This window comes from Mesoplodon mirus (assembly GCF_964341445.2).
Source record: "Mesoplodon mirus genome assembly, chromosome: 13".
In the NCBI taxonomy this organism is placed as follows: Eukaryota; Metazoa; Chordata; class Mammalia; order Artiodactyla; family Ziphiidae; genus Mesoplodon; species Mesoplodon mirus.
Window position 1 is genome coordinate 214,030 of NC_138989.1, and position 144,179 is coordinate 358,208.

Here is a 144,179-nt window from a genome sequence, read left to right on the forward strand (position 1 = left end):
CGTAGTTCTGTGAACTCATGAACGGCCCAAAAGACTGGTCTCCAATGGCTACAAGCACCCCAATATACAGACAGACTAGACAAATCTGACAAATCTGCCAGGGGGTACTTACCCTGGGGCTTCGAGAAGGCTTCCTGGGGCAGTGTGGGTGGGCGAGCAACTCCCTCAGGCAGACCTCTGGGAACGAAGGTAATCCCCTGGAGGGAAGAGGGGTTCAGGGTGAAGTAGAGGTTCTTAGGAGGCTGTATCTAGATGGGCTTGCAGCCTTCCGTGAAACAGGGATGTTAAGAAATCTGTTCAGCTACTCATGATGCGGGAAAGTACATGAATGGCCAGGACATTTCTGAAAAGGAGAAGTCCTAAGGGGGATATTCCCTTACCAGATTCTGAATGTGTTAAAAGCGAACAGTGCCGGTAAGAAACAAAATGGTAAAGAAGATAGTGCGTGTAGAGTACTGACTCATTTAAAGATCTCAAACCAAAGAGGAAAGAGGGCCTGTTATTATCGCAAATCATAAATTTTACCAAGAGGAGAGAAGGTACAGGATCAGTACCTTGTCCAAAGTCACACAGCTGGGCCTCCCTGGTGGCGCAGTGGTTGAGAGTCTGCCTGCCGATGCAGGGGATACGGGTTCGTGCCCCGGTCCGGGAGGATCCCATATGCCGCGGAGCGGCTGGGCCCGTGAGCCGTGGCCGCTGAGCCTGCGCATCCGGAGCCTGTGCTCCGCAACGGGAGAGGCCACAACAGTGAGAGGCCCGCATACCGCAAAAAAAAAAAAACAACAAAGTCACACAGCTATTAAACAATTAAACTGGGAGTCCACCCCAGGTAGCCTGGGTCCAGAAGAGAATAGAAAATCTGGAAATAGCAGGTAAGTATGCCTTAGGTTGCTTTATGTGGTAATGATTGCATTTCAGACTAGTGAGCATGGAAGAGAGAGGCGGCCTCTATTTACAGTGGGTGTTGGATAATTACCTTTTGGCCTACCTTTTGTTGGAAGATCACATCTCTATTAAAAATGAAGCTTATGAAGACTTTTTCCTGATTTAGAATACTTGAAATTATTATGTGCTTAAGTTAAGAATGTGTGCTTTTGAGTCTGACAGTTAAAGGAGGCCACTTATTGGTTGGAAGTGTTTTAAATGCACTGGGACCTATTTCCTTTTTAGTAACAAGGGAACATAACTCGCTCAGAGGGGGCTTGGGAGGCTCAAATAAGACAGTGTTTGTAAACAATAACTTCTCACCTGGCAGCCAAAAAAAGTAACTGATTTTATAACAATGAACTAGAATCAAAAAATTTGTTGAATTACATTTAAATTTAATAACGTAGGTACCTGGACATTTTGGTTTCCATTGAGGTTTTAACTTCATTGATGTTTCACGGGTGGAGTGCAACCAGGAATATGCTCACTGAGCACCAGCCGGTCCTGGAGAAAGGGCCTGTGATCGCATTCCCACAACAGGAGGGTTTCCTGCAGCAAATCTCCAATTTCCTCTCTGTTCACCCATGTCCGCCTTAGTGTACTTGGACGGTGGGGATTGCTTCCCCCAACCCTGTGGTCTGCGTTTTTTCTCTCACTTCTTGAAAAGAACCTTAAAACGAGAAAAAGAGATTATCTTTTTATAAAAACTAGAAAACGTGGATAAGCAAAAGAAGAAACTTTAAAAGCCAAATTAAAGAAATAAAACAATAATTTTGTCACCCGGTGGCAACCAGGGTTTAAGAACGTGGCACACATCATTTTGTGTCCACACTTTTCAAATGGGCTCGTCTCACTCACATTGCTTTGTAACAGCCGTTTTTATTGTACAATGTATCACTAGTCGGGTCAGGAAGCAATCTCTCTCCGCCCAACTACTAATTACCCTCCAGGAGCCCATCCTGTTTCTGAAATGTGATGTTTTTAGCAATATTCCACCAGACTCTTGGGTCATTTCCAGATTTTCAAGTGAACAAACGCTGAAATGTTCCTTTCTGCCGAAGTCTTTTGCATAAATTCAGGCATGAGCTTTGACGTCAGAGAATTTTTGCCCTGACCACCCTTTCAAAAGCAACTCGAAACCCTCCTGATGTCCTCTCTAGAGCGCCTACCGGCTCGCTATGTTCAATATCTCCCCAAACTAAACTGCACAGGGGAGAGGCCAGACCGTGTCCGAGCCAGGATGGCGGCACTTCAGAGGCTTCCCCTGCGTGGCTGACCAGGGTCACCGAGAACTCGAGCCCCCAGGCCCCCACCGTCGCGAAGTCCTCTCCGCTGCGCGCAGCTGTCCCCCAGGGTCAAGCGGGGGCGGGATCCCCGGGGGCCTCTGGCTGGGGGTGCGGAGGCACGGGAGGGGCGGGGGTGTCTACCCCCCGGGCTGCGACCCCAGCCGGGCTTTGTCTCCGCAGAGCTACAGGGCGGTGGCGTGGGGTTAATCCAGGGTCACAGCTTCCTCTGGATGCAGGGGCGGGGGTCGTGGCGCCCTCTCCTCCACCCCAGCCAAGGACGCCAAGGACCCCCAGGACCCCGGCTCCGGTCTTTCTGGGGCCTGAGGACGCGCAGAACCAGACTGAATGGCGCCTCCGACGCCCCCCTCGTCCCCCAACATGTCGGCTCCCGTGCAGCCCCCCAAATGCCACGGACCCCCGAGAACCTCTCGGCTCCCCAAGAACCACCCGAACGCCCCGAACCCAGGCGGGCGGACCCGCAGACCCCCGTGACTTAGGGGGCGCAGGGCACGGGCGGGGCCCTTGCAGGGATTGGCGGAGGCCTCGATACTCTGTAGCGACCGCGCCTTCCCGCCGCCTCCCCGGACGTGCGGGCGGAGCACGTGCGCGCCGAGCTTGGAAGCGGCCCCGGGCGACGGTGACTGAGTCCGGCGTCCGGGGCGGGCCGCCCGGGAGGCTTCTCGGGCCCCGCGGGGAGAAGGGCGCCGGGAGAGGTCTGGCGGCACAGGGCCACGGCCAGACGGAGGTGTCCGGGCAGGACGCAGAGCATAGCCGCCTGCCCCCCGCCCCCTCCGGGCCGGGTCCCCTCAGTGTTCGGGGTGCCCCCCGAACCCACTTCCTTCCCGAACTCCAGGACCCTCTCCATGAGCTCGGCCCTTAGCCTCCTTCCCGCCCTTCCTGGAGCCGGGTGGGGCGGGGCTGTCGGCGCTGGGGGACATCCGGGTCCCTCGAAGGGTGCGGGGTCGCGGGCCTCCTGCAACTCACGACGGGAAGAAACGTGGGGCCTCGAGGCAGGAGCCCCTGACAAGGCGCTGAGGCCCGGAAGCGGCGGCGAGAGCGCGTCCCCTGGCGGGCGCCCTGGAAGCCCTGCCGGGAGGAAAGAGCTGGAAGCAGGCCAGACCCTCCGCCAGGAGCGCGGCAGTTCTCCGCAGGTTCTCTCAACCCTTGCGGACAGCAGTTTGGCAGCAGCGACTGAAAACGCGCCCTTTACCCTCGCCTCCAGGAGCCTGTTCCACAGAAGTGAGGTAGTTGTGGACACAGGTCTGCACGTGCTGTTTGAAAACGCCGTCGCCAGCTGCCTCAGCGGCCGCGGCTGGCAAGCTGCCGGCGTGCGTTATGGCCGCGCCTCGCACGGGTGCTTTGCAGGACCCGGCGCAGACCGGGAGTCATGCCTGCGGTGCTGGCCCGATTGAGTATCGCCATAAGCAAACTCTCTCTGCTGGTTTCTGTTTGCATAGTGAGACGGTGATGTTTTAGAACAATGCAAAGCCTTCGGTCCAGCTTGCCGTGGCTCACCTGTTTGCGTCGGGGTGGGAGGGCAGCAGAGCGGGCTTTTGGGGTGCAACGGGCCACACGGAAGCCAGCCTGGCCGGGCCCCCGCCCTCGGTCCTTTGCAGGTTACCTCAGCTCTCAGCCTGTACCCTCACCGGGCAGAGCGGGAAGCTTGGTGCCTATCCTGCCCGCCGCCTGCTGCACACGGAGGGGTGTCGCTCCTGGACTTTGCTTTGCATGTGTGAGATCCCCCAGCCAGTAACCCACTGAGGTCTCTGCGGCGGTCGCTGACTCCAGGCTCGCTCTTTGGTCTTGAGGCTGGGCAGGCCCGGGGCTTGCAGGCCTGCAGAGTGCAGCCCAGCAGTTTGTTTACAAAGCGTTTGCTTTTCTATCTCCGTGTGAATTGCCTTCCTCCCCTTTGAGGTCGCGAATCACCGTCCCCCACGGGCTCTCTGGTCTTTAGCCGAGGATGGTATTTAGGGTGAGGGCCTGGGCCTGGGCCACCGCTGCAGTAAATCAGGAGGGATGTGTTTGCGCATCACGTGTTGCGTCAGGTGTGGTTCCAGCGTGTAGGCCCGGCTGCAGACGGCGCAGGTGTACACCTTGCTTCACGGTGTGCGTGGACAGGGGCGTCTCCAGCGAGGCTGTGTCTGAGCGCGCCCAGTGACAGCTGTGGCCCTGGCAGGGTTTACCTTTGTTGCACCGCGGCCCGTGGGACTGCAGGTTCGAGCTGTGTGGAGGTGTTCCTCACATCCTGGCTGCGCACACCTGGGTGTCCCGGTGTGGATGCGGGCGTGCGGCTGGAGTGAGAGGGCTGCGGGAAGGACTTCTCACAGAAGTTACACCCCTGGGCTTGGCCCCTGAGTGGATACACGTGTGCTGGGCCAGGTAGCAGCTGCTAGCAATGGGCTGCAACAGCGTGGGCACTTGTGGGGCTTGGTCTCGGTGTGTTACTTGGAGCGCATCCGCATCTCTGCCTTCGAGTAGAACGTCAGGGAGCACATCCGGCTCTCTCTGATGGTCGTCATCATTGTCGGGGAGAGGACAGAGGGAGCCCTGATTCCAGCATCCGCTTCTTTTCTCAGCCCCAGGGGTTCTTAGCGGCCACGGTGCCACCTCCATCCCCACCACCACCTCCTTCCTCTGTGAGGGTCAATGCTCCCTTCTCAGAGAGGTCAGGGACCACCTGCAGGGCTTGTGAGCGGGGGAAGAGCTGAGACGCTCATGGGAGCTGAAGCTGGGGAGGGTCTGAGCTGACGAGGCTCTTGTCGCAGGGATCCTGAAAGGGACGTGATGACCAAACCGGGAGCCCTTGATTGACCCCCTTCTCTCCTCCACCTCTGAGAACAGAGACTCCAGCAGTCCGCAGTCCTGTCCACGGCACGGGTACCACCGTGATATTCTAGGTAACGGACGCCTGGCTCTGTGGGGTCAGCTGCTCTGACTTGGACTCTGTCCACGCTGATGCCCGAGGGCAGGCAGCACAGCCAGCAAGGTGGGGCAGGGGGCGGAGCCAGCCCTCGGCCCTTCTCCCGCAACAGCTGACCCCCACCCTTGTTGATGCACATCTGTTCTCGCCCTGCCCTGAGACCCAGGCCCCCCAGGCTTCGCAGCCGCAGCCACCACACTTCCGGTCCCCGGGGGCAGGCCCCCAACCCTCCCCCCAGTGTTCCTTTGACCTGACCCCCTAAAGACGGTGGAGCATCACGAGGACCTCTGTCTCACTGTCACCAGCAGCGCCATCCAGCTGGAGCACCTGGCCAGCTCGTGGAGACCTGTGCTGCCGTCCGCCAGGTAGAGGGGAGAGAAGTTCTGGTCCCTTCTTTCTGCAGCTCCTCTCGGCGGGAAAAGTCCTCTTCTTCCTTGACAGGCCACGGCTCCATCTCCTTGGGCCTCAGGCACAGCCTTCCTCCACAGGATACCATCCTTATTCTCAGCCTCTCTCAGAAGGAACGTCAGCCCTCCTGAATGGCTGTGGAGTACTGAGCTGGTGGGGAAATCCAACAGCCTCCCCGCCCAAGCATAGCTTTTAACATTGGGGGTTGGTGCTCAGGGGAGGGGTTTGCTGTGACCTCATAGAGACTTTTCCAGCATGGGCGCTTTCTCTCTCACCCTTGTAATCCTCCAAGCTCGGGCTGATGGAGGACTAGAGGCTGGCACTCCCAGACGTCAGAGAGGAGGGAGCCCTAAATGCAACCAGCCTCCTGTTCTGTTCTTGCTGTGCCCGTCCCTGGGAGCCGCTTTGTTCCCCTCATGATCTCGAGTCACTTCCTACCTAATGCTGGAAGGAGATGGGGGCGGTCAGACCTCCTTTATTCTTAAAGGGGCAAGGGCTGAGATGTGGTCCCCAAGGGCTGGAGATCCCCAAATTGGTCAAGGGTGGCTTAGAAGTGTGGGTTATGGTTCTCCTTGGAGCCTCTCCCCTCCTCTGCCAGCTGAGGCCCTGTGCTCAGTCTCCCCACCCCTGGCCTAAGGAACTGTGGGTTCTTTGTGAAACCCCACAACTGGGGGGGCTGCAGAGAAGGGAGGGTTCGGGGCAAATGCAAGGACTGGACTTACCTTGTTAGGTGCCACAGTCAGTTGCTGGACAAGGATTTATATATAAATATATATATATATAAATATATACATACCCACTCGTCACGGCCATCCTTGTTGTAAACATTTCTGTGTTTATAAATACATTATTTCTGGAAAAAAAAAAGGTGATGGTTTCCAGCATTTGGGAGAGTTACTCGGTTTTCTTGGGTCTCTCCCAAGCATACATTTTATTAAACTTTTGTGTGACTTTCTCCTGTTAATCTGTCTCATGTCAGTTTAAATCTTAGACCAGCCAGAAGAACCTAGAAGCGTAGAGGGAAATTCCTCCCTCCAAAACATCGGCAAAGCTTTCAGATTCTCCTCCTTAGCTCTCCGAGGTCTTATCTGCAGAAGTTCTTCTCCCACTACCAGAACCCCGGGTCTCCCTCTGTCCTCCCTGGCAGTCCCTCTTCATCTCTGTTCTCACAAGCAGCTCTCCGTGAAACCAAGTCCCCCTAAAACCGAGCTCCCCTGCCATGTTGATGATGAGCCTCTCTGTCCAAAACTTTACTCCCTTTCTTGTCCCCTCTGATTTTATTTATTTATTTTTTTGTGGTACGCGGGCCTCTCACTGCTGTGGCCTCTCCCTTTGCGGAGCACAGGCTCCGGACGCGCAGGCTTAGTGGCCATGGCTCACGGGCCCAGCCGCTCTGCGGCATGTGGGATCTTCCCGGACCAGGGTATGAACTTGTGTCCCCTGCATCGGCAGGCGGACTCTCAACCACTGCGCCACCAGGGAAGCCCTCTTGTCCCCTCTGACCTAATCCTTTGCTCACTGAGCACTCACCCCCCAGAGTCAGATGAGGTCTCATCATCAACACACAAAGTCGTGTTTTTTTCCTCCAGAGCAAGTTGAGCTCACGGATGGCCAAGCCATGGATCTCCAGAGAGTGGCAAACCAGAGACATCCTGAGCCCCAAAACTACAACTAAGCAATGTCACAAGGGGACTTCCTTGGTGGTCCAGCGGTTAAGACTCCACACTCCCAGTGCAGGGGGCCCAGGTTCGATCCTTGGTTAGGGAACTAGGGCCTGCAGGCCGCAACTAAGGATCCCGCAGCCCGCAACGAAGATCCCGTGTGCTGCAACTAAGATCCAGAACAGCTAAATAAAAAATATTTTTAAAAAATGTGTCACAAGATGATAATTAACCCCAACTTCTTTGTTCTTCCCCTTTAAAAACGGTCAAGTTGGAGTGGATCCGAGGCTTGTCACCCACTCTCTTGCTTGGTGCCATAAGCCCTTACTTTGCTGCAAACTCCCGCTGCAGGAGTTGGGCTTTCTGTGCCACAGACGTATGAGCCCATTGCTGGGTCACATCAACTCCACTCAACAAAACAAAGCCCTCTGTGGCTGGCCTTCCTCATGCCCTTGCTTCAAAGACAGCTGTTCTGGGATTATCAGCGTTGGGGGGGGGGGCGTGTCCACCAAGAGAAGGTTCTCGCCCTTCTGTCCCCAAACAATTGATCAAACATTTCATTGGGGAAGCAGTAGGGACGGAGCCCGGCACCACCTCCTGGTTCTCCCTCCAGGGAAACCAGGAAAACAAGAACTAGCAAGAGCTTGACAAACGCCTGGCTTTGAATTGGAGACCATTCACCTGCCTATTGCTTCATTCCTGGAAATTTCATTGCAACTAAGTAAGGGAAAAAAATACCTGAAAGAAAGAAAACAAAGAACAAAATACCCCAGAATTCCTAAAGAACAGGCATAGAAGGTTCCCCACTGTGCATGAAGTTGGAGCAGCCCTGAGTCACGGGGTGATGAAAGGCTCTTGGTGCTGCAGCCAGGAGTCAGTGCTGTGCCTCTGAAGTGGGAGAGCCAACTCCAGGACACGGGCCCACAAGAGACCTCCCAGCTCCACGTAATATCAAGTGGCGAAAATCTCCCAGAGATCTCCATCTCAACACCAGCACCCAGCTTCAGTCAATGACCAGCAAGCTACAGTGCTGGACTCCCTATGCCAAGCAACTAGCAAGACAGGAACACAACCCCACCCATTAGCAGAGAGGCTGCCTAAAATCATAGTAAGTCCACAGGCACCCCAAAACACACCACCAGACGTGGACCTGCCCACCAGAAAGACAAGATCCAGCCTCAACCACCAGAACACAGGCACTAGTCCCCCCCCACCAGGAAGCCTACACAACCTACTGAAACAACCTTAGCCACTGGGGACAGACACCAAAAACAACGGGAACTATGAATCTGCAGCCTGCAAAAAAGAGACCGCAAACACAGTAAGATAAGCAAAATGAGAAGACAGAAAAACACACAGCAGGTGAAGGAGCAAGATAAAAACCTACCAGACCTAACAAATGAAGAGGTAATAGGCAGTCTACCTGAAAAAGAATTCAGAGTAATGATAGTAAAGATGATCCAAGATCCTATTTCCAAGATCCAAAATCTTGGAAATAGAATAGACAAAATGCAAGAAACAGTTAACAAGGACCTAGAAGAACTAAAGATGAATCAAGCATCAACTAAAAACACAATAAATGAAATGAAAAATACTCTAGATGGGATCAATAGCAGAATAACTGAGGCAGAAGAACGGATAAGTGAGGTGGAAGATAAAATAGTGGAAATAACTGATGCAGAGCAAAATAAAGAATGAAAAGAACAGAGGACAGTCTCAGAGACCTCTGGGACAACATTAAACACACCAACATTCGAATTATAGGGGTTCCAGAAGAAGAAGAGAAAAAGAAAGGGACTGAGAAAATATTTGAAGAGATTATAGTTGAAAACTTTCCTAATATGGGAAAGGAAATAGTTAATCAAGTCCAGGAGGCACAGAGAGTCCCATACAGAATAAATCCAAGGAGAAATACGCCAAGACACATATTAATCAAACTGTCAAAAATTAAACACAAAGAAATCATATTAAAAGCAGCAAGGGAAAAAAAACAAATGACACACAAGGGAATCCCCATCAGGTTAACAGCTGATCTCTCAGCAGAAACTCTACAAGCCAGAAGGGAGTGGCAGGACATAATTAAAGTGATGAAGGAGAAAAACCTGCAACCAAGATTACTCTACCCAGCAAGGACCTCATTCAGATTTGATGGAGAAATCAAAACCTTTACAGACAAGCAAAAGCTGAGAGAGTTCAGCACCACCAAACCAGCTTTACAACAAATGCTAAAGGAACTTCTCTAGGCAAGAAACACAACAGAAGGAATATACCTACAATAATGAACCCAAAACAATTAAGGAAATGGGAATAGGAACATACATATCAATAATTACCTTAAATGTAAATGGACTAAATGCTCCCACCAAAAGACACAGATTGGCTGAATGGATACAAAAACAAGACCCATATATATGCTGTCTACCAGAGACCCACTTCAGACCTAGAGACACATACAGATTGAAAGTAAGGGGATGGAAAAAGATATTCCATGCAAATGGAAATCAAAAGAAAGCTGGAGTAGCAATTCTTATATCAGACAAAATAGACTTTAAAATAAAGACTACTAGAAGAGACAAAGAAGGACACTACATAATGATCAAGGGATCGATCCAAGAAGAAGATATAACAATTGTAAATATTTATGCACCCAACATAGGAGCACCTCAATACATAAGGCAAATACTAACAGCCATAAAAGGGGAAATCGACAGTAACACACTCATAGTAGGGGACTTCAACACCCCACTTTCACCAATGGACAGATCATCCAAAATGAAAATAAATAAGGAAACACAAGCTTTAAATAATACATTAAACAAGATGGACTTAATTGATACTTATAGGACATTCCATCCAAAAACAACAGAATACACATTTTTCTCAAGTGCTCATGGAACATTCTCCAGGATAGATCATATCTTGGGTCACAAATCAAGCCTTGGTAAATTTAAGAAAATTGAAATTGTATCAAGTATCTTTTCCGACCACAATGCTATGAGACTAGACATCAATTACAGGAAAAGATCTGTAAAAAATACAAACACATGGAGGCTAAACAATACACTACTCAATAACGAAGTGATCACTGAAGAAATCAAAGAGGAAATTAAAAAATACCTAGAAACAAATGACAATGGAGACACGACGACCCAAAACCTATGGGACACAGCAAAAGCAGTTCTAAGGGGGAAGTTTATAGCAATACAATCCCACCTTAAGAAACATGGGCTTCCCTGGTGGCACAGTGGTTGAGAGTCCGCCTGCCGATGCAGGGGACACAGGTTCGTGCCCCGGTCCGGGAAGATCCCACATGCCGCAGAGCGGCTGGGCCCGTGAGCCATGGCCGCTGAGCCTGTGCGTCCGGAGCCTGTGCTCCGCAACAGGAGAGGCCACAACAGTGAGAGGCCCGCGTACCGCAAAAAAAAAAAAAAAAAAAAAAAGAAACAGGAAACATCTCAAGTAAACAACCTGACCCTGCACCTAAAGCAATTAGAGAAAGAGGAACAAAAAACCCCCAAAGTTAGCAGAAGGAAAGAAATCATAAAGATCAGATCAGAAATAAATGAAAAAGAAATGAAGGAAAGGATAGCAAAGATCAATAAAACTAAAAGCTGTTTCTTTGAGAAGATAAACAAAATTGATAAACCATTAGCCAGACTCATCAAGGAAAAAAGGGAGAAGACTCAAATCAATAGAATTAGAAATGAAAAAGGAGAAGTCACAACTGACACTGCAGAAATACAAAAGATCATGAGAGATTACTACAAGCAACTCTATGCCAATAAAATGGACAACCTGGAAGAAATGGACAAATTCTTAGAAATGCACAACCTGCCAAGACTGAATCAGGAAGAAATAGAAAATATGAATAGACCAATCACAAGCACTGAAATTGAAACTGTGATTAACAGTCTTCCAACAAACAAAAGCCCAGGACCAGATGGCTTCACAGGCGAATTCTATCAAACATTTAGAGAAGAGCTAACACCTATCCTTCTCAAACTCTTCCAAACACTTTCAGAGGAAGGAACACTCCCAAACTCATTCTATGAGGCCACCATCACCTTGATATCAAAACCAGACAAGGATGTCACAAAGAAAGAAAACTACAGGCCAATATAACTGATGAACATAGATGCAAAAATCCTCAACAAAATACTAGCAAACAGAATCCAACAGCACATTAAAAGGATCATACACCATGATCAAGTGGGGTTTATTCCAGGAATGCAAGGATTCTTCAATATATGCAAATCAATCAATGTGATAAACCATATTAACAAGTTGAAGGAGAAAAACCATATGATCATCTCAATAGATGCAGAGAAAGCTTTCGACAAAATTCAGCACCCATTTATGATAAAAACCCTGCAGAAAGCAGGCATAGAGGGAACTTTCCTCAACATAATAAAGGCCATATATGACAAACCCACAGCCAACATTGTCCTCAATGGTGAAAAACTGAAACCATTTCCACTAAGATCAGGAACAAGACAAGGCTGCCCACTCTCACCACTCTTATTCAACTTAGTTTCGGAAGTTTTAGCCACAGCAATCAGAGAAGAAAAGGAAATAAAAGGAATCCAAATTGGAAAAGAAGAAGTAAAGCTGTCACTGTTTGCAGATGACATGATACTATACATAGAGAATCCTAAAGATGCTACCAGAAAACGACTAGAGCTAATCAGTGAATTTGGTAAAGTAGCAGGATACAAAATTAATGCACAGAAATCTCTGGCATTCCTGTACACTAATGATGAAAAATCTGAAAATGAAATCAAGAAAACACTCCCGTTTACCATTGCAACAAAAAGAATAAAATATCTAGGAATAAACCTACCTAAGGAGACAAAAGACCTGTATGCAGAAAATTATAAGACACTGATGAAAGAAATTAAAGATGATACAAATAGATGGAGAGATATACCATGCTCCTGGATTGGAAGAATCAATACTGTGAAAATGACTCTACTACCCAAAGCAATCTAAAGATTCAATGCAATCCCTATCAAACTACCACTGGCATTTTTCACAGAACTAGAACAAAAAATTTCAAAATTTGTTTGGAAAAACAAAAGACCCCGAATAGCCAAAGCAATCTTGAGAACGAAAAATGGAGCTGGAGGAATCAGGCTCCCTGACTTCAGACTATACTACAAAGCTATAGTAATCAAGACAGTATGGTACTGGCACAAAAACAGAAATATAGATCAATGGAACAGGATAGAAAGCCCAGAGATAAACCACGCACATATGGTCACCTTATCTTTGATAAAGGAGGCAGGAATGTACAGTGGAGAAAGGACAGCCTCTTCAATAAGTGGTGCTGGGAAAACTGGACAGGGACATGTAAAAGTAGGAGATTAGATCATTCCCTAACACCATACACAAAAATAAGCTCAAAATGGATTAAAGACCTAAATGTAAGGCCAGAAACTATCAAACTCTTAGGGGAAAACATAGGCAGAACACTCTATGACATAAATCACAGCAAGATCCTTTTGGACCCACCTCCTAGAGAAATGGAAATAAAAACAAAGATAAACAAATGGGACCTAATGAAACTTCAAAGCTTTTGCACAGCAAAGGAAACCATAAACAAAATGAAAAGACAACCCTCAGAATGGGAGAAAATATTTGCAAATGAAGCAACTGACAAAGGATTAATCTCCAAAATTTACAAGCAGCTCATGCAGCTCAATAGCAAAAAAACAACCCAATCCAAAAATGGGCAGAAGACCTAAATAGACATTTCTCCAAAGAAGATATATAGACTGCCAACAAACACATGAAAGAATGCTCAACATCATTAATCATTAGAGAAATGCAAATCAAAACTACAATGAGATATCATCTCACACCAGTCAGAATGGCCATCATCAAGAAATCTAGAAACAATAAATGCTGGAGAGGGTGTGGAGAAAAGGGAACACTCTTGCACTGCTGGTGGGAATGTGAATTGGTACAACCACTATGGAGAACGGTATGGAGGTTCCTTAAAAAACTACAAATAGAACTACCATATGACCCAGCAATCCCACTACTGGGCATATACCCTGAGAAAACCATAATTCAAAAAGAGACATGTACCAAAATGTTCATTGCAGCTCTATTCACAATAGCCCGGAGATGGAAACAACCTACGTGTCCATCATTGGATGAATGGATAAAGAAGATGTGGCACATATATACAATGGAATATTACTCAGCCATAAAAAGAAATGAAACTGAGCTATTTGTAATGAGGTGGATAGAGCTAGAGTCTGTCATACAGAGTGAAGTAAGTCAGAAAGAGAAAGACAAATACCATATGCTAACACATATATATGGAATTTTAAAAAATGTCATGAAGAACCTAGGGGTAAAACGGGAATAAAGACACAGACCTACTTGAGAATGGACTTGAGGATATGGGGAGGGGGAAGGGTAAGCTGTGACAAAGCGAAAGAGAGGCATGGACATATATACACTACCAAACGTAAGGTAGATAGATAGTGGGAAGCAGCCGCAGAGCACAGGGAGATCAGCTCGGTGCTTTGTGACCGCCTGGAGGGGTGGGATGGGGAGGGTGGGAGGGAGGGAGATGCATGAGGGAAGGGATGTGGGAACAGATGTATATGTATGACTGATTCACTTTGTTATAAAGCAGAAACTAATAAAAAAAAAAGATTTCATTGGGCAGATCCTTTGCGAGCAGAGTGAGCAAAGTGGGGTAAAGGTGCTAAGGGTCAGGGAGAGACTCTGCTTAAAAGAAGGCAAAGCACGACATCTGCCAAAGGGAACTGCCCAATCTGTCCTCTTGCTCTCTCTGGCCTATCAGTCGCGCTCCATGCCCTCGGATTATGACATGAGAAAAGCGTGCCATCTCCTAGTCAAAAGCCACCGACCCAGAAGTGTTGTTGAACCCAAGTTCGTGTGCCTGACACACAATAAGGCCAAACAAACGGAAACATCAGCGCCTGGAGCAGAGAGAGTTTTATTAATCCGTAAGCAGCTTTTGGCAGGAAAGCTCTGCAGGAGGCCCCATTTGTCCTACCACTTCAGCAAAGCTGTATTTTAATTAACCCAAGCACATCTTCCAAATGTTTTGATCACATAATACTTTGCCTAACCTGTTGGTTCTTTCCTTAAAGAAACATAAATAAAGAATAAGTAATTAACAGATGATTGGTCCTTTTCCCCAGCTTGGCCTTCAGTAACTTCACGAGCAAACTGAGCAGGATAGCGTCTAAAGAAAGGTCACAAGGAGTCCACAAGCCTGCACACAGTGGGGCGTGGGATGACTCGGACCCCCTACCTCAGTGATTAACAGATCACTTCACCTTTTTTGTGGCTGAGCAGACTCTTTGGAGTTGGTTTTGGATATGAGTTTGCCTTCTCCCTAGACTGCCGGCTTTCTTATTAAAGTAACTTTTCTGTTCCGACCAGCACTTGCCTCTGGAATATTGACAAGCGGCCTTACCCGAGCTGGGCACCAGTCCAGAAGATGGGGGATGCAGGTTTGTCTCAGGTCCATCTTGCTGGCTGGCCAGGTGCAAGGTCTTTAAAGGCAAAAAGGGTAAATGAGAGGGGGTCTTGGTGATTTCCGTTTCCTGATGAGACCTCAGTTGCAGACTTCCCAGCACCATCCTGTGACTCAATGTGTCATTGGTGTTTGTGATTGATCTTCATGTCCCTGAAAAGCAAACTAGAAAATCATGGCCTTGTCATCCTTTAACCTGTTTCTAGGAGAGAGCAAAGGCCACGGTTGAGGCATTTTATTATTTACTTAGAGCCTAGGTGATGGGTTAAGAATTTTAATTCCTGGTTGGCCCCTGGTGTTTCCCCTGACACCATCTGGGCCTGCTTTCCCTTCTTTCTGCATTCCCTATCTTCCCTAATTAGTAACTGCATGTGTCCGCTCTTTGGAACTCAGGAAAGGCCTAGGAGACTAAAGCCTTTCTCTGCAAACAAGAAATGGGGGACATGGAGGGTCTCTTGAACCCAGGAGGGCCCTGCAGTGTCCTGACCAGTCCCCCCCGCCCCGTCCCTTTTCTCTGATACTCCTCAATCCTGAAGGGAACAGGGGCAGGACAAGAAAAGATACACTTTAGTAAAGAAAGTTTAATCATAAACTCGCCAGGGGAACTTGGTATCAGAAGCCTGATTTAAATACATCACCTTCCTACCATGAGTCCGGTACCGAGCTAGGGACAGGAGGGTACAGCAGAATATTCTCTCCTCCTGAAAACTGTCAACTTTCTGGAGACTCCCAGACATGGGATTCCTAGAGAACAGATACTACAGGAAGGAAGGAGAACAGCAACATGTGACTTGAAGATCAGAACTACAGAAACTCAGAGAGGGGAGTGGTCAGGATTGGCTGGAGCTGCCAGGAAAGGTTCCAAAACGCAGCGGGAACCTGACAAACTACCTCAGCCAGGTGACCAAGGTTAACAGTAACAGTGGTAAGTGTCTCAAGAACCCACTGCCTTGGTATAAAGTGATGAGAAAGCCCTTGACCTCTGATCTGCTTCCACAAAACCCATAACCCCCATCTAACCATGAGAAAAACACTAAGTAAATCCCAGTGCGGGACAGCCTACAGAGTACCTGCCCAGTCCTCCTCCACCCTGTCATGGTCATCGAAACAAGGAGGGTCTCAGAAGCTGTCCAAGCCCAGAAGAGCCTAAACAGACATGATGATCACTTGTCATGTGGTGCCCTGGATGGGATTCTGGAACAGAAAAAGGTAGAAGGAAGGGAACTTGAATAGAATATGGATTGCAGTTAATAATAATGTTTCAATAGTGCTCATTAGTTGTGACAATTCTGTAGAAAACTAGAAAGAGAGGGAAAATTAAAGTCAAATAAAAGAAATCTGTTGCTTCAGATTGGAAACCTAAAAGAAATTGGTGATTTCCTAGTAAAAATACACATTAACAAAATGGACCCAAAAATAAGGGCAATGTAAACAGACCAATTAGCATAGAAAAGCTGGGAATGGTGCTTAGAAATCTCCCACTAGAAAAGACCCCGGACCATTTGGGTTCACAGTTAATAGCTGAATGTTAAGTGACCTTTAACAAATTCTGATTTTAATAACAAAGTCTGATATGCTTACATATTTCATTTAGTGTAGGATGTCTGTTTACAAAACAGACATACTTTATGTAGTATTACAAATATGCTGCCTATTAAACTGTGACTTTCTCAACAAAAGGAAAAAGTTGTTGATGAGCTTACTTCCATTAAAGCCAGAAAGGAAAAATTTTAATATATTCTCATTTTGGTGTCAAAACTGTATTTAAACTTAATGTTGTGAGCTTTAACACACCTCCTTTTCAACGTGTCGATTAACGTGTTCAACGGCATCAACACTGTAACAAGAAAGGGCCATCAGAACACTCATGAGAGCAAGAACACAGGGGCGGCTGGTCCTCGGGTGGCTGGTGGGGCCAGCCGGTCCCCGGAGCACGTGCGGCCCTGCGCAAGTCCCACTATACCCTCTTCTGTGTGAAGAACGCCGTGTGCCCCAAGTGACAGCGCCTTAATGCGGGCACGCTCTCGTAAAATACCGTCGACCCTGGAACAACTCGGGTTTGAACCGCTCGGATCCACTCACGTGTGGACTTTTTTCAATAGAAAACGCTGCAGACCGGACCCACCAATGCGAAACCAGGGTGACGGAGGGCGACCGTCAGTCATATCCATTCTGACGGCAGAGGGTCGGCGCCCCAGCCCCGCTGGCTCAAGGGTCGACTGGAGCCCTGACGAAATTCTAGTGAGAAAATAAAGAGAAACCCTGGGGGCAAAGCCCCGAGGACGAGATTCCGTGCCCGCCTCCAAGACCGACGCCCGCGCTCTGCCCTTCCGCCCGCTGCCCCCCGAGTCCCGGCTGGGGACAGCACGGGCTCAGCAGGCCACCAGAGGGTGGCATCTTGCTCAGGGGAAGGGCACTGCGGTGTTGTCAGGACGAGTGAGGGCAGGCATGGCTCACCCACGACGACACAGCCTTGGAGTGGCGCGGCGCTCAGGCGCCACCAGCACCGAGTGCGTGACTCAGATGAACACGGTCCGGCCACACAGAAGGGCTCCCAGCTGTGTAATCCCTTAGGGGCCCAGGCCCTCGAGAAGCCACACGAGCCCCGCGGATGCTGTTATAGACACGCAGGCCCGGGCTCCCCAGGGGTCGGCTCCAGAAGCGGATCCACACTAGTGTTTCTATACTGGGTTAGAGCTGAGGGTGCCTGCGCCTCACTCCGTCCTCTCTCCGCTCTCTGGATACTGAAGACATGGGGAGGCCCCGCTGGCCCCGCCAACATGGATATGGCTCTGCACCCAGAGAGCCAGGCCTCCAACTACCTTCAATACTTCAGCACCTCCAACCCCAGGACAGGCTGGTCCCAGCCGTCACTTGGCGGAGGATCCCAGCGCCAGACCCAAGTCCTGCAGCCAGGAGGGATAGGGTCTCCTGCCTGGGGCCCCCAGTAAGTGTGATGGGGTTGCCCCAGGGAGGGACCAAGGTGCCTCAGGCCAGCAAGGGGTGGAGATCACTGCCAGAGACAGGGACACTGTTACAGGTTGAATTGTGCTCCCAGAAATCCACGTGTGGAAGGCCTAACCCCCAGTACCTGTGACTGTGACGTGACATGGAAATGGGGTCTTTGCAGATGATCAAGTCAAGAGGACATCATTTGGGTTGGCCGGAACCCACTACGATCGTGTTGGTACACACACACACACACACACACACACACACACACACGCACACACACGGAAAATGCCTTGTGAGTGAAGACTGCAGCTATGCTGTCCCAGGACAAGAGCTACCAGAAGCTGGAGGGAGCCCTGAATCAGATCCTCCCCCCGGTGCCCTCAAGGCCTTGCCAACACCTAGATGTCACACTTCCAGTCTCCAGGACCATGAGACGACAGATTTCTGTTGTTCTGAGCCACCTAGTTTGTGGCACCTCGTTGTTTTGTTTTTTTGCTGCACCGCGCGGCTTGTGGGATCTTAGTTCCCTGACCAGGGATTGAACACGCACCCTCAGCAGTCAGAGTGTGGAGTCCTAAGCACTGGACCGCCAGGAAAGTCCCTTGTGGTACTTTGTTACAGCAGCCCTAAGGGACGGATACAGGCACCCTCTGCTCTGTCCCCTTCTCTCCAGACCACGGTGGCTGAGGGTAGAGGCAGGGCCCTTCACAGACAGACCAAGGCCACTGCTGGGTGGTCACTCTGGCCCTGTCTCGGAGCTCTGGACACAGCTCTCAGCCTCCGGGGGCCATGGGAGGATGAGGACAAGGAGGTGGGCTCCCTGGAGCTGGTCACGGCACCCCGCCAATTCCTGGAGCCCGGAAAGCCCAGGAATAGCCGGACCCCACCCCTCCCCGTCCTCTGGGCCCCGCCCCCAGCCATCAGCAGATTGGAATGGCCGCTATCTGCGTCTTCATCTCAGTAGGGGAGACACAGAAAGAGGCGCCCTTGCCTGGTCATTGCATCTCACCAATGTCCACTGGCTCAGGCTGGCCCTTTCAGGTCTTCTCAGAAGGGCCTGGGGTCAAGCCAGGAAGCAGGGAGGGAAGTGGTGGGCAGGAGGCCTGATTGGCAGGACGCGGAGGGCAGGGCCCCCTCCCTCCAGGTGCTCTGTGGAGGAGGGGTGAGCCTCTTGCCTCCTTCCCTACGTCTGACACGGCATAGGTGGCCCTCCGCAGGAGGTCCGCTCTGTCAAGGGTCAGCTCCAGAGACCTTAGTCCATTTTCTCCAAAGCAGACCTGATGCAGCTGGCCGAGTCAGGGCTCTGGGACTTTCAGGATGGAGCCCAGTGCCTACCGAGGGTAGGAGGGAGGAAAATGCCCTGGAGGTCCTCATGAGACCCGTTCACCAGTCCCACCTCTGACTGGGACCAGTCCCCACCCAAGGCAACCAGGGTCTGCTGGCCACAGGATACCAGGACAGGCCCAGAGCTCTACATGTCTCCTGGGAAGGTCGAGGGGTGGCACACCCTACAGCGGCCCAGGGCGTTATAACCCCTAACCCTAACCCTAAAGCACGTTCACTAATTGTGCTGACATGTTGTGCAAAATTTGAATGAGGGTGAGTGAGTGTGAAGAGCGTGCTTCATGCAGGGACAGGCTGTGTGGGTAAAAGTGGGTAAAATGCGTTGTGGAACTCAGTTATTTACATCAGTCACCGTGTGGGTGAAGGGTAAGTCATAAAGTTGAAGAGTGACTCCTGGTGACGGGGTGTACACTGTGTGCATGTGTGGGGAATGTCGGTGATGTCTGAGATCCTAGACCTGGGGTAAAAGGGAGAGTCAAGTGTTCACGAATTCTGAGAATTAGGTAAGCACATTAGGGAAACTAATGAATTAGTTAATAGAAAATTTGATGAGAAACAGGATATTTACATGGCTTCAAAGCACCACCCCCTAAAATACTCAGAGAGAAAACGAGGAACTTTACAGTGGAGAAGCTTGGTCTGCAACACCCTAACCAGGTGATGGAGATGAACACCATCAGCGATGGGGTGAGGTGAGCAAGAACACGCGCCGCCCAGAAGACGCAGTAAGGACCAAGCATCACTCCTGGGATATTCCTTCCAAATGCAAACCCCAAATCACAAGGAAACATCAGACATGGCCACTTTGGGGGACATTCTGCAGAGTAACCGGCTTGCAATCCTCAAGTCGAGGTCATGGAAGGGCAGGAAAACCCAGGAACTGTCCCAGGCTGAAGGGCACTGAAAGCCCTGTTGAGTAAAGGCAGCCAGTGCTATGGGGCAGATTTGGATTCTCTCACAACCAGGGCATTACAGGGACAACGACCTGAACTCTCATGGGGTCTGGCCAATTAGGAGGCGGTAAAGCACCAGGACTGATTCCCTGATTTCCATGGAGGTGCTGTGCATGTGTAGAATTCCTTATCTGAAGGAAACACATAAAAGTATTAGGGGAATACGATGGGGCAGGTCAGTAACTTGTTCTCAAATGGCTCAAAGGAAAGAAGATCTTTGTACCCCATTTTCCAACTTTTGGCCAGTTTTCAATTGTTTCAAAATACGGAAATGTTTTCAAACCGAAAGGCCCGAGTTTCCGGGAACCTGGAATGTGAGTGGCCATCCAAGTGGCACGCCTGTCACTCGTGATACTCGGCCCTGCCTGCAGTTCTGGCGAGGAGGACGGGACGTGCCGGGCTGCAGGAGCACTGGTGGTCTCGGCTGAGACACCGCTCCCGGGGAGCTCCCAGTGTCCACTCAGGCGTCCCAGGCTCTCAGCTGCCCCCACGTCACCCCACCCCCCAGCAAGCACCTGGAAGTGCCCCCGTAGCCCTCTGCCTCTCCCCACTCTCCTGTGAGCCCCGAGGGCACAAACCTGACTTTGCTCCCCGCTGTACCACTTCTGTCGACCAACAGGATGGGGAGGTGAGGGTCAAGGGCCCATCCCCGGAGGGGACAGTCCTGGGTGTCAAAGCTCAGCCCCTGGCCTGTGCGCTCGGCACGCCGCTTCCACCTTGGGGGCAATTCCTTGTTCCCGGGGCACGATGACCAGGCAAGGGGCAGAGCGCAGAGAAGCCCACGGGACACTGCTTATAACACGGAGCCGGTGGAAAAGATCCGAATATCCCTCACCAGGTCCTGATGCGTGGAGTAGTGCCCTCGCGCTGTGCAATGGGGGCCAGGCCTGGGAGGGGCAGGTGTCCGGGACAGTTAAGTCAACAGGGGAGGGGGGTGTCAGAACATTAAACTTTAATTGAACAGAACACTTGGTCGGCAAACACAACGGATCACAACAACGGGGAGGGGAAGGTACACGTGCCTATGTGCGGCCCACGCCGCACTCACCAAGGGGCTGGGCGGAGAAGGCCGGCCTGTCACAGCACAGGCGTGAGGGTGGCTGCAGTACCACACCCTCCTCTCTGAAGAGGGGCCTGCCTGCCCAGGAGCTTGACTGCAAGCTGCTGCTGCCTGAGTAGAACAGACCACCTTTGACTTCTGACTTCACGAATGTTTCTCAGATGCTTCTTGCAGTATAGGGAGGTGCCAACCGAACTATTCAAACATGGCAGGGGGCTCAGAAGCCCTCAGTGCTTCTCAGCAGAACCCCCGCCCGGGGAACGCTGGGGACCTCCTTCTTCTGTAGGGACAGAGCTGTGTAACTTGTGTTACCAGATGTCCACAGTTGCTCCCCTGGAGCACTGGCCAGGCTCCCGAGGGGCAGCTCAGCCCAGGCTGCCCCCTGAAAGCTCAAGGAGCATCCTGGCTCCCCAGAAGGCGTCGCTGGAGGTCTGGCCATCGGGCCACTGCACCTGGAATGCCAACACAGCATCACACACGGAGGTACCCTCTGTGGGCTCTGCCTTCCCATCTGGGTCACCCCTGACCCTGGGACTCACCCCCTCTGGACTCCGTTAAGAAACACTGCCCATGACACCTGCCTCCCAGTTCTCATTCCACCAAAGTCCAGCCTTGAGGCATCCCTGCCCCATGTTCAACTCTGCCCATTTTATTCACTCCGAAGTCCCAAGTTGAGGACCCAGGAGTTAGGAGGGAAACCCACGGTACCTCATAGGAAGGCCTCACCTGGCTGGAGGGCATGGGCTGGCCCAGGTCCATGGCCGACACGGGGCCAGGGAAGGCAGGCGGGGCCGGGGCCAGCTCCGGGGGGCTGGAAAAGGGACACTGTCAGGACAGGTCCTTTGCCAGGCCCTGTTTGAGGCTCATGCTGTTTACTGTGAGTGCCACACCCTGAGAGCTTTCTGCCCAACAGAAGCCCTTCCTGGTGCCGGACTCTCTTTTGGGAACGGCCTCCTCCTGCAGGGCCCTCGGGTGTGCAGGATGCTGGAGGGGCCTGTGTGACACCCTGAGCAGGTGGCTCAGGGAGTCAGAGGGCACATCAGGGCAGGCTCACAGAGGAGGGGACGGTGAGCAGAGATGTGAAGGAAGAGAAGGTCACGAGAAGGAACAGGCCTGAGGCGTGAGGGAGCCCAGAGGTCCTTAGGACCAAATCAGGGGGAGCGGCAGGGGAAGCAGGTGCAGCCGCTCGGGACAATGATCATGCAGTCCCTCAAAGTCAAACCACACTTACCCTGTGACCCAGTCATCCCCCCGGCTAGGTGTACACCCCCCCGAGACACGAAGGCAAACACGCAGGCCACCACGTGTCGGGAATGTGCACAGCAGCCCCAAACCAGGAGCTCCCAAATGCCTGCCAACAGGTGATGACGATCCACACCAAGCACTCGGACTCAGCAAGAGAAGGAGTGCTGATACACAGCAGCAGGGGCAGGTCTCAAAGTAGTCAGGCTGAGTGAAAGAAGCCACGCCCAAAAACAAGAGTCTACGCTGTATGATTTCACTTATATGAAACTCTAGAAAACGCAGCTAAAGAAAGCAGGTCCTCGGTCCTGGGGTGGCAGGGGCGGGAACAGCCCTGGGACCCGTGACTAGCAGCACAGCTATGGTGTGTAGGAGATACGTAAGTCACACTCGGAAAACTGTCCTGTGCACCATCTGAACATGTTGGTCTACTTTATGCCAACTACATCCCAATGAAGCTGTTTTTAAACTAGGTTACCAGATCAGAGCAAGGAGGAGCTGGGGCACTGGAGTCCAAGGGTGATACAGCCAGTGGAGAGGCCCAGCAGGCCATGAGGGGCCCTGTGGCTGCTCTCTGTGGCTCCCGGTCATAAATGGAACAGTGAGTCCATCAGCGTGGTCTGGATTTTCCCACCATCTGGCCGTTCCCGCAGAGCTTGTGACCTGGGAAGCTGCTCCCCTCTCTCCCATGTCCCCCCAGTAATTCTGCCCTCACTGGGCACCTGGCCTTCTGCTCCCAGACTTGGGAGACCCCAAACCCTGGGGACCCTGTCCTTCGGCCGCCATCGTAGATTCCCTCTCCACCGGAGGACCCCTGGCCCGACATCGCCTCCTGTGAAGTCTCTGGACGCCGCCACAGCCTCCACTGGCCACAGTCCACAGCACCTAGGCTGTTCACGGCCGTCCCAAGTCCCTTTAAAACTCCAATTTGGAATATACAATCAGGATCTTGATGCTGTCCAGAAGCTAAAACAGTCTTTGGGGAAAAGAAAATGCCTGAAAGAGGCTGCCGGGGCCCAGGGAGACCTCTGGGGAAGTGTGAAGGCCTAAGCACCATCCACAGAACAGATGCCCGTATCTGCTCCAATGCTTGTCTGAGGGAGAGACTACCATCTTCTTTCGGTAGGTGTAGGATGGGGGATTGTTGAGGTTTCCAGAAACCCATAAGGAAAGGACGCACTCTGCACCGTTGGAGATGGTGAGTCTGTGCACCAGGCACCCTGTCCACGGCCCGTAGGAAGTGTCACCTGAGCCCTGTGGCTCTGCAGCTTACCTCTGGGTGAGGGTGAACTCAGGAGCCTGCAGTGGAGGCTGGGGCACCAGGAAGCCACTCGCCTGTGGTTCTGCTCGGCCACCGCTGGTACCTGGACCCTCCTCCAGGTACGTGCTCTGGGCGTTGATGCTGGGAGGGTCAGCGAATCCTGCACGGGAAGAAATCCCACAACCCAGTGCTGGGGGAATGGAGCACAGTCTACATGCAGCACAACACAGGCCTCTGCGGAGAGGTGGCCTCCAGCCTGGCCAGCCCCCAGCCTCGGCGCCCGCGCTGAGGAAAGGGCAGCCACCACTGCTGATGCCAGTGGCCTCTGCCGGTTCCCAAAGACCAAAACAATGTCAAGTTTTGCTGACCTCAAATTTCTCTGTGTCATTCTAGATCTCACGCCAGCCCCAGCGCCAAACAAAGACTCAGCACCCCAGTCCACCCTACGCCCACCGCAGCTGTCTGAGGAGAGACCCCGCGGTGTCCCCTGTTCACCACAGGCTGGCCCAGCCGGTGGCCATTGCCCTCCCCTTTCACCTTGGGTTTCCCCGTGATTTCACTGCAGTGCCAGGTGTTACTACCTTACCTTGCCTTTTCTCTCTACTTAAAATACTGTAGAAAATCTCTCAGGGTGTCTGTCTTTCACCCTAAAAGGCAAGCCACTGTGGACGTGATCAATTCTGGGTCGACAGACATTTAGGAGCAAAGTGAGCTAAGAAGGAAGGTCCACTGCTGCCCTAAGTCTATCCAGGTGGTAAAATGAGCATGCATCCCTGATCTCAGACCCCAAACAACAGTCCTCCCTCCTGTCTGCCAGAGCCTAGACCTTCCTCACCATTTGGTGTATGACTCTACCTCCGCCTTCTGCTGTTTTCCCTTTCCTGCAGAACTTTACAGGTAGTCTGAAGTCCAGGAAATATGGTTAAGTGCTAATTTGAACATTTCCAGTTTACACAGAATAGATCAGTGGGTTTTATCTTCTTCCTCCAAGAAAAACAGAAATAAAAAGCCCAAAGCCTAGAACAAAGGCAGTGTCATGGGAAGGGTAATGGGCAGGTGGGAGATGTCCATGTTCTGCAGATGCAGGGCACAGGTCTGATCCCATGGTGGGGGGTGTCTGAAGGGAAGCTGGGGCATAAGCAGGGGCCAAGGACCCTGAGAGGTTTGCAGGGAGGGAGGGAAAGCAAGGGGCTCAGGCAACCAGCAGGGAGCTCTCCAATTCCCAGAGAACACACCCCTCACATAGGCTGGACACGGTGTGAAGACCAGCTTCCCTCCTCCCAGTATGAGGCTGGCCACTGCCCATCCCAACTCCAGCCTTGTCAGTAAACATGGACAAGAAAAGGTCTCTGAAATCAAAGACCAATTCGATCAGATGGAAAAGCTGCGTCAGAGAAATGAGTCTCCAGGCTCTTCCTCTTTGGGGCACCTCTTCCTCCTCTGTTCAAGGAAGGGCCTGAATCCACAACCCCAACATTCCCCCCTTCAGGCAAGAAAGCACATTTTCTGAAACTTCTAACTAGGATACTCAGAGAAATATAAGATATTGCCTCTACAAAAAGTAATACAATCAGGGCTTCCCTGGTGGTGCAGTGGTTAAGAATCCACCTGTCAATGCAGGGGACACGGGTTCGAGCCCTGGTCCGGGAAGATCCCACATGCCGCGGAGCAACTAAGCCCGTGTGCCACAACTACTGAGCCTGTGCTCTAGAGCCTGTGAGCCACAACTACTGAAGCCTGCACGCCACAACTACTGAAGCCCATGCACCGAGAGCAGATGCTCCGCAACCTCAATGAGAAGCCCGCACACCACAAAGAAGAGCAGCCCCCGCTCGCCACAGCTAGAGAAAGCCCGCGTGCAGCAACGAAGACCCAACGCAGCCAAAAATAAATAAATAAATTTATTTTTAAAAATTTATTAAAAAAACAAAAACAAGTAACATGATCTATGAAGAAAGGAAAATCAGAAATAAGAAAAGAGAGCTTGGGGAACTTCCCTGGTGGTCCAGTGATTAAGGCTCCATGCTCCCAATACAGGGGGCCCAGGTTCGATCCCTGGTCAGGGAACTAGATCCCTCATGCCTCAACTAAGAGCCTGCACGCTGCAACTACAGACCCCATGTGCCGCAACTAAGACACGGCACAGCCAAATAAATAACTAAATAAAATTTTTTAAAAAAGAAAAGAAAGCTTGGAGTTCTCTTAAAATGTATAACTGTCAAAATATCAGAAGACAGAGTTTAAGACAAAAGCACATACAATAAAAAAGAAAAATTTTTTAAAAGGTAAGCATTTTGGGAGATTGGTCCAGGATTTCCAACATCCAAATAACATTTGTGCTCTAAAGAGAGAACTGGAAGGAGGAAACTATCAAAGAAAATAACAAAAAGTGCCCAGAGCTTAAAGAAGACCTTGTTCTCTGGTTCTTTAAATTGAAAAGCTTTACAACAAAGTGAATTCAAAAGACTCACACCTGGGACCATCACTGTGAAATTTCAGAACACCAAGACTTCAAAAATATAAAGCTCCAATAAAGGAAAAATATGTGAACATCAGAATGACATCTAACTTAAAATGACAACATTGGATGCTATAATTGGATGCTATGTTGGTTTCAAATTTCTAAGGGAAAAAGCATTTTAAACTCAGAATTCTGTCCCTGACAAGTCATTAATCAAATTTGAGGGCGGTTTAAAGACAATTTCAGAAGATGCAAGGAAACAGACACTACCTTGCAGGCACCCTTTCTTATAAAGTTAATTAAAGACATTCTCTAACATAACAAGAGTCAAGAAAGAAAGAACAAGACTTGCAATTAAGGAAACACTGAAGCAAACCCAGGGAAGCAGTTAAAGGTGCTCCTGGGATGACGGCTCCACACCAGACTGGGAGCAGGAAGAAGGCGGCCCTAGCAACAAGTCTTCAGAGGGGATGCTTAAGACACTGCAAGAAGTTAGGGATGTGGTAAAAGCAGTAAGAAAAAGGGAGGCAATGACAAACTACAAGACGACCTGTATGGATCCACAGAAGACTAAAAAATTCAGGTGACGGGCTGAGTTCAGTGCCAACATCCTCCTGGGAAGCTGGGATGTCACAAGATGCTATTGTGTTTGGTGCACAAAATATATACCTGAATACGTATTCTTTAAAGGTATTTATAGCGACAGTTACAACTAAGGAAGAAACTAGGACGAGAGAGCTGGAAGTCTGAACAGCTCAGCCCTCCTCTGTTGTAGCAGATGTTGACTGGTTAGTTACAGGGACTGGAGTACAGGGGTGGCAGCCATTTCATTTCATTTCAACTCTTCCCTCACCATCTTATTTTTTTAGTCACGTCCACATTTTATTTTGAAAACAAAAATAAAATGAAACATATCCAGGCTGTTGGTGGGAAGAGCCTGTTCCAACTGCACTGGTTTGGGGTCTAATCAAATACACGAGATTCAAGCAGAAAGTCCTGGCCCCTCAGAATTCTTCCCCGTCAAATGACATACAAGCAGTTGAAGCACCTGATGTAGAAACACGTGGTCTGTCTAGCGTAGACCCACCTGTGGGGCTGGCCTCACCAAGAGCGGTCATGGACACAGCCAGAGGAGCACCTGCAGGGCGCATCGTGAGGTCCAGCCCGTGACTGTGGATCAGTTGCCTAGTCTGGAAGGAAACTTCCTTGGAGGATGCCAGTGCAAGAGACATCAGCCACGACTCGGGGGCACCCAGAGAGGGGTCCAGCATGTTGCTGCCAGCAGCCAGAGGACAGAAACCAGAGCCAGGGCAGACGGGAGGAAGAGCAGCAGGGTCGTGGCTAGGCCCCTCCTGGTACATCTCACCGCCCTGCAGAGACCTGGGGGACAGAGCAAACACCATCCCTTGGTGGGCAGAGGCTCCCTCAGGCCGGGGTCGTGGGGCCTGGGAGGAGAGTCCAGCCCAGTTTGGGAATCTGGGCTCCGGACTCAACGCAGCCACAGATGGCTGTGGGGTCCACCCCAATCACGCTGCCTTCACAGTTCTCCCTGGGGCTGCAAGGGTTCCAGAGACACAAAAAATACTACCGCTGGAAACCTAAGACACATTAGCCGTTTATTTACAAGGGCCTTCAATGAAGCATTGTTCCACAATATTGAAGGCTGCAAATGATTAGCAAGACCCTAATAGTTGACTGATTAAATGAAGGTGGGTCTTAAAGGAATGTGAAGCAGCAGTTAATAATGTAAAGAATTAAAATATCCCCCAAATGCTCCCCGTGTCTCAGATGCTGCTCCTGGGCTTTTGTTAACAACCCCCTGCCCCTGCAATCTGTGAAATGACATGCATGGCAGGGTCCATCACTATCCCCATTTCACAGGGGAGAGAAAGCAGACACTGAGAGGTCACGGGAACCTGCCTAAGGCCACACACCTGGGTAGTGCCAGCCTGGACGTGAGGTGCCAGCCCAGGTGGTGTCATGAGAGACGCTGAAAACACAAGTGTAAATGGAAAAAGTGGGCACAGCTTGATGTTTACGCAGATGGGGACCTGGTCCCACACTCGGACTCAGTCCTGCTGCTGCCGGCACTTTCTTCACAGCAGTTTGTGCAGCACCACAGGGGCAACAGGGTGAGGGGAAGCGGTTAGACAGGGCCTGGTCTGTGGCAGGGACTCAAGAAATGCTGGCTGTTACTAACCTAATGATATACCAACCACACCAAATGCTAAAGAGAAACAGACCACGAGACAGCGGGTTTGCCTTTGGGGAACTGAACAGGGGACGGTCCCATGGCCCACGTGGGTGGCAGTACCTGGGAGCTAGTGACTTTGGCGTGGCCTCGTCTCCAGAGAAGCCTGGGGCCAGGACCAGTGGCTCCCACGGCCCTTGGGTGGTCTCCTGGGTCTGTACAGACCCACGTTCCTCAGGTCCTGCTAAAAGACAGGAGGGGAAGCTGGGTGATGCTCAGGGTCCCAGCTTCCTTCCCAGCAGGTTAAGAACGGCCATGCTGGCTGCCCAGTATTCTTTGTTTGTCCCCTGATCTGTCTTTGGTCTGAACCAACACCCATAATTAGGAACCCAGAACACCCTAAATTCTAGTGCTTGGCTCACTTCCCACTGACTCCTGGCCCTGGCCGCAAAGTAACCTCTCAATGCAAAACGCTGCTGCAGCCCCACCTGGGCCCATCCTGAGCCCAACCTGACCCTCAGCTTCAGCGATCTCGCTTCCCACAGGGTGAAGTCCCAAACGTGCAGGCGGAGAGGGTCCTGCCCTGTAACCAGTGACCCTACCTCGGCCTGGCCCTAGACCCAGGTTTTGGGAGAGGGGCCACTCACCCGACCACGGAGGCCTGTCCACGCACCCAGAGCCAAGGTGCGGCTGGCCTATGAGCTGCGGGGGGCGCGGGCCGGCCTCCCTCGCGATGCGGTCCTCCGCCGAGTCCCGGGCTGGCGCCGCGCGCTGCACAAGGGCCCTCTGGCGCCGCCGGTAATTGGCGAACCAGTTGTAGACCTGCTCCGTGGTCAAGCGCGTCTCCGAGGCCAGGTCCTCCTGCCCCGAAACAACACGCCGCTTGCCCAGCCCGCTCCTGAGACGCGGGGCCGGGACACCAGCGGGCCGGGACACAGGGCGGCTGGGGCATTACGCGGGCCAGCGCCGCGGCCTCTGGCCTTGTTCCTCCTCAAGCCGCCGCCCGCCCGACGGCCACTCACAGCCGGGAGGGCTCGGCAGGGCTTGCAAACCGGACCTTCCCGAGGCGCCATCAAACCACTGACCGCCCGCCTGCCGGGCCGGTGCGAGAGCGCGTCGGCCACGACCGACCCTGCGATCAGGAACCTGTCCTTCCTCAGGAGCCAGATCCGAACCACCACGGGCCACAGCACGGAGCTCCGGGAGGGCCCCGCTGATTGGACCCGGAAGGGGCGGGGCGATCACTGGGAGAGCCCTGCTGATGATTGGACCGGGAGAAGGGGCGGGGCGATCACTGGGAGAGACCCGCTGATTGGACCGGGAGAGAAGGGCGCAGGCCAGCTTTATGAGCGGCAACGCTCTTACTGCTGCCCCCTCCAGCTGCTCCCGAGAGCTCAGCCGCGCATCCCTCCTGCTGGAGTCCCGGCCGCGGTGAGTGCTCAGTGAGCACCTGTTGCAGCCACCCTGGATGACGAGGCATTAAGACGCCCGTGATGAAACTAACCCCGCCACGTGTGCAGGCGGCTGCCAGCCAAAGGGCGCCGTCCCCAGGGCAGTTCAGGGCAGGCGGAGAACGCCAGCGCCCTGGCAGATAGGCCACTGGGGAGGCGGAGAGGTGTGGCTGAGGATGCGGGTCAATCCCCTAAGGGTGGTGATGTCACCTAAGGGTGGGAGTCCCCTAAGGACCGGGGAGGGTAGGCTAAGGGGAGGGTTGCCTGGCCTCGCTCTCATCTGCTCTTACCCGCTCGGCCTTGCTGGGGTTGGCGCTCACACCCAAAGCAAAGTCCTGCAGCTTCTGGCGAACTTCTCTGGGGAAGTTCCGGCTCTTGAGGCCGTCAGGGCAGAGGGAGGCGGGCGGTGGGTTCCTGGATGAGGACAGTGAGGAGGCGGTTACAGACCCCCTTCTCCGGGACGCACCTGTTGTGCCCCCCTGGGCCTCCTGTCCTCTCGCTGGCCACCCCTCCCCTGCAGGACTGTGTGCTGCAGTCCCCGGGTCCAGCCCCTGAACAAGGGAGGGGTCTCGTGTTGCCCGGGCCCACACCCCACACCTTCACCAGGGTTGCCAGTACCACTCACTGACCAGCGGCCGTGACTGGTAAAGCTGGGGGATGGGGGTGCTGAGGTTGGCGATGATGCCCTCCTTACTGAGTGTATACTAGAATTTTTCCAAAGGAAAAAAGTGACATATAAACAAACAGCACCGGTCTATACAAGATTCGCTACCCAAATGCCAACTGAACAACAAACCCCCACGAACATCGAAAACACACCCCACACAGCCCAGTGGAGCTCAATCTCCCATTCCCCACGCCGTCCCCTGCGCATCCCAGTGAGAGACCACCACGTCCCTGCCCATCAGGCCAAGAGCCCTGCAGCCAGGTTTATTCTCTTTACCTTCTCCAGTATATTCAACCTATCGGCAAATCCCTCTAGAGTCAATCCTGACACAACTCTTGCCCCAGCCATGGCCACTCCCAGAAACTCCAAGAACCTCCCACCTCTGCTCCTGCACTAACCATCTGCTGTAACTCCAGTGTCACCCCTTCTTATGCCCAGAGCACGCCTTGCCTGTGCTCAGGCCTCTCCAAGGCTCAGCCCTGTGCTGCAGCCCTACCACAAGCAGAGGGCCAGTGAGTCACAGCCCTCTACTGAACGAGTTCCGTCTAGCATTCCTTGCTCTCAATTACGGGATCTGCTTTGTTTCCTGGTCTACTGTCCATCATCCACACCCGCGGGCAGCTCCAGGACAGCAGGGCCCCAGCACCCCTAGTAACGCCCAGCAACCAGAGGCCTCTTCACAAACACTGCATGCTGGTCCCCAAGGCATTTACTTTGCTAAGCCACCCTCTGGCAGGCTGTCAGAGCCTATATGGAGGGACCTGACTGCATCCCTGAAGACCTCAAGGCTGATTAACTGCTGGGCTTTGAGGACGTATCTGGCGGGCACCATGAGAAAAATTCTGTCTGATCCAAAAGGAATCCATCTCTTCTTTCATCAACCAGGTCCATGGCTCAGAAACTCCTGTCGCTTGGGCTTTCAGGAGCTCAGAGCAAGACCCGCAGCCCCTCCTGGCCCGTGGGGGACACCCAAGGTCAAGAACAAAGGCTCTACAGTCTCGACGTCTAGGCTGGAATCCTGCCTTTGCATCTCTGTAGCGTGTAACCAGGCAAGTGACTAACTCTTCTGTGCCTTGGTGTCCTCATCCATGAACGGTGATGGTGGCAACGATGGTGACTAGCAGTCGAGACGTGTACCGAGTGCTGATGACGGTCACGGTGGTGAATACTACCGACATCTATCCAGCAGCCACCGTGTACCGGGTGGCCTTCTAAGCACTATGTGTATCTCATGTGGTGCTGGCAGACCCTCACCTTTCTCTCTCTTTTAAAGGTCCTGCAGCCCTGAGGGGCCGTGCTGGGATCCGGGCCAGGCACCTGCAGAGCCTGACCATGGGGTTAGCGGAGCTGAGGGGCACCCATCCTGCAGGAAGCCAGTGAGATCAGGGTGCCCACCTGCCGCCTCCCTCACTGCAGGGCCCTCACTGACAGGCAGCGGCTCCTGCTGCAGCTACAGCTTTTGGCCTGGGTCCTGGGAACAGCTCCCTGTCCTCGCCCTGCAGGCACACGTAGGAAAGCATCCCCACAGCCAGCCAAGCGGTGGAGAGGAGGCTCAGTGGCAGGCACCTGCTGCTGTGGAGCCTATTACCCTCTGTCTATTACTGCTTTCTCTTATCTCCCTGCCTCTACTTCACCTAAGTCCTTCTATGGTCTTGGAGGGCAAACCCCTTGGGAGCACCAGGGAATAAGTGCCGATAAAGGCCGGTGCCTACCTCTTCCTGCACCGGAACTTCTGCACCGGGGTCAGCGTGGCCACGCCGAGCCTCTTCATGACCAGATGGTACTGGATGTCATTCCAGAGCTGCACCAGCTTCAGGCTGCCACCCGGCACCCGGCATCCCTGTGGACAAGAGCCTGCTGAGACCCAGCACGCTCACCTGCCCCAGAGCCCCGCCGTATACCCAGCCTGACCACTAAGAACACCTGCTCGCTGGTGCCCCGCGCCGAGAGCATGAGCCCCATGGCCGGGCTCCTGTCCCAGCAGGCCCTCCCACGAATGGGAGGCAGGCACAGCTCTCCCTCACCCCCCCAGGTGAGGGCCAGGCAAGGGGAAGGCCAACTCCGGGCTGTGGCCATAGCACACAAGAGGCCAAGCCACGCTGAGAACCACATGGTCAGGCGAGGCGCCTGAGGCTTGATCCCCGTCTTGCGTGAAAGGCCTTTCTCTCCCACCAGCAGGGCGGGCCCCTGGGGCTCAATGAGTTCATTCTGAGCTGAGGGGGATGAAGGGGTCCCGGTCTGTGCCAGTAACAGCTCCCCAACCCAGTGCGGCTTGGTCATGTAACCAGACTTTAGCGATGGCCAAGGACGCTGAGTGTGGGCCTCCCCTGGACACAGCCCCTGTGGTCAGTATGTGGTTCATGCCTTTAACCCCAGTGTTCTCAGGCCCATCTTGGTGAGGGAGGTGCTGAGAATCATTTAGCTTTCTCTCAACAGCATCAGAAAAAACCCATTTTGCTGGGCTGAGGCCTGCAGTCTCCTGCCAGGATGGAGACATCGGCACTACCGTCAGACAGGGAACCCACTTGGAGCCTCCCCACCTGCAGGAGTGGCCCTTGGCGGGAAATGCCCCTTCTTGATGCGGTAGCCCCATCCTTTCTCTCAGGGCTCAGAACACATCGCTTCCTCAGAGACACTTCTGGACCATCCTGAGTTACAGTCCCTCTCCTGGGAGTTTTTCATCACTGATGTCACACTCACATTCCATCACTGACTGCCTTCACAGCTACTTCAGCCCTGTGCGTTCACCCATTTATTCTAACATGTGGAAGGCTGAGCCCCCTTATGTTCCAGGTGTTATGTTGGGTGTTGGGGATCCTTTAATGAGCGGAACTAACGCACCCCTGCTCCTGGGGCCTGCAGTGCAGGAGGGGAGGCGGATCACGGAACGAAAAATAAGACAGGTTTCTAACCGTGAGCTGAGGAAGGAGCCACAGAGGGGGATGAGGGCTCCCTTAAGTCCTTGGGAATAAAGGAGGCACCAGCTCGACGGGGTGACATTTAAAGCAGAAACCAGACAGGGAGGAAGGCACCAGCCACACAGAGTGGTGTCCAGCCTCTGGCAGAGGGAACGGCATGCACAAAGGTCAAAAGACAAAGATCTCGGGAATTCCAGAACTGCAAGCAGCCAGCACAGCCACTGTGCGGGAGCCAGGACGACGGGACGGCAGGCTCTGGGCCCGCGCCTCGGCACGTACCGTGGTCCCATCTGCAGTTTTAAAACTGCCTCTGGCTGCTACGTGAAGACTAATAGATAGAGGGGGCAGGAGAGGACACGGTAGTGGGGCGTGAGCGCCAGGAGGGTGCCGCAGGGCTTGGGGGAGAGGGAGCAAAAACAAAGAACTGGGCAGAGTTTAGTATCTTAAAGGTAAACTCAGCATGAGTTATGCATGGACTGTAATATGGAGTGAAAAAGGGAAACACAGGCCCCCAAATCTCTTATTAAAACCTTTTGAACCAGATGTATTTTGGAATTCAGAATTCCTCACACTTTAGGAAGTAACACAGGTATATACTACATAATTTGCACTATCCCAGTATGATCTAGGACAGGAAGCATCCTGCAAGCAAACATACCAGGATTTGGGTAGCAAAACGTACCGCAGTAACATTAAGTGGATAAATAAAGACATAAATAGTTTCCCATCAATGCAGCTCAGGTTTGATGCCAATTGAGTTGAGGTTCAAAGTACCACCAGAGGAGTGACAAAGATACTTGTGGTTTCAGAGTTCCCGAATGCAGATCAGCAGCTAAGGGACTGCGGTCCTGGGTCTGTTCGATTGCTTGCCTCACTAACCGGAGTGCCAACTTTCCAAGCCAGGACCACTGGTCCAGGACCAGAGGGATTCGATAGATGGACAGTTCCGTCTCAGGTTAGCAGGCAAGTTAGAACTTAGTACAGTGAGAGTGAACGGCCCTGGCTCGGTTTATAGCAGCTCTCCCCAGGCTCCTGCTGACTTCCGGGCATTTCCGTCGTCTTCAGGCTGGTGTGGGCTGCTGGCCCTCTCCCCGCCCCGCCCCACCCCGGTCCTACCTCTAGCAGCTGGCAGGCAGCCCGGTGCTGTTCCTGCTGGGCCAGCACGCTGGCGCACACCAGGGCCACGTCCGCGTTGTCCAAGAGGTACAGGCGGAGCTGGCTGTCCAGCACGGCAGCGACCAAGGGCTGCACCTGGGCGGGGTCGTACTGTACCTCCCGGCACAGCCTGCCGGCGAGGGTCACCAGGTCTGCCAAGGGCAGGCCAGCACCTCCGCTTCCCCTCAGCAGCTGCAGGAAGCTCTGCATCCCGAGTCGGGTTGGACCCGTCTGCAAACAAGAGGACAGTCAGGACCACCACCAGCGCTGATCGGCTGACTGCACATCAATCCTCAGACCAACAATGCGATGCCTCTCTCCCGCCACAGGTACTTGTATCGTGGCGCGTCAGGGCCCCCCCCCGCGCAACAGCGTAGACCCCGGCGGTGCACCAAGGCCCACCCAGCTCGCTGCTCTGCTGCCAGACTTCTCACTCCGCACGCCTGGAACCTCTGTCGGGTGCCCTCGTGCCCCTCACCCGCTGTGCCACCTCTGTGTTTCCCCCACTTCTCACACCGCTTGTCACTGCGTTTCCTCCTTCCTTCTCCGGGGTCTATGGGGCCAGGCCCACCTGCGCTGGGGTCATCAGATCCCCCCAGCATCTGCCAGACGGAGAGCAAGGCCTCTTGGAGCGGCTGGGCGGGGCCGCGGGACAGGGGCTGCGCAGACGCCCTTGGCGCTCCTTCGGAGGGGAGTCAGAGGCCCGCTGAGGCGGGACCAGCAAAATTCGCTTTTAACTATTTTAATTTTGGGGGGGGAAAACCCTTATATTTGAAAACCACAAACGTTTAAGGGTTGCTCTAGCCCGACAAAATAATAAAGTTAGAAAGGGAAGGGTAGAAGGAAAGAAGGAGGGACGAAAACAAGGAAAGAGAGAAAGAGTGAAAGGGTTGGGGGGAGGGAAGGCACCGAGACAAAGAAGTGAACACGTGCCGGCCTCCGGCGCAGCCCTGCTGGAGTTTGGGCTCCCTGCCCTCACAGCGCCGCGGACACCAAGCTTCCCGCTCTGCCCGGTGAGGGCACAGGCTGAGAGCTGAGGTAACCTGCAAAGGACCGAGGGCGGGGGCCCGGCCAGGCTGGCTTCCGTGTGGCCCGTTGCACCCCAAAAGCCCGCTCTGCCGCCCTCCCACCCCGACGCAAACAGGTGAGCCACGGCAAGCTGGACCGAAGGCTTTGCATTGTTCTAAAACATCACCGTCTCACTATGCAAACAGAAACCAGCAGAGAGAGTTTGCTTATGGCGATACTCAATCGGGCCAGCACCGCAGGCATGACTCCCGGTCTGCGCCGGGTCCTGCAAAGCACCCGTGCGAGGCGCGGCCATAACGCACGCCGGCAGCTTGCCAGCCGCGGCCGCTGAGGCAGCTGGCGACGGCGTTTTCAAACAGCACGTGCAGACCTGTGTCCACAACTACCTCACTTCTGTGGAACAGGCTCCTGGAGGCGAGGGTAAAGGGCGCGTTTTCAGTCGCTGCTGCCAAACCGCTGTCCGCAAGGGTTGAGAGAACCTGCGGAGAACTGCCGCGCTCCCGGCGGAGGGTCTGGCCTGCTTCCAGCTCTTTCCTCCCGGCAGGGCTTCCAGGGCGCCCGCCAGGGGACGCGCTCTCGCCGCCGCTTCCGGGCCTCAGCGCCTTGTCAGGGGCTCCTGCCTCGAGGCCCCACGTTTCTTCCCGTCGTGAGTTGCAGGAGGCCCGCGACCCCGCACCCTTCGAGGGACCCGGATGTCCCCCAGCGCCGACAGCCCCGCCCCACCCGGCTCCAGGAAGGGCGGGAAGGAGGCTAAGGGCCGAGCTCATGGAGAGGGTCCTGGAGTTCGGGAAGGAAGTGGGTTCGGGGGGCACCCCGAACACTGAGGGGACCCGGCCCGGAGGGGGCGGGGGGCAGGCGGCTATGCTCTGCGTCCTGCCCGGACACCTCCGTCTGGCCGTGGCCCTGCGCCGCCAGACCTCTCCCGGCGCCCTTCTCCCCGCGGGGCCCGAGAAGCCTCCCGGGCGGCCCGCCCCGGACGCCGGACTCAGTCACCGTCGCCCGGACGCCCCTCTCGTTCACTCACCTTCATCCGCACGCGCCAACTCACCCCCGCCAGGCGCCCGGGGCCGCTTCCACGCTCGGCGCACACGTGCTCCGCCCGCACGTCCGGGGAAGCGGCGGGAAGGCGCGGTTGATACAGAGTATCGAGGCCTCCGCCAATCCCTGCAAGGGCCCCGCCCGATGACCCCCGCCCGTGCCCTGCGCCCCCTAAGTCACGGGGGTCTGCGGGTCCGCCCGCCTGGGTTCGGGGCGTTCGGGTGGTTCTTAGGGAGCCGAGAGGTTCTCGGGGGTCGGTGGCATTCAGGGGGCTGCACGGGAGCCGGCAGGTTGGGGGACGAGGAGGGGCGTCGGAGGCGCCATCCAGCCTGGTTCTGCGCGTCCTCAAGCCCCAGAAGGAGCGGAGCCGGGGTCCTGGGGGTCCTGGGCTTGTGTGGAGGAGAGGGCGCCACGACCCCCGCCCCTGCATCCGGAGGAAGCTGTGACCCTGGATTAACCCCACGCCACCGCCCTGTAGCTCTGCGGAGACAAAGCCCGGCTGGGGTCGCAGCCCGGGGGGTAGACACCCCCGCCCCTCCCGTGCCTCCGCACCCCCAGCCGGAGGCCCCCGGGGATCCCACCCCCGCTTGACCCTGCGGCACAGCTGCGCGCGGCGGAGAGGCCTTGGCGGCGGGGGGGGGCTGGGGGCTCGAGTTCTCGGTGACCCTGGTCAGCCACGCAGGGGAAGCCTCTGAAGTGCCGCCATCCTGGCTCGGACACGGTCTGGCCTCTCCCCTGTGCAGTTTAGTTTGGGGAGATGCTGCACACAGTGAGCCGGAAGGCGCTCTAGAGAGGAGACCAGGAAGGTTTCAAGTTGCTTTTGAAAGGGTGGTCAGGGCAAAAATTCTCTGACGTCAAAGCTCATGCCTGAATTTACGCAGAAGACTTCGGCAGAAAGAGAAACATTTAAGCGTTTGTTCACTTGAAAATCTGGAAACGACCCAAGAGTCTGGTAGAATATTGCTAAAAACATCACATTTCAGAAACAGGATGGGCTCCTGGAGGGTAATTAGTAGTTGGGCGGAGAAAGATTGCTTCCTGACCCGACTAGTGATACATTGTACAATAAAAACGGCTGTTACAAAGCAATGTGAGTGAGACGAGCCCATTTGAAAAGTGCGGACACAAAATGATGTGTGCCACGTTCTTAAACCCTGGTTGCCACCGGGTGACAAAATTATTGTTTTATTTCTTTAATTTGGCTTTTGAAGTTTCTTCTTTTGCTTATCCATATTTTCTAATTTTTATAAAAAGATAATCGTCTCTTTTTCTCGTTTTAAGGTTCTTTTCAAGAAGTGAGAGAAAAAACGTAGACCACAGGGTTGGGGGAAGCAATCCCCACCGTCCAAGTACACTAAGGCGGACATGGGTGAACAGAGAGGAAATTGGAGATTTGCTGCAGGAAACCCTCCTGTTGTGGGAATGCGATCACAGGCCCTTTCTCCAGGACCGGCTGGTGCTCAGTGAGCATATTCCTGGTTGCACTCCACCCGTGAAGCATCAATAAAGTTAAAACCTCAATGGAAACCAAAATATTCAAGTACCTACGTTATTAAATTTAAATGTAATTCAACAAATTTTTTGATTCTAGTTCATTGTTATAAAATCAGTTACTTTTTTTGGCTGCCAGGTGAGAAGTTATTGTTTACAAACATTGTCTTATTTGAGCCTCCCAAGCCCCCTCTGAGCGAGTTATGTTCCCTTGTTACTAAAAAGGAAATAGGTCCCAGTGCATTTAAAACACTTCCAACCAATAAGTGGCCTCCTTTAACTGTCAGACTCAAAAGCATACATTCTTAACTAAGCACATAATAATTTCAAGTATTCTAAATCAGGGCCAACTCTTCATAAGCTTCATTTTTAATAGAGGTGTGATCTTCCAACAAAAGGTAGGCCAAAAGGTAATTATCCAACACCCACTGTAAATAGAGGCCGCCTCTCTCTTCCATGCTCACTAGTCTGAAATGCAATCATTACCACATAAAGCAACCTAAGGCATACTTACCTGGTATTTCCAGATTTTCTACTCTCTTCTGGACCCAGGCTACCTGGGGTGGACTCCCAGTTTAATTGTTTAATAGCTGTGTGACTTTGGACAAGGTACTGATCCTGTACCTTCTCTCCTCTTGGTAAAGTTTATGATTTGCGATAATAACAGGCCCTCTTTCCTCTTTGGTTTGAGATCTTTAAATGAGTCAGTACTCTACACGCACTATCTTCTTTACCATTTTGTTTCTTACCGGCACTGTTCGCTTTTAACACATTCAAAATCTGGTAAGGGAACATCCCCCTTAGGACTTCTCCTTTTCAGAAATGTCCTGGCCATTCATGTACTTTCCCCTATCATGAGTAGCTGAACACATTTTTAAAAATCCCTGATCCACGGAAGGCTGCAAGCCCATCTAGATACAGCCTCCTAAGAACCTCTACTTCACCCTGAACCCCTCTTCCCTCCAGGGGATTACCTTCGTTCCCAGAGGTCCGCCTGAGGGAGTTGCTCGCCCACCCACGCACCCCAGGAAGCCTTCTCGAAGCCCCAGGGTAAGTACCCCCTGGCAGATTTGTCAGATTTGTCTAGTCTGTCTGTATATTGGGGTGCTTGTAGCCACTGGAGACCAGTCCTTTGGGCCGTTCGTGGGTTCACAGAACTATGGGGAGCAGGCCGTCTGGGGAACACCCTTGGGAAACCGATGCCTGACAGAACAAGAGGGGAGGGGATGTGTGACGTCTGGGTAGTGATGAGGACAGAGGGAACGTAAACCAGAGCTTGAAAGAGTGGCTCACTGTCCTTCCTTTCACGGAGGATGGCAGGTGCAGGTGGGGCAGGGAACAGGAAGACCCTCCCAACATGCGGACCCAGAGGCACTAGGGATGCTTTTTTTTTTTTTTTTTTGCCTAGAAAATCCATGATGAACAAAATATTTAAGAAAATATTTTAAAGATGAGATGAGTATTACCGATTTTTCCTTCTGCTTCAGGCTCAGAGGTGGCTGGGCAGTGGTGCTGTGCCCAAACTAGGGCCACTTCACCTGCTACAAACCTTCTTTCCCTCTGGTGGAGGTGCAGGGTGGGGACAGGGACTCAGAGCCCAGGGTCTATTCACTGAGCACACGGGACTCTGTGAGGTGGGTATTTTGCCATCATTCCCATAGGACAAGATGCCCATCAGAGAGGTTAAGTCACTGGTCTAGTCACAGAACTGGTAGAGGGTGGGTTTGAGGTTAGCCCACTCCCATCTGGCCCCCAAGTGCCGGTTTTCACGTCACCCAGCAGCACACTGACTCGGAGGGTGGGAGAGAAGGAGGGAGATTTCGCTGCGCACTACGTTATCGTTACTCAGTAACGATGCTTGTTACACTCCAGGCCCAGGCTGGACACTGACATCACAGATGAGTGAGTGTCCCTGCGTTTGAGGAATCCATCCTCTCAGGACCTGTTGATTGCCTACTCTGTCCAGAGCAGGAAAAATATCAATCTATTTATCTATTTTTGTCATTGAAAAAAGCCTAAATAGATATTTAACCAAAAGAATTTAAAATTAAGATAATATTACAAGTGAAAAGTTGAACAGACATACAAGTCCAAGAAAATGAAAGCACATTGTGAAAGTTCTTGATGATTTTGATTTTCTATCCTTGTAAGTTACATAAAGTGCACAGATCTTTAGGGTTTACCTCTGATTTTACCACACATGCAGATACTGTGTCCTCACCATTTCCAGCACGCTTCAAGGCTCTCTCATGGTGGTTTCCAGTCACTATCCCCCCACGGTGACCACCCTGGAATTAAGTCACCAAATGTTAGCTTTGCCTTTTTTGCACTCGATCTGCCTTCTCAAATGCTACCAAATTTCCCCCATGTAACCTTCTAGAAGGTCTGTTTTCCCCCTTTACATTTAGGTGTACAATTAATCTGGAAATAATTTTAACTTATGGTACGAGGTATGGGTGTGTCAACTCCCCCCCCATAGGACATCCAATTCACCTGATTCATTTATTTATTTACTTTTTTTTTTTTTTTTTTGCGCGGTACGCGGGCCTCTCACTGTTGTGGCCTCTCCTGTTTCATAGCACAGACTCCGGACGCACAGGCTCAGTGGCCATGGCTCAAAGGCCTAGCCGCTCCGCAGCATGTGGGATCTTCACGGACTGGGGCGCGAACCCACGTCCCCTGCATCGGCAGGCGGACTCTCAACCACTGCGCCACCAGGGAAGCCCTCAACTGATTTATTGAAGAGTCTTCACCATTGCACTGCAGTGGCACTTTTTGCCTTAAATCAGATGATGGTACACGTGTGGGTCTGCTTCTACGCTCTCTGATCTGTTGTTCCCTTGGTCTGTTTGTCTAGCTTTACATAAAACCATACTATTTTAATCATGGGATAAGTCGATATTCAGTGTGTATCCTTCAATTTTCCTCCTCTTTGTCTTTGCTATGCTTCACCCTTTGCATCTTCACAGGAATTTCAGAATCGGCTCGTTAATTTTGACAAAAATGCGTCTACCAGGACTTTGAGATGGCACTGAATTTATAGATCAATTTGGGAAATTTTTTAATATAAATTCATTTATTTAGTTAGTTTTGGCTGCCTTGGTTCTTCGTTGTTGTGCGTGGGCTTTCTTTAGTTGCAGCGAATGTGGGCTACTCTTTGTTGTGCTCTGCGGGCTTCTCATTGTGGTGATTCTCTTGTGGAGCATGGGTTCTAGGCACGTGGGCTTCAGTAGTTGTGGCTCGTGGGCTCTAAAGCACAGGCTTAGTAGTTGTGGTGCACGGGCTTAGTTGCTCCGCAGCATGTGGGATCTCCCCAGACCAGGGCTCGAACCCGTGTCCCCTGCATTGGCAGGCAGATTCTCAACCACTGCACTGGGAAGTCCCTGGGAAATGTTTGAGAACAATATTGAGTCTCCCAATCCACAAATACAAAATAGATCTCGCTCATGAAATTTCAAGCAATATTTTGCAGTTTTCTGTATAGAGGCTTATCACACCTTTCTTTAGACTTATTTCTAGTCATTCAATATTTTTGATGCTATTGTCAATGGTACTTTTAGTTCAGTTATCTAATTGTTTTGTAATATACAGAAATACAGTTGACTTTTGTACACTGACATTCTACCTAGCAACTCTGCTAAATTCACTTAATTCTAACAGTTTATCTTCAGGGTTTTTTTTGGTTTTCTAACCACATAACCATATTGTATAGAAATGGCTAAGTTTTCTTTCCTTCTTTCCAATGTTGAATTAAAGAGGTAATAGTTGTAATTTTTTCTATTCTTATATGCAAGGAGAGAGCATTAAGCATTAAGTATTTCACCTGAAATAAAATCATGATGTGTTTGCAACATGAAGTGTCTGTGATAGATTTCTTTTGTAAATATGCTTTATCAGATTAAGGAAGTTCCTATTACTAGATTTAAGAGCTTTTGCTATAAATACCTGTTTAATTTCATCACTTTTTTTCTGTGTCTCAGGTTGGTTTTTCTCCCTTATTCTGTAACTGTATGGATCTCAGTGTGTGTGGGTTGTTTGTTTTGGCTGCACCACGTGGCATGTGGGATCTTAGTTCCCTGACCAGGGATCAAACCCATGCCCCCTGCACTGGAAGCCTGGAGTCTTAACCACTGGACAACCAGGGGAATCCCCTGTTTTGGGGGTTTGTTTGTTTGTTTTAACATTAAACCATCCTTGCATGGATACAATAAACCATACTTGATCATGATATAATTTTTATATATCACTAGATTCCATCTGTTAATTCATTGTTTAGGATTTTTGCATCTCTGTTCATGAGAAATAAATGTCTACATTTTCATTTTTTTCTAGTGTGTTTGTTGAATTTTGGCACCAAAGTTATGCAGGTCTCAAAAAAAGTATTGGGAAGCATTCTCTCACTTTTTCTATTCCCTGCAAAATTTTATAGAATTGGAATTATTTCTTCTTTAAATTTCAGAAGAATTCACTAGGGAAGGCATCTAGACTTCAAGCTTTCTTTGTGGAAAGGTTTTTAATTTTGGATTCAATTTCTTCAATAGATTTAGGACTGATTTGTTTTTTATTTCTTCTTATATCCAATTTAAGTTGTGATTTGTAAGGAATTTGTCCTTACTATCTAAACTGTCAAATGTGTTTGCCTATTGCATAACCTTCTTTTACATTATTTACTTTCATGTAAAATCTGTTGTGATATCCCATTTCATATTGGATACTGGCAATGTATTTTTTTCCTCTCTCTTGCTTTTTCTTTTTTTCCCAGTATTTTATTTTATTTTAACATCTTTACTGGAGTAAAATTGCTTTACAATGGTGTGTTAGTTTCTGCTTTATATCAAAGTGCATCAGCTATACATATATCCCCTTATCTCCCTCTTGCATCTTCCTCCCACCCTCCCTATCTCACCCCTCTAGGTGGTCACAAAGCACCAAGCTGATCTCCCTGTGCTATGCGGCTGCTTCTGTCTTGCTTTTTCTTGATCAGAAGTGAATTTTATTAATCAAATTAATTAATCAAATTAATCAGTGGCAATTTCTCTTTTGTACATTTGGTTCCTATTTAATCAATTTCTGCTCTTCATTATTGCCTTCCTGCTACTTCCTCTGAGTTTAATTTGCTTTTCTTTTGTGGCTTCCTGAAATAGAAGGCTAGATAATTGGTTTTCAACCTTTTTCTTAATACATTAACGCTATACATTTTCCTTCACTTTTTACCATTGTATTTTACCATCATTTATGTAAAAATATTGCCTAATTTCTGAAATTTCTCAATCTAATATTACTATTTTTGTAATTAAGAAGTATCTGAGAGGAAAATACTTTGAGACTAATATTTGTTCCTCATAATATTTTTGCTTACAAGTTTTAGTATTCATTAATTCCTGCCTGAAACAATCTTTACTATAGTAGCTGCCTAATGACAATTTTCTAATTTCATCATTTCTTCTACATTTATCAGTTGGAATTCACCCACCATAAATGGTTTTTCTCCAGCCCGCTCCATTATTTCAGTGTGACCTATTTATATTTACTTTTTTCTTCTGTGTGGTTCTTCGTTCTTTCAAATAATTTATTTTGTAATTTAGGCTTCATATTGTTCCAGTTGTTCTTTTATATCTTCTTATAGTGCCCCGAATCCCACTTTTCTCCGTTATTATCAGCCTAACAGTTAAAGTGGTGTCCTTTGCTTTCCTCCTAATATCAATGGCAGTATCTTACTTCCCCCAACCCTCTTTCCTCTTCTTATGCTCACTTCATATTCTTACTTTACCAGAAAATATCTTTATATAGTATTCTTCCATCTTTGCTCAACCCTCATTTTTGTCTTAGATGTAAAATTAAATATATTAAATGCTCACCATCAGCCCTTTAGCTGGAAGCTCAACCTCTAGTATATTCCTCAAAATATTAATTTTTGTATATGGTGTAAGTATAGACCAAGACACATATTTTTCTCAAACAGATGTGCAAGTGTTTCAGCACCATTTTCTTTGTAAAGACTATTCTCTTTCCAATGAATTTATTTTGTAATTTTGACAAAAATCAGTTCACTATGTAGTGTGTAGTTTTATTCAGGACTCTCTTCTGTTTCACTAATCTATGTGTCTGTCCTTTCACAATACCACACTGTCATAGCTACTGTAGCTTAATGACAGGCCTGGAAATCAAAGAGTATATGTCTTGCAACTTTGTTTTTCCTATTCAAAATTGTGAGTATTCTAGTTCCTTTGCTATTCCACATAAATTTTAGAATGTGTGTCAGTTTCCACAGAAAATCTTCCTGGGAATTTTATTGGAATGGGATTGAGTCTAAAAATCCGTGTGGAGAACACTGACACTTTAACGACATTGAATCTTCCAATCCATTAACAGGGCACCTCCTCCCATTGTCCAGGTCATTATTATTCCCTTCTTCATTGTTGTTCTCAGCATACATTTCATGTCACTCACATTGAACTATTCCATGGTTTTTGGTGCTATCATAAATAGCTGTGCATTTTAACCCTAATTTTCCATTGTATATCACAAGTATGTAAAAATAGAACTGATTTTTGAATATTGATTTTACATTTTGCTGTCTTGCTAAACTGACTTGTTATGGTGGCTTTTTTAGTGTGTGTGTAAAGTTTTAAATGGAGTTTGAGTGAAGGCAGTCATGCTGTCTCTGAATAGTTGTCGTTCTTCCTTTCCAATCTGTATCTTTTTAATTTCTTTTTCTTGCCTTATGTAGTCAGCTAAGTCTTCCAGTACAATGCTGAAATAGAGTGGTGAGAGTGGATATAATTGACTTGTTCTTAATCTTAAGGGAAGCTATTCACTCTTTCACCATTATGACATTAATTGTAGACCAGTGGTCCCCAACCTTTTTGGCACCAGGGACCAGTTCCACGGATAACAATTTTTCCATGGACCAGGGGGCGGGGGGATGCTTCAGGAGGTAATGCGATTGATGGGGAGTGATGGGGAGCAGCAGATGAAGCTACGCTCACTCGCCTGCTGCTCACCTCCTGTTGTGTGGCCCAGTTCCTAACATGCTGCAGACCAGTACCAGTACTGTGGTGCTCCCTGGGGGTTGGGGATCCCTGCTGTAGACATTTTTCAGGTGTGCTTTATTAGTTTGAGGAAGCTACTTCCTATTCCCAGTTTTCTGAGGTTTTTTATCATGAGTGCTGTGGAATTTGAACAAATGCTTTTACTACACCTGTTGATGTGACCATATGATTTTTATGAATTAGGTATGAATTAGTTATTGGATTTTGAATAGAGTCAACCTCAGCTCTGTATTCCCAAGATAAACTCAAATTTGCCTTCATGTATTACCCTTTTATATATTACTGGATTTAATTAACTAATATTGAGGCTTTTACATCTATGTTCATGAAGAACATTTGTAGTTTTAAAAAAATTTGTAGATTTTTCTTTTAATCAGTGTGACACTGATTTCATAAAAACTATTAAGAAGTATTTGTCCATCTATTTTCTGGAAGAGTTAGTATAGAATGGCTATTACTTCTTTCTTAAATGTTTGATAGAAATCACCAGTGAAATGATCTGAGCCTGGATTTTTCTTTGTTGGGAGAATTTTAACTATGAATTTCTTTAATAAATGTAGCACTATTCAGGTTACCCATTTCATATGAAGTTTTGGTGGTTTGTGTCTTTCAAGAATTTAGTCCATCAGAGTTGTCAAATTTGTGTTTTGTGTTGCTTACCCCTTCCACTGTTTTTGTTTCACTGGTTTCTGGTCTTATCCTTACTATTTCATTCCTATTTACACTGGGCTTTACTCTTCTTTTCCTAGTTCCTTAAGGTAGGACTTTATTGATGTGAGACCCTTATTCTTTTCTAATGTAAGCATTTAGTGCCATTAATTTCCCTCTACACACTGCTTTTTCTGCATCTCAAAAAATTCGATATGTTGTATTTTAATTTGTACATGTATATAATAATTCAAAATATTTCCCATATTTTTCTTGAAATTTCTTGGAGCCATGAATTACTTAGAATTGTGCTGCTTAATTTCCAAGTGTTTGTCGATTTTTCTGTTCTTGTTGCAATTGGTTTCTTGTTAAACTGCACTATAGATGGAAGAAATTTTGAATGGTTTCAATTATTTTAAAAATGTTAAGATTAATGACTTAGGACATGACCTGTATTGATGAATGCTTCACAGGTAATTGAAAAGAATACATACTCTGCTATTGGATATTCTAGACATGTCTACCAGGTCTAGTTTATTGATGGCATTATTCAGTGCTTCTACAGCCTTGCTGATTTTTGGTCTCCAAGTTATGTTACTGAGAAATAACTGTTGAAGTGTCCAACTAAAATGGTAGAGTATATTTCTCATTTCAGTTCTGTTTTTGCATGATTTTGAAGCTTTCTTGTTAAGTGCATGCACATTTAGGATTGTCTTTTTGATAAAATGATGCTTTTCATTATATAAGGTACCTATATATTCCTGATAATTTTCTTTGCTCTTTGAATATATATTTACTTCCAGAAAAGGGTACATATTTTCTAATGTCAGCTCTCAGGCTGGGAGATAAGGTGGGGCTGAATCAATCTGATCTGTATTTCAGCTGACTGAGCTTTGTTGAAGCTTTTGGTTGAGTTAGTGCAAAACTGCCTTCAGATATTTTGAGGGCAAATCAGAATGTTTCCCTCAGCAGGGCCTGGAATCTGAGCACGGAGACATTGTAGAGATTTGTTTGTGCTCACAGCCAAGCTGCCAGCTCTCAGAGCTGTGCAAAACAACTCCTTGCCTACAGCCTGTAGTTTAAATATTTGCCTGTAGTTTATTTTGGTTTTTCTAAATAGACAATCACATGTGCAAGCAATAGGATTTTTGTTTCTGCCCCAAACCCCAATTCCTTACAACTTTCTGTTCTCACATATTGGCTAGAACTTCCATTATATTGCTCAATAAAATTGATGGGCATTCTTTTTCTTAATTTAAAGGTATACATCTACTGTTTTATCATTAAATATGACATTTGTCAGTTTTTGGAATATACTCCTTGCAAAGTTAAAGGAGTTAATTTCTATCTCTAATTTAATAACATTTTAAAATCATCTATGGGTATTATAGCCCATCAAATGATTTATCTACACATACTGAGATACTCATATGGCTTTCTTCTGGCAGTGTGGTTAATTTTACAAAAAGATTTTCTAATATTAAATCTTCCAAACACCCTGATGTGTTTTAATTAGGATCAGATTCAGGTGCACATAACAGAACCAACTCTCCTCCCAACGAAAAAAGAAAAGATGCCATGAACAAGACAGTCCATCTCCCTTTTGTGTAAAAATATGCCCAGACTTGGTGGCCTAGGGCTGGCACAGCAGCTCCATCATTACCAGAGAGCCACATCACTCTTATCTCTCTACTGCACTCAAGCAGACAGCTTCCACCCTCAAGAGGAATTCAGGTTCTAAGATGGCTGCTGAGTCTCCGAACATCCAGCATGTTGCATATTAAAAAGAAAAGATAGGGCTTCCCTGGTGGCGCAGTGGTTGAGTGTCCACCTGCTGATGCAGGGGACACGGGTTCGTGCCCCGTTCCGGGAAGATCCCACATGCCGCGGAGTGGCTAGGCCTGTGAGCCATGGCCGCTGAGCCTGCACTCCACAATGGGAGAGGCCCGCGTACTGAAAAAAAAAAAAAAAAAAAAGATGCAAGCACACTAGGGGCCTTTCCCCACTTGTTTTCCTTTTGAAAAACCTTCCCATTATCCCTCTCGGTAACTTCTATGTCCATTTCATTACTCAGAATTAGCAGCATGATCACACTTAGCTACAAAAAGAATGGAGAAATGCAGCTTTTTAGCCGAGCACATCACCATTATGAAAAATACAGTGATATTGTTGGTAATGAAGAAATATCGGGTTCACTACTAACAGTCTGCTACACTTAATAATGTCATGACTTAAAAAAATAAAAACTCTACATTACTAGATGCATTTTTGCTATAATTCCATTTAGGATTTTTAAATCTATGTTCACAAATGACTTTGTCATTTCCCCCCAAAATGTCTACTTCCTGTGAAATATTGTAAAATGTTAGAATTATCTTCCCTTTAACTTTCCTGAAAATTATCAACTATTACTGAAAGTCTCTGGAACCTCTTTCTTTTCTGGGGCTGGGGCAGAGTTAGAGGAAGTAGGTAGATTTTCAAGCCAGAAATTCAATTTTTAACTTTCCTATTTTGTTTACTGGTTGCTGATCTACTGATTTTTGTTAAGGTTCATTTATCTGGAAAATTTTCCATTTCATTTAAAATCAGACCCAATACAGCATTATCCTTTCACACAGTATTTGATTTATGCCTTCAACATTATGCTGACATCTCTGGCTTCTACTGGGAGAGGCTGAATGTGGATTTGCATCACACGATACAGCACCTTTAAAATCTAATTGACCCTGGATAATAGGAAACAGAGTACGTGTTTATTCTTTATTTTGTGTATGTATCTTCCTTGGAACATCAATGACAAAATACATATTCATGGTATTTTCCAGGTTTAAGGGACAGACTGTAGCCGATATCTAAAATTCTTTCCTTATGCAAGCCTTCTCTTCCCTTCTGTAAATCATCATTCTTCACCCCAGGTCTATTGATAATGAGCTGAACACATAAGGACTTGGGATTCATAAATCATTGACTACGTCCTTCAAGGAAGATGCAGTGTCTTTGGGTAAGAGATGGGATTCCCCACTGAAGTAAAGAGCACAAAGTAGTGGGTGTTTCAGAAATATTTGCAGTTTTGAATCCTCATATTCCTCCAAGATAGCCTAACCTAATTTTCAGATTAATGCTCATTCACATAAGGTAACTGGTGAGGCTGTAAAAAAAAAACCTGACTTTCTAAGTACGCAACTGGTGGAATGACTTTTCACCATCCTGAATCTATAGCTATACATACACACTTCAGCAGCATCACTTAAAGGTATCACTTAAATGTACTGAGAGGATACAAGATAGTTCAAATTAACAGAGAAGTGAACTAGGATTAAAAAGGGACAATAACTAAAGCTATTCTGGGTAATCTATATAGAAGAAACTAATTAATACTAGCAGTAAGATGCTACCTGAGAACAAAAGCTAAGTTTGATTTTCTGTACTAAGGAGTCCATTAAAAATTTATATTCTGAACTATCTCAGCCAACTCCTGGCAGGGCACATTGAATGATGATCCCATCATGACTGCATACACTGTGAATTCTCTTAAAGGAAATCAAGGTGTTCTAACCAGAGAAGGCAAAACAGATTGCAGATACACAATCACATGAAACGTGCACTATATTGATTATATAACTAAAGAGGTAGCTTTCAGGACCATTTACAAAGGGTACGAAATAATAGAAAAGGTTTAAAGTATGGAAATGCACTTTTAATGCCATATTATTCTAGTAAGGAGTTGTATTTTTAAATAAGAATGTTGCTATGCAGAGTAGAAACCCCTGGAAAATGGTATTGTTATCTAGCTAATTTACCTATCAAATGTGGCATTCACAAGAATATGCAAAACTACACAAAACATATTTTATAGTACAGAAAGGAAGATAACACCTAAACATCCCTGCAGGTCTTATGATGTGATCCTTATTGTTATCCTGATTATTACATTGATTTACACAGGTTCAAAAATCTTTATGTTCTACTATGAGCATACCTAACATTGATAGTTGAATACATTCTCTAATCATTTCCTAAAAGTTTGGAACATTTGGAACATAATTTCCCTTAATTTGTAAAGGAAATTATTTTTTTCCAAATGAATCAAAATAATAGTAAATAAACCTTCCTGCTGAGGCTTTACCCCATCTGAAATATTCATAGATCTTCATTCATTCAAATATTTTTTTCTTTTTTTTTTTTTTAACTAGAAGTTTGTCATTCCTAGATGAAGAATTTCCCTAACTTATAGCATGGTTTCTCCACGGTATGAGCTTATAATATAATACCTGCAAACCATTCATTTATGTTTTCTCTCATTAAAATCCTAATTCTTAATAAACTATGAATTTCATTTGCATTATGGAATTTCCTCTTTGTGGATGTTAGTATATTAAAAAATGGCTTTCTGAAATTCATTTCATTCATAATGTTCCTCACCTGCACAAACTTACAAGACTCCCTGCTAAGAACTTTCATAGGGTTCACTGAATTCATAGAGTCCCTTGTGCACATGTACTGATATTTTTTGTGTGTATAAAAAACAGCGTCCCACATGTCATATATACATGGCGTACAATGAGATGATTCCATTTACAGAGTTTCTCTCCTGTACAAATTTTCTGGGAATTCCTGTGAATTGACTTTTGAGAGAAATTTTCTTACATTTACTTCACCAATATGTTTATCATCTGTGTGAGTTCTCTGATGCATAATGAGCTGTGACTTCCAACAAAAGGCCTTCCCACATTCACTGCACTTACAGGGTTTCTCTCCTGTATGAGTCCTCTGATGTGCACTAAGAATTGATTTCTGAGAGAAGGTTTTTCCACATTCACTGCATCCATAGGGTTTCTCCCCTGAATGAGTCCTCTGATGTACAATGAGCTGAGACTTCCTAATGAAGGCTTTTTCACACTCATTGCATTCATAGGGCTTCTCTCTTGTGTGCATTCTCTGATGTACAATGAGCCGTAATTTTCCACTGAAGGACTTCTCACATTGACTGCATTTATAAGGGTTTTCCCCTGCATGAGTGCGCTCGTGTACAATGAGTAGCGACTTCCAAATGAAGGCTTTCCCACATTTGTGGCATTCATATGGTTTCTCTCCAGAATGAGTTCTCATGTGTATAATGAGGTATGACTTGCTACTAAAGGCTTTCCCACACTCACTGCACCCATAAGGTTTTTCCCCAGCATGAGTTCGCTGATGTGAGATGAGCTGATCTTTTCTATTAAAGGCTTTCCCACATTCACTGCATTCATAAGGATTCTCCCCTGTGTGAATTCTCTGATGTACAATAAGTTGTGAATTGAAACTGAAGGATTTCCCGCATTCACTGCATTCATGTGGTTTCTCTCCTGTGTGAGTCCTCATATGTATGATGAGGTAGGACTTGCTCCTAAAAGCTTTCCCACATTCAATGCATCCATAGGGTTTCAATCCTGTGTGACTTCTCTGATGTACAATGAGCTGTGACTTCAAACTGAAGGCTTTTCCACACTGATTACACCCATAGGGTTTCACCCCAGTGTGTGCTCCCTGATGCACAATAAGCTGTGACTTGAAAGTAAAGGATTTCCCACATTCACTACAACCATAGGGTTTCTCTCCTGTGTGGGTTCTCTGATGTACAATAAGATTCGACTTTGTATTAAAGGCTTTCTGACATTCACTGCATTCAAAGGGTTTCTCTCCTGTATGAGTTCTCTGATGTATCACGAGCTGTGACTTCAAACCAAAAGTTTTCCCACAGTCACTGCATTCATAGGGCTTCTCCCCTGCATGAGTTCTCTGGTGTGAAATGAGCTGGTATTTCCGACTGAAGGCTTTCCCACATTCACTGCATTCATAGGGATTCTCCCCTGTGTGAATTCTCTGATGTACAATAAGTTGTGAATTGAAACTGAAGGATTTCCCACATTCACTGCATTCATGTGGTTTCTCTCCTGTGTGAGTCCTCATATGTATGATGAGGTAGGACTTGCTCCTAAAAGCTTTCCCACATTCAATGCATCCATAGGGTTTCACTCCTGTGTGACTTCTCTGATGTACAATGAGTTGTGACTTCAAACTGAACGCTTTTCCACACTGATTACACCCATAGGGTTTCACCCCAGTGTGTGCTCCCTGATGCACAATAAGCTGTGACTTGAAAGTAAAGGCTTTCCCACATTCACTACAACCATAGGGTTTCTCCCCTGTGTGGGTTCTCTGATGTACCATGAGGTTAGACTTTGTATTAAAGGCTTTCCGACAATCACTGCATTCATAGGGTTTCTCCCCTGTATGAATCCTTTGATGTATAATGAGTTGTGATTTCAAACCAAAAGCTTTCCCACAGTCATGACACCCATAGGGTTTCTGTCCTGAATGAGTTCTCTGGTGTGAAACGAGCTGGTCTTTCCTACTGAAGACTTTCCCACACTCACAGCATTCATAGGGATTCTCCCGCGTGTGAATTCTCTGATGTATAACAAGTTGTGAATTGAAACTGAAAGTTTTCTGACAAACACTGCATTCATGTAGTTTCTCTCCTGTGTGAGTTCTCTGATGAACACTGAGGTAGGACTTGCTGCTAAAGTCCTTCCCACATCCATTACATTTGTAGGGTTTTTCTTTTGCATGAGTTCGCTGATGCACCACAAGGTATGACTTGCTGCTGAAGGCCTTCCCACAGTAACTGCATTCAAAGGGTTTTCCTCCCATACGTATTTGTTGGCATATGAGCTGTGACTTTCTGTTGGCAGTTTTTCCAGATTCATTACTTTCACAGTATTTTATCCCAATAATAGCTTGCTCATGTTTAGAATGGAAGGACGATTCCCTATGTGCATGAAACCCATTAGGATTCTTTCCGGCATAATTATTACCGAAATCTGTAGTATATTTCAAACTCTTTCCATTTGTGACACATTTATGAAGTTTTTGTCTTGAAGAAACATAATCTGTACTAAGAAGACATAGTTTTCCAAAGGCAGTACACTGATAGCCTTTTGACATACTTCTTAGCTTGCCTTGATTTTCCTTATGCCATTCCATACGACCATCAATTTCCCAGACTTCGTCTAGAAATGAAAATACTCATGTTATAAATAGTAACATGATCCTAGTATAGCATAAAATTGACTTAAAAATGCTGTATCATGAGGTTTTTCTTAGTTTCAGATATCAGTTCTGAATGTAAATAAAATCTCAAGTGTAAATGTACCCAAACTCCTGGGCACTGGGGAAAACAAAACAAATCAAAACATGTAATAGGCAAAGGGAACTGACAATAAATAAAGGTAGTCTTGAGTTTCAAATTTTTACAAAATGCCTTCTTTAGAAAGCACAAAGAAAAATGAGCAAAACAGAAAGAGGTGGGGTCTTCCCTGGTGGCACAGTGGATAAGAATCCACCTGCCAATGCAGGGGACGTGGGTTTGAGCCCTGGTCCAAGAAGATCCCACATGCTGCAGAGCAACTAAGCCCACGTGCCACAACTACTGAGCCGTGCTCTAGAGCCCATGAGCCACAACTACTGAAGCCCATGTGCCACAACTACTGAAGCCCGCGCACCTGGAGCCCATGCTCCGCAAAAGGAGAAGCTACTGCAATGAGAAGCCCGTGCATCATAAGGAAGAGTAGCCCCCGCTCGCCACAACTAGAGAAAGCCCGCGTACAGAAACGAAGATGCAATGCAGCCAAAAATTTATTTATTAAAAAAAAAATATATATATATATAAAGATGTGGGAAAGGATCTCTGAGCATTAGCTTCATTCAACAAATAATCGTTAAATATCTATTATGTGCCAAACACTGTGCTAAGCTCAGGAGAAAGAGCAGAACCACTGCAGATTGGTTTACAGTCCTCTTGGGAATAAAGTTCCACTGAATACCCAAATAGATGAAAATAAACTCACAAGAAACATCGTCGACATGTTTCAGAACACTGACAAGCAGCAGCTAATAACGCTTTCAGAGAAACCAAAAAAGCTTCATATAATGGGTCAAAATTTAGAATGGATCTGACTACTCATTAGCATTGCTAGGAGAGAAAAAACAGAGCATTCAGGAGTAAAGTATAAACATTTTCAGAGGCATAGGTCTCAAATTTTATATCAAATGCACTCTTTCACAGGAAGCTACTATGAAGGGTGTTCCTTTCACAGAAAGCTACTATGAAAACAAACCAAGAAAAAAGATGACACAAAAAAATAGAAAAGAAAATCTGAAAGGAGATTCCAGGTTAAAAACTGTACAACCAGGTTTTGAGAAAAATCAGCTTACACTGGAGCAAGTCAAAAGACATGGGAGTGATGTCACCAGGAAGATGAAATTGACAGAATCACTAATTCAGCTGAATGTACCAAAAGAATATTTAGACATGTGAAGAAGAGTCTGGGGTTAAATTAATTATAAATACATTAATGATAACACTGAAAACTGGGCAAGGAAGTAAAACAACTCAAGAGAAAAAATGATTTATGAACGAAAACTAGCCATTGTACACTTGCATGACTTACCTGTGAACAGAAATTACATGGTTGTAAAGATTTAAAAACTGAAGACTGATCTAAGTATGAAACAGCTTTTGATTAGGATGATGGAGGTATGGGAAGAGACAGTGTGTATATCATGGGGAGTATGAGGGGAGGAGGATGAAAGAGAATTAAATCTTTACCCTTCACACTAAGTAATTAGGAGGAAATCAAGGTGCAAGAGAATAAGCTGGTTATTTAGAAAACATGGACATAAATACCATAAAGAGCTAAAGAGATGAAGTTGTTTTTCTCTGAGGGGAATGAAAAACAGATGGGGCAGGGTGGCCAGAATGCTGTATAAACATAAACCCAACCCAACTCCCACCCCCCAACCAAATTCCAAAAATACAAAGTAGATAGGGAACTAGACACAGGACTAAGTCCTCAGTCATAATCAAAAATATTTGGAGGTTGAACAGAAGAGAGAACGGGTAGAGTTGACCTAGATGTCCTGAAGTAATATGCTGACCAAGGCAATGTACAGAAAAGGGTATTAAGAGAACATAGAAGCAGGTCAGGTTTGAAGACAGCAACATCACAGGATCTTAACACCTCATTTCAGGTTTCCCTACATCCTAAATCTGAACCCTCTTATTCATTTTGTACACAACCTCCAAATTATATTTTCCCAAACATCAATTCCCACTGGGACAGTACCCACACCCCTGCAGTGAGAAATGAACATAAGCATGTTTGACTATTACAGTGGCTTTGGAGGGAGCATTACTGGCTATTACTGGGTTGGCCAAAAAGTTCCTTCGGTTTTTAAGTAAACATAAAAGATACATTTTCCATTTTAACCAAGAACTTTACTGAACAACATATTCACCATTTTGTTCCACTACCTTCTGCCATTTTTCAGGCAACTTCATAATTCCATCTTCCCAAAACTTTTTAACTTTTTGAGCAAAGAACTGTTCCCAGGTGCCTTTTACCATCTTCCAGGGAATTAAAATTTTTTCCATTAAGAGAATTTTGTAAACACTGAAATAAATGGAAATCCAAAGGTACATTGTCTCGTGAATACGGCAGATGAATCAGAACTTCCCAGCCAAACTGTAACGGTTTTTGCCTGGTCATCAAATAAACATGTGGTCTTGCATTATCCCGATGGAAGATTATGTGTTTTCCATTGAGTAATTCGGGATGTTTTTTCTCGAGTGCTGCTTAGAGTTGGTCTAATTGGGAGCAGTACTTGTTGGAAGTAATCATTTGGTTTCCAGAAGAAGCTCATAATAGAGGACTCCCTTCCAATCCCACCATATACACAACATCACCTTCTTTGGATGAAGACCAGCCTTTGGTGTGGTTAGTGGTGGTTCATTTCGCTTGCCGCACGATCTCTTCCGTTCCACATTACTGTACAGTATCCACTTTTCATTCGCCTGTCACAATTCGTCTTAAAAATGGAACGTTTTCATTATGTTTAAGTAGAGAATCGCGTTTGAAAATATGGTCAAGAAGGTTTTCTTCGCTTAACTTACATGGAACCCAAACATCAAAGCAATTAACATAACCAAGCTGGTGCAAATGATTTTCAACGCTTGATTTGGATTTGGATTTTGCATATGTCGGCCATCTCCCTTGTGATATAATGTTAATTGTCCTCAATTAATGTCTCAATTCGATTGCTATCAACTTCAACTGGTCTACCTGACCGTGGAGCATCATCCAGAGAAATCATCGGCATGAAACTTCGCAAACCACTTTTGACATGTTAGATCAGTCACAGCCCCTTCTCCATACACTGCACAAATCCTTTTCTGCATTTCAGTTGCAGTTTTACCTTTCTTGAAATAATACAGTACAATAGGCCAAAAATGTTGCTTTCTTCTATCTTCAATATTAAAATGGCTACACAAATATTCACCAATTTTGATTTTTTTTTAATGCACATTGATACGACAGCTGTCACAATACAATCTAACAAAACTGTTTCGAATGAAGTTAAAGACAACTAAGTGCTACTAGAGCCATCTTACAGAAAAAACTGAATGAACCTTTTGGCCAACCCAATACACGGTCTTAAACTCAGAAGTGTTTCCATCAAGAAGACAACAGGCCAGTGAGTAATTAACCTTTGCCCTCAAATCATATTTGCTCATGTTTGGCTGTCACTGTTGTCCCTGTAGACTCTGAAAGTTCATGGATACTGAATCTGTCAGTTTCTGTACTTCACCCTTCCAATCCTTCTGTTGCTGGCACCACACTCCTGCTTATTTTCCCTTGGTTCCCACATCTCTGGCTTCCTTCATTTCATTTCCCAGGAAATCTAATGTACTTGCTGTTGAGCATTTTCTTTACAACAATAATTGCAGGAAATTAATCATTGCTGGTATCTCTAGGGAGAGCACAAAGAATTCAAGAAATAAGGACAGAATACCAGAGCCAGTGAGTAGAAGACAGGAATTCACAAGATTAAAGATTATTTAAACATGATTCAAGACTGCATTAAACATGATTACTGAATGTGGCCCATCTTGAGTTTAGCCACAGAAGACAATGGAAGAGGAAATCATGCTAAGACAGCAGAACCCGGGCTCACCAGGCCATGGCCACAGCAGGAAGCCCCGGTACAGCCTGCCCAGACCGGGTTCCAATGCTTCTCTGTTGTGCCACTCCTGCTGGTCTCCCAGAATGAGGTTCCTGCTGTACCTACCCTGTACTTCTCTCTGCCACTCTACCTGTCTGGTTGGTTGTACATAGATAACTTATCTTTAATTATAGATCACCAGACCATGAAGAACCACCACATCTGATTAGAAACAAGGAGCCTAGACTTGCATTAATATACTAGAGGAATGACAAGAGGGGTGATAGAATATTTTGAAGACGAATGGATGGAAAGAAGGGTGTGACTGGATGATGCCTAACCAAAGAGGTAGATGGAGGTGGACAGTGCTGCCTACCCAGCTGTTCTGCTGCCCTTTTCCTGGCTGGCAGAAACCTGATTTTATTTCCTACCTCCATTTGTAAGGCCATGTGCTGCAGTTAAGAAAATGGGGACCCACCTCCATACCCCTGCTGACAGTGAAGCATGATATAGCTGGCCTGTTGAGTGATGGCCCTGTTTCCCTCACCAGAGTCTTCTTTACACAGGGATATGTGATAAAATTCTAGCCTGCTCAACATGGTAAGTCTGCTGGGGCCTCCTGAAATAGATTTTAATACCTGATTAAAAGGGCCATGTGGGAAGAAACAGTCTTTCTTATTCCACTGCCCACTGGTATATCTGCAGGTGTTAGCTGGAACTGTAAGAGGCATCTGATGACCATGAGGGGTGGAAATCTGAGAAATACTGACGTAGTTAGAATGGCAAGGCAGAGACAGACGTTTGGGGATTTAGTAAGTCAGTCAGTCCCACATCAGGACATTTTGTGATGTTTGGTAAATAAAGCACTTCTGCCTAAATAGTTTGATTTAGGATTAATCAAAAATTGCAGCTGAAACAATCCTAATGATACAAAGGTTAACTGTTGATTTATCCTGCCACACTTATGACGGAATACATAGTTGCTTAGGGAAATATATCTGACAGTAACATCAGGATGAACTAATAGTATAAAAAGAGTAAAAGGTATAAACTTGGCTAAGAAGTAGAACAAGCAAGAAATGGAATAATGGAATTCCCTGGTGGTCCAGTGGTTAGGACTCCATGCTTTCACTAACAAGGGCCCGGGTTCAATCCCTGGTCAGGGAACTAAGATTCCATAAGCCGTGTGGTGTAGCCAAAAAAAAGAAAAAAGATACTATTGGGAATTATCTCATTCCCAATGAGAAGGAGGTGGGAATTGAGAAGATGGAGGCCCTAAAAGACTTATTTTTGAAGGACCAAAATACTAACAGATTATAGCAACCCTAGTGAAGAGAACTGCATAAAAAGGAGATTTAGGCTCACGCCCCAGTGCCAGGAGGAAGAACCAGGAGCACAGTAGAACTAACAAACAGGAAGGTGAGAAGAAGTTATCATACAGCTATGGGGCAGCAGAGGAGACATTCCAATTCCAGTTTCTGAAAAATGAGACAAGGGAGTGGCCCATGCAGGGAAGATGCCCTGTGGACTAATCAAACCCAGTACCAAAGGGCAGATGCAAGAGGGATGGGGCTGTCAGCCACCAATACAGAAAGAAAAAGCTTAAATCTTCAGAATGGAAGTCTTTTAAAACTTACAATATACGAGGAAAGTGGGGAATATAAGAAAGACCCCTTTGGACTCAGAGGAAAGAGCACGTGAGAGCAGTAAAGCATGAGGAGAATAAGCACTGTGTTGTGCAGTGTGAGAGTGGGTTCCATGGGGTTCACTTGAGTAAGGTGCGGGGAAAGGCTTCAGGCAAGAGAACTGATGTTATCAAATGATGCAGGAGTACACTCAGAAAGAACAGTGATGACAAAGCCACTAGGAAGGAGAAGCAGAAAGGGTAGAACCTCCTAACACATAGGTTTCAAGAAGGAAATCGGAACTGTGGTTGGTGAATGTGAATGGAAGTATTTTTTAAAAAATAGAAAAAAAGTAGAAGGGGTGTGAAAGTCACATGAAAAGAGGTAGAGAGGAAAAGCTTGCTTAACTGCATAATGAAATGAGTCTAACACCACGGGAAAGTAAGAAGGAAGCTGAGAATGCCACAGAGGAGATTAACTAAGAGACTATGGTTACAAATGACCCAAAAGTACAAACACGAAGGGAACATCACGTCAGAACTCACACCAATTCTGAGTAAGGAGGAAAAGATCTAAATGTCCTGACCACTCACCCAGATGGCCCTCACTTGGAATTTGCATCATCCACAGCTCTTCTTGTTCCAACTGGAAAATGATATTTGGTTTGGTGTGTTGATACCCTGTGAATAGAAAATCACAGACAACCTGGCCCAAAACTGCCTAGGACCATGGGATTCAGCAGAATGCGGAAGACCTGGTTTAGAGGCGGCGTGATGAAGCTGCCCTTTTGCACTTTGGCAAAGTAAACACCATTCAACCAGCAGATTCTGATGCCAAAGGGAGAATAAGAAAATCTGGCCTCTAAATATAAGCCCCAAATCACCAAGTATTGTACAAAAGTGCTCCAGCTTTCAGCAACTAACAAGGGAAAGCCTGGAGATGACACACACTCCTTTCAGGGAAGGGGTACTTACCCAGGGACACCAGGTTGCTATAGTTCTCCAACATCACACTCCTGTACAGGTGCTTCTGAGCTGGGTCCAGCAGCTGCCACTCCTCCCAGGTAAAGTCCACAAACACATCCATGAATGACAATGGTCCCTGAAACAGCATATCCCCATTCAATTGCAAATCATTTTACTGAGTTTGTAGTAAACAAAAGGCTGCTAAGGGTGTCCATTATTTACATTCTACTTTGGGAGAAAAGCAAACGTTTACTGAAAATATCCCATCAATATGCATTAAATCAGTTAACCTCTCTTTCAGCATGTAAGAATACCATGTGCCAGGTATTCAACTAGGAGCAGGTAATATAAAATGGATGAAAGACAGAAGTGTTCAGCCTTGCAGAGAACAGCAAAGATTAAACCCATAAAAATGTAACAGGCAGTCAAAGATGCTATGACAAAAGGACATGCAGAGAACATGGGCACAAAGGGGAAAGCAAGCAATGCTGCTTGAATGCACCAGGAGCTACCACTGAAGAGAAGACGTTAAAATTTCATGAAATAAAAAAGGCAACAGCTGTAAGTAGCAGCCATGGTGTGGGGCGACAGATCTGAACACGAAGATACACAGATGGTAAATCAGCATACGAAAAGATGCTCAACATCATATATCTTAGGGAATTGCAAATTAAAACAGTGAGACACCATTACACATTTAGAATGGCTAAGATTATCAAAAATGGACCCCAAATTTGAAAATGAAATTCCCAATTTGATGAAGACATGAATATAAACATCCAAGAATCTGAACGAACTCCAAAAACGATGAACTCAAAGAAACACATATGCTCAAATTTTCAATAGACAAAGAGAGAACCTTGAAAGCATCAAGAAAGCAATGACTTGTTTCCTACAAGGGCTCCTCAGTAAGATTATAAATAGATTTCTCATCAGAACCTTTGGAGACCAAAAGGCAATAAACCCATATATTCAAACAGCTAAAAGAAAAATAAACTACCAGCCAAGAATCCTATATCTGACAAAACTGTGCTTCAAAAGTGAGGTAGAGGGCTTCCCTGGTGGCACAGTGGTTAAGAATCCGCCTGCCAATGCCAGGGGCACGGGATCGAGCCCTGGCCCGGGAAGATCCCATGATCCCACATGCCGTGGAGCAACTAAGCCCGTGGGCCCCAACTATTGAGCCTGTGCTCTAGAACCCATGCTCTGCAACAAGAGAAGCCACCGCAATGAGAAGCATGTGCACTGCAATGAAGAGTAGCCCCCACTCGCCACAACTAGAGAAAGCCCACATGTATCAATGAAGACCCAACACAGCCAAAAATTAATTAATTAATTAACTAATTAAAAAGTGAGGTAGAAATGAAGACATTCCCAGAAGAACAAAAGGTAGTTTGTTACCACTAGACCTGCTTGGCAAGAGATGCTCAAGGGAGTCATGCATGTGAAATAAAAACACTAGACAATATCTTGAAGCTGTTCGAAGAAATAAAGATCTGAATAAAGGTAAATATCTGGGCAATTATAATGGTAGTATATTTGTGCCTCTACATTTCATTCTCTACATAATTATAAGAGACAAATGCATTTGAAATAATTATTATTTGACATTTCGGGGCACACAAGGTATAAAGATGTAATTCTGTGACATCAGCAGTCAAAAGGGGTGGGACAGAGCTGTAAAGGAGCATAGTGCTTGTATGTTATTGAAGTTAAGCTGTTATAAATTCAAATCAGAATGCTATAACTTTAGGAAGTTAAATGTAATCCCACGGCAACCACAAAGAAAATAGTTATAAAACTTACACAAAAAGCAAATGAGAAAGGAATTTAGACATTTCACTACAAAAATTCAACTAATCACAAAAGACAGTGATTGCAGGAACTGAAGGACCAAAAACCTATAAGGTATAAAGAAAATAGCAAAAGGACAGAAATAAATCCCTCCTTATGAGTAATTACTGTAAGTGTAAATCAATAAAACTCTCTAGTGAAAAGACAGAGTTTGGCAAAATGGATTAAGAAACATGACTCAAATATGCTGTCTATAAGAAACTCACTTTAGATCCAAAGACACAAACAGATCGAAAGTGAAAAGATGGATAAAGATATTCCATGCAAGTAGTAACCGAAGTACAGCAGGGGTGGCTATACTAACATCAGACAAATCAAAAAGGTTGTAAGAAACAAAGAAGGAAATTACATATTATTAAAGTTTCAGTACAGCTAGCAAGATAGACAATTATAAACAGTTACACCTAGTAACAGATCACCAAAATATATGAAACAAAAACTTACATAATTGAAGGGAGAAATAGTTTTACAATAATAGTTGGAAACTTCAAAACCCCACTCCCGATAATGGATAGAACAATCAGAAAGAAAATAAGTAAGGAAACAGAATTTAAATAAACTACCTCTAACAGACATATACAGAATATTCTACCCAAGAACAAAATATACATTCTTCTCAAGTACACATGAGACATTTTCCAGGACAGACCATATGTTAGGCCTCAAATTAAATCTCAATAGATTTAAAAGATAAATATCATACAAAGTATCTTCTCTGACCACATAGGATGAAGTTAAAAATCGCTAAAAGCAGAAAAAAAGGAAAATTCACAAATCTGTGGGAATTAAACAACATGGCCTTAAACAACCAATGGATCAAACAAGTCAAAAGGGAAATTAGTAAGTACTTAGACATGAATGAAAACAAAACACAGCATAAAGTTGTTGGGATGGAGCAAAAGCAGTGTTAAGGGGAAATTTTACAGTTAAAAACATATTTAGGGGCTTTCCTAAAGATTCTCAACAGTGGTTGAGAATCTGACTGCTAATGCAGGGGACACGGGTTCAAGCCCTGGTCTGGGAGGATCCCACATGCCGCGGAGCAACTAGGCCCGTGAGCCACAACTACTGAGCCTGCGCGTCTGGAGCCTGTGCTCCGCAACAAGAGAGGCCGCGATAGTGAGAGGCCCATGCACCGCGATGAAGAGTGGCCCCCGCTTGCCACAACTAGAGAAAGCCCTCGCACAGAAACGAAGACCCAACACAGCAAAAATAAATTAATAAATTAATAAACTCCTACCCCCAATATCTTCAAAAAAAAACAACACATTTAAAACAAGAAACATCTCAAATCAATAATCTAACTTTACAACTTAAGGAAACAGAAAAAGAACAAATTAAACACAAAGGTAGCAAAAAAGAAGGAAATAAGATTAGAATACAAACAAAATAGAAACTAGAAAAACAATAGGAAAAAAAAAAATCAATGAAACCAGAGCTTAGTTCTTTGAAAAGATCAGCAAAATTTGATAAATCTTCAGGTAGCTAGACTGAGAAATAAAAAAGAGAAGACTAGAATTACTAAAATCAAGAATGAAAGTGGGGAAATTAGTACTGATTCTACAAAAATAAAAATGATTATTGGAAAGTACTATAAACAATTGTATGCCAACAAATTGGATAACTTAGTTGAAAGGAATGAATTCCATTTGTGTTTCTATCAAGATCAAATCACAAAGAAATAGGAAATCTGAATAGATCTATAACTACTAAGGAGATTGGGTCTGTAATCAAAAATCTCCCCCCAAAGAAGAAAAGCCCAGGTTTCACTGGTGAATTTTAACAAATATTTAAAGAAGTAATAACATCAATCTTTCTCAAACTTTTCCAAAAACCTAAAGAGGAGGGAACACTTCCTAAGGCTCTGATACCAAATCCAGACAAAGCCACTGTAAGAAAACTACAAACTAATATTCCTCATGAACATAGATGCAAAAATCTTTAAAATAATAGCAAATCAAATTCAGCAGCTTATTAAAAAGATCATACACCACGACCAATGGGATTTATTCTTGGAATGCAAGGATGGTTCAACATTTGAAAATTGCTCAATGCAATATATCACACTAACAGAATGAAGTTAAAAAGATGATTATCTCGATGCAGATTACCTCAATTGAAGCATCTGACAGAATTCAACACTCTTTCATGATAAAAACACTCAACAAAGAAGAAATAGAAGGAAAGTACCTCAACATAATAAAACCCACATCTTAAACACCCACAGTGAACATCACACTCAATGATGAAAGACTAAAAGCTTTTCTTCTAAGATCAGGAATGAGGCAAGAACGCCTGCTCTCGAGACTTCCCTGGTGGTGCAGTGGTTAAGAATCTGCCTTCCAATGCAGGGGACGTGGGTTCAATCCCTGTTCAGGGAACTAAGATCCCACATGCTGGAGGGTAACTAAGCCCACGCACTCTAGAGTCCATGCACCACAACTAGAGAGAAGGCTGTGCACCACAATGAAAGATCCCGCGTGCTGCAACTAAGACCCAATGCAGCCAAATAAATAAATAATTTTTTTTTTTTTTTTTTTAAAAAGGAATGCCTTCTTTCTCCACTTCTATTCAACATAGTGCTTCAAGTTCTTGCCAGAGCCACTGGGCAAGAAAAAGAAATAAAAGGCATCTAAATTAGAAAAGGAGTAAAATTATCTCTGTTCATTGACAATATATTCTTAAATATAGAAAATCTTAAAGATTCCACACACATACACATACACACACGCACAAAACCTAGTTAGAACAAATGAATTCAGCAAATAACAGGATACAAAGTCACACACCAAAATCAGGTGCATTTCTATACACTAACAATGATCAATCTGAAAAGCAAATCATGAAAATGATTCCATTTATAGCATCATCAAAAAGTAATAACTGAACCTAGGAGGTAAATGACTTGTAGAATGAAAACTGAAAACCTTGCTGAAAGAAATTAAAGAACATATAAATACATAGAAACACACCCTCTGTTCCTTAATATTAAAATGTTAACACTACCCAAAGTGATCTACATAGTCAATGCAACCCCTAATAAAATTCCGATGATGTTTTTTGCAAAAACAGAAAAACCCACCCTAAAATGCATATGGAAGCTCAAGGGACCCTGAAGAGCCAAAACAATCTTGAAAAAGAACAAAGCTGGAGGACTCATGCTTCCTGATTTCAAAACTTACTACACGGGACTTCCCTGGTGGTGCAGTGGTTAAGGATCCTTCTTCCAATGCAGGGGATGCGGGTTCGATCCCTGGTCAGGTAACTAAGATCCCACATGCTGCGGGGCAACAAGGCCAGCACACCACACTGAGCCCACACACTCTGGAGCCCACGCACCATAACCAGAGAGAAGCCTGTACACTGCAACTGGAGAAGACTGCATGCCACAACAAAAAGATCCTGCATGTTGCAACGAAGATCCTGCATACCACAACTAAGATCCAATGCAGACAAATAAATAAATAAATAAATAAATATTTTTTAAAAAAACTTACTACAAAGCTACAGTAATCAAAACGATGTGGTATTGGCATAAAGGTGACAATGGAATAGAACAGAGTCCAGAAGTAAACCCCTGCATATATGGTCAAATGATTTTTGCAATGGTTCCAAGACCATTTATGGGGAAAGTCTTCCCAATAAATACCACTGGGAAAACTGGATATCCACATGAAAAAAATGAAGTTGGACCCTCATCTAACACTATATAAAAATTAACTCTGGGCCTCCCTGGTGGCGCAGTGGTTGAGAGTCCGCCTGCCGATGCAGGGGATACGGGTTCGTGCCCCGGTCTGGGAGGATCCCATATGCCGCGGAGCGGCTGGGCCCGTGAGCCATGGCCGCTGGGCCTGCGCATCCGGAGCCTGTGCTCCGCAATGGGAGAGGCCACAACAGTGAGAGGCCCGCATACCGCAAAAAAATAAAAATAAAAAAAAATAAAAAATTAACTCAGAATGGATGAAAGACCTAAATGTAAGACCTAAAACTATATAAACCCTTAGAAGAAAACATAGAGCAAAAGCTTCACAATGTTAGATTTGGCAATGATTTCTTGAAAATGACACAAAAGGTACAAGCAACAAAAGAAAAAACCAACCAATTGGACTTCATGAAAATTAAAAAATTTTTTGCATCATAACACAACATCAGGGCTTCCCTGGTGGCGCAGTGGTTGGGAGTCCGCCTGCCGATGCAGGGGACATGGGTTCGTGCCCCGGTCTGGGAAGACCCCACATGCGCAGAGCAGCTGAGCCTGTGAGCCATGGCCGCTGAGCCTGCGCATCTGGAGCCTGTGCTCCACAACGGGAGAAACCACAACAGTGAGAGGACCGCGTACTGCAAAAAAAAAAAAAAAAACCACACACAACATCAACATAGTAAAAAGGCAACTCCCAAAATGGGAGAAAATATCTGCAAGTCATATATCTTATAAGGGATTAATATCTAGAATATATAAAGAACTAAAACTCAACAACAAAAAACAACCTATTCAAAAATAATCAAAGGATTTGAATAGACATTTCCCCAGAGAAGATATACAAATGGCCAATAAGCACATGAAGATGCTGAACATCACTAATCATAACAAAAATGCAAATCAAAACTATAATGAGGGACTTCCCTGTTGGCGCAGTGGTTAAGAATCTGCCTGCCAGGCTTCCCTGGTGGCGCAGTGGTTGAGAGTCCACCTGCCGATGCAGGGGACACGGGTTCATGCCCTGGTCCGGGAAGATCCCACATGCCGTGGAGCAGCTGGGCCCGTGAGCCATGGCCGCTGAGCCTGCACGTCCGGTGCCTGTGCTCCACAACGGGAGTGGCCACAACAGTGGGAGGCCCGCGAACCACAAAAAAAAAAAAAAAAAAAAGAATCCGCCTGCCAATGCAGGGGACACAGGTTCAAGCCCTGGGCCGGGAAGATCCCACATGCCACGGAGCAACTAAGCCTGTGCACCACAACTACTGAGCCTGTGTGCCACAGTTACTGAAGCCCACGCACCTAGAGCCCATGCTCCGAACGAGAGAGGCCACCGCAGTGAGAAGCCAGTGCACTGCAACAAGGAGTGGCCCCACTCGTCAAAACTAGAGAAAGCCCACGCAGCAGCGAAGACCCAACACAGCCAAATAAATAAATAAATTAATTAATTAAAAAAAAACTATAATGAGATTCCGCTCACACTCATTAGGATGGCTATCAAAAACCATAAAAATAACAAGAGTTGGCGAAGATGTGGAATAATTGGAACACTTGTACACTGCTGGTGGGGATACAACATGGTGTAGCTGCTGTGGAAAACAGTTTGGTGGCTCCTCAAAAAATTAAAAATTATTATTACCATACGGTCCAGCAATTTCATCTCTGGGTATATCCCCAAAGGAAGTGAAAGCAGGGTCTTAAAGAGATATTTCTACATCCATGTTCATAGCAGCATTAATATTCACAGTAGCTAAAACGTGAAGGCAATCTAAGTGTCCATGGATGGATGAATGGATAAGCAAAATGAGGTATATACATACAACAAATTATTATTCAGCCTTAAAAGGAAGAAAGTTCTGCAGTATGCTATAACAAGGATGAACCTTGTGAACATTATGTCAAGGGAGATAAGCCAGTCACAAAAAGACAATTACTGTATGATTCCACTTACATGAGGTAACTAGCGTAGTCAAAATCATAGAGACAGAAAGTAGAATGGTGCTTGCCAGGGGTTATGGGGAGGGGGGAATTGGGCGTTAATGTTTAATGGTATAGAGCTTCAGTTTTTCAAGAGGAAGAGTGTTGTGGAGACGGATGGTGGTTCTGATTGCCAATGTTATGAATGTATTTAATACCACTGAACTGTCACTTAAAATGGTTAAGATGATAAAAGAAAATACATGTGCAGAAATACGTATGCTCCAAAATACAAACAGTGCTTTAAAAAAATCAAGGATCTAAAAAAATGGAAAGATACAGGGTGTTCATGGATTGGAAAACTCAGTATTGTTAAGATGTAAAATCTCCCTAATTTGACTCATAGATTCAGTGTAATTCCAATCAAAGTCCTAACAAGCTTTTTTGTAGCTATCCACAAGCTCTTCTATAATTAACATGGAAAGGCAAACACCAGAACAGCCAAAACAATTCTTTGGAACAAAGGTGCAGCACTCCCACCAGCCTACTTTGACTTCCTATAAAAGCCAGAAAGCAGGACACTGGTGAGAGATTAGACACAAAAATCAATGGGACGGAAAAGAGAGCCTAGAGATAGACCCATAGAAACACTGCCTCTTGAAAAAAAATTTTCTTTTCATAAAGACACAAAAGCAATTCAATGGAGAAAGGATAATCTTTCCAACAAATGGTGCTGGAACACCTGTACATCCATACACATAAAAAATGAACCTCAACACACACCCCATACCCTATACAAAAATTAACTAAAAATGGATCACAGACTTAAACGTGAAAGCTAAAACTTTACAAATTCCAGAGAAAAAAACTTTTTAATTTGTGCACTTTTGTTTGGGCAATGAAATTTTAGATATGACACCAAAAGCAAAACCCATTTAAAAAAATTAAAATTCAGAAAATAAACTTTATCAAAATTAAAACATTTTGCTCTGTGAAAGTTGGTGTCAGGGAAATGAAAACACAAACCAGAGACTGGGAGCAAATATTTGCAAATCACTTCTCTTATAAAGGATTTAAATCTAGAATAACAAAGAATTCTTAAAAATCCATGACAACAGATGGCCAAAAAGCACATGAAAAGATGCTCAACATCACTAATTACTAGAGAATAGAAATCAAAACTGCAATGAGGTATCACCTCCCACCAGTCACAGAATGGCCATCATCAAAAAATCTACAAACAATAAATGCTGGAGAGGGTGTGGAGAAAAGGGAACCTTCCTGCACTGTTGGTGGGAATGTAAATCGATACAGCCACTGTGGAGAACACTATGGAGGTTCCTTAAAAAACTAAAAACAGGGGCTTCCCTGGTGGCGCAGTGGTTGGGAGTCCGCCTGCCGATGCAGGGGAGGCGGGTTCGTGCCCCGGTCTGGGAGGGTCCCGCGTGCCGCGGAGCGGCTGGGCCCGTGGGCCGTGGCCGCTGGACCTGTGCGTCCGGAGCCTGTGCTCCACAGTGGGAGAGGCCACAACAGTGAGAGGCCCACCCCCCCCCCCAAAAAAAAACAAAAAACTAAAAACAGAACTACCATATGTCCCAGTAATCCCACTACTGGGCATATACCCTGAGAAAACCATAATTCAAAAAGAGTCATGTACCCCAGTGTTCACCGCGGCTCTATTTACAATAGCCAGGACATGGAAGCAACCTAAGTGTCCATTGACAGATGAATAGATAAAGAAGATGTGGCACATATATACAATGGAATATTACTCAGCCATAAAAAGAAACGAGATTGAGTTATTTGTAGTGAGGTGGATGGACCTAGAGTCTGTCATACAGAGTGAAGTAAGTCAGAAAGAGAAAAAGAAATACCGTATGCTAACACATATATATGGAATCTAAAAAAAATGGTTCTGAATAACCTAGGGGCAGGACAGGAATAAAGACGCAGACAGAGAACGGACTTGAGGACAAACTGGGCTAATGGGAAGCTGGGATGAAGTGAGGGAGTGGCACTGACATATATACACGACCATATGTAAAATGGATGGCTAGTGGGAAGCTGCTCCATAGCACAGGGAGATCAGCTCGATGTTTTGTGATGACCTAGATGGGTGGGTGGGATAGGGAGGGTGGGAGGGAGGCTCAAGAGGGAGGGGATATGGGGATATATGTAAACATATAGCTGATTCACTTTGTTATTCAGCAGAAACTAACACAACATTGTAAAGCAATTATACTTCAATAAAGATATTAAAAAAAGAATAAGAAAGCACGATTTTGTAGCCCCAAATCCCGAAGAGCCGTATGTGATATCTTAATGTCATGCCCATCAAACTCGGTAACTTTGGCTCCTGCCCTCTCAAGACAAAATAAATAAGTTAAAGAATAAAAAAAAATTTTTTTACAATGATGTGGTACATATATACAATGGAATATTACTCAGCCATAAAAAAGAACAAACTAATGCCATTTGCAGCAACATGGATGGACCCAGAGATTGTCATACTCAGTGAAGTAAGAAAGACAAATATCGTATGATATTGCTTCTATGTGGAATCTAAAAAAATGGTATTAATGAACTTATCTACAAAACAGAGACAGAGTCACAGATGTAGAAAAAAAACTTAAGGTACCAGGGGATGGAAGGAAGGATAAACTGGGAGATTGGGATTGACATACGCACACTAGTAAATATAAAATAGATAACTAATAAGAACCTACTGCACAGGGAACTCTACTTAACACTCCGTAGTGGCCTATATGGGAAAAGAATCTAAAAAAGAATGGAGGGACTTCCCTGGGGGTCCAGTGGTTAAGACTTCACCTTCTAATGCAGGGGGTGCGGGTTCAATCCCCGGTTGGGGAACTAAGATCCCACATGCCTAGGGCCAAAAAAAGAAAAACCAAAACATAAAACAGAAGCAATATTGTAACAAATTCAACAGACTTAAAAAAAAATGGTCCACATCAAAAAAGAAAAAATCTTAAAAAAAAATTAAATTAAAAAGAGTAGATATATGTATAACTGATTCACTTCGCTGTACACCTGAAACTAACACAACATTGTAAATCAACTATATGCCAATAAAAAATTGTTTTAAATATTAAAATTAAAAAAAAATCAATGACAAGAAAACAGATACTTCACCAAAGATATAGAAAGAATAAAACACATATAGAAATATGCTCAATAACACTAGCTAGCCATTAGGGAAATGTAACTTAAAACCACAGTGAAATATCACCTCACATCTATTAGAATGGCAAAATTTTTAACAACTTGACAATACCAAGAACTGGTCAGGATGAGGAACAGGGACGCTCATTCACTGCAAGTGGGAATGCAAAACTGCAAGGCACTCTGGAAGACAGTCTCTTACAAAGCTAAACATAGAATCGCCATACAATCCAGCAATCATGCTCCTAGGTATTTACCCAACTGATCTGAAAACTCATGTCCACACAAAAACCCACATGTGAATGTTGACAGCATTCATAATCACCCAAAACTGGAAGCATCCAGATATCAAGACTTATTATAAATCAAGATAGCATGAAACTGGCGTAAGGATAGAAACGTAGGCCGACGGAACAGAATAAAGAGCTGTGAAACCAAACTACAGTTATGGACGCCTGATACATGACAAGGTGGCACCGCAGAGCCACAGGGAGAGGTCAATCACTTCAGGGGCACTGGGGCAATTAGGCAACTTGATGAAAAAACTAAAGCTTGACTCCTACTCACACTAAACATAAATATTAATTCTACATGTATTGTGAATCTACATGTGAAAGGTAAATGTGAACAAAGAAAACTATCTTCATGAGCTTTGGATAACAAAAAAGTTCTTAGATTGGAAACAAAAAACACCAGTAATAAAAGAAAAAATTTATAAACTAAATTAAGTTAAAATTAGAAATAGCTGTTCATCAAAAGGCAGCATTAATTAACAGAATGAAAAGGCAAGACAGGAAAAAAAAAACCCAGCTTGTAAACAAATACTGAACAACAGTTAATGCTGTGCATACTGAAGTATTTAGAGGGAAGCATGCTGATGTCTAAAATATATTAAGAAATACAGCAAAAATAAGATGGGGTAAGAGATGCAGAGGGATGGAAAAATGGATAATGTGATAAAGCAAGTACAGTAAAATGTTAAAGGTAAATTCAAGGTGATGAGTATACAGATGTTCACTGCAAAATCCTTTCGATTTTGCCCTGCGTTTGAAAACTGTCATAGCAGAATACTGGAGGTAAGAGAAACACCCCAGGTAAATATGGATTTGGTATCAAGTTTGCTTTAAACGTCAATGTGCATGAATCACTGAATCTTGTTAAGATGAAAAGTCTTGATATAACAGGACTGAGGTGCAGCCTGAAACTCAGCATTTCTAATAAGCTTCCAGAAAATAAATAACTCCTTTCAGTCAATAAGAAAACAGACAGAAAACACCCACAGAAGGTAACAAAATGTCCAAAAAGCATGCTAGCAGGAAATGCAAAGTAAGCCCATACAGAGACACCACCATACCAGAATGGCTCAAATAAAAAGAACAACAGTAATTAAGAGCTGGCAGAGAACATGAGGCAAGTGGACACCCAGACACTGCTGATGGCCATACAAGAGGACGGTGAACGAAAAACAGAAGCAATACAGCAGGATACACATGCGTACACGCCACCAACATAAATTTAAAATGCATTCACACCAGAAACAATACACCGTTTGTAAACACATATAAACAGAACAATATCCATTAAAAACATTTGGGGGGCGTGGAAAAGGAGCTGAAAATTGAGTCTGGGGAAACCAGGAAACAGGGACCTCAGGGACCTCCCACGACCTCCCACCTGAGGACCTCCATCCCTCTCCCCACCAAAAAAATGAAAAAGAAATAAAGAAAAGAAGTGGAAATGAACAAACCAGTAACTCACCCAGGTCTTCTTCGCTTTCGGCTGCTCCTGGGAAATAAACAGCCACTCTAGGATCTGCTCTGTCCCGGGACTCTTGTGCCTCTGCCGGGGTCCTCCAGGGAGAGGCCTCTGCTCAGGGGTCTCCTGACCCAGGAGGAAGCCCTCCCCTTGCAGCTTCCTGATGCCATCGCATGTGCTGACTCGCTCCTGGACAGGTGGGACCTGCAGAGCCAAGAGCAAGCTCACTTTTGCCAGCACTTTTCCTCTGGGCCCCGACCTCGGTCTCCTTTGCTGGTGAACGTGCTCACCCAGGCTGGGCTGGGGGCTCTGCAGATTGTGGTCAGTGCGGCTGGGGGGGCACAAGTGAGAGGAAACGGAAATGGGGAACCCAGCGCACGACCCCAGCCCCCCCCGGCCCAGACTCTGCACAGGCCCCCAGGAACCCCGAAAGTGCGGCAACCACCCAGAGATTTAAACAACTTCGGGCAGACACTCAAGAACATGATGCCAGATGGTAAGGAGGGAACGACCCTGCTGGAGGCGATGTACACGAGAAATAGGCTGTGGATGAAACAGTCTGTTTCAGTAGAGCGTCTTCTCTCAATATCTGGATGTCCGTGAACAGTTCACGTCATCTCTCTCACTGAGTCTTACTTTTGTTGTTAAACATTGAGGGTAGGATGAGATCAGGGGAACAGTGTAGCCTTTTAATCTCCCAATAAAAACAAAAGAGGCCCACCAGAATAGCAAAAGAAGCCCAGAGATGTCCACAGACAGACAAATGGACCCAGGTGACAGGGCTCCTCACAAACCCAGGATCCAGGCAGATGTGACCTAACTGCAGAACTGGGGCGGGGGACCGGGGGCCCCATGCTGCCAATCTCCAAAGTCACCCCCAACAGGAGAGCACCTCCCGAGGGGAATCTGAGCCTCTCAGGTTCAGAGTTGCAGGTGACTAAACAAGACATTCCCAAAGTCGCCGAGTGACCCAACAGTACTGTGGTCACCTAGGAACACGAGGGTCTGAGAAATAGTGGGCAAGCGTCCCTTCTACAAGGACGGGTCTGCACTGCGAGGGAGAGCTGCTGGAAATGGAGCCCAAATTGATGAGCACAAGAAGTGAGAAAAAAAAGATTCAGGCAAAGAGAGGGACAAGAGAAAGGAGATTCTGAGAATGAGAGGGGAAGGAGAGAAAAGGGAAGAGAGAAAGGCACTCGGCAGTCAGGGGGAAGGGTCCAGAGGATGCTCATTCCAGAAGCTATTATAACAACAAAATACAAGGGGTAAAACTGAGAGAAACATGTTAGGATACAAGGCGTGCTGAACTCTAGGAAACACAGGGCTAGAGGCAGAAAAAAGGCTTCCTGACAAGGCTTAGCGTTGAGTCGGGTCAGGTATGTGTGTGTTTGCTTGTATTTCCAAAAGAATCACTGAGAGGATGAACTAGGAACTGTAAAAATGGTTCCCTCCCGGGGAGGGAAGGGACCGAGCAGGAGGGATGGAGCCTTGTCTGAATGACACTGCATACTTTCTACTCTGCATCACGTAAATATTTCACATGATCTAAAAGAGGAGGGAGGGCAATCCCTAACGTTGAAAATAAATGTCAACAAATACATTTATTTATACAATTGGAAACAAAACTACAACAGACAATCATTTTACCAACTGACTTAACATGCGGTATTTAACTGCATTCTTCGGATAAAATGGGCTACAAAGACAGACTGAACCTCATTTAGCACCCTTGTTAAAGGTAACAAATCGTTATTTTAAAACCGTCTTATGTATGCTATAGGACATGACACTTATATCACTCTTTTTAAGAAGCAAGATATCTAGCACATGACAGAAAGTTGCAAGAGTAAAGTTTTTAACCCTCACGCACAGCTGGTGGGAATGTAAAATGGAGCAGCCACTTTGGACCCAGCTTGGCAGCTCCTCAGTGTTAAACCCAGAATTACTGTATTAGCCGGCGATCCCATTCCTAGGTATCCGCTCAACAGAATTAAAAGCTTACATCCCCAGAAACGCTTGCACACAAATGGCTCTAACAGCCTCATTCCTAACAGCCAAATACCCATCAATGGATGAAGGGATAAACCATATGTGATCTATACATACAAAGGCACGTTATTTAGCCATTAGAAAGAATGAAGCACCGAAAAATGCTACTACATGATGAACTTCTGTACTATAGGTACCTGACCATTAGCTTTTTTTTTTTTTTTTTTTTTTTGCAGTACGTGGGCCTCTCACCGTTGTGGCCTCTCCCGCCCCGGAGCACAGGCTCAGCGGCCATGGCTCACGGGCCCAGCCGCTCCACGGCATGCGGGATCCTCCCGGACCGGGGCACGGACCCGTGTCCGCTGAATCAGCAGGTGGACTCCCAACCACTGCGCCACCAGGGGAGCCCTGACGATTAGCTTTTTTTGACTGTAATGCAAGTGCCGGATCGTACTGAAAGCTTCTGATTTCTGAGGCACCACTTCAAAGTCATCCGTCTTAGATAAACGCACTGCCAGCCACACAGCTATAGATAAGGAGCCAGGCCGCCCCACCTGACGCCCCTCCCAGAAAGCCCCGGGTGACCTAGATAACTGCTCACTTGCGGGACCCCGCTCTTCCCTTCCAGTGCCTGAATGCTCAGCCTTATTTTAAATTCACCAATAAATAATGAACCTGCAACCCCCCCTTGACCCCAATAATAAAGGCAGAACCTCAACCCCCCCTGACCCCAGTAAAGGCAGAACCCCAGGTCCGCATTCTCGTCCTCTCCCTCTCTCTGCTGTGTGGCCCCCGGTGAGCCACGTACCCCGCAGGGTCTGTGAGTAATAAACCTTATGTTTTCAGAGTTCCCCGATGGTTGCTGATGAGGCGCCTTGCAGTCACAGTATGAACCACAAGGGCTGGTCCAGCCATGTCGCTGGCTCCAGTCAGGGAAACGTCTGTGAGGCTGCCACAAACAGCACGGGTCCCGGCAAGCCCCGCCCCAGGCGCTCTGCGTCACAGCATCATTCCTGCCAGGCTGAGACCAACACAAAGCTACCTTGAAAACAGTACACTAAATGAAAGAAGCCAGATACACAGGGCCACCTCTGACATGATTCTGTTTATACAAATGTCTAGGATAGGGAAATTCTTGAACACACCAAGTAGATTCAATGGCTGTCAGGGGATAGGGGAAGGAGGGGATGGAGAGTGGCTTGTGGGGCCTCCCTGGTGGCGCAGTGGTTGAGAGTCCGCCTGCCGATGCAGGGGATACGGGTTCGTGCCCCGGTCTGGGAGGATCCCATATGCCGCGGAGCGGCTGGGCCCGTGAGCCATGGCCGCTGGGCCTGCGCGTCCGGAGCCTGTGCTCCGCAACGGGAGAGGCCACAACAGTGAGAGGCCCGCATACCGCAAAAAGAAAAAAAAAAAAAGAGAAAGAGAGTGGCTTGTGAATGGGGACAGGGTTTCTTCTGGAAGTAATAATGATGTTCTGAAACTGGATACGGTGATATTTAGGCAACTCTGTGAATACTAAAAATGACTGAAGGTACACCTTAAAATAAGGGTAAATTTTATGGTATATAAATTATACCTTAATAATGCTTCTATACAAAGAGTAATTTTTTAACTTCAATGATTTTTAATAAATGGAAAGTTTTGCAACAGTCTGCTCATCCAGGTCTACAGCGTTCCCACCGCCTCAGAGAGATTCCTCTGGAGCCGACCCCCAACCACTGCTCCGCTCCTGTGCACAGATCTGCCTGTTCCAGACATTTCACACGACCGGGACCACACTAGCTACTGCGTCTGGCTTCTTCCGCTCAGCACAACACTTTGGAGGTTTATTCTTGCTACAGCACACACCAGCGGTTTGCTCCTTTATGGCTGAATAGTGTTCCATTTCATCTATAGGTTCATCACTTAATCCACATTTAGATTCTTTTTAATTTTGAGCTACTATACAAGTCTTTCTGTGAACATGTCTTCCTTTATCTTTGGTAAATTCCTAGAAGTAAAACTGCTGCACTGTACAGTAAGTTTATATTTAACCTTTTAAAGAAACTGCCAGAACCTTTACGAAGCGACGGCACCACTTTATATCCCCACCAGCAGGTCTGCAGTGGTTCCAAGTTCTCTGCATCCTTGCCAACACTTACCGTCTGCCTTTTTGGTTATAGCCATTGGGTATAAACTGGGACTTCATTATGATATGAATGTTATTCCCCTAGTGACTCATGATGTTAAACATCTTTTCCGGTGCTTACTTGCCATCTATACATCTTCTTTGGTCAAGTGTCTGTTCAAACCCTTTGCCCGTGTTTTAAATTGGGTTATCTGTCTTCTTACTGAGTTGTAAGCATTCTTCATATATTCTGGATATATCCCTGTTAACAGGTACACGACTTGCAAATACTATCTCCCAGACTTTAAATACTTAAAGTCCCGGTCTGGGACTTGTGTTTTCATTTTCTGAATGGTGACTTTGAAGTTCAAAAGTTTTTATCTTGATGTGGCCCAATTTCTATCTCGAAAAGCACAACCTATAAAAGAGCTTTCTAAGAACTTTAGCCTAAGAGAAGGTCATGAATATTTTCCCCTATGATTTCTTCCAGAAATTTTATAGCTTTTGCTCTTAACGTCTATGTTCCATTTTGAGGTAATCTTTTGGTATCGGGTGAGGTAAGAGTCACAGCTCATCTTCTTAGAAAATTTTTACTTGTGATAACATAAAGTACGTAACATAAACTTAGTATCTTAACCATTTTAAAGTGTACAGTTCGTTGGAATTCAGTACCTTCACAGTGCTGTGTAACCATTCCCAGCAGTCACATTCATCTCCAGAACTCTTCATCTTGCAAAACTGAACCTCTATATCCTCTGAGCAGTAACTTCCCATTCTCCTCCTACCACAGCTCCCTGACAACCAGCACGGACCACACTTTCTATGACCTTGACTACTCTAGGAACCGAAACCATGTTCCACAGGGTTAACAGACAGTGCAGTGGTGACTAACAGAAATTCTCGAGCTCGTCTTACAGAGCAGCAGCCAAGGGACAGCTTGTTAACCCCCCCGCCTGAACCCGCCCTCAGTGACCAAGCCTGCCTGAATTACTAACTGTCCCCTATAGGTTACACCTCTGACGTATGGGTCACTATATCAATGGGCACTTAAGCTGTTTTCCAGAAACCCAGAGTCAGCTCTTGTCCAGTTCAAGGCAGCCAAGACCGGTTGGGACCACTGACCCTAAAAACCGGGCCTGCACACGTGTCTGAAGAATGACCGCCTGATGTCAGAGGGCCAAAACCTCCACCCTCAGATCATGCTAAGTGTCTCCATTTTTGAACACGTATCCCACGAAGAAGCACGTACCCCGATATGCCTGCACAGAACACTGATTACCTCCCCTTTTCCCTACTTCCAATCACTTCCCCATACCTAAGACCTCCCTGCTTCTTTATCCCGTGAATATCTCAAGTCCCTCACCTGCGAGGAGACAGATCTGACATTTGTTCTCCCACCTCCTCACTTGGCTGTCTCGTGAATAAACTCTTTCTCTGCTACAAACTGCAGCGTCTCAGCATCTGGCTTGCTGCGTGTTGGGCGAACAAACCTGGTTCTGTAACAGAACCTCACTTAAGTAGAATCTTACAGTATTTGTCCTTTTGTGACTGGCTTATTTCACTGAAAATAATGTCCTCAAGGTTCACCATGTTGTAGCAGGTGTCAGAACTCATTTCTTTTTAAGACTGAATATACACATACACACCCACACCCCATTTTGTTTATCCATTCATCTCTTAGTGAACAACTGGGTTACTTCCACCCAAAAAAGAGTAATTTCAAAAAAATAAATCTTTTAAACTCTGTAATTTGAATTGGAAATATCAACATGAATCATAACTTTTTTCCTTTCCAAAGATCCCTAGGTCTGTCTACTGAAACAGCCCAGAAGTAATGACATTCCAGTATCAACTGTGGTCCCTGAGCACACTCCCTACGAAAAGATACAGGCTCCTGGAGAAAAGGTTGATTCCAGATCTGGGACGGGAAATACTCAAATGAGCGGAGAATATCTTCTTGGGCCCAAGAGCAAGGAGGCTAGGAAGCCAGCTAAGACTAACAGAGTCTTTCCAAAGAGCCTCAGAGCCAAGCTGAAAGGCTCCCTTGGGCTAAGGCTGGGACAACAAAACCCTCTAAAAGAATACTGACTGCAACTGATTGAAACTAACTGTAAACAGTATCAAGATTTACGAGTTTCTTAATCATACTCAAATTAACAAAAAGAAAAAGAATCAAATGAAAAACTCAGTGCTGTCACCAATGGATGTAACTAGAGCATCATCTCCTTAGTGAAAACTGGCAATTAAAGGGGAAGGGTTAAGCATGGATCTGCCATCCCTACACAAGTTGTGTCTCTGGGTAACCAAGCGGCTCTGTTGATGAAGAAATGTTCTTTTTTAGAGAAGGATTCTGTAAATTCTTTCAGAGAATTCCTGCTACAAAAATGGAAAGAATGATAGGGTTAGAAAGTCTCCACTTTGTAGATGCTGTGAAATAACTGGCCGAGGGGAGGGTCATAACTGATGAAACCGTTAGAAAGGCTGACGGGAAACTTCACAACAATACCACCCCGTCACCCCTGACCCCACCCATCTTTGCATCACCTAGAGCGAGTCAACCAGACATACGTGCCCCCTGAGGTGACAAGACAAAACACTATCAAGTATCCTTGCCAAAAACATTAATAAATGAACCTAAAGTCTCTAAAGACAAATTTCAGTTTACCAGAAACACTGGTGACAGGAAACATGTTAAATGTGACAAGGAAACAGAGATAAATCTAAAATGAAGGACATTCTAAAGGACAAATGGCTCAGCATCTTTAAAAAGTCAATAGGGGAAAAAAAAGAAAGAAGGATGGGTTACTCTGGATTAAAAGAGACTTAACGTATGTAACAGTAAGAAGTGTGCACCTCGTTTGGATTTTGATTTGAACTTGCCAACGTTAAAAAGGAAAATGAAATCTGAACGTGGAATAATTCCATGATACCAAGGAATTATTCTGTTAGGTGTAATAGTGGTATTATAATTATATTAGAAAATGTATGTTTTTAATGCCTAGTGATGTACAGATGAAATAACATGAGAACTGAATCTACTTCAAAATACTTCAGAGTATTTTGGAGTAAGGTACCTTTCCTTTATCCTACACCTTAAATTTTTCCTTTGAAGAATTTTTCAAGAACAGTGACCACCACACAAGAAAATAAAGCTTTCAGAAAACAAGACAACATGAACAAGAACCAATTAAAATCAACAAACAACAGAAAGAAAACCTTGTAGCCAACAGACAGTGCAATTGATGGACACTGGTTATAAATCAAATATTATATTCAGGGAGAGAAAGGCAAGCCTTATGACTTGGCAAGGACTTGGACAAATAACTTAGCAAGCACATTTGAAAAAGAACTAGAAAGAATTTATAGGAATGATAAAAACACATCAACTGAAGTCTCTTTAATAGCAGGTTAGGAAGAATTAGTAAACGAAAGGACAAACCGGAAGAAATTATCTAGAAAGTAGTATGGAGAGACAGATGGGCAAGACAGGAGAGCAGTGACACACAGACTGAGAAGCTCTATCATAAGCTGCACTAGAGTCTAAAAGGAAACAACAGAGCAAATTTAAAAATGGGGGGTGGGGCACAGCTTTCCGACAGCAGGCAGGTATCTAATGAACGTAGAAAGAATAATGAAATTAGATAAAACTCATTTGTCAACTAGCATAATAAAAATGCACACAGGGGCTTCCCTGGTGGCGCAGTGGTTGAAAGTTCACCTGCCGATGCAAGGGACATGGGCTCGTGCCCCGGTCCGGAAAGATCCCACATGCCGCGGAGCCGGTGGGCCCGTGAGCCATGGCCGCTGAGCCTGTGCGTCCAGAGCCTGTGATCCACAATGGGAGAGGCCACAACAGTGAGAGGCCTGCGTACCGCAAAACAAACAAACAAACAAACAAAAAAAACAGCACACAAGAATCACCCATGCAGGCTAAATGAGTGGGTGAAAGTTTGAGGACTAAAAGGTATTTATTTCATCTCAGTATCTCCCAACAGATACTGACTTACAAAGGAAAGAGAGAGTGACTACAGGGGAGAGAACACAGACACCACCTTCACCAAATGAGGCAAGTTCACATCAGCAGCCACAAATGTCCCTGATGTGATGCAGGGAAGAATGCAGCACTTCTGAAACGAATCAGGAGGAGGAGCAAACAACCCCAAACTGAGGAATATTCCACAGAACTCCCTGGACTCTGAAAACACCATGTCATGACAAAGAAGACTGAGGAACTGTTCCAGGTTACACGAAAGAGCCAGCACAGCCCATCGCAACACATGATGCAAGTTACTCTTCTCCCATGAAGGACAGTATTTCCAAACTTTCTATAAAGGAACAATTGGCAAAATCGCAATAAGACCTGTAAATGAAATAACAGCATTGTATTGATGTCAATTTCCTGATTCAGTGGTTTTGTAAAAAACTGTTCTTGTTTGTGAGATGTACTGCAGTATTTAGGGGTAAAGGAACATCATGTCTGCAAATTAGTTTCAGTTAAGAAAAAAAAATGTGTATGTACGAGGAGAGAGAAAGAGGAGAGGAGCTGGGAACAGAGAGTGAGAGAGAAAGTGATAAAGCAAGTGCAGTAAAATATTACCATTTGAGGAATCTGGATGAAGGTATAGAAGAACTTTTGTATTATTCCTGTAACTTTTTTAAGATCTAAAATTATGTCAAAATAAAAAGTTAAGTTAAAAAAACTTTACAGCATAAATTATGTGTATAATGCCCAAAAATATTTACAGAAAGAAAAAGAATAAAAATTATCAGTCAAAACAAAGCCAGGAGAGGAGAAAAAAAACAAACAAAAAAAACAGATCAGGTACAGCAAACACAGTATAGAAAAAACACAGTAAGATGGTAGATTTAAACTCAAATATAACAGTAATTACGTTAATCATAACAGACCAAGTGTCTGAGTTAAGTACAAAGATTGACAGACTGATTTTAAAAAATGATGCTATTTAAAAAAGACACATCTAGGGCCTCCCTGGTGGCGCAGTGGTTGAGAGTCCGCCTGCCAATGCAGGGGATACGGGTTCGTGCCCCGGTCTGGGAGGATCCCATATGCCGCGGAGCGGCTGGGCCCGTGAGCCATGGCCGCTGGGCCTGCGCATCCGGAGCCTGTGCTCCGCAACGGGGGAGGCCACAACAGTGAGAGGCCCGCATACCGCAAAAAAAAAAAAAAAAAAAAAAAAAAAAAAAGACACATCTAGGGCTTCCCTGGTGGCGCAGTGGTTGAGAGTCCGCCTGCCGATGCAGGAGACACGAGTTCGTGCCCTGGTCTGGGAAGATCCCACATGCCGCAGAGCGGCTGGGCCTGTGAGCCATGGTCACTGAGCCTGCGCGTCCGGAGCCTGGGCTCCGCAACGGGAGAGGCCACAACAGTGAGAGGCCCGCGTACCACAAAAAATAAAATAAAAAATAAGAATAAAAATTAAAAAGACACATCTAAAAGATAAAGATATAAAAAAGTCAAAAGCTAAAGAAAAATATATGACAAGCAATTAACCAAAAGGAGGCTCCTACAGCTATAAGAATATAAAACAGACTTTAGAACAAAAAAAGGATTCCTGGACATAAGGTGACTCCACAATCATCAAAGCCTCAAGTCACAAGGAGAATGTAGTTTTCAGCTTGTCTGGAAGGGGTGAGCAGCCTGCTCCAAGTCAGCCAAGCGGGTGACAGGCCGCCACGTTACCTGGCCGCCCCCCCAGCCCCTACAGCTGAGTGCTGAGCCAGCTCCAGAGGCCTGACGGCGGCTGGCCACTCCCGGCCCACTGCTGGCAGCACACAGGGGCTCCCTCTGCCCGCAGCCTCCTCCTACCTTGCCTTCGCATGGCTAATTCCACAGGTCCTTTGAGAGCAGCTGCCAAGGTCACTCCCTGGGCTTCCCTCTGCCCCCGCGCGAACCCCGCGGCCACCTGGCCTGCCCGCCGTCCCCTCTCAACCCCCAGGGCTGCCTTCGACCCGTGCACCCTCGGTGCCTAACCGGTACCTGGATATGAACAAGGGTGCGTGAGGGTTGTTAGTTCTGAAACAGTAATTCATGAACACTGCCATATTTTAACAGGAAATTATTGGGGCTTCCTTGGTGGTGCCGTGGTTAAGAATCTGCCTGCCAGTGCAGGGGACACGGGTTCAATCCCTGGTCTGCGAGTATCCCACATGCCGCGGAGCAACTAAGCCCGTGCGCCGAACTACTGAGCCCGCAAGCCACAACTACTGAAGCCCGCGTGCCTAGAGCCCGTGCTCCGCAACAAGAGAAGCCACCGCAGTGAGAAGCCCGAAGCCCGCGCACCTCGACGAAGAGTAGCCCCCGGCTCGCCACAACTGGAGAAAGCCTGCGCACAGCAACGAAGACCCAACGCAGCCAAAAATAAATAAATAAAACAAATAAAAATTTATATATTAAAAAAAACAGGGAATTATCATTTTAACCTTTAATTCGCCAAGAGGGTCAGTCTGGGCACAGCTGAAGACATCTAGCCTGGTATGCACGGGAGCACTGGCCAACCTTCCTCAGAAAGGCCCCGTCAGGCAGAATTCCCTTCTCTCCCACACCCCCTCGCATCAGTCTTGAAGCCCCAACTCACTGCACTGCAAACGATGCTATTACCATGTCATGGTGGTGACCGTGGTGACGGTGTTTGGCGGTGGTCCGTGGGAGGAGAGGCTCTGCCCAAGGCCGGAGAAAAAGGGAAACAAGGTTCCCTGGTTTAAGATAAGTCCACTAGGGCTTCCCCGGTGGCGCAGTGGTTGAGAATCCGCCTGCCAATGCAGGGGACATGGGTTCGAGCCCTGGTCTGGGGAGATCCCACATGCCATGGAGCAACTGGGCCCGTGAGCCACAATTACTGAGCCTGCACGTCTGGAGCCTGTGCTCCGCAGCAACAGAGGCCGCGATAGTGAGAGGCCCGCACACCGTGATGAAGAGTGGCCCCCGCTCGCCACAACTAGAGAAAGCCCTCGCACAGAAACGAAGGCCCAACACAGCCATTAATTAATTAATTAATTAAAAATAAATAAATAAGTCAGCTCCTACAGGAGAGGAGGACACGGAAAATCTTTCCAAGCCCCTAGGAATGGAGACTCCCTGAAGTGAAGCTGTAATGACACATTTAAGGGAGGAAGTGTCAACAGCAGCAAGTAGCCAAACTGAAAAAACAAAACCTGCCTGTAAGTGCCCAGCATCCTCCGAGGAAAGAAACAGAGACTTAGGGGCTCACAGGCCTCAGTGCAACGTCACCACCGAGGACCACCTCCCTCTGCTCTGAATTGACACTCGTCTACAGCCTTCTAATTACTAGGTATCACCCTGGATACCCAGGAGGGGACACCCAGAATATGGGTCGAGGATGTCACCGGCCACGGGAAAGGGACCCCTGTGTTGCACAGTTTTAAAATGTCTTGCATGTGATATCCTTTCCGCTTTCAGCGCATCCCTGAGTGTGGTCATCCACATTCTATCATTCCCCAGGGACTGGGCCACACACACCCACTGCGTCCAGGGCACGGCAAGGGACTTAACTGCTCCTGAGTCCAAGGAGCAGCTGATGAGCGACCCATTGTGGGTAAAACAATAACTACCATTAGGGCCCAGGAGTCTAGCATCTGTCTCTTGAGAAATCCTCAGGCTACCCCCTGAGGCAGTCGAGTACACTGGCCAGGGAAATGGGTGCAGGGCCACCCACCCAGGTCCAAATCCTGGCTCTACACAAACCAGCAGTGTAACCTGGTCCCAAGAAGAGGTACTGATGAACACCTACACCAGATGCAGCACAGAACCCCACGCACCGTGAGCACTGAGCACTCACACTGGGCTGGAATGGTAAGAAATACAGGACTACTTACACAAAATAAACCACTCTAAAAAGTGACAATGGACTAGGCGAAAAGCATAAGCTGGTTGTCAGAAAAGAGGACTCACCTTTCAAACACCCCCAATTCTGTCTAGTCTCTCCGCTTCCACTGCTCCAGGCAACACCTCCTCCGCCTCTCGTCTGCACCCCTGCAGTCGCCCATTCTCCACTGAGCAGCCAGAGGGTCTCTGAAAAGCCCAACCCCCTTTCCTAACACAACAGCTTCCCGGCCTGATCGGGCCTCTGGCCCCTCCATGTCTGTCTGCTCCCCTCCCCTCCCCGCCAACCCGGGCCACACAGGCCTTCCTTCCCTGCTACAAAGGCACGGACCCTCCCCCACCTCGGGGCCTTGGCGATGGCTGCTCCCACCCTGCATGTTCATGCACCTGCTCTTCCCAAGGCTGGCTACTCTGGCAACTCAGACCTGCAAACGTCACCTCCTCCGTGGGACCTTCCCCAAACACCCAAGCTTTCACATCAACCAATGTTAATTCCATGTACAACACAACAACGACGTTTCCTGTTCACTTGTAAGTAGTTTCTCCATCATTTACATGGCAACTGCCTTCCTCCACCAGAGTGCAAACTCCCAAAGCATGGATCCTGTCAGTCTCGTTCACCACCACATGCCTGGACCTGGAAGGGGGCCTGGCACAGAGTGGGTGCTCAGTAAGTACCTGGGGACTGGAAACATGATGAACACTTCAAAGACCAAAGCCTGGGATTTGTATCTATCAGTTCACTCTTCCACCCGAGACGGTACATGCTGTCCTGTTAAGAACTCAGAGCAGGGAGGGCTTCCCTGGTGGCACAGTGGTTGAGAATCTGCCTGCCAATGCAGGGGACAGGGGTTCCAGCCCTGGGCCGGGAAGATCCCACGTGCTGCGGAGCAACTAAGCCCGTGTGCCACAAGTACTGAGCCTGAGCTCTAGAGCCCGCAAGCCACAACTACTGAGCCCACGTGCCACAACTATTGAAGCCCACGCGCCTAGAGCCTGTGCACCACAACGAAGAGTAGCCCCCCTCACCACAACTGGAGAAAGCCCATGTGCAGCAACAAAGACCCAACACAGCCAAAAATAAATTATAAATAAATAAATAAATAAAAGAACGCAGAGCAGGGAGCGTGAGCCCCTGGGTTTGAATTCTGTCTCCTGCTGAGTGATCCTGGCAGACCACCTGCCTCTCTTTGTCACCTTTCCTTATCTTTAAATGATCAGTTTGTATCTGTAAAGTGCTGAGACCCATGGCTAGGAAGAGTAGACACTGTAGAAATGTTAACTAGGATTACTGAAGTTGTAAAGTTTTCTTTATACAAGTCCTCTGCATTGCTCAGGTTTTCAGTTCTTTCACCTGTTTTACTGCCATTGTAAATAGGCTAATTAACCTCATTATAACTTCTAAACAGATACAATTTATAAACAGGAAACGCACTGACTTTTAGACTGATTTTGTACCAAGGAACCTTCCTGGATTCTCCTCAAGCTACCACTCTCCCCGCAACCACGGGGCACACTGACGCAGCCCACGTGGCTGGCTTCCTGCCTCACTCTCCCACTTCTGCAACCGGCCGCTGCTCCCTCTACCCCACTCCTTCGCCTCCTGCCCAGCAAACACCCACACTCACACTCTGCTCTGGAAACATCACAGCGAAACCCACCACTACCATCACCACCAAGTCCGACTTGAACTTCTGTGACGTAACACTACTTGACCTCCCTGGGGCATCTCACATGGCAACCATTTTTGAGGTTTCTTTTTCTTTGACTCTGAAACACAAGTCTCTCCATTTCTCTCATTCCTATGGGGGTGCTCAACCTTCAGCCCCTCCTCCACCATCTTCCCTTGTCCATCCCCGAGCACTGCCCTCAGTGCTCTTCCCAGGGCACATGTGCTCCTTGAGCTAATCTGGCTATACCTACTCAGTGATACCTGTCCAGACCTTTCTCTCGAGACAGATGCCTACCCACCTGCCCACCAGCACCCGCAGGGTCCCACCATATCTAAAGGAAATGTCCACCCAGCCCTCCGTAACAACTCTGACGGTCTTCCCTGACTCAGAGAATGGTACCAATTCCAACCCAGGCCCACAGAGCAGACCTCCAGCAGTTATGCCTGGCTCTTCTAGCTTGCTCACCACCAGCACCCAACTAGCTACCAAGTCCAGTTGCTTCTGAGCCTACCATCTTTCTCCCTAGAGGATAAAATCCAAGTATTTTTTTTTTTTGGCCGTGCCGTGCAGCTTGTGGGATTTTAGTTCCCCGACCAGGGATTGAACCCGGGGCCATGGCAGTGAAAGCACCAAGTCCTAACCACTGGACCACCAGGGAAGTCCCCAAATCCAAGTTTTTAATGTGATCCTCAAAGCCCTCTACGATCCAATCTCTGCCTATGGCTCTGGCCTCATTTCTTTTTTTTTTTTTTTTTTGCTGTACGCGGCCTCTCACTGTTGTGGCCTCTCCCGTTGTGGAGCACAGGCTCCGGACGCACAGGCTCAGCGGCCATGGCTCACGGGCCCAGCCGCTCCGCGGCATATGGGATCCTCCCAGACCGGGGCACGAACCCGTATCCCCTGCATCGGCAGGCGGACTCTCAACCACTGCGCCACCAGGGAGGCCCCTGGCCTCATTTCTTAATACACACTGCACCACCACCGTCACCTACAAAACCATAAACTCTACATTTCAGCAACTGTAAAGCGTTCCAAGGTCACCAACATACTACATCACTTCAAGCCTCTCAAATTTGCACGTTGCTTCCTTTTCCTAGGCTGACCTTCAGTCCCTTGTTCACCTCATTCACCTTTCAAATCTCAGTTTAAGACTCCCTTATTAATCCCTGAAGCATTTCTTGGGGTGTCCTTACTTCCAAAACTGGCCCTGCGCTGTGTGTCTCCACGGCCGGCTCTCGGAGGACCCCTAACGTGCCATTGTGCTCATACACTTTCTTGCCCACAATTCCCACCAGACCGTGGCTCTTCCAAAGCAGGAACGACCTATCTTCGCACCTTTAGCACCTGCCCAAGGGTCCAGCAAACAAAAGACAATAAACAAAACTGTTGAATAACTGAAGGGACAAATGCATAACTTCCCAAATGAGGCCCCAAAATCTTAAGACACGGAAAGGAAAAAACTAAGAAAATATGTGTCGAAGACATTGGCAAATGGATGATGACCTCTCGTTTAACTCAAGGCTCAAGGTACAGAATTGGCAGAAAAGAGACTGAAAGAAGGAGTAAAGTAAGTCTGACGACGAGAAGCACTTCTGGACGACCCAACGTCATCTTAAAGGAGGCGCAGTGGCTTGGAAGCCCCACGCAAGCTCCGACCCTGGAAAAGATGGATGAGCACACGTGGTGTTCAGGGCGCTTTTCAGAAACGAGAGAAAAACCCCCGACTCACCCAGACGGCAGCCGTCCGGACCCTGGCGGCCATCCTCACGGCCAGTTTTGTGCGCCCTGTGGGGGGTGGCAGGACCCGACGGCTGCGAGAGAAGAGAACCGTGAGGGAACCGGTCTCCCCGCCACTCCCACGCCCACGCGGGACCCTCCTGCCCCCCCGAGGACCCGCCCCTCCCTTCCCACGGCCGGGCCTCCTTCCCTCACGCAGCGGCGGGGTTCCCCAGCTCCGCCCCCACCTACACACACGCGATCGGCTCAGGGCAGGCGCGGGGGAGGCCAGACTAGTCTGCACGGTCTCGCCGCCCTGACACAGGAGGGACTGGCGCGCGCGGCCCCCCCAAGCCCTGAACCGGCAGCGGGAAATGCGGGGGAGAACGGCTCCGCAGCCGACCTCCCGGATCTGCAGCCAGAGCCGTCGGTCCTCGCTCTCGACTGTGCGGCGCCCGCTCCGGGTGCTTCGGCGACGGCCCTCGGGCAGACGAAGTCGGCACGCTCCAGCTCAGGTCGCCACGACGGGCAGGGGACGCAAAAAACCAACCAGGGTTCTCCCGGCGGGAGCCGAGCCGACGGCTGCCGCTACGGACGCACAGGAAATGCGTCAGGATGACCCGAGGGCAGGACGAACTACAACTCCCTGAAGCCTCTGCGGGCGTTCCTCCTGCGCGGGGCGGCTCCAGCCGAGGGCCGCCGGGAGGGGGCGCTGCGGCCGCGAAGCGCAGGCCCTTCCCGCCCCACCCCTGGGCGTGGGCGCGCAGACTTTCAGTGATACAGAGGATTAAAATAATTGACAGCAATAGCGCAAAGGCGGGAGGCGTATAAGTTCAGTTAAAAGTGTTCTAAGGTTCCTGCTTTTCCAAATGGTAAAAGTCCTAATTTATACTTTAATAACGCAAAGATTCGTTCCGTTGTATAAGTGACATTTATTTTCCAGGAAAATTAGGAGTGGTATTGTCTTCCTTTGGGGATGGGGGTGGGGGAATCCTTTAAATGTCTGGCTTAATATAAAACAGCTGGAGTCTCATATGTGCTTCTGCGTTCACTCTGTTGCATGTGTTGCTTATGTGGAAGTATCAATATATAAAAAAATCTGGCCTCACATAGGTATGTATCAATAGTTGGAAAAGGACAGGGTATTTTAATATACTTAGATAACTGCATATTCTTTGTAGTAAAAGCTGAACAAGGAATAGGTCAGTTTCAGTGTACGACCTGAAACCAGAGAGGTGAGCTTTTTCTACTCTATTATATTAGAACCCATTGGCCTGTCTTGCACTTTGAATGCATAGTTTTATCAGGCATGATTTTGTAACAACATGCTTTGGTCATTTGGAAAATATTGGTTCACTGACTAATGCAGATCTTCCAAACACTGACACCTCTCCTTATACAACATGAAAGCTCGTATTCATCAATATCATCATTGATCTTAAGTACTGGGAATCTGTGAAGTTCACAGTGGCAGATACAAGATTTCCAAAATTCTGTTTGCACTTGAAAACTCTAGCTTTGTATTGGCAGACAATGCTGGCACTTGTTCCCCTTGTGTGACAGCTTACTTGGTTGGCAGTTGAGAATATGTCTGCCTCACCTTTCAGTCCTACTTTCACGCAAAGTTCAGCTCCCAACTCACATAATCACTCAAGTGCATTTTCTGGAGACAGATATGGAACTTCAGGACGCAGCACAGAATATTTGTTGCATAGATACTCAGAAGATATGGACTCAAGAGTTAAGATTTAATAAAATTAGTTTTCACTGCTCCATCAAGGACATCCAGAAGCGAAATTGGTCCTTTTCTCTTCTTTTTTTAACTGTCAATGTGATGATGAAGAACATAATGACGACTAATAAATGTCTTTGGTGCCACTTCCTGGATGCATGGGGAGTGCCCATAGTGGTACCCCTATGGCTTTTGCACCATCAGAGCAAGTTCAACACAGTAGGCAACATCTTGAGTTTGGAATATCAGTACTCGCTGTAAAATTGTTTCAACTTTTCTGTATGTTTGAAATTTTTCATAATAAAATATTGGAGGAAAATATTGTGGAAGAGACAAATTTTTCAATAAATTGTGCAAGCCAAAAATAAATAAATAAATAAATAAAAATTGTGCAGGAGCAATGAGATAGCTATACAAGAATAGAAAAAACTCCTGTCTCACAATATATTTACAATAAGTTCTAAATAGATTAAATATGGGACTTCCCTGGTGGCGCAGTGGTGAAGAATCCTCCTGCCAACGCAGGGGACATGGGTTCGAGCCCTGGTCCAGGAAGATCCCACACACGGTGGAGCAACTAAGCCCGTGCGCCACAACTACTGAGCCCGTGTGCCACAACTACTGAAGCCTGCGCACCTAGAGCCCGTGCTCCGCAACAAGAGAAGCCACCGCAATGAGAAGGCCGCGCACTGCAACAAAGAATAGCCCCAGCTCCCCGCAGCTAGAGAAAGCCCGCGTGCACCAACAAAGACCCAACACAGCCAAAAATAAAAATAAATAAATTTATTTTTTAAAAATAGATTAAATATTAAACGTGGAAAGGAAGGCTCTACAGGTTTTAGGTTGAAATGTAGAGTTAGCATCCTTTGCCCAATGATTTGTTAACCAATCCCTGTTATCTGCTAAGTTCTCATGTTGTGTTAGTTTTCCGTGCTGCTGTAACAAAACACCACAAACTTGGTGGCTTAAAACCACACACATTTATTATCTTACAGTTCTGAAGGTCGAAGGTACGACACAGGTCTTCCTGGGCTAAAGCAAAGCATTGGCAGGGCTGCATGCCCTTCTGGAGGCTGCTGGGGAAAACCCTCTCCTTGCCTTTTCGAGATTTTAGAGGCCGCGAGCACTTCTTGGCTCAGGCCCCCATCTTCCACCTTCAGAACCAGCAACAGAGGGCTGAGTCCTCCTCGCGCTGCGTCACTCTGGTCTCCTTTTCTGTCTCCCTCTTCCACCTTTAAGGACTCGTGTGATGACATTAGGCCCACACAACAATCCAGGATAATCTTTCTATTTTAAGGTCTGCTGGTTGTTTTTCTTTTTTTGTTTTTTGGCTGCATTGGGTCTTTGTTACTGCACGCGGGCTTTCACTAGTTGTGGCGAGCGGGGTCTACTCTTTGTTGCAGTGCGTGGGCTTCTCATTGCAGTGGCTTCTCTTGCTGCGGAGCACGGGCTCTAGGCACGTGGGCTTCAGTAGTTGTGGCACACGGGCTCAGTAGTTGTGGCGTGCGGGCTCTAGAGCACAGGCTCAGTAGTCGTGGCTCGTGGGCTCTAGAGCGCAGGCTCAGTAGTTGTGGCGCATGGGCTTAGTTGCTCCCCGGCATGTGGGATCTTCCCAGACCAGGGCTCGAACCAGTGTCCCCTGCATTGGCAGGTGGGTTCTTAGCCACTGCGCCACCAGGGAAGTCCCTGCTGGCTGTTTTTCAAATGAAGCTCTACCATTTACTAGCTACATGATTCGGGGCAAATTACTTAAAATTTCCAAACTCTAGTGCCCTTAACTGTAGGGGAATAATATTATGCTCCTCATAGGGCTATAGACAGAAATAACCTAATGCATTAAGGGGCTTTGCAGATCGGCTATCTCATATCAAGCTGTCTATGATGAAGATGCGTTACAAAAATAAAAACCACCATACGTTCGTTATTAGCGTTCGCTTGGAGCTGCAGATTTTCTTGTTTCCCAGAAATCCTTGGTTTTCCGATTTTTTAAAAACAACTTTATTGAGGTTAAAGGTTACACACAACAACCTGGATCCAGCTAAAGTGTCCAGTTCAATGAGTTTAACGAATGAAGACAGTCATGGAACCACTACCACAACCAAGACACAGGTCACTCCCAGTGGTCCCCTTATGGTCCTGTTTGCAGTCAATTGCTCTCCCACCCGGGCCACAGGTGACCCCCAACCTCTCTCCTTTATCTATTACGCTTTCTAGAATTTTATACATGGGAGTCATATAGTATGTACTCCTTTGTGTCTGAATTCTTAGAATGCTTTTAAGATTTAACCATTTAGCCTTGCAGGGCTAGACTACAATGTGTTTATCTACTCACATGCTGTTAATTATTATACATGACATCTGTTGAATTTACTGTATTTGTGTTTGTTCTGGTTTTAGGCGACCACAACGCTTAACATTCAGGCACACATTTTTGCATGGACATATTTTCACTTCTCTTGGTTATTTACCTAGGAATGGAATTGATGGGTCACGTGGTAACTGTATGTTTAGCCTTTTGAAGACATGCCAAACTGTTCTCCAAAGTGGCTGTACTATTCTATAATCCCACCAGCAACGTGTGAGGGTTCCAATCTCTCCAATCCTCAATAACTAGCCTTATCTTTTTTATCTTAGTCATGCTACTAGATGTGAAGTCCTATCTCCTCCTGGTTTTGACTTGCATTTCCCTAATGACTGATGCTGTCGAGCATTTTTACAAGGGTTTACTGGCCATCTATACACATTCTTTTGTGAAGAATCTGGCAAATCATCTGCACATTTTTTTGTTCACCTTCTTACTGTATAATTTATGAGTTAGTTATGAGCATCCTTTGTATTCTGGATACAAGCCCTTGTCAGATATACATATTGTTAATATACCAGTCTACGGATTGCCTTTTCATGTTCTTTTCAAAAGAGAAGTTTTAAAATTTTTATTAAGTCCAATTTATCATTTTTCTTTTATGATTCATGTGTTTTGTTCTATCTTTACTTAGCCCAGGGTCATAAACATTTTCTCCTATGTTTTCTTCCAGATACTGAAAAATTCTAGCTTTTGCATTTAGGGTTGCAATGCTTTTTTTTTTTTTTTTTTTTTGCTATACGCGGGCCTCTCACTGCTGTGGCCTCTCCCATTGCGGAGCCCAGGCTCCAGATGCGCAGGCTCAGCGGCCATGGCTCACGGGCCTAGCCGCTCCGCGGCATGTGGGATCTTCCCGGACCGGGGCACGAACCCATGTCCCCTGCATCGGCAGGCGGACTCTCAACCACTGCGCCACCAGGGGAGCCCTGCAATGCATTTTGAGTTATTTCTGGATGTGATGTGAGATAAGGGGAGGGTTTTTTCCATACAAATATCCAGTTGTCACACCATCCTTCATTTAAAAGAATGTCTTTTCCACATTGAGTTATTTTGGCTCTCATGTCAAAATTTAATTGACAGTATATGTGTAGGTCAATTTCTGAACTCTCTATCCTGTTTTATTGATCTATATCCACCCTCATGCCAGCATTTTATTAGTATAGTTCTATAGTAAACTTTGAAATTAGGTATTGTAGGCCCTACCACCTTATCCTTTTAAAAAAAGTTCTTCAGTTATTCTAGGTCATTTGCATTTCCATATAACTTCCTGATTAGCTCGCCAGTTTCCACACAAATGCCCCTGAACTTAAAGATTAGTTTGTGGGGGCTTCCCTGGTGGTGCAGTGGTTGAGAGTCCCCCTGCTGATGCAGGGGACACAGGTTCGTCCCCTGGTCTGGGAGGATCCCACATGCCACGGAGTGGCTGGGCCTGTGAGCCATGGCTGCTGAGCCTGCGCGTCCGGAGCCTGTGCTCCACAACAGAAGAGGCCACAACAGTGAGAGGCCCGTGAACCACACACACACACACACACACACACACACACACAAAAGATTAGTTTGTGGAGAATTGCACTCCTACTATATTGAGTTTGTCCATCCTTAACCATGGTGTATTTCTTCACTTATAATATTTATTACATGCTCTCTATTATGTGTTCTTGAATTTCTTTCAGCAATGTTTTATACTTTCACTGTACAGATCTTGCTCAATTCATTAAACATATCTAAGTATTTCATATTTTTGTATCATTGTGAGATTGTATTTCTGATTTCATTTACAAATTGTTCACTGCTTGTACATATCAATTTTTGTATATTGATCTTGTATCCTGCAACCTTGCCAAATTCCCTTATTAAAGTTCCAGTAGCTTATTTGTAGACAAGAACTTTTGAAGAGAAAATATTCCATCACTGAAAAGATTGTTTTCCTGATGCTGAAAGTAGTATATATTCTCTGAAGAGACTTTGAAAAGTACAAAAAAAAGAAAAGAAAAAGAAAAGCAAACACCAATTCTCCCAATATGTAGGTTAATTGCTATTAATCTTTTGACAAATCTCCTTAGAGTTTTGAGCAAGATTCATTTCAATTTTTTGAAATTCATTTATTTTTACATATCTGAGCTTACTCAGTATTGACAATTATTTGTCATGCATTTTTTGTACATCACAAGAACATTTTTCATGTTACCAAGTTTTCTGTTTGTGTAACCTTAATGTCTATAAATAAAAATTTTTCTATTATACATTTTTCATACTACAAATTTTGCAGTATTATAAGTACTGTTTCAGTGATCATCCACAGACATACATTCCTTAGGGTGTTAATAATAGTAATATTATTATTATTAATAGCTAAGACATACAGTACTTCCTATGTGCCAGGCACTGTTTCAAGTACTTTACACAGTATCTCACTTAATCCATACAACTATCCTCGGACATAGGTACCAGCAGTATCTCCACTACACAGTTCAGGAAAACTGAGCCATAGGTTATCGGAAATTCTAAGAGGCCCATCTACAGGGCTCGTCTTTTACGCCCACAGAGAACCACTGCTTGTAATGAAAACCACTTCTGGTAGGAGTATGTTACATACGTGAATGGTGTGTAATCACTGAGGAGTTACTCAGCCATAACTGAGGCGCCAGGAGGTTCTCAAAACGTGAGGCCTTCATCCCAACTGTGCCAGAAGAGTCAGCTGTGGCCTCTTGCTCCTGCAGTTCTCAGGTCTCTCGAGTCTAACAAGCATTTCTAGATTAGTCCTGGGAGAGACAGCAAGGTCGTCGTCCTGTTATTCTCAACAATCTTTGTATCATTCAACAATCAGTGAGCATCTAACATATACACATTGTTTGCTGGAAAGTGGCAAATAATGGTCAGTCCCCACACACACAAGATCCATTTACAGAATGAAACAGAGAATTAAAACAGATTCTCTTTCTAAATCTTTTTTGGGTCATGGACTTACCAGAGAATCTGAAGATTAGGTTCCTCTCTCTTAAAGGGAAAACCTCCGTACAAAGAGAATGCTTTTGCATGCAATATTAAAAGCTGTTTACTGGGCTTCCCTGGTGGCGCAGTGGTTGAGGGTCCGTCTGCCGATGCGGGGGACGCGGGTTCGTGCCCCGGTCCAGGAGGATCCCGCGTGCTGCGGGGCGGCTGGGCCCGTGAGCCGTGGCCGCTGGGCCTGTGCCCCGCAACGGGAGGGGCCGCAGCAGTGGGAGGCCCGCGTACCGCAAAAAAAAAAAAAAAAAAAAAAAAAGCTGTTTACTGATCCTCAGAAATGCATCCATATACCCACTACGGGTCAGTGATTTCCTTGGTTGGTAAGTTCTGATGCAGGTAAAAGGGAAGACATGTGTGACTGGAAGGGAAGTGAGAACTCCATCAGTTCTTACTGGCAATCAAGCCGTTTAAAGTGAATGACAGACACTAGGTGGGGCAATAATATAATGTTAACAATCACACCTAATGTAATAAAGCACTTCATACACATGAGGCATGTTCTAAGCTCTTTATATGTTTACTTGTTTGCTCCTCACCACGATCCCATGAGGTAAGTAATGGTATCCCTAATTTGCAGAGGAGGACATCTGTAAGTTAGGCACAGAGCAGCTAGGCAGCATGCCCAAGTTCACTCAGCAAGGGAAGGACAGAGGTGGGAGTTCAACTTGGGGAGCCCAGCTCAGACGTATACTCTTAACCACTGTTTTCTTCATAAAGATACAAGCAGTGTTGTGTCTATTTTAGGAGCATACTTGCTCCAAGTATTGCCTGGGTACCTGCTCCCACTCAAATGGAGTCTCTCCCTGGCGTGTTCCGAGTACCCAATGCTCCTTTAGGTTCCAACATCCAGAGGATCATTGTGTTTAACCTCCCAAGAGTCTTTAGCAGCCTGTCCCAAGGAGAACAACTCTATGACCCCAAACAACTTAGAATTAATGGGAAAGTTTGCTAGCAGGAGGTTCTCAAGCTTCCTTGATGGTAGAACAGGAGAAACTGGATATCCTTTTTTAATATTTAAAAGCGTCTTCAAATAATTATTACAGTGACACCTAATAGACTATAAAACTCACTCATAATTCCCTTATCTAACAAGTCAATTCTGCTCATTTATCCATAGATACGTTTTCAATTGTTACCCACATGCAAATATATTTAAACTGGATACTAACAGTAGTAAATATGTTCTTCCTTCTCTGACTCACATGATAAGATTGTCCCTGCTGCTAATCAAAATGTGGTTTATATCAGACACATAAAACAGACTAAACACTACAAAGTGTCCCAGGAGAGAGGGACAATCAAGTAAAAAATGGCATCTTAATTCACTGGAATATCATTTTCCATTGTTTGTTACAATAACTATACCCATTTTTTATTCCCTTCAGCAGCAACTCTCATTTATTTGCCTTTTTGAGGTAGAACTCTCATTTATTTTTTTGAAGGAAACAAAGCTGGATCATCTATCAATAACTCACTTACTTAATGGTTCCTTCTCAGATTTTAGCATTCAATGCTGGGTGAAGAATGCTCCCAGGCCAACTACTTTTGTGGGAATTTGGGAAAAGAAGACAATCTGATATACTAAAGTGAAATTTGTGTGTTTTTCCCCCTCCAGGACCAATTCTCTAGTGCACAAAAGGGTAGTAACAAGACTGAAAGCAGCTCCTCTCCAGAAGGAGTTCTCCAACGCTAAATAAAGTTATTGCTCTTTGTGAAGAATTCCATATTTATTACATTAATATGCATTTTCTCTAATATGATTTGTCTGGTATCTAATAAGGTTAGGGCTATTAACAAGTGCTGTCCCACACTGATTACATGTTAGGAACTGCTCTCCTGTGTGAGCTATTTGATATACTATACGTGGAGAGTTCTGGCTGAAGATGATCCCACACTGATTACATTTATAGGTCTCTTCTCCAACATGAACCCTCTGGTGCTTAATAAGATCATTCTTCCGAATGAAGGCTTTCCCACACTGACAGCATTCATATGGTTTCTCCCCAGTATGAATTCTCTGGTGCACAATGAGGGCAGAACTCTGGCTGAAGGATTTTCCACAGTCATGGCATGCATATGGTTTCTCCCCAGTATGGGTTCTCTGATGTGAGAAAAGGTGAGAGCTTCGACTAAAGCATTTTCCGCAATCTTTGCACTCAAAGGGCTTCAGCCCAGTGTGAGTTCTATGATGGACGACAAGGTGAGACCTCTGGCTGTAAGACTTCCCGCAGTCACTGCATTCGTAGGGCCGCACCCTAACATGGGTTCTCTGGTGCAGAATGAGATGCGTGCTCTGTCTGAAAGACTTCCCACATTCGGCACACTCGTAAGGTTTCTCTCCAGTATGAGTTCTCTGGTGCCGAATAAGCCTGGAGCTGTGAACAAAAGACTTTCCACACTGATTACATGTGTACAGTTTGTCTCCTGTGTGAGTCCTCTGATGGGTAACAAGGTGAGAGAACCAGCTGAAGGACTTCCCACATTCTTTACATTCATAGGGTTCCTCACCAGTATGAGTCTTTTGATGTCCAATGAGGTGAGAACTCCGGCTGAAAGATTTTCCACATTCTTTACATTCATAGGGTTTTTCTCCAGTATGAATAAGCCGGTGCCTGGTAAGATTAGAGCGCCAGCTGAAGAATTTTCCACATTCCTTACATTCATAGGGTTTCTCTCTATGCGTACCCTTTGATATACCAAGGGATGTACCATGAGTAAGAGAGTTGTTATCAGGGCATCTGTACGATTTATCTCCTGCTTGAGTTCTTGCAAATTGAAGAAGGTGAATGTTTTGACAGAAGGTTTGACCACAGTCATTACTGTTGCTTGCATAACTTTCCTGATGACCACTGAAAACCAAATCATGTTTCAAACTTTTAGGATGTGAGTCATGTTTATGGAAACACTCTCGCAGTACTAGCTGAGCAGGAAGAAGACAGTTTCCCCCGTATTTCCCATTTTCACAGACTCTCTCCTGAGGAAGTGCTTTCTTTTGGGTGAATGCCACTTGCCTCAGATGTCTCTCCTGGCTGTCCTGGGGCCTGTCCAACTGACCTTCACGTGTCCAGACTTCTTCCAGGGACAAATACCAGAGATCACTCTTTGCCATTCTTTTCATTTTAACATCACAAGAGTGTTTATCTTTAGAAATGCTCTTACTAGAAGTTGATGATTTAACTTCAACTGCAGTCTCCAAATCTGAAAGAAATGGAAAAGCTTTGCATAACTAAGAAAAGTATTAAGGTCAGAATGGCAGGATATATGTAGAAAAAAGTATGTAAGTCACGCAGAGTTGCTTTTAAATATGGTTTTGTAACCTTGACAGAGAGTGAGAAAGGGAAGGAAGGTCCATTAACAGGAAACGGGCCGGGTTATAATATGCACATAAAAGGAGCAAAGAGGGTAAGAGAAGCCACAGGACTGGCTATGACACATGGGATCAGGATATTCAGTGCTGGGGTGGCAATTAAGGAAACCCAGAAAGCACTGCACTGCCACGATCTAACCCAACTATTAATGATACAAGAACCTGACGTGTCTCCTTGCTGCCAGGCCCTTCTCCGACGTGAATTCTTCACGTTCCTAAACCATGAAAGCAGCCATGTGGCAGGAAATGACTTCTATCTATGCCACCAAAGCAGTACAGAATGATGACATGTGACTGACAGAGCAAACCTCTCAGAAAGGCCATGGGGTCGGCTGGCAGGGCGACTGCACAGAAGGGACCCAGATACAGGTTCTAACCTACGCTTTGCTACTACTAGTGGTGAATTTAGACAAGTTGCTAAACTTTTCAAAAATCATATTGCTTCTCTGTCATCTAAGGACCTATAAGGTTATCCTAAGTATCGTATAAGGTGGGAGCTCATCACTGAAGCAGTATGGTTTGTAATGCTCACTGTTATCATCATCCCCATCTTCTACTTTGATTCCTTTGTTTTGAGACACCAAGACTTAATTAAAACTGACAGGACTAACGCAGGACACTAACTCAGAACCTGAACCCTAACTCACATTCTCCTGGACTTTGCGCCCTTCTGTTTATATGCATGCGTATTACTGCAAATTATTTTCCCTGGTTCAGAGCCTGCATTTGTTTCTCAATGCCTTTCAGCTAAAATGTTTGGTTCTGAAATCTAGAAAAAAATCCACTATTTACCCAATACCACCTCTTCCTACATAAGTGGGGCAATACTCTACTCTTACTTGGTGTATGGGGTGAATTGTGTTCCCCAAAGATATGCTGAAGTCTTAACCCCCAGTATCACAGGTTATGACCTTATTTGGAAATAGGATCATTGCAGATGTAATTAGTTATTTGGAAATAGGATCATTGCAGATGTAATTAGTTAAGATGCAGTAGTACTGGTGTAGGAGGGCCCTAATCCAGTCTGACTGGTGTCCTTACAAGAAAAGGAGAGAAGATACAGAGGCAGACACACAGGGGAGGAGGCCATGTGAAGATGGAGGCTGGGTGAGGTGATGTGTCTACAAGCCAAGGGGCACCTGGGGCACCAGAGCTGGAAGAGGCGGGAAGGACCCTCCCTTGGAGCCCCAGAAGGCACACGGCCTGCCCACGCAGTTCTAGAGACTTCTGACCTCTAGAACTGTGAAACAATAAATGTGTTGATTTAAGCCACCCAGTTTGTGGAACTTTGCTTTGGCTGCCACAGGAAACAATCCCTGGTAAACAATCCCTGTGCCAGGCTCCTAACTGCCTCCTTTGTACAACCCAAACCCCTTTCCCAGTCCTCATTTTCATCCCCAGCTCTGTTAGTTGCTAGTTTCTTCCCCACCCTGATTTCTTTTTTAAAAAATTGTGATTAAAACAATACATATAACATAAAATGCACCATCTTGACCATTTTTAAGTGCACAATTCAAGTATTAAGTATATTCACATTGTTGTACAGCCATCACCACCATCCATTTTCATCTTGTAAAACTGAAACTCCATACCTATTAAACAATAAGGGCCCAATCTCCCCTCAACCCAGCTCCCAGTAATCACCATTATACTTTGTGTCTTTATAATTTTGGCTACTTCAAGTACCTTACATACGTGGAATCATACACTATTTGTCCTTCTGAGACTGGCTTATTTCACCCAGCATAATGTCCCCAAAGTTCATCTACATTGTAGCAAACTGCAGTATTTCCTTCCTTTTTAAGGATAAATAATACTCCATTACATATACACACATCTCTACCTTGATGAGTTTTGACAGGACATATACCATCTTTTCCCTCTCCTCCACCCAGTGCATCAGAATCCCATGGAGAAGTTTTTCAAACTACTAATGCCAACTGGGAAATTCTAGAATGAACATGTGTGATAAGGGGTAGGGATGGGTATGGAAAGACAAGTCTGGAGAAAGCGACAGAAAACACGGATGCAGTAAAGTCCTAAAAATCTTCCATGTGTTCTGTAATGTGGAAGATAACTCAGGTGCGTTATCTTCAAAATCTGCAGCATCCATTAATGAATTCATCATCTGAGTTTTTAAAGCCATCACCCATTATATTTTTCATTTTGATAAAGAAGTTCCCATAGCTTGTAGATTCCCTTAAATTCCAGTCGATTAAGCACATACATGGAATTTCAGTATTTCTTTTGACAACAAATCTCCCATTAAAAATTTAAACTGCTGGTTATGGTCAGTTATTTTTGGATACTTGTCAACAGACATCCAGGAAAGCCTGCTAAACTGAACACATGAATGGAAAAAATAAGGACAGGAAGAAATAGGGAAATGAAAGGAAACAGAGAACAGTCTTTCCTACCATGGCCCCAAAGCAGCTGACTGATCAAGTTCCATCCCAGTGTCTGAGGGACCTGCCCTGAGACAGGTTCTGGCTACAGTCACCTACGAGGCCCAATGTAAAAAAAGTCAAAAACAAAATTTACGACATTTAAAAGTAGAAACAAAGTGGAAGCTCAGAAAAAGAAGGAACCTGTACTTAATAAGCCAAAAGGTTTCACAAAAAAGGACTGGAGGCGAAACACAGAGGACGACTGAGACGCTGGCAACTTCATTCACATCACACTCACAGCCTGAGGTACAGGGAAATGCCTGACATGAGTGGACGTGAGTGCCAGAGGATTACGAGGTGCCTAGACTGCACCGGGCCTGGGAGGCCATGTGTCCCCAGGAGCCCACGTGGGTCACCAGCACATGGAGTTGGCCATCGGCAGCAAGATCCAGACAGCAACCCCCCAGATGGCTGGGCTAAGGAGAAAGACATCAGAGCACTGAGCTTAGAGACAGGGGTCAGAGACAGCATGGCCCAGAGAGAGCAGAATAGGAGGAAGATGAAGCACTGCCTTCATTTCTTAACCCAGAAAGCTGATCTTCTCTACACAGGGAAGCTGGGGAAAGGACTGATGCTAGGAATCCACACAGTGGTCTGCATTTTACAGATATTAAGATTAAAATGAAAAACAATTAAATAAAGAGCTAGATTATAATGAGAAAACAGGTGTTTTTGAGAGCAGCAGTTCTGGAAGGGAAGGAGGGTTAAGTCAACAGGGATTGGTGAGGCCTCTGCTGCAACCGGCAAACAACAAACTCAGAGCAGGGGCAGGCGATGGGGTCCCATGGCAGAGCTTACACAGAGCAGCGGATCAAAGGCTGTGGGCAGGGACACAGGACAGGGGAAAGACAGGCAAAGATAACAGAATAATTCTATGAAAGATAAGAGAACGCAGATGCTTGAGTTAGTAGTAATAATCAGGAAAGCAATATGAACAGGGCTGGAACCAAGCACTGAAACAGAAAGGTAATTTTAATGAATGCAAATGGAAGTGTGACAAGACTGTAGAAAGAAGACTAGCAGTGGGGAAACCGAAGCTAAATAAACCCAGTCCTCACCTTCGAAATGCAGAGAACTAGTGACCACTCTCGCCAGGGACTCCTGCCCCTAACGGGCGGTCTGGTCCTCACCTGGATGGGTCTCTTGGTGAATCCGTCTCTCCATCAGCCACGGCTCCTCCCCCTTCTCCAACTGCAGGATCACCTCTGGCTTGGGAAGCTGATGCCCTGTTCCCAGTGAAAGATAAAGAACTGGGCGAGGGTTGGGAGCTCTGGGCTGGACACAAAGAAGCATCCCAGTTCACCCCCAACCCCCGGCCCCTTCAATAGTCCTGGGGGGCTCTGAAGAGTAGACAAGGTAGGGCTACAGAGGCAGCAAAATACACATTTCTTAAAATTCAACAAACCAAAACAATTTGTTTTTCATAAAAGCAGGAGTATGAAAACCCTGTTCCATGCCCCAAAGAAATTAGGTCCCTGGCCCCAAGCTCACACTCCAATGTATGCTTCAGGCTCCCCACACCTTTTGATCAATGAGGAACCCAAACCCCCCAAACAGAGGTCCATCTCACCCAAGGACATCAGGTTTCTGTAGTTCTCCAACATCACATCTTTGTACATGAGCTGCTGAGCGGGGTCCAGCAGCTTCCACTCCTCCCTCGTGAAGTTCACAAGTATGTCCTTGAAGGTCACCAGTGTCTACAACACAAAGCAAATTTGAGCCTGATGTATATCTCTGCCCTCCCTTTCCCGAATATTGACAGAAAGAGAGATTAGGCAGATAGCACTTGGGTAGGGAAACAGGATAGAACAGAATCCATTCTAGGAGTGAGTAGTATTTAGGTTGAATTCTGGACAAGTCCTAAAAGGAATGGTATTAAGTACATACTGTCTAGAAACCAGTTCCCTGTTGTTTTCAGTTTAGAAACTGTCATAAACACTTTCATTTAAATCAAGTATGTTGTAAACAGCTAAAGCAAGGAGAATCAGTTAATCTACACTTATGTGAAATAATTAGAACCTAATACAAGGCAGGAGAAGAAGGGAAAAACAGTCCTGAGTTCAAGTGCAACTTTACGCTTAAGAGACCAACCTAGCCATGTTTTATGACCTAAAATAAATTTCCAAAATATTTTTCCAAAATATTGGTAGGCATTTAAAAAATGGAGAAGAGATTATATTTTAATAGTAACAAAACAATAGATACAGAAGCAAGGCCTTTATTAGACACATCAAAAGGATCTATATAGATGACACACAGAAAAAAACCCATTTGAATAACTGAGCATTTCTCATCAAAGACTGTGAAGGTAAAGCAACAGTGGAATAGTGGGGATTTTTTAATGCTGAAAGAAAAGAACTGTCATGCCAGAATTTCAATTATTAGGTGAAAATATCTTTCAGGAATGATGAAAAATACATTCTCAAAGAAAGTTAAACAAACAGGATTTGTTACCAGCAGACCTGCTCTAAAAGTATGCTAAAGGTAATTCTTCAGGCAGAAGGGAAAGGATACAAGAGAGAAACTTTAAATCTCAGGAATGATGAGTGAGAAAGAAAAAGAGTAAATATCTGGGTAAATACAATAGACTACTTTTCTTCTCTTAAATCCTTCAAAATATGTAGGACAGCCAAAAGCAAAGACTATGCTTTCTGGTGGGGTTTTGAATATACGTAGAAGCAAAGTATGAGGGATCATCTAGGGGCGAAGCTGAGTGAGGCTGAAGGAGGGTCCCCCACCCATCTCTCTGTCCCCAGAGGACCCACCCTGCCCCGGGGCTCTTCCTGCCTTGGTTGCAGTTACTCCTGGATAATTACCTAACTTGTCCCCAAGCTCCTCCACAGGCAGTCCCCAGGGAGGAATGAACACACCAGCCCCACACCCAAGACCACCAGGGACCAGAGAATCCCTCAGAAAGGCACCAACATCCCAGTTCTGTCATCATCTTGAAGGGAGAAAGCTTGCTGTGTGCTCAGTCATTCCTCATTGTAGACGAAAGAGCATCTCATCAGAGTCCTCAATATTTCACACATCTCTGTTCAAGTTGTGTTTCTTTGATATGAAAGGAAATAAAACTACAGCTATAAATGAAGCAAACAAACAGTGCCAGTCTATTGGAGGAAGTGTCTGAGATACGGACCCCTTAAGAACCCTTAACTAAAGAGGGATTCTCAGTCGGAAAACAAAGAAGAATGAAGGCAGCCCAACTTACGTGGGACGGGGCGGTTAGCGGCTCGGCCTCCATGCCCTCCTCGCTCCTGACGCCTCCTGAGGAACAGGAGATCCCAAGCAGGTGAAGCTGCGGAAAAGGCAGAAACGTGAGGAGAGGTGCTGTGACCTGGGGCTCATTCATCGCGAGCCTAGATTCCCTCAGACCAACTGCTGTACCTATACATCCACACATCCAGACGACATCTGACTGTTCCAGAGACACACCTACAGTGCCCGAAAGCCCCAGGGGTAGGAAGAGCTCCGAAGACTGCCTCTCCCGCAGCCTGCAGTCTCTAGAGTTCCATGCTATATTTCATTTGGAACCGAATGGTTCCAATACTACATCAAATCCTCTTATGTTTAAAAATCCTTTTTATTACTGAAGTATAGCTGATTTACAATGTTGTGGTAGTTCCAGGTGTACAGCAAAGTGACTCAGTTTTACATATATATATATATATATATATATATATATATACACAGTTTTTCAGATTCTCTTCCCTTATAGGTTAAAAGGGAATCATACGATATTTGCCCTCTCGTGTCAGGCTTATTTCACTCAGCAACATGTTTTCAAGGTTCATGCATGTTGTAGCCTGTATCAGTAGTTCACTCTAATGGCTGAATAATACTCTGCTGTGTGGACCCACCACATTTTGTTGATCCACTCATCTGCTGACAGGTATACCTAGGAGTAGAATTGCTGGCTCATACGGTAATTTTATGTTTAGGTTTTTGAGGACCCACCAAACTGTTTTCCATAGTGGCTGCATCCTTTTACTTTCACACAAGTAATGTACAAGGGTTCCAACTTCCCCACATGCTTGCCAACACTTGTTGTGGCATCTTTGAAATTTTATAGCCATCTTAGTAGGGGTGAAGTGGTATCTCACTGTGGTTTTTTTGGTTTTGTTTGTTTGTTTGTTTTTGCTGTACACAGGCCTCTCACTGTTGTGGCCTCTCCTATTGTGGAGCACAGACTGGACGCGCAGGCTCAGCGGCCATGGCTCACGGGCCCAGCCACTCCACGGCATGTGGGATCTTCCTGGACCGGGGCACGAACTCGTGTCCCCTGCATCGGCAGGCAGACTCTCAACCACTGCACCACCAGGGAAGCCCGGGTCATTTGTCTTTTAGTTGTTGAATTGTAGTTCTTTATCTATTCTGGATAGTAAACCCTTATCAGATAAAATAACTTCCAAATATTTTCTCCCATTCTGGAGGTTGTCTTGCCTTTGTTGTTGAAATATACTTTTGCCAAATATAGAATCCTAAGTAGACAGGTATTTTTCCTTTCAGTGCTTCATAGAGCTCCACTCCCAATGCTCCAGGAATCAGAAGAGCTTTCCAGCCTGGCCAGCAGTAATGGCCATAACCCCCATGTGAACGCCACGTGCTGTTCCCTGCAGCTTCCTCCCCCATGTATGCTCTGTGTGATCACTCAAGGGCACCCTCTGCACTCTGTGAAGGCTGCTGCCCTGCCCTCCCCAGCCTCAGCTCTGCATTCTGGGCTCAGGGTCTGCTCAGCCCCTCTCAGCTTCCCCTACCTCTGCTGTAACCTGGAAACCCTCTCAAGGCAACAAACCGGGGCAGTCAGAGGGCTAACCTGCTTGGTTTTCCATCTCTCAGGGATAACTGTCCTTTGTGGTCTGATATCGAATGTCTTTAAATGATTGCTTCATGTATTTTGTCTTTTTGTTCTTGTTGCTGTTTGTTTGGGCAAGAGGATAGGTAAATCCCCTCCCTGTTACTCCATCTTGGACAGAAGTAGAAGTCTATAAACACTGCACTTTTAACTTGTTTTAAATTTAGATGGTATCTTTAATTTCCACCTTTTGAATACTAGGTTTGAATATTTTCCATATGTTTATGTTTATGGCTCTTTTGTATTTGCTTTCTTTTACATTGTTTGCCCCCTTTGTCTTCTGGAGAGCTTAAGGATTTCCATTTCAATTCTACCCATACTTATTGTACATGAATAAAAGCACTACGGTTTCTGACCCCTCACCAGTGCTAACCTGGTTTTCACCAATGACACCTGTTATAGAGGCACTGCTGGCCTCTCAATTGTTCTTGAACCTGTTTATTGACTTTGCTAGCCCCTCACCTAGTTTTCCTCTATATAGCTTGGTACTTCTTAGTCTTCTCTAATGACTTAAAAACTTATGATTAGATGCAACTAGAGATTATCATACCAAGTGAAGTAAGTCAGAAAAAGAAAGAGAAATACCATACGATATCACTTATGTGTGGAATCTAAAATATGACACAAATGAACTTAGCTATGAAACAGAAAAAGACCCACAGACAGAGAAAACAGACTTGTAGTGGCCGAGGGGGAAGGGAGGATTGGGAGTTTGGGGTCAGCAGATGCAAACCATTATATATAGAATGGACAGACAACAAGGTCCTACTGTAGAGCACAGGGAACTATACTCAATAGCCTATTATTAAACCATAATGGAAAAGAATATGAAAAAAGAGAATGGACACACACACACACATATATAGCTGAATCACTTTGCTGTACAGCAGTAACTTTTTTTTTTTTCTTTTAGCCACATCGCACGGCTTGCGGGATCTTAGTTCCCCGACCAGGGATTGAACCCGCATCTTCAGCAATGAAAGCACAGAGTCCTAACCACTGGACCAGCAGGGAATTCCCTGTACAGCAGTCATTAACACAACATTGTAAATCAACTATACATCCATTTTTAAAGATTAAAAATACTCATAAAAATTAAAAATTATGATTAGTTTAAATGTAGGTCACCCTTTGTTGCTTCTCCGTCTTTCCCAGTCTCCACCGTTTCAATGGCCCCCTGGGCACTTCCAAGGCATGGAGCACGCCTACTCGTTTTACCCCATGGTCCATCCCGTTGTTGGCTCGCGACAGGCTCGGTGTTGGGCTGGAGTGAACAGATCACCCTGTCCTCTGCCCCTAGGTCTTCCCCAACCTCAAGTGCATATTCCCAACTGTGGTTAACAGCATGGCTTCTGCAGCCAGACTGCCTGGGTTCAGACCCCGCTCCACTGCTCACAGGTGGCTTCTTAACCTTTCAGTATCTCGGTCTCTTCATCTGTACAGTGGGGACTAAATAGTGCCTACCGTAGGGTTATTATGAGAATTAAATGAGTCCATATTTGTAAAACACAGAAAACAGTGCCTGACACACGGTAAGCATTATCTGCTTGTTAATTAAAAACATACACGACATCTAGGGACAAGTGAAGCCAGTATCTTTCTAGACTCTGTCCTCTTAACATCCAATCAGTTACTACAACCTGTAAATCCCCCCCTAGACGTTTCGCTAGCCCACCCCTCCAGATCCCACGGCCTTGGCTCAGGCTTGGCTTCTCCGCCTCCGGTCTTTCTCACTCTGATGAGTGTCCACATCAGCATCATCTCTGTAAAACACGTAAGTTGCGCTTCTTGATTAGAATTCTCTGCTAATCTCCCAGTACTCACAGGAAAATGGGCCAAGTCCTCAGCATGGATTGAGGGTTCTTTGTGGCGGGCCCTTTTCTCCCTCACTAGCCCTAAATGTCCCATCAACCCCCCCCACCCCCCCATCCACGCTGCACCACCTGAACTGCCTAACCTCTTCACACGCCCTAGTCCTAAGCCAGGAAGGCTCTGCCCTCTCGTGCCGCTTGGTAAAATCCTACCCATCCCGCAAGATCAAACATCACCCTTTCCTGTGTCATTCCCTAATTTCTCCAGGGAGGTTTTGTGTTCTTTCGCCTCTGTGCTCCCACAGTCCCTAGGACAGGAAGCAACATGAACTGAACAAAAGTACAGCCAGAGAGCACAGCTACCTGCCCAAGGTCATGTCTGCTTGGGGTGAGGCCTCTGATGTCAGGCACAGGTCTGTCCTTACTGTTTTTAACCCTTCCCCAGAAACTTGAGTAATTTTAGCTGAACACACCAGCTGTGGGAGTTAAGACACAGAAGCGGACACGTGTTCTCTGTGGGGTATCATCAGAGGAGCACAGGCTCATTTCTAGGAGTCAGAATCCAGTCAGCAGGATGGAAAGGTGGGATGAACGTGTGTGTTCCTTGTTCACACCTTCTTGATCCAGATGTTAACCAAGGGCTCACGAACCACATGCCAAGTACTATTCCAGGGGCTGAGCCCAGAGCAGTGGCTGTTCAGACAGGCCCCTCCCTCACTGAGCTCAGGTGAGTAAAGGCTGAAATAACCACAGACGTCCAGCCTGCATAAGAAATTACTTGGGTGAAGCAAGAGAATGGTCTTCACACATTTACAGGTCCTGTGGAACAGGGATAATATATTTTTTTAACATTTATGGTTTTTTTTTTTGCTATGTTGGGTCTTCGCTGCTGTGTGTGGGCTTTCTCTAGTTGTGGTGAGCAGGGGCTACTCTTCATTGCAGTGCACAGGCTTCTCATTGCCGTGGCTTCTCTTGTTGTGGAGCACAGGCTCTAGGTGCGCGGGCTTCAGTAGTTGTGGCACACGGGCTCAGTAGTTGTGGCTCGTGGGCTCTAGAGCACATGCTCAGTAGTTGTGGCTTGCAGGCTCAGTAGTTGTGGCTCGTGGGCTCTAGAGCACAGGCTCAGTAGTTGTGGCTCGTGGGCTCAGTAGTTGTGGCTCGTGGGCTCTAGAGCACAGGCTCAGTAGTTGTGGCTCATGGGGTCTAGAGCACAGGCTCAGTAGTTGTGGCTTGCGGGCTCAGTAGTTGTGGCTCGTGGGCTCTAGAGCACAGGCTCAGTAGTTGTGGCTCGTGGGCTCTAGAGCACAGGCTCAGTAGTTGTGGTTTGCAGGCTCAGTGGTTGTGGCTCGCAGGCTCTAGATCTCAGGCTCAGTAGTTGTGGTGCACGGGCTTAGCTGCTCTGCGGCATGTGGGATATTCCCAGACCAGGGATCGAACTCGTGTTCCCTGCATTGGCAGGCAGATTGCTAACCACTGCACCACCAGGGAAGTCCACAGGGATAATATTTATTCTGAGTTGTTCCAGAGGGCAGAATTAGGAGAAATGTGTGGAGTCACAAAGAAGTCAATTACAAGTCAATAATAATAAGACACCATTAATCAAACGATACCTGGTAACAGATCAGGTCACGGAAAGAGGCAGGAAATTTCTGGTCACTGATAAACTTTCAATAGGATCTTATTTAAAAAGAAAAAAAAATTATATACAGCCTCCAGTTTACATGGACATCTAAGGTTCATTCCAGTGACTCTCCTGTTTTATGATTTAAAGCAAACAGTCCTATGTCACCCTAATTTCCCTTAACGCCCACTTCTAGATAACTTACTTAAAACTTTATCTAAACTGGCAGTTTATAGCCCTGATTGCACACTGGACTTTCCCCCTATATTAATAAATTATTAATACCTGGGTCCCATGCCATCCTTCCCCACCCAGAGATTCTCATGTAATTTTCTGGGGAGGGAGCACTCCAGGTGGTTCTGACGTGCACCATGGTTGAGAGCCACTGATCCAAGCTGTCATGGAGTCTATTTAATTCTGTTTCTACCATTTCTTGGGGGTAATCAGATCCTTCCATCAGACACCAGATTTACAAAGGATCTTCTTATGCAACTGAACAAAACTGACTTCTCTAACGTAACAACAGATACTGCCAGGGGAGGGACACCGGGATGAGTTTTCATTTGTATTTAGGGAAACAGCAGGTAAGCTGATAACTACTGTGATCTTCTGTCATTTTTCTAAATCATTCCTGAACACTTTACTATGATCCTGGCTGTGTCCCACGCCCAGGGGATAAAACGTGAGTGAAGCATTTATCCCTGCCCTCAGCAGCTAAGCCAAGCTGAAGAAACCAACCTCTGTGGAGTACAGACAGCAGCCAGCACGAGCTGGGGGTCTCAAGGCTGAGTCCAGAGCACGAGCTGGGAGTCTCAAGGCTTAGTCTAGCACGAGCTGGGGGTCTAAGGCTGAGTCCAGAGCGCGTCTGAGTTCAGGCAGATAAGCGAGGGTGGGGAACCATGAACAAAGGCAGGGCCTTCGACGGTGACGTTGGGGGAGAAGCTCAGTGTGGCCGTCGAATGCGGTGCAGGGCAGGGAGCAGCCAGAAACAGGCCAGGTCGAGGTCACAGAGGCCCAAAGTGCCGTCCTCAGAAACACAGACTGTTGCCTACATGCTGTCAGCTGGGCAATGACAACAGATGTGTCTCCCTTTGAGGTAGTTGTGTGATGGACTAGAGGGGGATGAAACACCTGCAAAGAAACCAGGCAGGAGGGAAACTGTGATTCAGAAGACGGGAGCACAAAGGAGGGCAGCAGTGGGACTGATTAGATGTGGATGGGATACAGGTCAAGGGTTCAAGGTGACCCCAGGCTTCTGGGTGACAGAATGGACAATAATGTCTGGGGGTAGGATTGGCTGTGCACACGGTGCGTGAGCCAGAGAAGGGAGAGGGAGAAGGACACGTTTAGATGTGAGGGTTATCCAGCTGTATCACCCGCCATCCACATTTCTGTTCTACCTGGATCTACTCAAGCTGCACAGCTATATTCTCAAACAGGACAACTTCTTGAGGGGCAGTGGGGGTGGATCTTTAGTCACAGATTTGGGGGTGATGTATTCGTCTACTCTGATGTGGGTGAAGGAGACAGATGGGGTCTAAGGGAGATTATACATCCCCGCGACATGATTCCTATAAAGCCCACCAGGAGACAGAACATCTGGTAAAGCTGGGTAACGGCATTATCAGATGACACCGTGGCAGTGTATAAAAAATCAACCAAAGATACCATGGAGAGTAAAATAAACTGTAGGACCAGAAAATTGTGGGATAGGGACTTCCCTGGTGGCGCAGTGGTTAAGAATCCGCCTGCCAATGCAGGGGACATGGGTTCGAGCCCTGGTCCAGGATGATCCCACATGCCGCGGAGCAACTAAGCCCGTGCACCACAACTACTGAGCCTGTGCTCTAGAGCCCGCGAGCCACAACTACTGAAGCCCGTGTGCCTAGAGCCCATGCTCCGCAACAGGAGAAGCCACCACAGTGAGAAGCCCGCGCACCATAACGATGAGCAGCCCCAGCTCGCCCCAACTAGAGAAAGCCCGCGAGCAGCAACAAAGACCCAACGCGGCCAAAAATAAATAAATTAATTAATTTAAAAAAATCATGGGGATCTAAAAGGGAAAAAATGTGGGATAAATTAGTATCTAGGAAGAAAACAGAGGAGAAAAGGAAGCCCAAAAAGGAAGCAGAGAAAGATCCACCAGAGAATGAGAAGATCTACAGACAGATCTATAGAAGAGCTGTAGAGATGTATATCAGAAGCCAGAAGGGAGAATTTCAAGGAAGGGAGGATTAACAGAGTTCCGATGAATTAGGGATTCTAGTGCCCTGACTGGCTAGATGAAGGTTCCCTAAAGCGGGAACAGCAGACAAATTCCACAATAGGGCTGAAAAGTTTGGAGGCGAGAACAGCAGTGAAAGGGCGGAGCTAGAAGAGGCGGTAGGATCACATGGGGACCTGGGCGTGTCTGTGGGCGGGAAGCAGGGCAGGGGTGGGCTCAACAGCTCGGAGGGAGGGCCCAGACTTGCAGGCAGGAAGCCCGCAGCAGCAAGGTCACTGCCCTCTGTGCCCTGCCTCCGCTGTCACAAGTCCTCGGACCCCCACCCTCTGCCCCCCTGTCCCACCCACATAACCCAGGGCAGGCTCCCCGTTCCAAGGTCCTCAGCTGAATCACATCTACACGGTTCCTGTTGCCAATAAGCTGATACAGCCACAGTTTCTGGCGGTTAGGACTCAGATGTCTTTTGAAAGCTGCTATTCTGCCCACCACCAGGGCGGAGATGGCCTGAAAGAAGCTTCCAGCACCAGCAAGAAGGCTATGGAAGTTATGATCTGAGGCACAGAGGTTCCATGCACAGCTCTGATCACAATCATCCACATTCTGGGCCCCGACAACCTTTCAACCTTCAATCCTACTGCACTTGTCCCATGTTCTCTAAGCCTCATTCACATGCCACCTTTTCCAAAAGCCTTCCCATCGTCCCAGAGAAAATCCCTGGAGCCTTTTGCCCACACTCCTAGCACTTCAACACTCAGCTCATTTGTCCACCTCCCTGTAAGATGAAGAACCACTTGAGAACTGGGGTAACCTCACTCTAAAACCTGGAAAGAGGCCAGCACAGTGCTTTGTGCTTTGTATTTGTTCACTCCAGCATCTGTCAAACACTTGGCGATAACTTGTGGTTTGTACAGATGTCTGCCCTCAGGGCAGGCAATGGAGACTGGAAGACCCAGTACTTGAGGACCAGCGCCCACGGACGGGCGAGACCTTCTCGGGGATATCGTTTCGCTTGGGCATATGGAGTATGTAATTCTTAACAAAAGAGAACAGATCTCTTAAGGTTCTGAATAAGTTCACTGGTATTTGGCATCTGTGAAGGACAAGGGATCATCAGCAAAAGGACCCAGCAGCAGGGACAGCAAAGACATACTCAAAGGTACAAAAGGCAAAGATCTGTGAAAACTCAACAAATGGACACTCTCAGGTTGTGCATTTCATTTTATGTAAATTTCACATCAAAAGCAAAAGCGAAACAAACCTTAAATTCTGGTTAACAATGCACATGCATTCAGAAGTATTTCAGGAAAGCATACTGATGGCTGCAATTTACTTTGAAATGCATCCCAAAAAAGAGGGACTGATGAAGAAAGGGACAGACAGATATATGTTCAAATTAGTATAGCAAAATGTTAATGGTAGAGTCTAGGAGGGGAGGTTACAAGTATTCACTGTAAACTTCTTTCAGTTTAGCTGTATGTTCAAACTTTTTCATAATAAAATATTGACCAGAAAAGGTAAGGATGAGACAGAAGAAAGGTATTGTGTGGAAAGAGGCAAAAATTATGCTCCTGGTGTTGGTTCTAAGCCAGAGAAGCATATACAGCTGGTGACACACCAGTCCTGACCTTGCTTCAGAGCCAGAAGACTTAAGACCCTGGCTGATCTGAGTCATGCTATAAGGAAAACTACAGGTGAAAGTCTATTGTAAGCACAACGGAGATATCACACAATGAAACTTCTTTTTCCTTAAAACAAAAATTTTTAAAAACTAAAATGTTTTTTAAACTATATGCTACTAAGCTTTCAGTGTTTGAATTATGTGATGAAAACCAAGGGAGCTCATCATTTCTAGGAGTATTTTTCCTTTAACAGAAACATTTTCTCATCTAATTAAAAGGCAAAGGAATGAGTCACTTTCATAACATTTTTAAGAAGACGGAGATATAAAAGAAAGAACAAATTGCATGGGGTTCTTTCAAAAAACAATCCCAGAAATATTTCCTTGACAAGTGCATTTAATCCATAAACAGAACTGCTCTCATTCCTACTCATCCTTTATTCTTATTTGTGACTCCTAGGATTATTCTTAAGTTTTCTCTTATTATTCAGATACATTTCTAGTTAAAATTACTAGGCATCTTCTTCCTGTTGTGAACAGACTTTCTTCTACAAAGGTAGTTGCAAATTTGTTCCTGAGGACGTTAAGCAACCTGTTAATATATAGGCTCTTTCCAGTCCCTTTACTAAAACTCACTGATATTAACTAAATCTCTTGTACATGCTGGGGATGGAGTTAATTAATTAGATACTTTGTCATCTCTTTTCCAGAAGGTACACCTTGTATCTATGTAAATACTATTAATATCTTGTCCTAAACAAAAGTTTGAGATGTTTATATAAAATACTGATAAGCAGACTTCATCATTTAACTTATGATATATATCTCAAATACCGGCCCTGTGACTGGCACATGCTAAGAGCTCAAGAAATATGTGTTGAGAGAGGGAATGAAAGAACAAATGAACAGTTTTCAAGAAGGGCAGGAATGTGTGCCATCCACTGTCCAGGAGGCTTTGCAAGACAGAGGGACAATTTTAATGAAACAAGAAAAGAGGAGATTAGTTAGGTCACCGAAGAAAATTACTGCGGCGTTGAGGTAGTTTAAAAAGGGGCAGGGAGGGGTTGTGCTACTTATGTCCCAGGTTAACCTTAGTCAACACCACTAAGGTGACTAATATTTTTCAGCTAGCACTGTGGATGACAACCTGTCTTCCCTTTTACTTCTTATTTTTTTCTTTAACAGTATATTCTGTATATGAAGTAAAGACAGAACTTAAATTCTTCACCTTCTCCACATACTTTGGGTGGGATCTAGGTAATTTTGATGTCAACCTCATCTTTCACATTCATACCAGGTGTTAGTTTATGTACAACTTTGATTCGTTTAACTGTCAAGAGAAAATAAAAATATAATAATTATGAGCTATCTCTGAAAAGTAAAACTAGGTTAAACACATACACACCCTCAATTAATCTATTTGATTAAAAAAGAAAACCCAACAACTGAAGATCAGGAAGCCAGGAGCTAGAGATGCCGAACCACCTGATCTTAAACACTGAAAATACCGATAAGACAGGCAATTCTGAGGAAAATAACTGCCAAAATAAGTCTCAATAAGTAAAAAGTTTTTTTAATGAATATTTTTAGACTGGAGCAAGAAATAGAAATCGATCCAGCCCTTTTTGCCACCAAACTTCTTAAAAGTAGACCTACTTCATCAATGTTTGCAGCATATAATAACTTCTATAATATCCACGAATAGAATCCAGAAGTATATATTTTATAAAACCAGTATAACCACGTTGGATGTCTTTTAGGAACGTTAGGACATTTACTGTTAAATTTCCTATCCTAACAAAAAAGAGCATGATCACATTGAGCAGATGCTGGAAAGGCCATATGCAAAGTTTTAAACATCTGGCCCCAAAGTTTTAAACATCTGGGAAGGAAGAAAAAAAAATAGAAACAGGAACATTAGAAATATTATTTTGCATCGCTGAGAATATGTGGTTCAAACTCCCCACCACCGCCCGGCGCGTACGGGCGTCAGGGTCCCGTCCCACCAACGCGAAGGTGAGCGAATCCAAGTGGCAGCGGGGGTCACTCAGGCCGGGAGACCACATGGAAGAAAAACCATTTGTTGGTGAAAACCGTCCGCCTCGGCGAGGAGACGAGGAAACGGCGGCGCCGCCTCCCGCTAGGAAGAAACCACATCCAGCCCTTTCGCGTGTACCTGCGATCGGCACCTGCAGGCGCAGCACCGGGAGCGTCGCCGGCGGGGCGGCACCGTCACAAAGGCAGCGGCTCGGCGAGCGCGCCCACATCCGGGCCTCCGCGTCCCGCGCGGGTCCGCAGGGCGGGCGGCGGCAGCTCAGTCCCCGCCCGGCCTCCTGCGCCCACCCGGCCCCAACAGCCCACGCCGCGCCCCTGGCCCTCGCGCACGCGCACGCGCTCCACGTCCACTCACGACCCGCCGAGAAGCGCAGCCGGACGCAAAGCCCAGAATCGCTCCGCGGGGCGGCGCGGGGGCTCCTGGGAAGTGGAGTCCCGGCCCTGGCTCCGCGGGCCTGGGCAGCGCGCGGCTCTGCTCCGCGCCTCCCGGCTGAGGGCCCTCGGCGCCGCCGCCTGCTCCGCGCGCTCTCGCCTCCCTTCCCACTGCAGCCCAGTCGTTCCCACGCGAGAGGCAGGCACCCCGAGGACAGGTGAGCGCGCGGGCGTTGAGGAGACGCGGGTGGGGGGAAGGCGAGGGGAGCGTGCACCGGAGCGGTAGGTCCTCCTCGGAGTTCTCCCCAGCTGGGGGGCGGGGGCTAGCGGGCGGGGGGCGGGAGGCTGTGTTCCTGGGGCCGTGGGTTCCCTGGGGCGGAGCGGGCGCCGGGGGTGAGCAAGCCAGGCGCAGGTAGGGAATCTGACTACGCCGTGAGTGAGAGGAGGAGGGATGTCCTGCTTGTACGTCTTACTTTATCCAGGACCTGTTCTTCCATCTGTCTTAACCCCAGTCAATTGAAAAAAAAAGCACAACCCATAAGTTGACGATTCCGTTACGTTGCGCGTACTTCCTGAGGCCGTAGCCCGGGCTCAGCCTCTCCGAGAGCTCGGAGGGACCGCTCCGCAGAGGTAAAGGGGGAGCAGGGTATACAGGAGGCTTGCAACAGAAGCCAGGTAATCAGAACCTCGGAAGATTTCTGTCAGTTAAAGAGAACCAAACACCGCAAGTTAATGACCTTATCACTTTTCTGTGTGTGGGAAGACGCAAGAGTCTGGGCTCATTGAAGTCATTCCTTTGATAAGGATCTTAACTCTCCAGGGCCAGTATCCTGCCTGTCTCCACCCTGAATCCCCTCAGGGTGATGTCAGGAGGGCTGCAGTGGCTGATGACTTGAAGGCTGCAAACATCCTTTGTTTGCTGATGTGGCAGGTGACATTCTTCTTCCACAGTGCCTCCTCTTGGTCGTAAATTTGGCTAATATTTGGGAGGCATTTCATGACAAATTTTTTGGGTTTTGGGGGGGGGGTTGGCTGCGCTGCAGCATGCGGGATCTTAGTTCCCCAACCAGGGATTGAACCCGTGCCCTATGCAGTGGAAGCGCGGAGCCTTAACCACTGGACCGCCAGGGAAATGCCCATGACCAGTTTTGTCCCATGGCACTAGGAAGGCTCATTCCTAGATCAGGCAAAGTTTCTGTTGATAGGCCATTCGATGCGCTGGGTTTTTTGTGTTTGGTTTTTGTTTGTTTTTTGGATTAGGCCCTGTTGAGAATCTAAAATTCTCTGGATCGCTTGTCTTACTAGTTTGTATGATCCAGTAGATGTTTTCCCTTGTTGCTTCTAACCGTATTTAGAGTTGTACTATTACAATTATTCTATGTAGAGTTAAGTATATGGTTAACTTCTTGGGACATCATTAATTTTGTTGGAGGCCTGCTAACACATTGGGTAATTCAAGAGACAACAATCTTAGAAAACAGACAGAATATGACAGCTGGTAACATTAATAAAGTTATAGTGTAGCGGAGAGAGACACAGGGCATAAATAATTTGAAAACGAGAGAGAGCAAATTAAAACAATGATTAGTATAACTAGTTGTAATCTGGTCACAGTAGGCCATCAAGTCCACAGTGCAGCCAGCTGGAGAAGCCAAAATCTGGAAGGATCAGGTAGAAAGAAAAAGATAAATGTTTCATCTTTGTTTACAAAGCCATACTTTATCAACTTGTAGGGCATAGCCTAGGAGGAAGGTTTTTTCTGGAAAATGAAGATTAAAAGCCAGTATATTTCATTAAAATGTCATAAAATTATGAATCATATTTATCAGTTCATTCAGTCCCATGTAATTAATTCCTGTTATTCTGGATGAAGTCATCAGGTTTTCCATTAGAGTTTTGTAATTTCTTACCCATTTCAGTGGTATGATTTAAAAGTTATACTTGTATTTGTCAAAAATCCTTTTTATGAATCTTCTTGAAGATCTTCATTTTATAAAAGCATCAGTGTAAAATAATGATTGTCTATAAATGACAAAAGACTTAAAATGATATGGTCAAAGATCTGATTCCAAGGCAGTTGACAAGAAACTTGGATATTTCTGTGACATACAACATTTTAAGATAATAACTAGAATTATGACTGATAACATTATACAAGGACATATCACATTTTTTAGGAATTCCATATAAATTTTGGAATATCTATATTAATGACATTTACCCATACAATATAACCTAAGGTTTATCTCCAAACACTTGACAATGCTTCTCAAGTAATTTAACATACCAAATAAGACTAATTAGTTTAATATTCCTCTCTGAGATGTCTCAGGGCTCCTTTGAAGCATCCCAGAGTTGGCTGAAGGTCAGAAGAACTTTAGTTAGAATTTGATATTTGGGAAGTTTGTCAAAAATATCAAAAAGGTTTCAAAGCACTTGGTCAAATAGGATCATAGGACACTGTGAAACAATACTTATTCACTTAACCAAAGTGACAAAAGATTTCAAAAACAAATAAAGATCACTTAAAGGCAAAGAAATTCACGCAATGTGTTACCAAAAGCACTATTCCAAGAAAACTTTGTTCTCTTAACAGAGAGGACCAAATCAAGTCTTGCACCAGCCTACTTTTAATAACAAAATCCATTTACCTAATTAAATTTAATCCAATCCTAACCATGTACAAAACTACTTTTTCAGGGCTCCCTTTCTACAAATTACAAAACTTTCTAAATTCATGTTAGTTTGTCCCTTATTTTTAATCTGGAAATAGCCAGCTCTAGGACAAAAATCACCCTTATTTTCCCAACAAATTCACTTCTATTCTGCATACCTTCTTTTACTGAAAACATGCATCCTACCTTCCTTGCACATTAAAATATTTCCCTTAATATTTTTAGTAGCTTTAATTACATATTACAGCTTTAACCCTTAAAATCTTAATCTCTAGTGAAAACTGACAAGCAGCAAGTAGTTGTGAACTGTTTGTCATACCAGCGTTTCCCGGTTGGCAAACTTAGGAATATTCCATAACCCCTAGTAACATACACCTTCTGACTTCTTTCTTCATTGTGGTGCAAGACATGTGTCTAATAAACCCACACATCTTTAGTTTCCCTCTTGTAAGGGGACAAAAGGAGATAAATTTAGACCTGTTTAGCAATTAATGTTCCAGTATTTTATCTTATTTGAAATGACCTGGTTGTTCAATGAATTCCCATCATTTAACTTAACTTAGCAAAACTCAAGTTACCAAAAATCTAGAGAACCTATTTTTTTTTTTTTTTCGCGGTATGCGGGCCTCTCACTGTTGTGGCCTCTCCCGTTGCGGAGCACAGGCTCCGGATGCGCAGGCCCAGCGGCCATGGCTCACGGGCCCAGCCGCTCCGCGGCATATGGGATCCTCCCGGACCGGGGCACGAACCCGTATCCCCTGCATTGGCAGGCGGACTCTCAACCACTGCGCCACCAGGGAGGCCCGAGAACCTATTTTTTTTAAGATTTTTTTTTTTGCTGTGGACCATTTTTAAAATCTTTATTGAATTTGTTACAGTATTGCTTCTGTTTTACGTTTTGGTTTTTTGGCCATGAGGCATGTGGGATCTTAGCTCCCTGACCAGGGATCGAACCCACACCCCCTGCATTGGAAGGTGAAGTCTTAACCACTGGACCGCCAGGGAAGTCCCTGGAGAACCTATTTTAGATAGACATACCCAACACAGAATTATTCCTAAAGAGTTCACCTGAAAACTCTTAATCTCATTTACCTTTATTTTGTAAGTTATAAAAATATCATCATACAAAGTTAATTTTTTGCTGACAAACTGCAACAGAAATAACGTGAACACACTGACCTTCGGTAAAGCTAGGTACAATAAGAATACGACATGTCTGGGACTTCCCTGGTGGCGTAGTGGTTAAGAATCCACCTGCCAATGAAGGGGACACAGGTTCAATCCCTGATCCAGGAAGATCCCACATACCACGGAGCAACTAAGCCCGTGCACCACAACCACTGAGCCCGTGTGCCACAACTACTGAAGTCCGTGTGCCCTAGAGCCCACACACCGCAGCTACTGAGCCCACATGCCACAACTTCTGAAGGCTGCATGCGTAGAGCCCGTGCTCCACAACAAGAGAAGCCACAGCAATGAGAATCCTGCACACCGCAACAAACAGTAGCCCCTGATCGCCGCAACTAGAGAAAGCCTGCGTGCAGCAATGAAGACCCAATGCAGCCAAAAATAAATAAATAAATAAATAAATTTTAAAAAAAATTTCTATTTGTCCTTAAGTAGGCTATGAATTAGATTTGGGGTGAGGGAGCCTTTCCAGTGGTTTGAGTTTAAAAAGGCCGTTCTTCTGTTTTGTGTGTTCATTTGTTTCAGGTTTTACCTTAGTGAGCTAATTGGGCTCAGTCTCAGGTCACTGTGGGCTGTGTTTACATTTCTGATTTGTAGAGATTTGGAAGACAAGGACAGCTGCTTTTACTTCTCAAAAAAAACTGGTTTGTCAGTTAAACGATTGATTTGCCCAACTATATTTTCTTTAATTTGCTTTTTTGTATCAGTGAGAAGATTTCCAGCTAAACTGAAAATTAAGAGTTCTATGTACTAGAAGTTTAGGGTTCAATTTATCATATCTTCAAAGGCTTGTATAAGGCATTCAAGAAAGGCCCTTTTTCTGATTTCACAGATTAGACCCAGAGCAAAATCTCTGTTATTAGTTTTATTAGCCCCTGAATATTGTTCCCAGATTTTACTTTATATTGTACGGCTCTATTGGTTTCCTTTTGTATGTTGGGTTTTTTTTAAGATTTAATTTTATTTATTTTTGGCTACATTGGGTCTTCATTGCTGTGCGCGGGCTTTCTCCAGTTGCGGTGAGTGGGGGCTACTCTTCGTTGCGGTGCACGGGCTTCTCATCGTGGTAGCTTCTCTTGCTGCGGAGCACGGTCTCTAGGCGCATGGGCTTCAATAATTGTGGCACATGAGCTCAGTAGTTGTGGCGCACAGGCTTAGTCGCTCCGCGGCATTTGGGATCTTCCTGGACCAGAGCTCGAAGCTGTGTCCCCTACATTGGCAGGTGGATTCTTATCTTTTTTTTTTTTTTCTGCGGTACGTGGGCCTCTCACCGTTGTGGCCTCTCCCGCTGTGGAGCACAGGCTCCAGACGCACAGGCCCAGCGGCCATGGCTCACGGGCCCAGCCGCTCCGCGGCACGTGGGATCCCCCCGGACCGGGGCACGAACCCATGTCCCCTGCATCGGCAGGCAGACTCTCAACCACTGCGCCACCAGGGAAGCCCAGCAGGTGGATTCTTAACCACTGCGCCACTAGGGAAACCCTCCTTTTGTATGTTTAATTAATATTTCCTGAGGGGCACATCTACATGCTTTGTCTTATAATACCAATACCAAGCAGGGGAAGCATTATTCATTGGTCACCAACATTAAAGGACCCCTATCAACAAGTCTTGGTCTTATAAGGAGTCCTAGAAACTTTCCTTTTATTTATCCCTCAACCATTTTATCTATTTTGTATAAAATGCTCTGGGGTCCCCAGTGAGGGGTTGAACCAAGAGACTCAGGCCCTTTTGTCAATCTTTTAACTTGATTAATTGGCCTAACTGTTGCCCCAAGTAATTGTTGGTCAGCTATCTCAGTGTAATTTTCTTCCACCCCTTTATTTTATTTATTTAAACAAATTTTTAAAATTAATTAATTTATTTGTTTTTGGCTGCATTGGGTCTTCGTTGCTGTGCACAAGCTTTTCTCTAGTTGCGGCGGGGGGGGCTACTCTTCGTTGAGGTGCGCGGGCTTCTCACTGCGGTGGCTTCTCTTGTTGCGGAGCATGGGCTCTAGGCACACAGGCTTCAGTAGTTGTGGCACACGGGCTCAGTAGTTGTGGCTTCCGGGTTCTAGAGCGCAAGCTCAGTAGTTGTGGCACATGGGCTTAGTTGCTCCATGGCATGTGGGATCTTCCTGGACCAGGGTTCGAACCCATGTCTCCTGCACTGTCAGGCAGATTCTTAACCACTGCGCCACCAGGGATGGCTGAGCCCTTTAAACATATATATTTTAACTGGGGTAAATAGGGTGGACTTGTATGGGTCCCTTTGGCCCATCCAACCTTAGGTAGTATTGTACCAAAACCTTTTGTTTTAATCCTATTAACATCTGTTTTATTTATCCCATTTCTTAATAACCATCTAGAGATTTCTTTATCTTTTGGGGATGAGTCACTTTAAAATTTCCACCTGGTTGGGAAAAAATCTCTAGACTTTCCCTTCAGTTTTTTTTTTAATTTCCCTATTAATCAACCTAATTAACATTAATTATTTTAATGTTTTTATTAGCATCTGTAAGACCCATTGAGGGGAAGCATAGACCACAAATAAGACTTCCCAAGCCAGTTTTTTGTTTTAAATTAAAGGAGTTCTTAGATTAACCATTATATATATTTTTTTTCCACTGTTTAATGTGTTTTCCCCCCCATAGGTACCACCAAAACAGCTGTTTATAAGGAGTGCTCTCTAAAAATTTACCAATTTAGAAGTTTTTCCCATTTGAAGGATCCATCATCTGGCCATTAATGAGATATATCATAATAATGACTCAAACCAATAAGATGCAAGAGGCTTCCCCACAAGACAGTGCAAAGGATGCCACCTACACAAGACCCAGAAAGTTTACTCCCAAAAATAGTTTAAGAAAGTAAAGGCCTTCGTTGTACAGGCTGACACAATGAAGGTTAAGTTGGCAAAAAGCCCCTGCGAATTGGTACAGGCAAATGACTGCTCAGAATCCCAGTCTATTCGATTGCCTCCAAATGTACACAATATGTGTACCTTTTGGATGGCAGAGATCAAGTTCTCAAACCACACACACACACACACACACACACACACACACACACACACACACACACAATACCCAAGGAGATCAGGTAGAACATTTACATTTCAAAGGCACAGGAAGAGAAATGCAAGTTCCCCCTAGAAGGGCTTTTGTTTCTTTAGATCAGAGTTCTGAAAAGATGTTTTACCAAGCTAGCTTCCTCTACCTTAACTGTGTATGCAGTAAAAAAGCCCCAGCTTAGTCATTTTCAGGGTGAGATTTCCTTTAATTCCCAATTAAGTAGATCCTTGCAAGTATGAGCTCTATACGTGCATGCATCTGGCTGGGGTGTTGGTCAGAGGTTGGCTTTCTGATGCCCGTAGTTTATCTGAGAGAATCTATTTCCGATTTTAAAGTTGAATTCGTTGGGGATAAAATTTACTAGTGAAATTGCATGGTGGCCCAGTGTGCTGCTTGTGAGCTTGACTTCTCTAGGTTTTTACCCTGGAGTCTTTTCAGCTCGTCTTATGTGTCTAGGTTCTCCCTCTGGTAGTATAAGACTGTCGTGGGTGCTTGGATCACACAGTGGCCAGTTCTTATTTGTGTCCCAAGCAGAGCAAGTTTTTTAAGTTAAATTGAGTGGGCTTCCTTATAGGGTTGGCTGCATGGTATGAGGACTTGCCTTTACACTTCTGCAAGTTTCTCAGTTGCTTGAGAAAAAGCCGTTGCTGGCCATGAGATTCCCTTCTTCAATGCTGAAAGCTCTCATGTAATATTTTCACTTTTATCCCGACAAATTCTTGTTAAGATAGCCATTTGAGGAAGAATGCCAGGTCAGCCTCCTACCCAACCACTCAGCCCAGACCGCTCAGTATCTTTCAACTGTTGTGAGGGGGTTCTTTTTCCCAGAATCTGTCACCTGGGGAGCCAAGCACCTGTTATACACCACCAAATAAAACACAGGATCATCAACCAATAGTTGGGAGATCCAAGAACCAGGAGAGACTCACCCAAATTCATCTGAACTCTCTGAGGAGGCAGACGGACACAGGAGGCCTCTACCAAGGCTCTGGTTCATTGTAGAGTTCATGCGAAGGACCCAAGTCAGCTCTGGGTCCCTTCGTTGTTTGCCAAAACTGTCGACTGAAAAAAAATGCACAACCTGAAAGTTGAGAATTATGTTTTATTCAGTGGACTTTCTGAATAGCTCTGAGGGATGGCTCTGAAACCATAAGGGGGGAGCCAGGATATACAGGAGTTTTTGCAGCAAAGACCAGGTGGTCAGAACCTCAAGAGATGACTGTTCATTAAAGAGAACCAGGCATCTCAGATTAATGAGTTTAGCACTTTTCTCTGTGTGAGAAGATGCAAGAGTCTGGGCTCATTGAAATCATTCCTTTGATACACATCTTAACTATCTAGGGCCATATTCTGCTTTTCTCCATCCTGAATCCCCTCAGGGTGCACAGTCCGGAGTGGCTGCAGTGGCTGGTGGCTTGAAGGCCACAACATCCTTTACTGATATGGCAGGCAACATTCTTGGTCTGTACCCCTTAATCTGGTAATGGATTGCATCACAGTAACGAGATATCATTTCTCTAAGGGTAACCTTAATACATCATTCCCAGATCTGCTTCAAAATAGAGTGATGGATACAAGAGTGTTCATTATACCATGACATTATAATAACAGTAATAGTTTTTCTGCTTTTTAACCATCCTGCATTCCTGGTTAAACCTTGCTTGAATGTGACATTGTATTATTACTTTAATATGCTGCCATACTCAATTTACTAATATTTTACTTAGGACTTTTTCAGTGTTCAGACTTAAGATTACACCTTAATCTTTCTTTGTACTATCCTTGCAAGATTTTACAAGTCTCATGAGTAATTCGAGAAGCATAATTTTTTTCTTCTACCTGGTAAAATAATTTTTCCCTTGAAAGTTTTGGGCTCAAAATCTTTTGGGGTGGATATTTGACTTCTGATTCCATTTTAAATGGTAGTGATTAATTTCAGTTTGTAGTTCTTAATTGAGTCAATTTGGGGCACATGTTTTTCTAGAAAATTGTTCATCTCATCTAAGTTTTCAAGTTTGTTGACATAAAGTTGTTCATACTGTTCTTTTTTAGTGATTTTTTTTTTTGGTGTTTTGTTTTTGTTTTTGCTTTTTTTGGTCTCGCTGTGCAGCATGCGGGAACTTAGTTCACCGACCAGTGATTGAACCCATGCCCCCGGCAGTGGAAGCGCAGAATCTTAACCACTGGACCACCAGCGAATTCCCTTTTGGTGGTTCTTTAAATTGCTGTTTGTTAGTGATATTTTAAAATCACTGCTCTAATTGTAGCTATTCTTTTCTTTTTTGAGTTTAATATTTATTAGGGCCATCTTTTTTCTTGATTGGCTCTGCAAGATATACATCTACATTAATCTTTTCAAAGAAGCAGATTTGGGTTGTTTTGGTTATCTGTGCTGTGTTTTGGTTTTGTCTTAAGTTCCTTGTTTTTGGTTTTCAATTGAGTAACATTTGCTCTCTATTTTTAAATTTTCCTTTCCTTTTTGCTATTTTTCTACTTTTTTATTTGATTGCTTTATTTACTTTCTCTGTAATTTATTTACTTTCTGAAAAATGTGTACATACATTTTTAAAAGTCTTATATATTAAAAGGCTCATAATAAAAACAGGAGTGTTTCTTCTCAGTAGTGTTGACCTGAAATAAATAGACTGCCATGTATTTCTCCAACAAAAATGGCTTTTTGGGGATTAGCAGAGAATTGCAATTCAAGGTCAGCTACCATGGAAATCCCCCACAGCAAGGGAAGAAGAGCGCTTTTATAGAGAGGAAAAAGGAAGTTGGGAGGGTGATAGTAAACAATCAGTCTGTGGCTTTTCATTGGCTGAGTCCTCGCCAGGAAAGAAGAGGAGTCTGTCTTCTTCCTGTTGGGCTCTGCTATGATCACAGGACGTGAGAGCTCCCCATTCTGGTCTCCCAACTCTATTTAATTCATGTTTCTGTTTATTAATTTTATGGTGGCAACCAGTTTAAAATTTTTAAGCAGTTCATCAATTTGAGACATTTTTTAGTTCCTTAGGCATTAAATAAGAATCTTGACTATTATACCTGCCTTCCTTCCTACATCCTTAAATCAATGTGATTATGTTGCAAGTATTGTAATTTAGTCCGTCTCAAAAATTTTGGCTAAATTCATGTTCAGTGTTTTCATTGTGATGACTATATAAGTATTCTCTATTGCTGAGCCGTAATAAGTTCCTTTCTTGTATAAATTTAACTTTTCCTGTTTTGAATAATTGCCTTTTTATTTATTTGCTTTGTTTTCCCTAAACCTATGTAAAATGTCTCTCAGTTCCATTTTCCTCAAGATCAAACCTGTCACACAATCTAATCATTTTTCTCTTTTCCTGAACACCCCCCCCCCCAGGAGCCCTCCATCATGCTGCAGTGTAGACTAATCAGTTATTCTCTAGGCTGCAGCACGCTGCATGCTGGGACTTCCCTTTATCCTCGCCAATTCCCTCATCTCATCTCTGTGTTGGATCTCCTGTTTCCTGGAAACTTCTATTTTCCCTTTTTAATGGATGATAACCTTATTATCTTCCCGAAAAGGGGTGTATATTAAGGTTCTGTATGACTAGAAATTATTTTACTTTGTCCTCATATTTGCATGGTACTGTGGACTACTATAATTTCCTGGATAGGACATTATTTTCCCTCAGAACTTTGAAAGCTGGCAAAGCTAGGTAGAAAATGGAGCAGTGTTACTGTTGAGAAATCCTATTCCATTGTTCTTTTGTATGTAAGCTGTTTATCATCATTGAAACCTTTACATTCATCAGTTTATCTTTGGTATTCAAATTTTTCATGATGTTATGTTTACTCCCAGTCTTTTTAAGAAATTACCCATTTAATGGATCAGTCCCTGGATAGTGTTATTTTTAAGAATTTTCTCTGTGTTTGATTCTGTCTTCTTCCCATTTTCTCTTTTCTTTCTTGAGCTCTGAATAATCTGGTGTTGAACCTTTGAAATTGTTCATATAATTTTCTTATCCTTTCTGTCTCATTGCTTATCTTTTTTTGGGGAGGGAAGGTCGGCTTTCTGGAAAACTTCTTCAACTTTATCCTTAAACCTTCAACCTTCTTTGGTTTTTGTTATTAAAATTTTAAATTTCTGGGACTTCCCTGGTAGCACAGTAGTTAAGAATCTGCCTGCCAGTGCAGGGGACATGGGTTCAATCCCTAGTCCGGGAAAATCCCGCGTACCGTGGAGCAACTAAGCCCATGCGTCACAACGACTGGAGCCCACGCACCTAGAGCCCGTGCTCCACAACAAGAAAAGCCACCGCAATAGAAGCCCACACACTGCAACGAAGAGTAGCCCCCGCTCACCGCAACTAGAGAAAGCCTGCATGCAGCAACGGAGACCCAACACAGCCAAAAAAATAAATAAATTTAAATTTTTTCTGAAGTTTCCTAAGAACTCTCATTTTGTGATTTAAAAAACTGTTACATCCTAAAACATCATGTTTTACAAATGAAATATCTCTCTGGTGATTTTAAAATTTATATTATGAAAGTTTCAAAACATAGAAAATCAGAATACTATATAATGACCACATTTGTACCTGTCACTGTATGTTGAAGTAAATCTAGGACATGATTCATTATTTGTAAATATTTCAGAATTTATTTCTGAATGATAAGTACTCCTTTAAAACTCATAACCAGGATATCATTATCACACCTACAAAATTAGGATTACTTCCTTAATATAAAATATATAGATAGTGTTCAAATTTTTCTATTATTTCAACAAAGCTTTTTTTAAAAAACAATTTCTTTAAATCATGGTCCAAATAAGGCTTATGCAAGTTTAGGTCTCTTTTAATTTAAGGTGTGCCTTAGATTATGTCTCAGTGTTTCAATTTGCATTTCTCTTATTATGAGCATCTTTTGAGGATGCTATTGTTACTTTGAAATATGTCAGTGTCTTTTTATTGCTCTCACTCTTTAGCACACTATTGAATTCTGGGTTTATATTGTTTTCCTTTAGTACTTTGAATATATTACTGTGTGGTCTTCTGGCCTCTATCTTTGCAGCTTAGAAGTCTGTAGTCAGTATAACTGGTATTCCTTTGTTGTACTGGGTTTTGTGGAGGTGAGTAAGATTGTATAGGGAAAATGGATGGTGTGAAAAGAGAATGTCTACCACTGACCATGGAGACCTCTATATTTAAAGTGAGTAAAAATGGAGTTTTACTAAACCAAGACAAACTAGTGTTTGAAGAAGGAAGGTAAAATCTGTTGTTTTAAATGCTACTATGAGGTCAAATTAGACGAAGTCTTCAAAAGCAAACCTATGACAATGTGAAGGTTATTGTTGACCTTAGGTGGAGATAATGGTATGTTGAGGATTGGTGGTAGGTTAGGATGAGTTTCATAATAAAGGGGGAGGAAGTAAAGAGTGAATATAGACAAGCTTGAATAGTAGGAGAAAGATGGGGAAGTAGCTGGAGAGAGATTTGGTCAAGGGAAAATATGTTTTAAATAATGAAAAACTGAAACATGTTTAAATCCTAACGTGATGTATCCAGTATGGAGAGATTAAATGTGCAGGCGTAAGAAGAGGGACAGTCAGTACCATAAAGTTCCTGAGAAGGGGATGGAGGTATCTGGAGCACAAATAGAAGGACTGATGTTTGCTGCAAGAAGGGATACTTCCACCTTCTCTCAGAATGAAAGGAGGACTGTGTGGGTTGGTTTTAATTACCTCTTTATTTACTTATATCTAAGTTACTTGAGCTAAGAGTATCTGAGCTATACAATACTGCTTGTTTGGTTTCTTTTCTTTTAATATAAATTATTTATTTATTTATTTTTGGCTGCGTTGGGTCTTTTGCTGCGCACAGGCTTTCTCTAGTTGTGGCACGCGGGGGCCACTCTACGTTGCAGTGTGCGGGCTTCTCATTGCAGTGGCTTCTCTTGTTGCGGAGCACAGGCTCTACGTGTGTGGGCTTCAGTAGTTGTGGCTCACAGGCTCTAGAGTGCAGGCTCCGTAGTTGTGGTGCATGGGCTTAGTTGCTCCGCGGCATGTGGGATCTTCCTGGACCAGGGCTCGAACCCATGCCCCCTGCATTGGCAGGCGGATTCTTAACCACTGCGCCACCAGGGACGCCCCTATTTGGTTTCTTGAGAGCTGCCTTCTGGCCCAGTGTGGCAGGTACTGCTACTTGCTCACCTAATACATGCTTCCTCCTTCTCCTGTACTGACAGTACCTCAGTTTTGCTTAGAGTAGCAGTGTGTCCAGTTACAAAACTCTTTATCCCAGGCAGGCTCCATGGCCAAGATTAGTCATCCCCCCTGTTCTTGGCCAACAGAATATAGACATGAGACTGTAGGTTTCATGCTAAGATTATCTGCCAAGAGTAAGATGGATGAAAGACTGGTCAGAGGTTTACTGGAGAAGACTGTGCATGTGAAAGTCCCCCCAGGTTACCGGTAGGGCCTCCTGTGAAGACAGCAAAGCAAATAGCAAAGTCTAAGTGAGTAAGAAGGAGAGTCCAGTTGAATAGAAGATAGCAACGAAGAAGAGAGTTGGAAAGTCAAAACTAGCTGGTATGAGCCTCAAAGAAAGTTTTTGTTTGTTTGTTTGTTTTTACAAGAGGCTGCACTTGGTTAGAAGTAATATTGGTGAGCAAGGGGTACATTGATCCTACACGCCAACCTATAGATATGGAGTGCATGCGAATAGACAGCCCTTCTTTGATGTGACTGTTGTCGAGTAGGTTTTTTCCAGGGGTAGCCAAGTTTAAGTTAGTGCAAAGAAATGACGGGAATTTTTAGGGAAGTTGTTGAGGACATAAAAGATTTTGTCACTCAGGGAAATCTCAGAGGGCACCATGGAAACAGTTTCCACAAGGGTAGGAATTTGGGGTTTCTGGCTGGGGCATGAGGAATACAGAACATCGTTATGATGGCAGTACTGACAGAGAACATAAGATCAGAGCTGAAGGTGGGCTGACACTAGGCTGTGACCAGTGAAAACAAAATTTAGAGGGAGCCTAGATTAAATCCCATCAGGTTCTAAGATGATAGATTCCTAGTCTAGTAAGATTCACACGTAGCTTGGAAAGGAGCATCTGCAGTCATGCTATGGCACCAAATATTCCCGTGTTCATTAGGTGTTTGTGGTCCTCCCGGGTATAGCAGTAGCAGGCAGCAGTTAGAGAAGGATCCCAAATGCATGTGGTGTTTGCGCGAGGAGATCATCTTGAGAGGCATTCAGGAAGGGGGCGTGCTCTGCTTGGTTGGGCGCTGGCATTTATGCACTAGTTTTGGCTCACCAGTGGCTTGGCACACCAGCAGCTGTGGGCTCAGGCAGTCTCACCTGGATTTTACTGCAGCAGCCTTGTGATGGGTTTCTCTGACTCAGACCTTACTTTGTTCCAGTATGTTTCCTGTGCAGCTAGCCCAGTATCCTTCTATTATTTTTTTATTATTTATTACTCTTGGTGTTTTTTTATTATAAAAGTAATACATGCTTGAGAAAAAAATGTAAAAAACATCAGCCCTACACAAGAGAAAGTCCTCCTCCTTCACAGATCCTCCTGCCTTAGAAATTTAATATTGTGGATGAGTGCACTTTCTGTACATTCCATGTACAAATATAGATTTCTTTGTACAGAAATTGAGTCATAACTTTCATTCCATCTTTTTTTTTTTTTTTTTTTTTTTGCGGTACGCAGGCCTCTCACTGTTGTGGCCTCTCCCGTTGCAGAGCACAGGCTCCAAACGCGCAGGCTCAGCGGCCATGGCCCACGGGCCCAGCCGCTCCATGGCACGTGGGATCTTCCCGGACCGGGGCACGAACCCATGTCCCCTGCATCGGCAGGCGCACTCCCAACCACTGCGCCACCAGGGAAGTCCTCCATCTTTTTTTAATCATATCTTTCTATGTCAGTATATGTCATTCTGTTTCATTCTTTCATTGAAATAGTTTAGTATTTGATTATGTGGATGGACTATAATGTACATTTAATCCATTTTCCCCTCCAGATGTTTCATAATAACAACCAACACTGCATGAGCAATATTGTTAATATATTTTGCTTTCCTTTCATCTGTTCTCCATACTGCTTCCAGGGATTCGTCTCAAGTACTAATCTGGTTATATTACATCTCACTTTTAAATCCTCAACTGGACTTCCCTCCTTTTACCTTAAATGTTCTAGAAGACCCTTCATGCTAAACTCTTACCTGTCTTTTCAGGCCACAGCCCTTGCTGCTCCATCTCTTCACTCTCTCTGGACCTTAACCTGGCCTTTTCATCCTCTAGGTATTGTATCCTACATCTGCTTTAACATGCTTTTCACACCTTCACAGTATTGCCTGGTTAATTTTGTGTCTTGCCTTCTAAACTTTAAGCTTTGGTAAGGTGGGAACTCTAAATTGTTCATTGTTTTATTCCTAGTACTTGGTCCATAATAGGTACTTATTTAAACATGTATGGTTTTTTCCAAACTTTTGTGCCTTTTCTTTGTTTACTTAGTATTTCAGTGGAGGCTGAACTTAAAATAAGAATTGGGTTTCAAATGATTGTATAAGGCAAAAATTGCATAAAATCAAAATTTCTTTCTTCTAAGCACTGGAGTCACTCTCAGCATAGCAAGATATTCTAACAGTTGACAGGCACGCAGAAACTAAGACTGTTAAGAGAAGTGAGGTTTAATTATTCATATACCCTGCCCTGCCTCTACCACCCTCAAGTTCATATACCTTGTTTGGCCACCGTTCATATGCTGCTACAGTGTGTATTACATTAAAAGGAGTGAAATGACCCAGTACTGGTGAGGGTGCCATGTTCTTTAGGCTACTGATGGAAATATAAATTCACACAACCTTTCTAGGGGACAGGTAAGCAGTATGTGTCCAAAGCAAGAATATTCTAAACTTTCAACATAGCAATTTTTTCTTAGCTTTTATAAAAGAACCCTTCATTCAAACATGTATAGTAACAATAGTCATCTGAGTTTCATACTCTAGTGAAAAAGTAAAATTCCTAAATTCCCAGTAATAGCTAATTGGTTTTTTTTTTACATCTTTATTGGAGTATAATTGCTTAACAATGGTGTGTTACTTTCTGCTTTATAACATAATGAATCAGTTATACATATACATATGTTTGCATATCCCCTCCCTCTTGTGTCTCCCTCCCACCCTCCCTATCCCACCCCTCCAGGCGGTCACAAAGCACCGAGCTGATCTCCCTGTGCTATGCGGCTGCTTCCCACTATCTACCTTACGTTTGGTAGTGTATATATGTCCATGCCTCTCTTTCGCTTTGTCACAGCTTACCCTTCCCCCTCCCCATATCCTCAACTCCATTCTCTAGTAGGTCTGTGTCTTTATTCCTGTCTTACCCCTAGGTTCTTAATGACATTTTTTCTTCTTAAATTCCATATATATGTGTTAGCATATGGTATTTGTCATTCTCTTTCTGACTTACTTCACTCTGTATGACAGACTCTAGGTCTATCCACCTCATTACAAATAGCTCAGTTTCGTTTCTTTTTATGGCTGAGTAATATTCCATTGTATATATGTGCCACATCTTCTTTATCCATTCACCCGATGATGGACACTTAGGTTGTTTCCATCTCCGGGCTATTGTAAACAGGGCTGCTATGAACATTTTGGTACATGACTCTTTTTGAATTATGGTTTTCTCAGGGTATATGCCCAGTAGTGGGATTGCTGGGTCATATGGTAGTTCTATTTGTAGTCTTTTAAGGAACCTCCATACAGTTCTCCATAGTGGCTGTACCAATTCACATTCCCACCAGAAGTGCAAGAGTGTTCCCTTTTTTCCACACCCTCTCCAGCATTTATTGTTTCTAGATTTTTTGATGATGGCCATTCTGACTGCTGTAAGATGATATCTCATTGTAATTTTGATTTGCATTTCTCTAATGATTAAAGATGTTGAGCATCCTTTCATGTGTTTGTTGGCAGTCTGTATATCTTCTTCTGTGGAGAAATGTCTATTTAGGTCTTCTGCCCATTTTTGGATTGGGTTGTTTGTTTTTTTGTTATTGAGCTGCATGAGCTGCTTATAAATTTTGGAGATTAATCCTTTGTCAGTTGCTTCATTTGCAAATATTTTCTCCCATTCTGAGGGTTGTCTTTTGGTCTTGTTTATGGGTTCCTTTGCTGTGCAAAAGCTTTTAAGTTTCATTAGGTTCCATGTGTTTATTTTTGTCTTTATTTCCATTTCTCTAGGAGGTGGGTCCAAAAGGATCTTGCTGTGATTTATGTCATAGAGTGTTCTGCCTATGTTTTCCTCTAAGAGTTTGATAGTGTCTGGCCTTACATTTAGGTCTTTAATCCATTTTGAGCTTATTTTTGTGTATGGTGTTAGGGAATGATCTAATCTCCTACTTTTACATGTCCCTGTCCAGTTTTCCCAGCACCACTTACTGAAGAGACTGTCCTTTCTCCACTGTACATTCCTGCCTCCTTTATCAAAGATAAGGTGACCATATGTGCGTGGGTTTATCTCTGGGCTTTCTATCCTGTTCCATTGATCTATATTTCTGTTTTTGTGCCAGTACCATACTGTCTTGATTACTATAGCTTTGTAGTATAGTCTGAAGTCAGGGAGCCTGATTCCTCCAGCTCCATTTTTCATTCTCAAGATTTCTTTGGCTATTCAGGGTCTTTTGTGCTTCAACACAAATTGTGAAATTTTTTGTTCTAGTTCTGTGAAGAATGCCAGTGGTAGTTTGATAGGGATTGCATTGAATCTGTAGATTGCTTTGGGTAGTAGAGTCATTTTCACAATGTTGATTCTTCCAATCCAAGAACATGGTATATCTCTCCATCTATTTGTATCATCTTTAATTTCTTTCATCAGTGTCTTATAGTTTTCTGCATACAGGTCTTTTGTCTCCTTAGGTAGGTTTATTCCTAGATATTTTATTCTTTTTGTTGCAATGGTAAATGGGAGTGTGTTCTTGATTTCACTTTCAGATTTTTCATCATTAGTATATAGGAATGCCAGAGATTTCTGTGCATTAATTTTGTATCCTGCTACTTTACCAAATTCATTGATTAGCTCTAGTAGTTTTCTGGTAGCATCTTTAGGATTCTCTATGTATAGTATCCTGTCATCTGCAAACAGTGACAGCTTTACTTCTTCTTTTCCGATTTGGATTCCTTTTATTTCCTTTTCTTCTCTGATTGCTGTGGCTAAAACTTCCAAAACTATGTTGAATAAGAGTGGTGAGAGTGGGCAACCTTGTCTTGTTCCTGATCTTAGTGGAAATGGTTTCAGTTTTTCACCATTGAGGACGATGTTGGCTGTGGGTTTGTCATATATGGCCTTTATTATGTTGAGGAAAGTTCCCTCTATGCCTACTTTCTGCAGGGTTTTTATCATAAATGGGTGTTGAATTTTGTCAAAAGCTTTCTCTGCATCTATTGAGATGATCATATGGTTTTTCTCCTTCAATTTGTTAATATGGTGTATCACGTTGATTGATTTGCGTATATTGAAGAATCCTTGCATTCCTGGAATAAACCCCACTTGATCATGGTGTATGATCCTTTTAATGTGCTGTTGGATTCTGTTTGCTAGTATTTTGTTGAGGATTTTTGCATCTATGTTCATCAGTTATATTGGCCTGTAGTTTTCTTTCTGTGTGACATCCTTGTCTGGTTTTGGTATCAAGGTGATGGTGGCCTCGTAGAATGAGTTTGGGAGTGTTCCTCCCTCTGCTATATTGTGGAAGAGTTTGAGAAGGATAGGTGTTAGCTCTTCTCTAAATGTTTGATAGAATTCGCCTGTGAAGCCATCTGGTCCTGGGCTTTTGTTTGTTGGAAGATTTTTTATCACAGTTTCAATTTCAGTGCTTGTGATTGGTCTGTTCATATTTTCTATTTCTTCCTGATTCAGTCTTGGCAGGTTGTGCATTTCTAAGAATTTCTCCATTTCTTCCAGGTTGTCCATTTTATTGGCATAGAGTTGCTTGTAGTAATCTCTCATGATCTTTTGTATTTCTGCAGTGTCAGTTGTGACTTCTCCTTTTTCATTTCTAATTCTATTGATTTGAGTCTTCTCCCTTTTTTTCTTGATGAGTCTGGCTAATGGTTTATCAATTTTATCTTCTCAAAGCAACAGCTTTTAGTTTTATTGATCTTTGCTATCGTTTCCTTCATTTCTTTTTCATTTATTTCTGATCTGATCTTTATGATTTCTTTCCTTCTGCTAACTTTGGGGGTTTTTTGTTCTTCTTTCTCTAATTGCTTTAAGTGCAGGGTCAGGTTGTTTACTCGAGATGTTTCCTGTTTCTTAAGGTGGGATTGTATTGCTATAAACTTCCCCCTTAGAACTGCTTTTGCTGTGTCCCATAGGTTTTGGGTCGTCGTGTCTCCACTGTCATTTGTTTCTAGGTATTTTTTAATTTCCTGTTTGATTTCTTCAGTGATCACTTCGTTATTAAGTAGTGTATTGTTTAGCCTCCATGTGTTTGTATTTTTTACAGATCTTTTCCTGTAATTGATATCTAGTCTTATAGCATTGTAGTCAGAAAAGATACTTGATACAATTTCAATTTTCTTAAATTTACCAAGGCTTGATTTGTGACCCAAGATATGATCCTGGAGAATGTTCCATGAGCACTTGAGAAAAATGTGTATTCTGTTGTTTTTGGATGGAATGTCCTATAAGTATCAATTAAGTCCATCTCGGTTAATGTATCATTTAAAGCTTGTGTTTCCTTATTTATTTTCATTTTGGATGATCTGTCCATTGGTGAAAGTGGGGTGTTGAAGTCCCCTACTATGAGTGTGTTACTGTCGATTTCCCCTTTTATGGCTGTTAGTATTTGCCTTATGTATTGAGGTGCTCCTATGTTGGGTGCATAAATATTTACAATTGTCATATCTTCTTCTTGGATCGATCCCTTGATCATTATGTAGTGTCCTTCTTTGTCTCTTCTAGTAGTCTTTATTTTAAAGTCTATTTTGTCTGATATGAGAATTGCTACTCCAGCTTTCTTTTGGTTTCCATTTGCATGGAATATCTTTTTCCATCCCTTTACTTTCAGTCTGTATGTGTCTCTAGGTCTGAAGTGGGTCTCTTGTAGACAGCCTATATATGGGTCTTATTTTTGTATCCATTCAGCCAATCTGTGTCTTTTGGTGGGAGCATTTAGTCCATTTACATTTAAGGTAATTATCGATATTTATGTTCCTATTCCCATTTTCTTAATTGTTTTGGGTTTGTTATTGTAGGTCTTTTCCTTCTGTTGTGTTTCTTGCCTAGAGAAGTTCCTTTAGCATTTGTTGTAAAGCTGGTTTGGTGGTGCTGAACTCTCTCAGCTTTTGCTTGTCTGTAAACGTTTTAATTTCTCCATCAAATCTGAATGAGATCCTTGCTGGGTAGAGTAATCTTGGTTGCAGGTTTTTCTCCTTCATCACTTTAAATATGTCCTGCCAGTCCCTTCTGGCTTGCAGAGTTTCTGCTGAAAGATCAGCTGTTAACCTTATGGGGATTCCCTTGTGTGTTATTTGTTGTTTTTCCTTTGCTGCTTTTAATATGTTTTCTTTGCATTTAATTTTTGACAGTTTGATTAATATGTCTTGGCGTATTTCTCCTTGGATTTATCCTGTATGGGACTCTCTGTGCCTCCTGGACTTGACTATTTCCTTTCCCATATTAGGGAAGTTTTCAACTATAATCTCTTCAAATATTTTCTCAGTCCCTTTCTTTTTCTCTTCTTCTTCTGGAACCCCTATAATTCGAATGTTGGTGTGTTTAATGTTGTCCCAGAGGTCTCTGAGACTGTCCTCAGTTCTTTTCATTCTTTTTTCTTTCTTCTGCTCTGCAGTAGTTATTTCCACTATTTTATCTTCCACCTCACTTATCCGTCCTTCTGCCTCAGTTATTCTGCTATTGATCCCATCTAGAGTATTTTTCATTTATTGTGTTTTTAATCATTGCTTGATTCCTCTTTATTTCTTCTAGGTCCTTCTTAACGGTTTCTTGCATTTTGTCTATTCTATTTCCAAGATTTTGGATCATCTTTACTATCATTATTTTGAATTCTTTTTCAGGTATACTGCCTATTACTTCTTCATTTGTTAGGTCTGCTGGGTTTTTATCTTGCTCCTTCTCCTGCTGTGTGTTTTTCTGTCTTCTCATTTTGCTTATCTTACTGTGTTTGGAGTCTCCTTTTTGTAGGCTGCAGGTTTGTAGTTCCCGTTGTTTTTGGTGTCTGTCCCCAGTGGCTAAGGTTGGTTCAGTGGGTTGTGTAGGCTTCCTGGTGGAGGGGACTAGTGCCTGTGTTCTGGTGGATGAGGCTGGATCTTGTCTTTCTGGTGGGCAGGTCCACGTCTGGTGGTGTGTTTTGGGATGTCTGTGGACTTTTTATGATTTTAGGCAGCCTCTCTGCTAATGGATGGCATTGTGTTCCTGTCTTGCTAGTTGTTTGGCATAGGGTGTCCAGCACTGTAGCTTGCTGGTCATTGAGTGAAGCTGGGTGCTGGTGTTGAGATGGAGATCTCTGGAAAATTTTCGCCGTTTGATATTATGTGGAGCTGGGAGGTCTCTTGTGGACCAGTGTCCTGAAGTTGGCTTTCCCACCTCAGAGGCACAGCACTGACTCCTGGCTCCTCAATTTGGGATGATTTGTTGTCTATTCATGTATTCCACAGATGCAGGGTACATCAAGTTGACTGTGGAGCTTTAATCCGCTGCTTCTGAGGCTGCTGGGAGAGATTTCCCTTTCTCTTCTCTGTTCTCACAGCTCCCAGGTCTCAGCTTTGGATTTGGCCCCGTCTATCCATGTAGGTCGCTGGAGGGAGTCTGTTCTTCGCTCAGACAGGACAGAGTTAAAGGAGTAGCGGCTTCGGGGACTCTGGCTCACTCAGACCGGGGGGGAGGGGGGCACAGAGTGTGGGGCAAGCCTGCAGCGGCAGAGGCCGGCGTGACGTTGCACCAGCCCGAGGCGCGCCGTGCGTTCTCCCAGGGAAGCCATCCCTGGATCCCGGGACCCCGGCAGTGACGGGCTGCACAGGCTCCCCGGAAGTGGGGCGTGGACAGTGACCTGTGCTCGCACACCGGCCTCCTGGCGGCGGCAGCAGCCCCAGCGTCCCACGCCCAACTCTGGGGTCCGCGCTTTCAGCTGCGGCTCGCGCCCATCTCTGGAGCTCCTTTAAGCAGCGCTCTTAATCCCCTCTCCTCGCACACCAGGAAACAAAGAGGGAAGAAAAAGTCTCTTGCCTCTTCGGCAGGTCCAGACTTTTTCCCGGACTCTCTCCCGGCTAGCTGTGGATCATTAGCCCCTTCAGGCTGTGTTCATGCCGCCAGCCCGTCCTCTCCCCACTCTCTGACCGAAGCCCGAGCCTCAACTCCCAGCGCCGCCTGCCCCGGCGGGTGAGCAGACAAGCCTCTCGGGCTGGTGAGCGCCAGCCGGCACCAATCCTCTGTGCGGGAATCTCTCCGCTTTGCCCTACCCAGGTACGTGGGGAGTTTCTTGCCTTTGGGGAGGTCTGAGGTCTTCTGCCAGCGTTCAGTAGGTGTTCTGTAGGAGTTGTTCCACGTGTAGCTGTATTTCTGGTGTAACTGTGGGGAAGAAGGTGATCTCCACGTCTTACTCTTCCGCCATCTTCCCCAGAAGTCTGAGCTCTACTTCTTCCGACATTTCTGATATACACAAATTCTTTTCTCTTTTTTATGAGAATCTTTCATTCCAAGGTTTGTGACATAATCTGCTAAGTAAATGCTAGTTGGTATCATATATCACAATGCATCAGTCCATGCATGTGTTTTTGCTCAGTGGTTGACTTTCTTTACATGGAACTCAGGGATCCGAGCTCCTTCTATCTTGTGGTTCTTAAGATCTCAGATATTCTAATTCAGCCTGAAGTGGAATCAAAGCTCTCGGCCTGGACCCCCGGAGGCGCCAGAGGCGAGCGGGAGTCGTGCAGCTGCGGCTTCACTGCCAGGGCCCTCTAGCTAGCTAATTGGTTTTTAAAAATTGACCATAAAATGGAATGTAATGTGGTCATTAAAATGTTATTATGTATTTATTGACAAATGGGGATGTATCTAATATACAGTAAGGTTCGAACCTTCCAGTTGCGAACTTTCAAAGATGCGAACCTACGTTCGCATGTCCAATCACGTTAGTTCATGTGTCTGGTGTACATTGTCATGTGCATGCATTCTCTACAAGAGGTTATGCTTTTGTGTACTTTACTGTACAGTACTGTATAGAATACAGTAACAGTGTCTTTATTTCAAGCCCAGGATGTCTGGAAGCAAGCATAAAAGCAGTGGTGATGTAGCTTGTACTACTGTATTTTTCAAGGTACTGTACTATATTAGAAACTTCTACTTTTTGTTTGTTTTTTATGTATTTGTGTGAAAAGTATTACAGTACAGTACTATATAGACAATTGTGTTAGTTGGGTACCTAGGCTAACTTTGTTGGACTTAACGAACAAATTGGACTTACAAACGTGCTCTCAGAGTGGAACTCATTTGTATGTAGGGGACTTACTGTACTGTGATTTTTAAATACAATTATAAAATATCAGAGTATAACCATGTTTTTATTAAAATATATATTGTAAATATGTGTGTATGTGTGTGCATTGAAATATCCTGGAAGATTATATACCAAAACGTTATCAGTGGTCATTTCTGAGTCGTAATTTTTTTTTACTTGTTGCTGAATTTTCCAGTTTATATAGTAAATACAGCTAAGCTGTTTATTTTTTTAAATAGTAAACAATTCCATCATGAACTACTTAAATAATTTTCAAAAGCATGATTTTAATATCTTCAAAATTGTGTATGGATGTGCTCAGGCTATTGTTGGATATATAGATTCTAGCCATTTTTAAAAATCAGGTAATTTTTTTTTTACACTTTTTAAGCCAACTTTTCTATCTACAGCTTTTTTTTTTTTATCTTTTTTTTATCTACAGCTTTTTAAAGGCACTTTTTGAAAATGTTGCTAAAGGGCCTGGGCTCTTTTTAGACTTCATCTAAATTGACCTCTAGGCAAAATTCAAAATATGAGGGAAACAAATAAGGTGCTATGATTAGAGGAACATATGTTCGATAAGGCAGTCAGGAAAGGCCTCCATGAGAAGGTGACATTCAAGCTGAAATCTGAAGGAAAGGAGTCATCCACAGAGGAATGGAGAGGTGGAGGGACAGAGAGCTTTGTAAGTAGAACAGCAAGAACAAAAATCCTCATTGAGACCTTGACATGTTTGTTTAAAAAAAAAAGTCCTAGGCCAGTGGCTGGAACGTGGGCAGGCAAAGTGGTAAAGAGAAGCATATATGAAACCAGGCTGGAGAGTAGGCCGGATTTAGAAGACACCTTACCGGCTCCGGCACGAGTTTATATTTTATTTGAAGAGCCATTAAAAGCTCTTTAAGAATCTTTCATAAGAGATTAAAATTATTTTTTTAAATTACACTATTGTATAGAAAAATCTTGGGAGACCAGTTTAGGAGGCTACTGTAGCAGTTCATGTATGAAATTTGGATTACAGAAAACTGTCATTTCCATAGCATACAGAGTTCTTTTAAGACAACAAATAAAATATTTACTTAACATGAACAGGAAGTTCACAGACTAATAAATGTCACGACATAAACTCACCTGTAATTTAAGGCATAGCAAAACAGATAAAATTATATTTTTCACCTGTCAGCAAAGTTTCACATTGAATCTGAAATTTCTATTTTCTGATCAATTTCCATTTTTCTACATATTGTTCTCTGTGATATTGAGAGTATTGGTGATGCAGAATTTCTTAATACTTAAAAAAATATTTTCTTAAAATTAATTTCTTAAAAATTTTTTTTAAATATCAGATAATTTGTTTACCCTTTTCTTTACTACCTTTTCTCTCTCCCAGCCTTTAAAGGCAGACTTTTTGAAAGTGTTACCTCTTTCTTCCAAGTCATTCACACCCAATCTGCAAGGTTTGCTGCCTCTCGTGCTTTGAAATTTCTTCCATCTCTTCAGAAGGATTTAACAAAGTTTCCTGTCCTGAGACACATTGTATAATATTCAATACAAAGTTCTTCGGGGTCATTTTCTCAGTAACAAAACTTGATCCAGCCTTAACTCTATGTGGGTATCTTAAGTCCCCTGAAGCACCAGTTGTTGCTTTCTAAGAATATATAGAATTCTGATTGTTCTTGCAACAACTAATATTTACATCACTAGAACTGAATGTACCTGTTGCTCCATCTCCTTATCCTTCTGCATTTATAGTAACTTGTTTTAATGTTGAAGTGTAATAATCTTTTGGGAAACTTGTAAAAACTTTTATTGAAGCATAATAGAGAAACGTGTACAGCTTAATGAATTTCCCTAAATAGAATACACCTATTTAGTCGGCCCCTAGATCGAGAGAACCAAATGAGTACTTCAGTGATGCTACTAGACTCTTACACTCAACTCCATTCATCCCCTCCTATCAAGCGTTACTGTCATGCTTTTTTAGTTTCATGTATATTTTAAACTCCAGCTGATATTATAATTGTTGTGTTGACAATATTCATTTATATTTCTTGCGGAGTCATCTTTTTAACAGCCGTTTAAAATGTGAAAACCATTCTTAGCTTACAGGCCCTGATATAGCCCATGGACCTTAGTTTCCCAATACTTGAGTTATATTTACCCCTTGTGTTCTTTACTGCCTTCTGCACTGCCAGGTTTCCATCTAGGACCAGTTCATACTGCCTGAAGAACTCATCTTTAATGTTTCTTTTAGCACAGGCATGCTATACAAGTTCCCTCCATTTTTATCTGAAACATCTTTATTTCTGCTTTATCTCTAAAGGACTTTTAGCTTGGTATAGAAATCTAGATTGGTCGAATTTTTTTTTCCTTGTCAGCACTTTAAAGGTGTTGTTTCATTATCTTCTGACTTCCATCGTTTCATTTGAGATGGAAACTTTCAGTCTTCCTGTTGCTGCTGTGAAAGTAGTGTCTCCCCTACTCTGTACCAGCTTCTGATAACCAGGCTTTATCTTTTGTTACAATGTGCATAGTTGTGGTGATGTCCCTCTTTAGCCTGCTTGGAACTTGCTGAGCTTTCTGAACCTGAGGGCTGATATCTTGCATCTCTTTGCAAGGTTCTTCACTAACTCCTCAAATATTTCTTCTGTCATCCTCTTCTTAAAAGACTAACTACACACATTAGAACTTTTGAGTTTGTCCTAAATGTCTATGTCTTACACTCATCTTTTTTCCCTTCTCCCTTGTTTTAGGATGGATAATTAGATAATCATGACAACAGAGTAATAAAAATATTATAACTGTTTCAGAGCTATCATGGTTTCCTATGTTTCACACAAACTTTTCACAACTTGAATATGCAAACCTAAGACAATTGTGTGTCTGTAATACAAACTCCTTATAAGTTTATTATAAGTTTATTATATTATAAACTCCTAGATCAAAATGTTCAAATTGGATGTTTACCCCTTCACATGTATTGAGATGGTCACACTATGTATCGCCATTATCTCTTTGCCAAACAAATTGGAACTGAAATAATGTATTATACAAGTAATTTAAAGTACATCATATGCTTTATTCCCACTGTTTGCTTTTATACCTTAATGTGTCTGGCTGGCTATTGCTACTGAATTTCATCTTGAAAAACAGGAAGTTTTTCTTTTGGTCTTCTGCTGCCTCTGAAAAGTGCCACAGCTTATAAATGTTAAATACAGAAAGATATAACACACATTTGTGTGCTAAAATTGACTGAAAGCAACTATGAACCTTGCCAGCACTGACTTGCTATGACAAAGAAAGCATACTGTATAAATGAAAGTATCCACAAACTATTCACTTTGTTTTTTCAGTGGCAACAGTGTTTTGACATATCTTTTACTGTATAGCCTAGGAATTAACTGCATTTTAATTTAATGTATTTAAATACATTATCTGTATTTTAGTTAAATTAAAAATAATAGTATAGTTCTTATTTTGTGAAATATTTTACCACAAATGAACAAGAGGACTTCTTGGGTGAGTTACATAGTTCAGAATGATGTTGCATGAAGTAAATTTTAGGGGAAATTTCTTATTTTTGATAAAAATGATTCAAGCAACATATTTGGTGAGCTACCTGCAAAGGCACTCCCTTTCCTGAGTGCCCCTCACTCACCTGATCATAGGCCTCTTCCCACTTTTTTCTCCATCATTCTTCACTCTCCCTTGCTCCATTAAGGAGGTCGGTCACATTTGCTTTAGAAATAAAAGTCCTGCTTACTAGGAGAAAATAGATAATTCAAAATATTATGGTTTTCCTAGACCCTAGGGAAGAGAAGCTATTACAAGAAGAACCAAAGCAGAAGAATTCATGCCATTTCCTACTTGGGCCAATTTTAAAACATTCCCTCAAGAACATGGAGTACAAATTCAGCCAGGCAACTTACAGCCCACCCCCTGATACTTCCTATGGAGAAGGCAGATACCTAAATTCAGATTCTGAATTTGGAGGATTGGTAAACTCCTTAGGCCAGAGTCCCATAGTTCTCCATCATTACATTCCTATATAAAAAACTGGGGGCAGGGTCTAATCAGCCCCATTCCTCCTGGGAGAAGTCTATGGCCACACCTCTGAATGTTACACATGTCTGAGATGACAAATACATTCTTGTTCACCAAAGACTGCCACAGAGTGTGAGGGAAATAATACTGGCCACCACTATAGGAAAGAGGGGATTTATACAGTGGAGTTGTTCTGATAGTTTGAGGCTTTGAATGGTTCTAGAAAAGTAAATATTAGGCAACAGCTGTGTGTTGTGTTGTTACATTGAATGGAAAAGAAATATGCCAGCCTCTCACTTTGTGAAAGAATTATATATGCGTGAAAAATATGCTTAAATGAGGCACTCATTCAAGTTCTAAATTACATATTTCATGTACTAAACGCAAGAGAAGTTCTTGAAAGGAGGCAATCAGATGCTTTAAAGGTAAGATAACCTTTACAATGGGAAAATAAAGGATGGGCAGGTGTACGTGGAGATGAAAACAATCTGACTTATTTGGACAAATATGTGCTTACAGAAGAATTGTTCTTACTGAAAATGGAACAAAAGAGGAAAACAACCTTGACATTTTCCTGTGATGTACCTTATTTACATTTATTTCAGACTAAGACATCTAGTCAGATTCAAGGGTAAACATGAGTTAGCATAACCTCAAGTCCAAACTCTGTCTCAAAATTAAAACCATAATATATCTAAAGATGTTTCTATAATGTCTGTATGGTTGTTTTTTTTTTTTGCGGTACGCGGGCCTCTCACCACTGTGGCCCCCCCCGCTGCGGAGCACAGGCTCCGGACGCGCCGGCCCAGCGGCCATGGCGCACGGACCCAGCCGCTCCGCGGCACGCAGGACCCCCCCAGACCGGGGCACGAACCCGTGTCCCCTGCATCGGCAGGCGGACTCCCAACCACTGCGCCACCAGGGAAGCCCCTGTCTGTATGTTTTTAAAAAAGCATGCTACTCCTCATTGTTGATGGCAATATTGTGATAGTTGCATATTTAGAATCACACATGCTGTAGGAAAAAAATTCAGCCAATACATTAATTTACTATGAATCAAAAGATTTATTCATAGCTTTTCTGAATTTGCTTTGAAACAAAAGAACAAAACCTGAACAAACATCCCCCTGTAAAAAATCCTCCCACACCGATTCTCTCCAGTATAACTTCTTAGAACTCTTATGACTTTGCCACGCTCATTACAATGGTAGTTCTTCCCCAGGATAATTCTGTAGGTTTGAAATACTGCAGAAAGTCACCCTATGTTAAGTTCATTTATAGGGTTGCTTTTATTCCTTAGAAGAGTATTTAAAAATTTAATAAATATTGCATGGTACATGAAGGCATTCCCAAATCATTGTTTGTATGACTTTCCTTCATTATGAATTTTCTGATGTCCAGGAAAAAGTACACCCTTACCCATGCATTCTGTCCTGTCCTGAGCTGACAGATGCAGAATGAGACCTAATCTCTAAAAGGTTTCTCACATTTATTGGACATGTATCCTTTCCTGGTAGGAATTTACAAATGTAGATTAAGGGAATCCTACCAGATGAAGAGTCTTCTCAGTATTGTTTGATTTCATCTTCTGGTATTACAAAAAGAATGAGCAGCTATTAATGGCTTTCCCATACGTTCCTTGGGTTTTTCTCCAGAATACTGAATAAAGCAGAGACAACATTTCATCACAATAAACACATTCACATAAGGCTTCTTTCCAAGAGTTCTCTGAAGTCAAAGTAAGGCATTAGCTGCTTTTTTGTTTGTTTGTTTTAATCCATACATTCTTAGGTTTTCTCTACAGTGTGAATTCCCTGGTGTTCAGCAAGGAATGAGTGGTAGTTAAATGAATTTTCATATTCATAGGGGTTCTCTAGAGTGTGTGTTCTCTGATGTTTAGCAAGGTTTGAGCTCCAGCTGAAGGATTTATTGCATACCTTACATACATAGGGCTTCTCCCCAGTATGAGTTATTTGATGTAGAATGAGAGAAAAGCTCCGACTAAAGGTTTTGTCACATTCAGTACATGCATAGGGCTTTTCTCCAGTATGAATTTTCATATGTTGTGCAAGGGATGCATGCCACGTGAAAACTTTACCACATTCATCACATTCATAGAGCTTTTCTCCAGCATGAATTCTCTGATGTTTAATAAGGAATGAGTGGCAACGGAAGGCTTTACTGCATTCGTTACATTCATAGGGGGTTTTGGAGGTATGGACACTCTGATGCCG

At 45.1% G+C, this 144,179-nt stretch overlaps 3 protein-coding genes and 1 long non-coding RNA gene across 8 annotated transcripts in view; all 4 read right to left on the bottom strand.

Annotated features, from left to right (window-relative positions):
* Positions 1–21,295: 21,295 nt before the first annotated feature.
* ANHX (anomalous homeobox) lies at positions 21,296–34,684 on the bottom strand. The gene is made up of 9 exons (XM_082639914.1): positions 34,344–34,684; positions 32,022–32,149; positions 29,933–30,056; positions 28,839–29,052; positions 28,315–28,435; positions 27,088–27,380; positions 23,552–23,699; positions 21,763–21,847; positions 21,296–21,488 (listed from the first exon to the last, which is right to left on the bottom strand). The coding sequence occupies exons 1-9, from the start codon at positions 34,590–34,592 to the stop codon at positions 21,402–21,404; spliced, it is 1,449 nt and encodes a 482-aa protein (XP_082496040.1). The 5' UTR covers positions 34,593–34,684; the 3' UTR covers positions 21,296–21,401.
* A 5,472-nt stretch (positions 34,685–40,156) lies between these two features.
* On the bottom strand, positions 40,157–87,640 carry LOC309814721 (zinc finger protein 268-like). Of its 3 annotated transcripts, none has more exons than XM_082640802.1 (6): positions 87,429–87,640; positions 87,039–87,120; positions 71,683–71,883; positions 59,283–59,409; positions 58,902–58,988; positions 40,157–40,228 (listed from the first exon to the last, which is right to left on the bottom strand). In XM_082640802.1, the coding sequence occupies exons 2-6, from the start codon at positions 87,069–87,071 to the stop codon at positions 40,188–40,190; spliced, it is 489 nt and encodes a 162-aa protein (XP_082496928.1). In that variant the 5' UTR covers positions 87,072–87,120; positions 87,429–87,640; the 3' UTR covers positions 40,157–40,187. The 3 variants fall into 3 exon arrangements, with proteins under 3 accessions (XP_082496928.1, XP_082496927.1, XP_082496929.1); XM_082640801.1 differs by lacking the exon at positions 40,157–40,228 and adding an exon at positions 47,950–52,692 and having other exon boundaries at positions 87,429–87,632; XM_082640803.1 differs by lacking the exon at positions 40,157–40,228 and adding an exon at positions 52,662–52,692 and having other exon boundaries at positions 58,902–58,953.
* A 7,980-nt stretch (positions 87,641–95,620) lies between these two features.
* Positions 95,621–114,345, bottom strand: ZNF10 (zinc finger protein 10). Its single transcript, XM_082640915.1, has 5 exons — positions 114,245–114,345; positions 103,151–103,237; positions 101,510–101,636; positions 101,070–101,165; positions 95,621–97,323 (listed from the first exon to the last, which is right to left on the bottom strand). The coding sequence occupies exons 2-5, from the start codon at positions 103,181–103,183 to the stop codon at positions 95,861–95,863; spliced, it is 1,719 nt and encodes a 572-aa protein (XP_082497041.1). The 5' UTR covers positions 103,184–103,237; positions 114,245–114,345; the 3' UTR covers positions 95,621–95,860.
* Positions 114,346–143,415: 29,070 nt separating this feature from the next.
* LOC309814516 overlaps positions 143,416–144,179 on the bottom strand; it is a 13,822-nt gene continuing 13,058 nt past the window's right edge. For all 3 annotated transcript variants that reach the window (XR_014295711.1, XR_014295712.1, XR_014295713.1), the window contains one exon: positions 143,416–144,179. This exon is cut by the window's right edge and continues 740 nt beyond it. This is a non-coding gene — a long non-coding RNA (uncharacterized lncRNA).

What these genes read in the sequence shown, in the direction of transcription:
- ANHX (XM_082639914.1), bottom strand. Translation starts at nt 34,592, where the DNA reads ATGCAGAGCTTCCTGCAGCTGCTGAGGGGAAGCGGAGGTGCTGGCCTG. An exon ending in CTGCCTGCCAGCTGCTAGAG is followed by an intron (nt 32,150 to 34,343) that starts GTAGGACCGGGG and finishes TCTTGTCCACAG; the next exon opens with GGATGCCGGGTGCCGGGTGG. An exon ending in CCAAAGTCACTAGCTCCCAG is followed by an intron (nt 27,381 to 28,314) that starts GTACTGCCACCC and finishes TCTGTCCCCCAG; the next exon opens with GTCTCTGCAGGGCGGTGAGA.
- LOC309814721 (XM_082640801.1), bottom strand. Translation starts at nt 87,071, where the DNA reads ATGGCCGCCAGGGTCCGGACGGCTGCCGTCTGG. An exon ending in TAGCAACCTGGTGTCCCTGG is followed by an intron (nt 58,989 to 59,282) that starts GTAAGTACCCCT and finishes TTCTATTCACAG; the next exon opens with GGTATCAACACACCAAACCA. An exon ending in TCCAAGTGAGGGCCATCTGG is followed by an intron (nt 52,693 to 58,901) that starts GTGAGTGGTCAG and finishes TTTCATTTCTAG; the next exon opens with ACGAAGTCTGGGAAATTGAT.
- ZNF10 (XM_082640915.1), bottom strand. Translation starts at nt 103,183, where the DNA reads ATGGAGGCCGAGCCGCTAACCGCCCCGTCCCAC. An exon ending in CGCTAACCGCCCCGTCCCAC is followed by an intron (nt 101,637 to 103,150) that starts GTAAGTTGGGCT and finishes TTTGTGTTGTAG; the next exon opens with ACACTGGTGACCTTCAAGGA. An exon ending in TCACCAAGAGACCCATCCAG is followed by an intron (nt 97,324 to 101,069) that starts GTGAGGACCAGA and finishes CATTTCTTTCAG; the next exon opens with ATTTGGAGACTGCAGTTGAA.